The 132,958-nt window shown below is 39.1% G+C and overlaps 3 protein-coding genes across 4 annotated transcripts in view; 1 reads left to right on the top strand and 2 right to left on the bottom strand.

Annotated features, from left to right (window-relative positions):
* Positions 1-3,538: 3,538 nt before the first annotated feature.
* LOC149814244 (U-box domain-containing protein 17-like) lies at positions 3,539-6,047 on the bottom strand. Its single transcript, XM_089989355.1, has one exon. It carries the CDS (start codon positions 5,673-5,675, stop codon positions 3,705-3,707), a length of 1,971 nt encoding a protein of 656 aa, XP_089845481.1. The 5' UTR covers positions 5,676-6,047; the 3' UTR covers positions 3,539-3,704.
* A 23,298-nt stretch (positions 6,048-29,345) lies between these two features.
* On the bottom strand, positions 29,346-98,695 carry LOC149814243 (protein STICHEL-like 3). Of its 2 annotated transcripts, none has more exons than XM_089989450.1 (8): positions 96,314-98,695; positions 94,590-94,809; positions 58,005-58,298; positions 57,780-57,911; positions 53,312-53,957; positions 31,508-31,571; positions 30,416-30,504; positions 29,346-29,686 (listed from the first exon to the last, which is right to left on the bottom strand). In XM_089989450.1, the coding sequence occupies exons 1-8, from the start codon at positions 98,510-98,512 to the stop codon at positions 29,617-29,619; spliced, it is 3,714 nt and encodes a 1,237-aa protein (XP_089845576.1). In that variant the 5' UTR covers positions 98,513-98,695; the 3' UTR covers positions 29,346-29,616. The 2 variants fall into 2 exon arrangements, with proteins under 2 accessions (XP_089845576.1, XP_089845577.1); XM_089989451.1 differs by having other exon boundaries at positions 29,346-29,647.
* A 24,989-nt stretch (positions 98,696-123,684) lies between these two features.
* LOC149814242 (uncharacterized) overlaps positions 123,685-132,958 on the top strand; it is a 13,902-nt gene continuing 4,628 nt past the window's right edge. The window contains exon 1 of the mRNA XM_089989546.1: positions 123,685-124,630. Within this exon, the coding sequence (XP_089845672.1) occupies positions 123,768-124,630 (863 nt within the window). The 5' untranslated portion in view covers positions 123,685-123,767. The remainder of the gene's footprint in view (positions 124,631-132,958) is intronic.

Raw genomic sequence — 132,958 nt, 5'->3', positions numbered from 1 at the left:
ATTTGCATAACAGGAAGGAACAAATTGAATCGTCCATTGAGGAGCTCCAACCCCGGATAGATCAAGGATGCCCGCTAGCAATTGACCGCGAACTCCAGCTGTAGGACGAATTGTCAGACATCCTAAAACTGGAAGAAGAACTGGCGCCAGAAGTCAAAATGCAGATGGATCCAGGAGGGCCAAAAAAAAATTCTCAATACTTTTATCTGATGGCCACCAGGAATATGCAAAAAAAAAAAAGTCAAATTCATTGGATACAACGAGAGGATGGATCAGATATGGTAGGGCTTAAAGAAATCTTTCAGGCGGTCACAACTCGAATGCCCATAGATCATAGGCCTAGATGGGTTGGAGGATCCCAGTGTTTCTCCTGCTGAGAATGATACACATTTTTCTGGCTGATGCCTAGTGCAGTCAAGGTTTGAAGCTTTTTGATGGTGCCAACTGCTCACATATGCCAAACTTTATTTATCACCAGTGAAAAGCAGTGCACGTATGTGCAGTGTGGTGAGACCTACGGTGACACGCTCGTTGTTAAGTGAAAAGCCTATGCCCACGAGACAACCCTCTCAGTAAGCAAGCCTAAGTGTGCAGGACAAATCTCATGTACATATGCTCAACTCCATGCGTGCCACGGAGGTCTCTTCGGCCACATGCAGCTATTTGCCATACCGTGATCCTTCTCAATTTCGTGTTCACAAACAGAAGCTTTACATGCGAAATTCATATGCCACGGTAGAGTATTCTCCAGCTCAATTATAGATGAGGAACGCCTCCGTAAAGTCAAACACTGAAATGAGCTACTTCATGCAGGTTTGCTTGAACTTCGAGGCTGCGTATCTCCTTGCACGTTGAGAAGTACCAAGCCAAGATCAAAATCTCGCCGACACATTCATATGAGAGAAAGACTCTTGTGCAGTCGTTTCGATGAAATACGAAGTCTATGTTCAGGAAGTTCATTGAAAACAAAAGCAGTGTGTTTTCAATGGATATCAGGGTTCTTCTTATTGGCAGAGGGTATAAGAGACATTCTTCTTGTCTTGCATTAGTGCACCACCTTGCGGTTTGAAATGGTTAAATCTCGTGAGTAGCACATTGGGGCGCTTAGGAGTATGCAAATTCTCCATAGACATCGTGGAGCCTATTCTTGTTGCCCAAACTCGCATCGTTGCTAGGGGCTCTATGAGTACATGTTGAGCGACACTGATTCATCTTGACTAGGGAGCTTCACTGTGTCAAATTAGCAACTACTTAGGCTGATGATCGAAAGGTTTTTTTCATCGCAGTGGAATGTTACCCGTGTTGTACACTGCGCTCCGTGAAGCCTGCAAGTCTTAAAATACAATATGCCCTTCGTTCAGTGCAACTCAAGAACTTGATGCTTACTCCAATATCCGTGATGCTTATTAATATGCGTAATTGACTCTATCAACCCTTGATCGCTTGTGTGCTCATCACAGGAAGGTGACACACCTGTCTCTCATAGGCTTGAACTCCCGTATGCCCGTACGCCAAAGACTTTGGCATTAGCCCGATCTATTGATCCATTCAACTATGTCGTTTCTAATATTCTGTTGTGCAAAGCATGCATGAGATATGCACGGCTCTTTGCCTGAAACAAGCACAACCTGTCATTCTCCTTCGGGTCTTTCGGGTGAGACAGAAAGACAAAAAAAAAAACCCGTAACAAATATATTGTTCTCCATGTTTTGTTTTCTCCTGCTTGTCATTTGGTAACACAAGGCTGTTTGTATGGTTGGTTCTTCTGCCCAGGTGGGATGCTGCTATCTACCGCAATTGGGTGACTATCAAACTCGTGCGGGCAATGTATTGGTGATGTCAGATTGGTAGTGAAATACAGTGCGTTAGGACCAGTAAAGTAATGCGCTTTGGATGAGTACTTATGTGCTTTCAACGTCATACTAAAACATAGTAATTAGGACCAGTGAAATAATGCGCTTTGGATGATATCATTCGCGTTCCTATCCCATTCATTTGACTTCGCCCCACAGCTTGCGTAGCAAAAGAAGCCTCACCCCACTAAAAAAAAAATAGAGTAAAAAAGAGGGTTGTATTCTTTGCTTAAAAAGTTATTAAAAGATTTTTAAAATAGCCAATAACACGTTAATTTTTTTTTTGTTTGAAAGGCAAGCTGGGGTTAAGCGGATCCCCTACCTACTGGCCCGGGGCAATGGTTATAACTTAGCTATGTAAATGGCATTTCAGATTCTCACATACGGACATCATATAGCCATTGCCAACAAGGGTGTCGCTTATCTTAAAATAAAAACAAGGGTATCGCTTGATTTGAGAGGAAACTGAAAATTACCTGAGCACCACTGAATTTCTTTTTCAAGTGTTCGGTTAAACGCCTTTGGTCAATTTAATCAGAGGGAGATTTGTTTTATGAGAATAAGACAAATCTATTATGGAAATTATTTAGAGGAGGCAACTAAATGATTTCTTTATATTTTAATCAATTCATGCCAGTCTTGATTCCGAATTGGTTACCACGAATCTAACCGAGTTATCTGTCTAAAAAATTAAGGCCTCTTTTTTAGTGCATTTGAATTCTTCATGTCGACAATTTCTACAGTTACAAACCAAACATTACTACGGTTAATGTGGTTGAAACTTGGAACATCCCATGTCAGCAGGAGACCCTGCTACATCCATGGGCTTTTATCTGAGGAGAGGGTGAGAACCCAAGCCTGAAACAACAAAAGTACCCAGCCGAGCTTCCCCATGGATGAGCAAACTGCAACACCAACCCATCAAGAATCGGACAAAGTGGTGAAGAAGAAAAGTTGTGCTATCCCAAATAAAAAACCACAGTAAGGATGATGACCACACCATCTGGTAGAGTGGCACACCTTTCACTCCCTACAATCACGTTTCATCCTGTGTGCCTGAAGCCATGGATGAAGTGCCATAGCAAATGCCTCATTTGTCGCCTTTACTTCTCGGAAGGAAGCTAAGAATTGCAGAGATTGCAAGCACCCACATTGAGAATGCGAGCAATGATGGCTTCAGCATTGCTAAGGGCAATGTCTAAGGCCTTCAACTTCAATTAAGTAGACCACCACCATTGATCAATCATTCACACACACACACGCACACACAGCTGATATTGGAAGCTTAGGTTCGTGTTTTGCTCTCAATTATTATTATTTGTCTTAAAAATATAATCAGACAATGCGCTGCTAAATTTATCCTCAAAAGGCATGTTTCATGGTTTTCACTTTCACCTGAGCATCAAAGTTTGGTTATGAACTAGTGATCTGTGAAAGAGAGATTGCCAATATGACCCCAAAAACTTTTCTTTTGGCTGACAGAACTATATAAATTTCAAAATCGAGCCACCAATATGGGATTCATGATTTCACAAGCACAACCAACCAACAAGGGTCCCATCAATCCTAAATAAACACCACTACAGAAATGAGAAAAACCCGCAAAAAAAAAAAAAAAGGGAGAGAACTTTGTCTCACGTTTCCAGATTTTATTAAACAAATGCATAAGGGCAATCAGCACCAACTAAAAAAAAAACAAAGGGGGGCCACCATTTCCTTTCCTTTCTTCCCAAACGAATGAAATAATACAACCACCAATCAGGTCATATATGCATTATGTAAAAAAACAAATGCAGCGAAAACAAAATGGGTGATGTTTTCATGGAGGACGTAACAACCAAAAGCGAACCGTTACCGCAACGGAACCGAGACGGTCAACGATACGTGCATGGCATGTCTCGAAACAGAAGGTCCGTACCCACCACTACAGACGCGAGCCAGCGACGCGGCCTTCCGTCTCGCACGGGACGTACCGGAGTAGTGCAGCGACTGCAGGGAGTGAGCCAGCAACGGCGTCCTCGCCACCATCTCCAGGACGTCCGGCCCGCCGCGCTTGCACAGCTCGAGCAGGGCCGCCACTGCGTGTTCCTTCGCCTTCGCCGAACCGGTTCGCAGCACCCAGACGAGGGCCGAGATTCCGGCCGGCAACGCGCTCACGGCGGCCACCCCGTCGGCGTGCCTCGTCAGCATCGCCACCACGGCCGCAGCGTCCTCCGCCACCCCGCCGTCCACCTCCCGCAGCAGCTCCACCACCGCGTCTGCCCCGCCCGATTCGACGACCCTCGGGACGTTCTCCTTGCACATGGCGATGTTGAAGAGCGCCGATACGGCGTCGCGCCGCGCCCGGACCGACCCAAACCGGACGAGCTCGACGAGCCCGTCGACCGCGCCGGGCTCGCCGGCGATCCGCTTCTTGAGCGAGGGGGCCGAGGAGAGGCTGAAGAGCGCGGCGGCCGCGTTCTCGCGCATCGCGTCAGTCGAGCCGAACCGGAGCACTCGGACGATCCCCTCCAGGCAACCCTCCGCCAATACGATCGGCTCCTTGTTGCCGTCGTGGATGGACAGATTGAGGATCGCCGTGACGGAATTCTCCTCGGCGACGGGATCGCCGCACCGGAGCAACGGTACGAGCAACGGAATGGCGCCGGCTCCGACGATCGCCGCACGGACGAGCGCCGAGCCGGACCTAGCGATCAGCCGGAGCTCGCAGGCCGCGCGCGTCTTGATAGGTTGCAATTCGCTCCCGAGCTGCCCGACGAGGAAGAGCGCGGTCAGTTTGGTGGCTTGGACAGCCGGCTTCGAGTCAATGACAGCGAGCGGATCGCCGCCACCACTTCCGGCAGTCTCCGGCGACTCATCGAGATGGATCGACTTCTCGGCGCACCAGCGGGAGATGTGGCCGCGGAGGGCGAGATTGGGGATGAGCTCGGTGCTGGTGAGGAGCTGCCCGCTCTTCGGGCAGGTGACGTGCCCGGACTCCAGCCAATGAGTGATCCACCACCGGTCGTAGGTCTGCCCAGTGGACACCGTGACGGGATCGCGCATGAGCTCGAGCGAGATCGGGCAGCGGAAATCCTCCGGGATCTTCTGCTGCTCCTTCTCCTCCCGTTCCGGTGGTTCCGCCACTGGTGAGGCGGAGCACTCGATGCCGAAAAGGAGGAACTTTGCGTACCGGACGAGACAGAACAGATCGACGAGCGAGAATGACGATTCCGGTTCTTGCTCCTCCGTCTTCATCATCTCCCGGAGGCTCTGCATCTCGGAGTCACATTCGATCCCGCTCTGCAATCCGAGCTCTGAGAAGATCCGGCGGAGATCCCCCGGGTCGGGCGGGCGATAGTGGCGGAGATCATCGAGAATAGATAGGATCTCTCGGCGGATGAGGTCGCCTTTCGGGACAACGGGCGGATCCGATCGGCGGCGGAGGAGGGCGGCACTGTCCCGGAGGTCGGGATCGGGGATGGAGTCCGGCGAGAGGACGTCGAAGACGGTGGAGATCTCGCGGACGATGTCGTGGAAGTGGAGGGAGAGCTGAGGGGCGTGAAGGAGGAGGTAGACCCTGCTGGACCGTAAGCAGAATTGCACGAGGCCGAGGGCCTTGTTGAGCACGGCGTGGAGCTCCCGGAGGCAGAGCGCCGAGGAAGGCCAGCCGGAGATGCCGGAGACGCCGGAGAGCGATCGGAGAACAAGGGAGAGCAGTTGGGTCTTGCGGAGGAGGGAGAGGGATTGGCGACGGAGGAAGAAGGCGTCGATGGGGAGGAGGGAAGCGATCTGATCGCAGAGGGAAGCGAGGGAGTCTGCTAAAGGATACGGCGGCTGCATCTTTCTCTCTTTTCGAGAAATTAGGGTTTCCGAAAAAAAAAAGAACTCAGATCAAGATAAATTCCGATCTCCGATTGCGCAAGAGCCGAAATAGTTTGCGTTTTTTCCGATCGTGTTATCTAGAAATCTATGCAAGAGTTTTCCGGTTATCTGGATGGGGGAGTAGGGAACCATAAATATCCGGAAATAGAGAGATGGGATTTCGAGATATATCTGGAATTGGGGTTGGGGTGAAGGAGGGATAATATGGGGCTTTATGAGAGGGAGGAGGTAGAAGAAGAAGAAGAATCATCGTGGGGAGTGCGCTGCCGTTTCCGCGTTTCTCGAACGTCTCCTATCTCTGCATTGGAAGCTTCGCCCCGTTTCTCATGACGCTCTCTCTTTCTCTGTCTATCTGTATTATTTATTATTAATGAATGACGAAACTAGACACGAGATTGTGTCGAAGGCCGGTCATTTTACGGGTGAAGTGGATGTCATTTTAGTTCTAAATGACGAAATATTCCTTTGAATAAGAAGTCATAACTTGTTTACCTGAAATGAAGGCCGGTTTTGGGCTGGGAGAGTTGACGGTAATACCCTTGATGCTTGAATGATTTACATCTATGCCCTCAGTGTCTAACCTGTTTTTTTTTTTCTGTTTGGACTTTGGAGTTTGTGTCCAGTTAAATATCGGATCCATATCATAATGGAAAGGTTGGTATCCAACAAGGACTTCAGATGGAAAGGCAGCAGTAGAGTAGCCTTTGCTTCCTCAATGGACCAGGTTGAGCATGAATATCAGGCTGATCCGTTGCCAAGTGCTTGAGACTCAATAAGTCCATTTTCTACGCTGTAACTCAAAGCTTTTATTCCGAACCGATTATATAGGATGTATCTAATTGTGTCCAACAACTGTTGCAATTAGGGGTGTCAACCGGTCGGGTTAACCCGAACCAAATCCTATAAGGTCTGGGTATAGTAATAAATAAGAAGACCCAATCAAGACCCATTCGAACCCAAAAGTCCAATTAATACATGGACCCGGGTATAGTTTTTGAAATTATATACCAGACCCGGGCTTGACCCAAGTTCCGATTAAGACACAATTTTCCACCTTGGGTCTGAAGACTCTGAACCAAACAACCCGTTGCTGAAATCACTCAATCAGGTTGGACAAGCCTGTTGGTTAAATGCTATTAGTAGCATGGAGGGTCAGTTCATTTGAAAACGGATATGGGTCCAAGGGGTACCGGAACTCTTGGGCTTTTCCGTGATTCAAGGTCCTATAAAAAAAATCCAAGGGAGATTAAGCAACGAACAAGCATGAGGGTATTTCAGACAAAGCACTCTTGATTGTTTTTTCTCTCTTGTCACGTCGACGATTTTTGTAAAATGACTAAAATATCCTTACGGCGTTAATTACTTTAATGGGGGGGGCGTTTGCGTGCTTTTTTTAATTTTGAGGCGGTTAAAAGTCAACGCCTCGTTTCGCCATTAGATTTGACGTGGCTCTCTTAGTGCAAGGGATCCCCTCAAAACGGCTTACGGCTTTGACGATGGCTCATATTTTCTGTAAACATTTGAGCCCCTAATAAATTATAATTATCAAAATAATGCAACCTAAGTGACAATTTCTAGCAATTAGACAGTGCTCAAAGGTTAGATTTTTGCTAAAAGAATATCAGAAATGCCCAGTTCGCACACTGTGTAGTTTGTATGGTTTCACATGCAAAAAACACAAATAGATAAGATCTGGTCCTAAAATAATACATAAGCTGAAAATATCGATCTAAAATCTTGAGAGAGACGAAGTTCAATTTGGATTCTAAGGTTATGTTGCGCAAAGAGTTGGGGAAATTAGAACTACTGGATTTGGATTTGAAGAGAAATAGAATTGTGAGGAGTTGTGGATTCCCTCTTTTGTTTATAAGCATAAACAACTCCTTTAAGGAACCGATAGCATGTTGTTTGAGTATCAAAAAATGTAAAAAAAAAGTTATATCATATTTGATTGCATCAATGATATTTAAGTTTTTTTTTGACAAATAAGTAATGCTTAAATTAAACATAAATATTAATTAAACGCACTACAATCTCAAGTATTCTAAAATAAGTTTAAAAGTATAAACATAAAAATAAAAGTCCATAGTAACTTTATTCAAGAAGTGTATCATTAAAAAAAACATCTAATTTATTATGCATTTAGTCTCATTCCTCCAAGTATCCTTTCATAGATAGAGTACATTCACCAAGTGCATTTTCTCAGCAAAAAACTTAGCATCAAAACAACTTCCCAAGTTTTAAGGCACATAATTCATTTGTCATATATTTTTTTTTTGTTGCAAAATTTAACATCACTGGCCATTGTCTCTTCTGAATTGTTTCAGATAATGGAGTTAATGCATCATTTAGTTTGTCCCCTATCTTATTGTTTTTTATTTCTTATTATTTTACTTTGAGAAATTGGTTGAGAAGTTCTAGTGGAACAGAAGCGATTGGATGCTCTTGATGGTCCTTTTTCTAATTTATTTCTATATATGTTATAGTTATCTGGAGCTTACCAATATATTGCTTCTTATTTTTTTCTTAGACAAAACCAGTATCCTAACCTAAGCTTAAGTACCAATGATCTTTCGTACTCCCACAACATAATCAAGCAACAAAGAAAGCAATCATATCATGTTCATGAGAAAGGAAAAGAAAACAAAACTTATCAAGTGATAATGAGACTGATCGATGGATACCTTGCAACTCTGCAACGGGTAATCATTTTGTGCTAAAATTTTTTCTGTGTTTCATGTTTTAAGACGTACAAATTGTTAATCCTGAAATAAAGCCAATAATTTATTCTCAAAAAATAAGAAAATAAACATCTAACTCCTATTGAGAACCAAAATACCCACAATGGGCATGATCTGAATCACACATTGCATCAACTAATTTGAGTTGTTTTATGAGAGACATGAAGGGAACAACCACTTTAGATTTACGTAAAACCAAAGCACTAGTTTGCGTTTGAACACCATAATTCCAAGACTAGGGTTGCAAACTATCAAGCTCATTTTTTTTAGTTCAAGTTACTTTAAGCCGTGCTTGGTGCACAAATAACTCTGACAAACCAATTTAGAACATCCTGTATTTTAAATCGGATCTCCTAAAGTAAAAGAACATTTGCATTGCCACAAAGCAAGAAATTAGAAATTAAACAATTGTATTTACTGTTCAAAAATATACTTCACTTAGTGGGTTAACTGAGCTTGAACAAGGTGCACTCGAAGGCAACGCACGTGTGTACATGCACTATCTTTCAAGCTAAAGTTGCCCTACTTAAAATCAAGTCCTCAGTGCAATGAAAAATCATGCAACTATGCTTGTAGGATACATTGGAGCTTTCACATTCTCACAAAAAAACAGGTTCATGCCCTACGTTGGGTGAGACCGATAACTTTGACACAAACCAAATTGAACAACCTTTAGAATAAGACAAAATGTTCTAGGCTCGAGTTAGATATGAATCAAGGTCCAAGATCCCAAAATAAAGATATGCACAAGCCTAACATCTAATGCCCTTGAGAGAAAGAAAAGTTTTTACAACCTTCAATATGTGACTAAACTTGTAGGAAAGACTAGAAACTCATAAACTTAAAAAAAAAATACATAAAAAACTTAAAAATAGTTTTGAGCCAAAACCCCCAACATTCAGCTCAGGGACTAATCTTTGGAGCTAAACAAAATTTGGGAAGGAATCAATAACTAACAACAGAATCGGAAGAACACATTAAAATAACACAACAAAGAAAATGAAAATTTTGAAATAAACACAAAAAAAAATAAAAATAAAAATTCAATAAATACACAAATAAACACTAAAAAAACAAAGAAAATTTTAATAAACACACAAATAAACACTAAAAAAGCAAAAAAAAAATTTGAAAGAAAAAAACCCCTATTATTTTACCTCGTTTCCTTCTGAGATTGAGAAGCAGAGGAAAACAATGTTTGAGCAAGAAACAATGAGCCCGTCAACATATATAGATGGGGGGATTTACTGAGGTGACAACAGTAAAACAATGTTTAAAAGGGAATTTACCGTAGATTTTGCAGTAAAAAAGTGTTTAAATGCAGTAAAAAAGTGTTTAAAAGGGTGTTTTTACTTTTGGTAAATGCAGTAAACAAATGTGAAGCATCGAAATTTCAGGATGCCACCTGATTTCCTGCGATTCCAAGAGTCCCAAATAACTGCTATATATGCAGAGACTTGAAATTTGAAATATTGGAGATTTGGAGTTGGCGTGATTTACGCTTCCCTCAGATACTTATCCTAAACAAACTCCAACCTTTTCTACCGTAGTCTAACTCAAATAACTAACTCAGATTACATCCCATCCCCTTAGATGACAGGCTCCCAAACACAGCCTAAAATGCATCCATGTTGAGATCCGTATCATATTGAAGTTTTACCAAATCCCACCGATTTGCAGTCCTAGTCGGATTCAGTGTGCTTAGTTTTTGCTTTTCCAAGTAGGACCACAGATCTGACCCGTTTTACCAGTTATGGATTACCCAGTCAAAGTGATCTGGTCCTGTAGACCTGCTTCAATTCTGGACTGGTGCACCAAATACTTGGTAGGTGAGGATTGAGTCTTACCCCAACCTAACCACATTGGTGTTTGACCATATCCGTACTGAGTTTGAGTTCGGTTAGCAAACAAGCTTTATTTTTTTAGTCGGCACTGACTTTGTTTAGTAAATTATAAATAAATATGCTCAAACGGGGACGAGCTGAATGAGTAGTTACCTAAAAATGTTTTTATCGTGATACTTTAAATTATTATGATTTTATCATGATAATATCCTGACATCGCCATATATATATATAGTTATGGTCGGTGCTAAATGGGTTTTTCGGGCTTCTCCGGTGCTTTTTATGTGGTTCCAGCCCTATAAATGTGTTGGGCATGGTCTATTTACTATGAATCTACCTGGATCATGTGTTTTGGATGAAAAAAAATGATGTTGGGAGCCTAAAAAATTTACAAAGATTTTAGACCGTTGATTTTTTAAACTTTATAAAAACCGACCCATGTGTTGGAATCAAACCCTTCAAGAGCTGATCCCAATAAAATCAGGTACATATATAGATCACATCTTCAAAATTTAAAAATAAAATGAAAAAAGCCTGAAAAATCTATTTAGCACACGGTTTAGCACCGACCCATTACTCTCTCTCTCTCCCTCTCTCTCTCTCTCTCTCTCTCTCTCTATATATATATATATATATATATATATATATATATAAACTTGTGCACACTTTTTCTATATTTTTAGAAGTTTATGGATGAATATTTTCTCGAGATTTTCTGATAAAACAAAGTTGCTATTTAATTTATGATGAGATTTTCCATCGCCAATAAAGCCTACCAAATACCGCTATCTATGGCATTGATTAGTTGCGGTTCTAAGTCAAGGTTGGTTAGGGTCGAATATGATAGCTGGATGGCTAAGTCACACTCGTAACTAAGGGGTCTCAGGTTCGAATCTCTCATGGGTTATCCTGCCCCCCAGAACCTTGTCTTAATATATATTGGATACAAACTTGTAATGCAACTAGGCTCAGGTGAGTTTAGTGGAGCGAGCCTTCAGTGAGTCTTTGAGTCTGTCCTCGATGTTGGTTAGCTGAAACCGAGTTGACCCAGGACTTGATTTGAGTGAATCCACTATCTACATATCGTGTTGTGTAGGCTTGACCACACATTGACATCAATAATTAAAACCCTTGAGGTTCTCCTTACCATTCAGGAAGTATACCCAGCTTTGACCTTGCCGCAAGGGATGACCCTCGTGGATTCGAAACCATGTCATTCTATGTCAGGTGACAAACCAGGGTTGCCTCTAGCCAGGAGGGATGAGCCATTGTGGTGTTTAGATTCACCACATTCATGGCGCCCCACTCTTGGTGCTTTATATATGTTCACATTCATATGGAGACCAATTTCTTTTGAATCATGCCGGCACATGGAAGCTGCCATTCCTTTTGTCAAGGTTGGGACAAGTAAGGCTGGGTGGTCATGTCCTCAAGTCGGAGTTTTACAGAGACGCGAGCTCATTAAGTGACCCGGTTCTAGGTGAGGGTTTTCCTTAGTCATAAAAAAAATGAAAAAAAATTCCAAGTCCTGACTGGTTAAAAGTATCCAATTTGGTTGAACCCTAAGTAATATGGTCAAGCTGGCTGAGGTTGGAATGAGCCATTAAGCTATCATAATGAATTGGATGGACCCTTTTTGTCCCCAAAGGAGCTTATCTTTTGGTTTAATTCAAAGGATAGATGACAAAATCTCCAATGAACATTGGCTTATGAGCCATTTATTATCTTCCAATCACAAGAATAGGCTTATATGAAGTCCTACCAAGTAAACAACCAATCGTAGGCCAGTTATGGAAGTGGGAAAAAATAAGGAAATGTTGTATGAAATGTGAAACAGAGAAAATTTCTATGGTATTTCAAAAAACTAAAAAAGATTCCTATGAAATGTTTTTATGTTTTTCCCAATTTTCTGCTTAAGATGGAATGTTTTGGAAGTGGGATAAAAATGTGAAACAGTCTTCCACAATGAAAAACAGGATCTTCTCATGCACTTTCAAAGGAGAGAAATTAGTCATATTAGTATGATTTTAGCAGATGTATGTATAAGAAGTTGTGCAAGCTAAGAAAGAAGGAGAAATGATGGTGAAGATTTTCATGTTCGTGCATCCCATGCTTTTCATATGATATGAATGATTAGTTTTTTCCAAGAAAAAACTTTTACCACTTCCAAACATGCCCAGCTTGATAGAGAAATGGCCGTAGAAATTTTCTCAAACGGTACATCTCATATGAAAAACTTTTTTTTATATAAGATTGGAATTTTTCTAAGAATTTTTTTTCCATTTCCAAATGTTGCATGTCAATTATGCTTTCATGAGTATGCAAAGATTTTGCTTAATTTGTTAGAAACAAACGGTCAACATAGGCCAACGTAGATTTTGTAAAAACTTCTATCATGCAAGATGCATCAGTTGGACGGCTAAGATCAACATACATCCTCTGACATCATGTCTTTAAAGATAGGATCATTTCCGAATGAAGGGGGCATTTTTATGCCTTGAAAACCCTAAGGTTTCCAAAGAAACACACATGATCCCATGCGTTTCTGAGGGTCCCATTGCCACAACATAAACAGGGGACCCTCGTTTTCAACGGGGACCACACACTGGCCCCTCCCCAACGGCACATCTTGTGCAACCACATTGCACACTTTGAATGTACCACTGTACTTGGCTGCCCTCCATCTGCTGTTGGGATCCCTAACTGATAGGACACTCAAAATATGCAATGTGATTGCACCTGATCCGCCCTCCAACATTCAAAACAAGCATGTCATTCATTCTCCCTAAAAAAAGAGGACTCATTTTTCCACAAGGATACTCCTCAATAGGGATGCACAACGAACCAAGCTAGCTCGTGACTGTAAATGAGCTGAGAAGCCCTAAGGCTCAGTCGAGCAAACGAGCCAAGCTTGATCAGCCTCTCAAGCTCGAGTTGGCTCAATGAGACTTGAGAGCACAAATTGGGCAATTCGGACCTGCCTCGCTCCGTCCTGCCCCACATTGCCCCTTTACTATAACACTGACCCAACTAAAGATCTCTCTCTCTCTCTCTGTGTGTGTGTGTGTGTGTGTGGATCAAGAGAGAAAGGAGCATCGCCGCCAAGTCCGAGAGTTGCTGGAGGTCATGCACTATTTCACTGAGCATTACTGGAGGCTACGTACTATCGAGCACCTCCCTCTCTGCTAGGCCGAGCAACCCGATCTATGCTGAACGCCGCCCGAGGCCGGCACCTTCTGGTCTACCCTTTCCCCTTTCTCTGCAACCCGATCTCTCTCTCTCTCTCTCTCTCTCTCTCTCTTGGTTAGGGTTTGATAGCTTTTTTAGGTTGGTTAGGGTTAGGGTTTGATTTTTGACGTATTGAGCCCGGGCCAGCTTGGTCCGCTGTGCTCATAACAAGCTTAATGAGCCAAGCTCATCTCTATTCGAAACTCGGCACAAGCTGAGCTCGACTGTGTTGAATACACCAATTTACACGTTAGTTACTTGGGCGCGCCAAGCTTGTACATGCCAAGCTCGGGTCTCGGCTCGAGCCCGACTCGTGTGTATCCCTACTCCTCAACTTTTCTATGCTAATGTGTCCTCGTGTGTGAGTGCGCTATGTCACAAAGATACGTGGATGCATGTTCTATTCATAAGTTTGTTTTTTTTTTCAAAAAAATATGACACGAGGACACAATTTTTTATTTTTCTAATCCATAAAATTTTTTTGTTTTTTAATATTAAAAATATATTGGTATTAAAAACAATATTAAAAAACATTTGAATATTAATAAAATATTGTCATGTGTGTCGGTGTCCGTGTCTACCTGTCCCAGCGTGTCTGATCATGACAGAGCACACATGTATGTGGGGGCGGGGGAAATTCTGTGGGGGGCACACGTTCCATGCAATGTAAACACACTCTAAGAAGGATAAGGACCACCTCTTTGGCACGGCCCGTATGCGGAAAGCAAACGTAGGAGTCACTTTTCACATGAAAAGCTGCCCTAGGTCCAACGGACTCCTTTGTGTGGAAGGGGGAGGGTTTCCTTGCCGACCTCAAGCTGAGTCGGCATGGGTTTCCTTGGAAGGTCACCTACGGGACTTAAGGTCGGCAGTGTCTAACTTAAGTTGTACGTGGCTTCATAGCTGTACCACTCTGTCCTGGTGCAGGTCAGATACCCGACCCAGTCAATTCCATGCAGACCTCGGCCGCTTTTGAAATAAGACCCTTCTACATCAAAAAATTTAATGAATGACCGCCACCCAGATGTGGTTTTCAAATCTAAATCCAAAATTCAAACAATAGTGATAAATATCTGAATCTGATTATATTATTTTAGCTATAAATTTGGATCTGGTAAGTGTGCTTAATGGGATTTCAATCTGGTAAGAGGCCTCTCAAGTTGGGTTTGATGCCAAATTATTTGGTTTTACCCATATCTGAAACCAGTTAGAACCACTTATATGCCTATGATGCACACAAGGCTCTATTTGGAAGCCTTAATTCGGAGGTGTATTGCAGTTCCCTTGGTGCTCTCTAGGGAAGAAAACGGGTCGGATCCAAGATGGAGGTTTTGCAATTTTTGACTGTTCTAGATCCGATCATGATCCTAATCCTTTAGCTGTTCCAGATCCAATCCATTTGCATCCCTAGTGCTCTCATGCTCTCTACTGTTTGAGAGCAGTGGTGTTGAGAACGGAGTATCCAAAACAAAATTGGTAGCCTCAATACTGACGCCATTTATAAGAGGTTTTTTTTTTTTTACAACTCAATCCTCAATACTACATTTAGGAAAATCGTATTTTATCTTTTTTTAGGGAAAGAAAATTGTATTTGTCAATACATGAAAATGATATTTCCTATTGAATGTAAAGCAGAGAGAGAAAAAGAATAGGATGAAGGTTGGAAAGAAACGGCAAGCTTCAAGGGGTTTTCATTCTTTAATGCGTGTTTCTTGGGCCCTATTTATAACCACTCTTGGGTTGCCGTTTCAGCCCAAAGAAGCTCAACCATCCTGGCAATCCATGAGTCAAAGAAAGTGGGCTTACTAACTCCTTAATGCATAGATTTCAACGGTTGAGGCATCACCTAACCGTTAGGTGCCAACATTATGTAGATGTTAATGTATTTGGCTTCATCTATATGTGAAACCAGTTTGGACCATTTGTATGCCTAATTTTTATTGTGACTATAAACTTTCAACCATTTATATGCCTAATTGGTATTGTGAGCCTTGAATTGGAGTTGCATTGCAGTTTTCCAACATCCTTTTCTGCTTGGGAGTAAGGGTGGCAATCAGGTCGGGTTGGCGGCTTGGCAGGTCGGGTCGGCGGGTTGGTGGGTCAGCATACCTCAACATGAACCCGACCCGTTTATTAAATGGGTCGGCTGTGGCAAACACGAACCCGACCCATTTATTAAACGGGTAACCCGACACGACACGATTAACCTGTTTAATAAACGGGTCGGATCGGGTAAACGGGTTGGCGGGTTAGCCGGTGGGTTGGCGGGTCGGGTTCGGGTAAATGAGTTGGCGGGCAGGTCAGGTACGAGTAAACGTGTTGGCGGGCGGGTCGGGTAAACTAGTTGACGGGCCAGGTTTGGGTAAATGGGTTGACCCACCCGCATAACCCGTTTATTAAACGGGTCAGCCAGGTTGGCGGGTCGGCATACCCCTAACACGAACCCCACCCGTTTAATAAATGGGTTAGGCGGGTCGACCACCCATTTATGGCATGAACCCGTTTAAGCCAAACCCCATCCAGGCTAAGAAGCGGGTTGGCGGGTCGTGTCAGATTTTGCCACTCCTACTTGGGAGCAGTGCATTATGATTTTTCCAACATTATTTGTTATTCGGGAGCAGTAAAAATGCCAAAACCACATTTTGATAACATCATATGTTGGCAGTACCACATTCTGGCATGGAGGGGTATCACTATTTCCACAACGTGCACAAGGACCATGAGGTCCTTATGGGATGAAGCAATGGACGGTGAAGATGTCAAAATCACTTTCAGATCACCTGATCGGCTCAAATGGGTTGAAGCTGCCGGAAATGTCCCCACCAGATTTTATTTTCGTAGTACAGGTCTAGTTGATGAAAAGCTCAAAAGGTTGATAGTCACACCAAATTTTGTATAGTCCTTGGCAAATTAGTTAAGATAAGCATGACTGAATCTTGAAAAGGTCATCCTCCGGAATAGCACCCTTTCAATGGAAACAAATTTTTTTGTTATTTACGCAGAGAAACCATCCCAAGATCAGAGACCTAGCCACACTGACTTTATCGTAAAAACTTGTTTTATAAATTTTGGATTATCTAATGAATTGGTAGGAGTCTGCCTAACCATAGCTTGCATATAAAAAAAAAAAAACACACATTTTTTTGACATAGAAAGCTGGGGTTAGGCACACCCCTGCTAGTTTATTTGAACGAAAAAAACTAAATATACATAATTACAAAAGTGGGATCCAGTCAGTCTGGATCCATATCCGACCACCTGAGCAGAGCAACGACGCTCAGACTGATCGGATTTACGGATCAAGCTAGAATCACGATGAGAGTCCTTAGGTGCAAGTCGCTTACCATCTCCACTAATTTATACCCTAAAAAAGTGTTTGCTGAAGCAGCACCATGACCTCTTAAACTAGGCATTTTTTTCCTATTTGACAACTTGGTTATGAAACAACACAAAAATAAGCTGCAGTTGTTGTCTCGGACCGATCTTTTGAAATGGGACAGTTGCAGTGCGAAGCTCTATTGAGTAAAACATGCATCAAATATAGGAACACGTAGTGTGCATTGGCCTGATCGATGATGTACGGTGGTAGCATGACATGCGATAGACAATGATATCGTCGTTAGTGTATCGATGTATGGTGACAGAGACGTGAAGCGTTGTTAATTTGATTAAGCAGTGCCTTTGAAGATTTGGTTAAGGTCCTCTCAACCTTTTTATTTTAAAGGAGCTCGATTACAAGGGCACGATTCTTACAGAGCGTCAAGAAGGCAAGGGAAGGGGGTTACAAAGGAGAGAAAAGGTGGGGTTCGGTTTGACAAAGGGAGGAGGGTGAGGTCTCGCCCTCTCACTTCTCATCTCTCCGTCTCATCGTCGCCTGTAAATGGCGTGCGATGCTTAAAACACCCTAACAAGGAAGCCTCCCTGCGTGCGACAGAGCCTCCACGCCGGTTCTCTCTGGTACACTCTTCGACCTCTCCTCCTCGACGTGCGATGGTACTGACAATGCCGGACGTCCATCGACACCGGCTCCCTCACAGTGGAGCAATCGCTGCCGGTGACCTCCCAACCGCGGCAACCACCTCCTCCAGTCGCCAGGTAAAGTGGAGGAGACTGAACAAGAATGAAATTGTTTTTGAGGGAGCAGCCAAAAGCATGAAGTTATTACCGGTCAGAATCACCCGAGATTAGAGAAAACAGAGAGTGAAAGATGCTAAAGTTACTAAACAGGGGGAGCAGTGACAGCTCATCGTTCGACATCAGCTGCCTCAAATAGCGGCATTGTAAATTTTATCTGTAAATGTTGCGGGAATTTTTCATAAATGGAAAATGAGAACGTTTTGCCTTCCTCTCAAAAAAAGAAAAGAAAAAGAAAAGCACCTTACTAAAATTTTGTTTGTCTGGTGTGGATTTTGGCAGCTTGGAGGCTTCTATGGATTGAAAAAAATCAGCGTATTTTCAAGGACAAACATTGTGATCTTGAGGGTATTTATAACCAGTTATGTTGGGAAGTCAAGGATAGGGCACGCAGCAAATGACCGACGGTTTCTACGGACTGGATTGGGGAGTGCCGAACAGTGTAGACGCTAACTGATCGTATTTCACTAGTGCTGTTACGTCGTCAAGGATCGGCCAGGGCTGTCTGCAGGTGCTGGCATTCAATTGCTATTTCGCTGGGGCGTATCCAGTTGCACCTCATCTGGATGGGATGTCACTTCTTCTATTCGCATTTTGGCTCTGTTTTTCTGTTTATTTTTTAAACTGTTACCCTGTTTTAGCTCTTCTGTTGCAGCAAGTGATATAAATGCCTTCGGATTATTTTTTAAACTGTTACCCTCATCACTTGCTGCAACTCTGTATTTCTGATTACTTATTGCTATAATACTGAATTCCCTTCTCTCTCTAAAAAAAAATGCCTTCTTCTCTGCTTGCTTTAAAAATTGAAACCATTAGGAAAAAAGGATGGGGTAGAGTTGGAGATGAGTGTTATTGTTTTAGTTGCAAGATTAATATAAATCGACTAGTCTACTCTATTCTTTTTTCTTTTGTTACATGAAAAAACCACACCTGGAGTGAGAGACATGCCTCCTACGGAGCTATGGTTGCTATTCTGATGGTGTGAAACTCCGAGGCTGCTCTATCTGCACATTGGGGAGCCTAATAGGGATGCCCTTTCAGGATTTGAACTCATGATGCAGGGTTAACGCCACCCCTGCCAAGTAGGTGCCTTGGCTTTTTTTTTTTTTCGAATCTGACCCTAGATAAAGTCCACTAGAATATGAGAACTAGAGCGTGAACTAAGCATTTTTTTATGTTTTTTTTTTTTGCCATTATGCATTCAGCATGGTTCATTTGCTAGGAGTCTATTTTTGCATGCTTGAAGCTTTAAAAAATCTTGCTTATGCGTCACAATTGAAGGGGAGACAGATCACATCCGTATAGTCAGATTTTAATAAAAAAAGGCTTTGAAAATCTCAGTTCATGCTCTCCCACACACACACACACACACACACACACATATATACATATATATATATATATATATATATATATATATATATATATATATATATATATATTCTTTTGAGATCCAGTTCTCATATTCTACTGGCCCATCTAAAGCACATGCTACCTCAAGGTCAAGGACATTTTCTATCATGCTTTGTGCATTTGGGAGAGTTTTGGGATCATTAAGAGACTTGGACAACCATAACAGGAAAGATCGGTCTGTGATACAATAGAGGCTGCTGATCGAGCTTGAGCTGAGCAAGTTCGGCTCACCTAAAAAGCAGAATGCTCGAGCTCATGCCGGGCTCAGCTCAGCTTGAACCAGTTAATTTTAGCTATGGCAGCAGATTGGGGCAGGGGATAAAGGTCTCCACCCCCACCCCGTCTCAAAATCCTACCCTCCATTCCCGCTTTAATCCCTGCACAAGTTTTGATTTTATCCTCCATCCCCGGTACAAATGGAGCAAGGTGGGGCGGGCCCCCATTTCCCCTCGATCCACTGCCATTTCTAAAGAAGGATCAGGAAAAGAGCAGGACGGGGCAAGGCAGGGATCGAGGACGGAGACGGGGCGGGGGAAAGCGTATGTTCATCCCCGCCTCCATCCCTGCATGAGTTTTGATTTTAACCTCCATCCCCGTTCCTCCATCCCCCATCCAAATGGGGGCAAGGCGGGGTGGGGCCCCGTTTCCCTCCGGTCCACTGCCATCCCTAATTAATTTATTAAAAAAGGAATTTTGCCATATGTTTTGAGGGGGTGGGTTTTGAACCCGCCACCTCTAGAATGAGTGCTATTAGGGTAGGCCTATAGGTTGACCCAAGCTATATACTTATTGAAGAGCTTAATCAAGCTTATTAGGCTTAATTAATTGAGATCGATTACTTGATCAATCTAGGCTTGTTTAATCCAGGCGAGCCTAGGCTTGGCTCCTCTACCCGCTCGAACGAGGCCAGGCTGAGCTTAAACAGGTCGAGCTAAGGTAAAATCCGAGGTCAATCCAAGGTGCAGGCCTATGTACTATTGTTGCAAGCTTTTTGAAATCTCCTTGATCCATAAGCGTGAGAATACATGCTTCTTTCACACTTTTGAAACTTTATTGGAATGCTTGAATAATTGCATATTTGAGGTTCAAGATCAGATCTAGCATGGGGCCTCGTCAGATCCAATCTCCACTCAAATCGAGGATCTTAAATCCAGTTTAGTTTAGAGATGCCCAAAACCCTTTCAAAAACTTGGGATCTCTAAACCAAACTTTTCTTAGGAGTGGAAAGCTTACTTCCCCCAATAATGAACTTTCTTATTATTGGAAATGTTTTTTATCATAATATCGGAACTTTTTCTTTTATTATCAAACCTGCATATATAATGAACATTATGGATGAAAAGACTTAAAAGTGATTTTAAATGAAAAAAATAAGTTTTAACTATATCTTTTATGTCAGTTCTTATAAAGATAAAAAGATGTAGATAACACTCACTTTTTTCACCATTCTATGTTTTGGCCGATACCAAAAAATATGACAAATTCATGACTCAAAATATGATCAATCTAGCTAATTAAATGTTTTTTTTTATGGTATTACGCTTTTGTTGTTTGATTAATTAAGTGTCTTGGTCAAACCACTTGTTTAAGTTGAAACCTGAAAAAAATCAGACACCATGTAAGTTGAACTTGAACCCGAAAAAATCAAGTACCATGATTTTGACCAGAAAAAAAGTAAATTGGCTATGTTCATATTTTCTAGTTCACGGCCAGTTATGATATTATGCTAAAAAATAGTGCCATCTACATCATTGTCGGTATTTCCTATTTTTTTCTTGTTATTGTTATTATTTTTTTGCTTGTTTTTCCTTGTGCTTTCCAAAAGTTCCACCTCATGCTTCTAGACATTTATTAAACACTCACTACTCACTTTATGCTTCAAACATCACTTCTCACACCAAGTTCATACTCTGAATACCATGCTAACTACTACTGCTAGAATGTCAAAAGCCAGGAGAAAATCAATCAGTAACCGTGGAATTCGTCCAAGGGTCTGCCATTAGAAAACCAGGGTCGCCTGCATTTTACTGAATTCACACATGCTAGTAACAGTAAGAAATTCAAACTTCCAGAAAATTCTAGATTTTCTATTATTTCCACATGCAACCTCGTGACTAGAATCTTGATCATTGCTTACCATTTGCCTTTTCAGTTTACAAGAGTTTGGTGGAAGAAAGTAACACTTTTCACATATAAACCAAAACCAAATCATTTCAATCTATATGTGAACCTTTAGAACCAAGGTGGGCGTCGAATACAGCTGGGACACAGTTGGGTTTGGACCGCAATTGATCCAATTGTAGATTGTTTGGATCTGAATCTGTCACTAACTATATGACCCGAATCTATATGATCCGAATCTTGCCAATACGAAAGAACATGGACCGGTACTGAACCCATTTTCATAAAATGGATACTAAACCAAGCCTACAAATTATGAACAGGACATGGATCATCCACATGGACCCGTATCCGAACCGGTTTTCAGCCTTGTCATTTGTCAAGGTGCACTGCTTCAGAAGAAGTATGTTCCCATTTCACATTATCAGGCACCAACCATCAAATCAAGTCGCACTTTCTCAAGCTATAATTCAACATTCAACTTTTAGAACCTCTTCTTTTGGGCCTACCATATGGATCTCATATTCATCACAAACATAGGACCCGCCATAACATCAAAAGACACTGGTCCATGAAATTGACAATAACCAAATCCTTTGATTTGTCAACAACGGGCGCACAATGGAATTTACATATTGTCAAAGGTATAATTGACTGGTTTGGCAAGGACCAATGTTGTCAGTAGAAAATCGATACAATACTGAATCGGCTATTTTTTAATAAATATAAAAAAATGCTTAAATTTATTTTTTTAATAATATTTTAATGGTTGTAACGTGTGTCATGTGTTGATTGACACAATATTTTTTAATTATTTTTTAGCCAATTCAGAACGATTCACTTGAGAATCAGTAGTGACGGGAAAAAGATTCTACGAATTAGCAATTCATTGATTTTCAAACCGATTCATTTATTGACTATATCCAAATATAGCACGTTATTGGTGGAGACAGGATCAATTCAGACCTTCAGAGGTGCCTTGGATGCCGTTTACCCAAGCGATGAACGGCAACCCAAACACCAGTTGGATAATTTACTTTTTAGATGAGTCCCACAAAATGTTCAAATTCATTCGTCAATTAGATAAATGACATCTAAAGCACAAAAAATGAATGGCTGAAAAACAAGGGAAAATGGTAGTGTTTGGGTTGCTGTTCATTTCATGGATCAACGGCATCCGAGGCACCTCTGACGATAGGCGCCTCTAACCTGATATGGTCGCGATTGTGCATAGATCTTGAAATCGAATCCAAATGTGTTTTGGGTTGAATTCAGATTAAAATTCCAAATAATTTTCTTTTTGATAATGAGCTATGTCACAGTGACATGCCAAACCCAAGGCATCACTTTATGTACCACATGTAGACACGAACGACATGATGTACGTGATGACTCGTAGAAGACACGGTCAATGTTGTGTCAGGCATGCGTTGACCGTCATTAACCGTGTTCAATAGTTTTTCTTTTTAAAGTTGCATGAATAAATATAAAAATCAGTACAAATGTCAAAATGTCACTCAGTGTGACAGTAATGGTGATGCTGGTGGTGGTGACGGTGGTAATGGTAATGACTATGGTGGTGGTGGTGGTGGTGGTGGTAATGGTAATGACTATGGTGGTGGTGGTGGTGATAATGATGGTCGCGGTAGTGATGACAATGGTGATAAATGAAGGTGGTGATAATAGTGGTGGTCAGTAGCGTAGCTAGGATTCATGTGTGTGTGTGGTGGTGGGGGGGGGGGGGGGGGCAAACAGGGTTGCAGCAAGTGTGACAGTCGAGGGTTCGGGGGCAGCACCCTCGATTTTTTTTTTTGAGATAAAATAAAAAATGACTACAATTATTAATAAAAATCTATTTCATATGGACAAATCAAACTATTTGCTGCAGTCAGGGCTGGGTTAGGACTCGACTGGGCTAAAAAAATGGATAAAAATCTATTTCATATGGAATCAGGGCTGGGCTAGGACTGGACTGGGCTAAAAAAATGGATAAAAATCTATTTCATATGGAATCAGGGCTGGGCTACGACTGGGCTTTTAAATATATATATATATATAATTGTTTTGGGAGGCAGGACTGGGCTGTAGCCCAGTCCTGCCCCCCCTAGCTCCGCCTCTGGTGGTGGTGATGATGATGGAGGTGGAGTAGAAGAAAAAAGTAAAAAAAAAGTAGGTCTCACAATTGAGATTTGGTAGTTTTGTGGCAAAATTGAGTTTGGTTTTATATATAGGCGAATCTCAGTTTCACAGGTCAAAGTCGAGTTTCACTAAATTATGTTTTAGCAGAAAAGTAAAAACATAAAAAATGCTTTCAAATTTAGCAAAAATCGGGTGGATAAGTATGCGAGGAATATTGCGATATCTTTTGGCTCCTCTACTTGTTTAAATTGGTTTCCCCACGCAACTTTCAGGATGCGTGGGGTGTCCGATTCAACCAAAGTGGGAAAGATTCATTCAAGGTGAAACAAACGAGCCCTACATGTTTGATTTAATAGAAAACAACCTTTGGATCATGTGCACGCAAGATTGGTTAGAAAATCAACAGCCTATAATGCACAAAATTTTTCACCCTAAAAAATCATTTGTTTACATCGAAAATATATGATCCAAGGATCCATCCCTACTATTTGGATCATGCTGAATACATCTATGGAATTAGATTGGTTCAAAACTTCTCCGTATGAGTTCAAGCAAGGGGTTTCCTTACCAACGAGGGTACCAGATGTTTTCCATATACTCAGCTTTTGCCCACAGATGCGTTTGACATGCTTCCTTTGTTTATTATCAATCATACTTTGAAGTGCTTTGTTTTAATGTAGAAACTCAATTAATTTTCTAAATAGTGCAGTTTTGGAACATTAGGCTATTGATTTTTTAAGTTCTTAAAAAAATTTCCAAAATGATTCACATGTTCAATAACATGATCCCTACTCGATAAAATATGCAGCTAATATACGTAGGATTTGGCCGTTAAAGCACCCAAAAAAGTTAAAAAATAGCTTATACAGAAAAGAACATCCAGTCAACATACGTAACCTGTACTCATTTGCCAGCACCCAATGACTACCTGAACAATACAATTGTATGCTCTTTTACATAGATTTGATCGCCAAAAAAAAAAAAAGTTGACTTCTAGGAGCATGTTTAACATGTCTTGATATTTTTATGTGCTAAACTTGATTCGGCGTTGGTGTTCTAGGCCATTTTTAAACGGTTTCTATTGGAGATGATTAAATCTATTAAGATGGTAAATAGATCATGCTAAATGCATCTGTAAGGTTGGATCCAACATTTGGTGGTTAAAACTATGCACACGAGTGTATATCATAACACCAACGGCGAGGTTGGTAGGAGCAGTCAGTGCACGTCTCCTTGTGGTGGGACGTTGCAGGTTCAAAACCCAATGGTACTTCAAGTGGTAGGGGTCTGCCTAACCCCAGCTTGCCTTTAAAAAAAATGTGTACAATAACAAGGTATCATGGTTCATAATTATAATTGGTTTTTTCACACACACACACGCAAACACACACATATATATATATATATATGATGAATAATTGGTAGCTGTGAAATCCATAGGTACTAAATCCGAGGTTAAGCACGATGACCGCCCATACTAAATCCGTGGTCAAACATGCTGACCATCCATCATGTGCATTGATGGATGGCCAGCACAAAACAAAACAAAAAATCACATTTTTGACAAGTTTTTCTGCCAAAGGGGCATTTTGTAGGTGCTAATGACCTTTTGACAGAAAAACTCATCATCTTGACGCTATTTTTTTTTGCATGCGACCATCAATCAACATGTGTGATGGACGGCCAACACAATTGACCACGGATTTAGTACCTAAGCATTTTGCAGCTATCAATTTTCTTATATATATATACACACACACACGAGTAACATTGAAAAAAATGCGTTTAGCAGTGGTAGGCTAGAAAAGTGTCTGACGTTATGTCAAACCGGCGGGCACACACTAATTGTGCATTAAATCACCTTTTAGTGTCGGCTTGTCACGGGCATAGAATTTTTTGCAAACCCGCAATGCACCAGACTACTCAGTCTAGACATCCCAACCGCCAAAGGCCACGCCACAACACTTTTCTACATGCTGAATCATTTTCATTGGCCCTGCGCACCACCTCGTGCGCAGCTGCCTAGAGGAAGCTGATCAAACGCATCTTCAAGTGCGCATTTCATGTAATTCATGCCGCATAGTGCATAGCCGTCCCATACCAGCTATCACTTTTGAAAAAGGCACAAACTTTACCTTAGCCTTGCGTGCCATGAAGTGTCTTGCGGCCCTATGCGCACGACATAGTAAACCCCCGCTACTAAAGGGACAAGACCTTGTAGCCCTCAGTATGAAGACCAGTTGATGATTGAACACCATAGCAAAGAGCATCACCCAGACTCATTCGTCGGCACCTAGGCATTCACTCGCCTAGCCCCGAGTCACCATACTCGGTTGGAATCACCTACGGTGATTCCTGGGAGAATTAACCCTAACCCACACGCACCCTCGTGCGTCCAACCACTACGCATGGCAAAACTCCAAGTCGAGAGGTCCATAAAAAAATCTCCAAAGGCAACATCCTCTGATCCGCTGACACTGCATATCCAACCAACGCTCTACGTTTAAGCCACCACCCAAAGGTGCACTAACGCCAATATCGTTGCTTATCGCGTGTGGCGCTATCACCGTGCGTCACCAATCACATCAACGCATATTGCGCGCTGCTACACTCAATGCGTTTATCACTCAGCAAAGCTTCACACTGCACATGCCTCATTCCGAAGGCTCAGTCCGAAACATTCTCCTCCACCCAAACCATTGTCGTCCTCAACAATGTCGGTGCAAGTAAGAACACAGTCTTAACTGATATGTCAATTTCTCTTTAGATTCATCTTTGGTTTACTCTTTTCTTTTCCCTACTCTGCTTGTTTTGGTTTTCGTCCACCATCGTTGCAACCTTTAATACGTCAAGTCCCATTCCTTAACACGCTTCCAATTACTTAGACAGTGGTTTTTTGCTGCATCAACATCGAGCATCATTTGCTCGTGGAACCCCAAACTTCAAGCAGGTCATCCTCGCCCGCACGACAAACTTGTCATCTTTATGCTCATGGCTGGGTTGCCTTCCAACCCCAACAAGGGTAATTCCAAACCCTCCATGGTGCACGCACATAAGCATGACCACCAACACGTGCCATAAAATATCAACTCTCTTAGGCACCAACTTGTGGTTTTCCAATGGTCCAAACTAGTCCTCACGTAGGAGACACTTACTTGCGTAATACCCCAAAGCGGTCTATCAAAGCGTCTTTCTTGGCACTCGTCCGCACAAGAGGCAACACCGCCCAACACTGCAACTCTCTTCCAGAGCCAGCAAACATTTCCACAGGAACCAAACCGATGAGCTACGAACAACAACTTTTTAGTACACACAATCCATAGAGGAACTCTCAACTCAAGGGACCAAAGCAATGAGCATCTTTGCTCATCATGAGCACTCCGCTAACCCATAGTCTTGAGAGAGGATCTAAAAGTTTTAATCGAGTCTCCCATGCCCAAAGGTGTAAATCTATCTAACTGAATCCAACGTGCATTCTCTGCATGCACAAGAAAAACACTACGCTCCACCTGTGAGCCTAACGCACAACTGGTAGGAATCTTTAGCTCATTTACGTTCCCTTAAACAACTGAACAGAAACCTTACACTTTTGCTTATCATCGACAAGATGTCACATAACATGCTGCTTCTGTGCTCGGTCAATCATACTCCAGCTGCGCAAAATTATGTAACTAAGATAAATCATCGTTGTTCTCTTCAGTGTCGCACATAATGAAAAACAAGGTCTCCATGAATCTTTCTTCTTTGATGTCAATTTGTCACGGGCATAAAAAAAATTTCAAACCTGCAACGCGCCAGATTGTACAGTCTAAACAGCCCAACGACCAAAGGCCACGCCACAATACTTTTCTATGTATTGAATCATTTTCATTGGCCCTGTGCACCACCTCGTGTGCAACTGCCTAGCGGAAGCTGATCAAGTGCACCTTCAAGTGTGCATTCCATGTAGTCCATGTCGCTTAGTGCATAACCATTCCATACCAGCTATCACTTTCGAAAGAGGCACAAACTTTGCCTTAGCCTTGCATGCCATGAAGTGTCTTGCGGCCCCATGCGCATGACATAACAAAACCCCGCCATTGAAGGGACAAGACCTTGCAGCCCCCAGTCCGAAAATCAGTTGATGATTGAACACCATAGCAAAGAACACCACCCAGACTCATTCACCGGCGCTTAGGCATTCACTCGCTTAGCCCCGAGTCACCATACTCGGTTGGAATCACCTAAGGTGATTCCTGAAGGAATTAGCCCTAACTCACACGCACTCTTGTGCGTCCAACCGCTATGCGTGGAAAAACTTCAAGTCGAGAGGTCCATAACAAAATCTCCAAAAGCAACATCCTCTGATCCGATGGCACTGCATATCCAACCAACACTCTATGTTTGAGCCACCACCCAGAGGTGCACTAACGCCAATATCATTGCTTATTGCGTGTGGCACTATCACCGCGCATCACCGATCAAGCCAACGATACTGCACGCTGCTACACTCGATACGTTTACCACTCAACAGAGCTTCGCACTGCACATGCCTAATTCCGAAGGCTCAGTCCAGGACAAGCCATGACCACCACTAAAGGTGCTTTTTCCGCTAGGACCTTTATCAGTTGTCACAAAATGTTGCCAAAGGAGCTTTTTTTACAACACGTGGTGCGCACATCCTATGCTTCCCCATCGGCAGTTACTCTCTTACCTGCACACACGCTGATGCACCATTTGATCTGATGGAGAGTTCTAAAACGAAAAAAGAAAAAAAAAAAAAGATGCCCCTAAAAACATTTCACTTTTGCACTTTTTTTTTTAAAATAGTGCGGCCTGCATCATTTCTGCAACCCAATCGACTTCTCCACCCACTCAAACAGCTTCCCTCTTCCTCTCTTCCCCGATAGCTACCGACCATAATCACCAACCCATTTTTCTTGTTATTCTTTTCCAGCTTTTCCCCTTCCTCTTTTTCTCTCTTCTTCCATACTTTCCTTTTCAACTGCCTGTTCTTCCTTATGTCACAAACAGGAACACGAGGACATGCTAGCAAGTTCGAAAACTTTTTTAGAAAATAACAGACATGGAATTTTTAAAATTTCTTAATCATTAAAAACTAATTTTTTGATATTTTAATAATAAAAATATATCTTATTTAAATGACATTAAAATATTAAAAAAATTAACCAGAATATTTTTAAATGACCGTACGTGTCAGCATTCATGTCACCAGGGCAGGGGCACACACCCAAAATGACGTGTCCCTGTGATGTTGGTTCTTCCTCTTCATTTCTACTTGGATCCTCCCTATGCATGCATGCATTGTGGTCCACAATTTTGACACATGACCATGGAGTGGTGAATGACAAACGTGCAGAACCGTTTTTGGACGTCCAGTTATTGGTTGAGAGATGCCATGGTGACCATGGCCTTGATGTTCGTAATGTAAAATGACCACCCTTGCCCACTGGAGATAGTTCATTGGCTTCAACCTTGCAGCAAGGGATAGGCACCTTATGTATCGAACACTCTTGAAGTCCTACAACTTACCCACTTAGTTGTAATCGTTTATAAACATTCATGTCAGGTTTTCTCCGCATCCTTATTGATCCATATGATCAGAATGGCAGCAGATCAGGTGCAATCGCATTGCACACTTGGTGAGCAGCACACTAAAGTATGCAATGTGATTGCACCTGATCTGCCCTCTATTTTCTGTTGGGCCCCACAGCTGACAGGCTGTACTCCAGAGATGGAGGGCAGTCAGATGCAGCAGCACACTCAAAGAGTGCAATGCCATTGCACCTGATCCACCCTCGATGAGAACTCCCCTCTCATAAACTTTGTCAGGGAATCGCCACCGAGGAACAAAAGCCGTTGGCACCGCAGCTTGTCCATCGATGAGCAACCTGCAACCTTAGCTCCGCAAGAATTCTACAGAAGTGATGAAGAGGAGGAAAAGAAAAAGGTATACAAACTCATCTCTAGAACAAGATGGAGTTCTCCAAGGACATAATCAACAACAGTGAGGACCAAGAATGTGTCTGAGCGACGACAACTTCCTCGCATTGTTAAGGGCGATAAAGGAGGCCCTCAATCGGGTAGACATTCACCATCCATACATCATTCACACATGGAGCTATTTTGTAGAAGCTGAAGATCATGTTTCACCCTTAATTACCGTTATTTGATCTTGAATTGCCATCAAAGAATGCATCAATGAATTTGTCCTCGGAAATATTTTTCATGGTTCCTCACGAGAGTCAGAGCTTCGTCATGAATTCACAGTGCTTTCACTCATTCTTGCAATTGGATCTTATTTTGGCAACTATGAATGTCAAGATTGGCATTCATAATTTCGCCACCACTGGAGCGATAGTGAAAAAGAAATGAGATGCAGTAATAGTTACTAAGCTATGTAGGCTCGACAGAAAAATATTGGCATTCCTAATTTCACAACCACAAAAACCAACAAGGGCACCATCAATTTCTAAACAAACATGACTACGGAAATAAGAAAAACACCCTAAAATGATAAACTTTGCCTTATGTTTTCAGTTTTGTTACACAAACATGCAATGCTAATCGGCACCAAATTATACAAACGAGCAAGGGGGGCACTCCTACTTCCAAAAGAATGAAATAGTATGAGTATACAACCACCAATGACGTAATGCACGCACTATGTACAACAAATGCAACGGTACCAAAAGAGGGAGGATCAGGTTCAATGTGATTGTACTCTTGGTGTGCTGCTGCACCTGATCACCCACCATCTGCTGCTGGGTCCAACAGCTGACAGGTTGTATCCCAAAGATGGTGGGTGATCAGGTGCATCAGCACACTAAAAGTGTGCAATCACATTGTATCTGATCCTTCATGTTTCATTGATCCAACCAAATGAAGGTCTCTCTCTCTCTCTCTCTCTCTCTCTCTCTCTCTCTCTCTATTTATATATATAGATAGATAGATAGAGAGAGAGAGAGAGATTTAATAGGAATTAGGAAACAACATCGCAAAAGAGTTCTCAATTAATATGAAACAGCACTTGCATTACAATGGAAAGGATAATCAGGCTTTGAATGTTACATCTTACCTGGGAGACTTTAAGCTTGGACATCTTGCACAGGGAACTAGTCGTAACAGTGAAAGTTTTCTTCTTGGCCTGGTCTGAAGATGTGGGAGCTACATCAAAGAGAGTACATTCACAGCCATGAGATAACATGGAAAAACAAAATAACAGCATTAATATCAATAGCAAATCAAGATTTTCTAAACTTGGGTCGTGCAAAATGCCTCAGGCGTGAACTCGGTCTCTCAAAGCAATATATTAAAACATGACATCCTGCTCTGAGAGAAGAATGAGTCTTGAATTGGGTTGATTCGGGGCAGTTTTTATCAGTGGTGCAACTTCATCTGCCAAGGCATCTCAGTAGGATGAGTCAGCCCAGTTCCAACAGCTCATGGTCACAACTGGAGCAGAGCAGGCTCAAGTAGACCAAGTTTTAGGTTGCTCAGTCTTAAAGATTTCATCAAAGTCATATCAGTCAATATTAGGAGAACTTGCATCCAGTCTTGCCACCAGAATTCTTTTTTCTATCATGTTAATAAAATCATTTTTTCTTGTATAATCTACTGGAAGTATTGTAATGAATGGGCAGAGCATGCAGTAGGTAGTAGATCAGATATTCCTACTTTGGTTCAACAATGTTTCAAAGCCAATTTGCCATATTCCCTTTAAATGTCTATAACGTAGTTGAAAAATTCAAGACCCAACTTGCTTCTGGGAAAATCAACTTGGCCTTGTGTGCAGCTTAACCAATGTCACTACATGCTTGTGGAGTTAAGTCTGAGCCATCTCTTGCTAAACAGGAGGATTTTGATGCAAATAACTAAGTTTCACAGGCTCCAACATTTGCCAAGCTCTTTATAAATCTTTCGTTTTTCTTGACTCTGAACTTAGATATAGGTTAAGTAGCGTTTGATTACACAAAGTCAAGTTGATGAATGTTTGTAATTACCCAAATGGGTACTTAAAACATACTTTCACTAAAAAGAGGGAGAAAGAAGAGAAAAAATATGCCAATCAATTAGTGTAATGGATTTTTGAAACCTCCAATAAGAAATTTAAACAAAATTGGTGTACAACCTGATGATATGACAGCTAAAGAATGTTGGTTCACCATACCTTCCTTAATGTAACTTTAGAAGCCTTCCAGCAAAGCAGAATTCTTGAGCTGGGCTCTAGCCTCCTATTATATATAGAAAACTTTCAGATAGAGCTCATAGAAATTGAATGATAGCATACTACTGTGCATTAAGCATAACATGTTAAGCAAACAGGAAGTTTTCTTTTATAACCTTGCTTATTTGTAATACAAATTATATGATCATGCATTAAAATGATATATCAAGGTTTTAAGATGTGCCCCCTCATTCTCCAAAAGACATAGAAGCTGGCACAGCAAGCAGCATGGGAAGAATAGAAGCATCCTTGAAAAAATCTTGAACCCATAAAAAAGCTTGAAATTACAAGGAAATTCAAAACTTTACTACCTTACACCCAAATGTTTTCCAAAGAACTTCAAAAGTAAAATAAAAAACTGCTCAAGCCAGAATAATTTTCTTTTTTTGGACTTAAGAACATAGTCCTAAAGAAATTAATATTTTAAATAACAGAACAAAATTAACATATGTGAACTATGTCCTAGTATAGATAGGTATTTATTAGCCCTACACATTGTTAAAGAATATCATACTACATGTATATGTGCTACCCTCATAACTGTGTACATGTCTATTATTGAGGGGCATTTCTGTAACATATTGTCCTCTTGTGTAGCAAAGGGGGTTGACCCCTATATGTTGTGTATTCTCAATCTTTTTGAGGTTAATAAAGCCCCAACTCTTTGAGTGTTCTTCTTCTTCTTCTTCCAGTGCTTAGACTCTCTCTGTGCAATATGGTATAGAGCCATATTGGCATTAGTAAGAGGAGATTGTGGGAGCATCCGGAAGCATAGTTGGAAAACTCATGACTCGGGCTCAGATCAGACCCCTACTAGGTCACCAAGTCAGCAGGTTGACTTGGTGACTAGGATGAGTCAGGACTTTATATTTTATAGTGTAAGCATATGAATAAGACATGAAAATAACTAAACTTCAAGCTAATATCAATCGCTAAGTTACAAAAACATATAATTATGCATGATTATTAACTTTTTTCATTGAACAATATTAGATTCCTCATAACAAGTGACTTTATATAAGAACTATGCATTAAAATAATAAAATACATGATAAAAAAGATTTATTTAATAGGTTGGATTGGCAGTCCTGAATCGTGACCCAGTTGGGGTCTGATCTGGGTCGACTCGGGCGATTCCCGAGTCGACTCACCGGGTTTGCCAACTATATCCGGAAGGAATCATTTTTGTTCCACCTGAAGCAGGCACGAAACCCGAGGTGATGACATTAGCACGCCCAAGTGACTTTTTGGGTTTGGCCTGTTTGATGTAGGGATTTGGTAGAGCTTAATTTTAGAAGAAATATGCAAAAAAAAAATCATTGTAATCGGAGTAGTTTTGGATTTTTTATAATTTTTCCAATATTTTCTGTTTTTGGTTTCAAGTTTAGTTCAAATTTGTCTAATCTGCTTGGCGTGAGTTTATCAACTGTTTCTATGAATGCAAATGAGATGGTTCATAGTCGTTTTTGAGTGGGTCGTCATCTGATTGTGGTATTGGGGCTCAAAAATCATATGTAGCTGAGTTTTGACGAGTTTTTGAGCATTTTACTGTTGGCGGTAAACCAATTTTGGGTAATTTGCTTAGTTTCGACTGCTATAGCTGTCGCAGCAGGATACAAGTGTGTAGAGCTTTGATTTGGGCACACCTTTTGTATAGTTTGTGGGTGTTATTGGTGTGCATATGCAGTTTGTGGGTGTTATTGATGCACATGCATTACTTTGGGTGTTGGTAGATATCTTTGTTGAGAGTCTTGAGATTTCTGTGAAGTAATTGTCTTTGTTGTGCTTGCTGTAGTAGAGGTTTATACAGACTGTATTGTTTCTGTTTTTTTGTTGTATTGAGTGTGTTTGTGTGCAGCCTTGTGAATTTGTAGTTTGGGGGCTGTGGTAATATGGAGAAAGGATACCCAATGCACCATGCAACAGGATTATAAAGGTACCCCTTATAGTTATCTAGATACCCAACAAACATGCATACATAAGGCCTTTCATCGAACTTGATCCTCAAAGACTTATCTATGTGCACATAACATGTGCAGCCCCATGCTTTTAATTCATCATAATCTGGATTCTTCCCTATAACTTGTAAAATGGGGATTTATTTTTCAACCTTTTTATTGGCAGCTTGTTTATCACAAAAACAGCAGAATGAAAGGCCTTTGTCCATAAAATCATGGGTATATTGCTAGCATGAATCATCGCAAGACTACTCTCTACAATATGGTGATGTTTTCTCTCGCTAACGCCATTTTGTTGAGGTGTATATGGACAAGATATTTTGCGATTAATTCAATTATCATTCAAATAGTCAATGAATTCTTTTAAACAAACTCTCCATCTCCATCACATTGAAAAATAAGAATAGGATTAGGGAAATGGTTCTTAAGAAACCTATGAAACTTGTGAAATATGTTGAATACCTCAGATTTATGATTCATAAAAAATATCCAGGTATAACGAGTGAAGTCATTCACAAATATGACATAATATTTACTTCTAGATAACAAATTCTTGGGTGGAAGACCCATACAACATAATGAATTATTTCAAAAGGTTTGGAGGTATTATTACTAGATAAAGGAAAAGGCAAAACATGACTATTACATATTTGACAACTTAGCATAAAGAACCTTTAGACATTTGACATAGATTGAACTTAGGAACATGATGATTAGAAACAAGTTCTTCAACAAAAGACCTATTATAATGAACTAAATGACTATGTCACATTTCAGGCTTATTTGACTCATCAATACTAGAGACATAAATAAAAGAAGAAAATGACAAGGGCATCAACTTCAGTTTGGGCAGTACTTTAAAGGTTGCTTTTCCAACTTGGTTCTACCTGAAGACATACATATTCCCACATCTCTGCCCTTCAGTGAACGTCTTCTTCATGAGAAGATCCTTCAAATAAACATTCAAGGGTAAATGAGATGCTTGAATTTATTATCATCTAGAAGTTTAGAAACATAAATCAAGTTTTTCTTGATATTATGAACATTGGATAAGGAAAGGACTTTAGAACTAAAAATAGGAATGGAGACTTGACCAACATGAGATATGAGGTGTTGAGTTCCATCTCCCATCACAACATTGCCTTTATCATGATAAGGAACTAAGAAAACTTACCCATATCATCACTGATGTGGTTAGTGTAAGGAAGTGAGTTTCTCTAATGATATTCACTAAATCACCAAAAGTAGGCACTCAAGAGAGTTCCACCAAAATACCAAAATGAACACACAAAGAACCACAAATGGGTTTGCTCATAAACACCCACTAAAGGGCACAAGAACAAGGAATAAAAAATAATATATTTATTGATCTCAACCCATGAAAGAACCTTACAATTAAGAGGGGGTTTCACCCCTATTTATACACACATAAGAGTCTCTAAGAGAAATGTTGGGAGAGGTCCCAATGGTTCCAATAGAGCCATTGGGCTCTCTCTCCAATGTCTCTCTACATTGAAAAGAACAAAAAGGAAAAAGGAAAAAAGGCAAAAAAGGAACTGACCTAGTTAATATTTACTAGTTAGGTACTAACCTAACATATACATATATATATATATATATATATATGTGTGTGTGTGTGTGTGTGTGTGTACACATATGTTGTATATACATTTACATGCCTTACGGTTGAATAACTGAAAATTTGTCCAAGAGAAAGTGGAATCTAGGAGAAGCGAGACGTTTGGTAAAGAAGTAAGCCAATTGATATTCTGAAGTAACGTAGAGAAGATCAATAGTGCCATGTAGGTATTCCTCTCGTACATAGTGACAGTCAATCTCAATGTGTTTGGTTTGTTTGTAGAAGGTTTGGTTGCTACCAATGTAGATGAAACTTTTGTTGTCACAGCACAATCATGATGCTCATGAACTTTGAACGTCCATGTCAGCCAGCAATCTCCTTAGCCAGACCACCTCCATAGTGGTTGTAGTCATGACTCGATATTCTACTTCGATTGAAAAAATAGACTTTCTGCTGCTTATTTCACGTCTATGAAATCAACGAGTCCACTAAAAACATACAAAAACCAGTGGTTGAGTGTCGGTTATTTGGATCACCTCTTCAGTCAGCATCAGTATAAGCAAGTAAATCTAAGGAGGAAGAAGCAGACAAGAAAAGTCCTCTAAAAATAAAAGTTTTGATATATCTAATAATATACAAGACTGCTCTCATATGAAGAGTGGTGGGAGCATGTTGAAACTGACTCAATGTGTGAAATGCATGTGCAATGTCAGGCCTTATAATTGAGAGATATGATAGTACCCCAATAAATTGTCTATAAGGTGTTGGGTTTTTGAGTGGTTCCCCATCATCAATCTTCATTTTGACATTGACAACTTCAGAAGTATCAAGCTTCTTGTCATCTGAGATACTAGACCTGACAACAATATATAGAAAAAATTTAGATAAAGTCAGCAGATAACCTCTAGAAGAATAAGCAACTTCTATACCAAGGAAGTATTTTAAAAACCTCAAATCAGTCATTTCAAAATGTGTTTTGAGAAGCCCTTTAATGTGTTCAACTGTTATATATATATATATATATATATATATATATATATATATATATATATATATATATATAAAACTGTAATTCCTTTGCATTGCCTGGTAGGGGTATTTTGGTCCTTTTACTTGTACAATAAGTTGTTTATTAGAAACAACTTATTTTTTTTCTTTTTTTTTTCTTTTTATTCTTTTGAGCATTGAGGCCCCACGTTTGGAGTCGTTAGGGCCCCAACGATCATAAATATGACCGTTGAGAGCTCCCCAACGACTCCAAGAGTGAGGAGCTCCCAATGACTTCTCCTCCTCTTTTTTGTATATATATATAGGGGTGTCCCCCCTTCATTTGTGAAGTGTTCTTACACCCATATTCTCAATAGTATTTGCCTTTTTGTCTTTTGGCATTATCCCTTTGTGGATTTATGTGTGTGCACTTAAAGTGCTTGTATTCTTTTTTGTTTATTGTCCATTGTTGGACTTGTAAGTGTTCTACACTTGATATTTATATTTCCGCTTACTTCATTACATTTAACTCCCTATTTATCACTTTATGTGATGATCATATCGTCCACGTAGAGGAGAAGGATAATAATACTTGCATTAGAAATCTTAACAAACAAAATTGTGTCGGTCAGACATGATTGAAATCTAATATCAAGCATAACTTGACTAAACCTGTCATACCAAGCCTTTGGTGCTTGTTTAAGACCATATAGTGCCTTGTCTAAATGAAGAGCCTTTCCTTTAGGAATAACTATGTCGGGCGGTGTTTTTTTATACGCTTCTTCAACCAAGTTTTCATTAAGAAATGCATTATTAACATCCATTTGATATATAGGCCGTTTCTTTATAGAGGAAAGAGCTACTAAGGTTCTAATAGTGGTCATTCTAGTAACTGGTGCAATTGTCAACTAATCTAGCTTTGTACCTTTTCAGAGTTCCATCACTCTTGGTTTTAATCTTATATACCCATCGACACCCTGTAGGTTTCTTTCTTGGGAGAATATCTTGGATAATCCAAGTATTTTCTTTTTTTAAAGCATCTAATTCTACTTTAATTGCTTCTACCCATTAAGGATGATTCTTTGCTTGAGCATAATTAGAGGGTTCTATATAGGAATGTATCAACGCAATGTAGACTTGATACTTAGGTAAAAAGAACTTTTAAGACACAAATTTCTCAAGGGCTTTTAATACACTAGACGATCTTCTAGATTGTGTTTCTACATGTTTTTCATCATTGGTATATTTTTCAAGAGCACATGGATGTTCAAAATTACTACGCCTGAAATATTGGAAACAACCTTGATCCTTATAAAATGGTTCTTTACTCATATCATGAGGTTATTCTTCACTGACCTCCTGATCTTCATTAATATCACAATCACCAATCTTCAGAATTAGATCCAACAAAAAAGAATACTCAGTTATTTCCTTAGTTTTCTTAAATTCAGAAAAAAAACTTTCTTTTTCTAAAAAGGACACATTTCTTGAAACATATAGCTTTTTATTTTTAACATCAAAACATCTATGGCCTTTTTTATTATTTGCATACTCTAAAAAAAGACACGAAACAACACGGGGAGAGAGTTTGTCATTTTTATCTATAAAAACAAAACATTTACACTCATAGACTCTCGATCTAGAGTAATTTGGAACTTGTTTAAAAAGTTTTTTAATAGGAGATACATTTCAAAGAAGAGGATGGCATTCTGTTAATAAAATAAATAATAGTCAATGTGGCTTAAGCTCAAAATTCTTTGGGTACTTGGTTTGTAATAAACAAAGTTCTTGTTGTTTCTATAATATGCCTATGCTTTCTTTCAACCAAACCATTTTATTGAGGTGTGTAAGGACAAGATTTTTTATGTGTGATACCATTTAAGTTTAGGTAGTCTTTAAATTCTTTTGATAAAAACTCTCCCCCTTAATCGGTGCAAAGATGAAAATATCACTTTTTGACCAAATTATGAAATATTTGAAAATGTGAAAATTTCATACTTGTGTTTAAGAAAATAAATCCAAATGTATCTCGTGAAATCATCCACAAAAATTACATAATACACAAAACCACCCTTAAATGGAACAGATGTTGGGCCCCAAACGTTTGAATGTATTAACTCAAGTGGTTGGGAAGAAACAAATGTTCTTTCTTGAAATGATAATCTCTTCATTTTGCCAAGAATGCAATTTTCACATGTAAAATTTTCAGAATTACAAAAAATTCTCATTTTTGGAAAAAACTGAATCATGTATATACTAGGGTGGACAAGCCTCTTATGTCATAAATCCAAATATAATTTCTGAATATTGCAACAAAATGTATTCTTGGGTATTTCCAAAAAATCCACATGTAGTACAAGCCTCCTTCTCTATGTCCTTCCCCAATCAGCTTCTCTGACTGACGATCCTGCACTCGACAACCATAAGAGAAGGAAACGTTATACTCATGGTCAGATAATTGAGAAACAGCTAAAAGATTTAAATTTAATTTAGGAATATATCTAATTTTTAGAATATATTTTTTTTTTAATTTTGAAAAACGTTTTCAAAATTTTCTATTCTTTTTATCTCAAGAGATGCGCCATCAACAGTGAATACATTTGACCCACTTGAGTAATGACATTCAAACAATATATCACCATTTGGTGTCATATGAAAAGAAGCACCTGAGTCAAGAAGTCAAAGAGATTTATTGAGATCGAAGAAGTCGTAGGAAGAAACCGCGGCTCTAGTTGATGAGGATGCTCCTTTGAGTAGAGGTTGAAGAGCTTTCACTAATTGTGTCAATGACATATTTCCAATGGATGGATCATGTGAAATTCTTGTATCACTTGACTCTTATGGAGGTCTAACAAAAGCAACCTTCTTCTCATAAGGTTTCTTCAATTTAAGACAATATGTTTTGACATGTTCCGATTCACGACAATAGTGAAAAAGTTTGTTTATATTTTACATGTATGCCTTGCCCGACCCATATGTATTATGGGTCTGGATATTATACCATACCCGACCCATATTGTAAAACAAAGTGTATAAATACAAGTTCTAGGTCACGATCTTTGTATTGGAAATCGTGACAGCCGCAACCCCTCTTCTTTTCTTCATCCTCCTTTTCTCGTGAGACAGATTCTGGAGAAATCTGACATGGTATCAGAGCAAAGAACCATGAGAGATCGATTTCCTTCCAATCAAGAGGTTCCTTTCTTCCTTCTTTTCTCCTTTTTTGCAAATCTAACCTAAAATCTATCTACCTTCTTCTTGTCTAGAATATTCAGATCTGGTCATGAATCTGCGTCAGATATGAAGTATTCTAGTTTTTGTATATTCTCGACTTTAAATTCTGTCTTGAATATTCAGACTTGATCGTGCATATGCGTCAGATCTGAAGTATTCAATCTCTGCGCTTTCTCAATTTTCTTTTAACAACTTGACTAAAATATTCAGATCTGATTGTCAATCTACATCAGATCTGGAATATTAAGTTCCACATTGACATTAATTCTATATACATCAGACCCAAAGTTGGATCTGTGTTTTGATCTGCTCAGCCTTGATATTTGACATCAGATCTGAAATCTGAGTCCAACCTATCAAGTATATACAGACTTCTTCTTGTCGTCACATCTAATATTCATATAAAACTCTATTCTTTGATCGCACAATATCCACTGCGACTTATCTGAGAAAACATCTCAGATTTTAACTCTGTCTAGTGTGTGTTGTTCAAAACTTCTTCCTGCGTCAATCTCAGCCTAAAAAAAGAGTAAGAAAAGTTTTAGATCTGGTTTTCTCTTCGGATCTGAAAGCTTCTGATCACTGATTCCTTGAAGGTTGCCTAGCTTAAAAAAAATGAACAACAAGTTTCTCTGGCAGTGGACTGTGCACTTCATGAATATCTTTGTTAAATTTTTAAGTCATGGATTCCTTCCATTCTCCTCAATCCGGTCTTTCTTCAAGCTTCCTCAATCAACTTGTTTCCGAAAAGTTAACCACCTCAAACTTCTTGATTTGGAAGAGACAAATCATTCCTTTTATAAGGAGTCAAGGTCTCTTAGGTCATCTGGATGGAACCACTCCAACCCCGCTAGAATTTGCTACGAGAGAAGAGAAAGATGATAAACGGGCAATTTAAATTGTGTATGTCAAAAATGCACAATATCTCAACTGGGAGAGGAAGGATCAGTCAATAGTTGCATATATTACCTCTACATTGTCTCAAGCGGTTCTTGTTGTAATCCCTGACAATTGTACGATCATGCAACTTTGGGAAAGACTGGTTCAGATGTATTCACAAGTTTCACAGGCAAGGATGGTTTTTCTCAAGAGGGAATTTCAGCCGCTGAGAAAAGATTCCATGACCATCATGGAATATCTAAACAAGATGAAGACTATCACGGATCAACTTGCAATTATAGGATGTGCAGTGAGCGATAGTGATATGGTGCAACAAGCTCTAAGTGGATTGGGATCCGAGTACAATATGATCGTCACTTCAATACTGTGCTTGCCTGCTCTTCCTACTTTTGATGAGTTGCGGGCTAAATTAATTCAGTATGAAATGACTCTGAAAGGCTTTTCTGAAGAAAATCACACTCACACGAATCCACGAAAAGTTTTTGCCACAGGGGTGACTTACAGTCGAGGACGGGGGCAAGGTGGACAAGGGCGAAATGGACATGGGGGACGTGAATTGCTTCCCACTCCTAATATGTCGACCATTGCTCAGGGACAAAGACTCATCCCCACTTGCTTTCTTTGCAACAAAAGGGGGCATATCAAGGCAAATTGTTGGCACAATCCTGAAAATAAAGGAAAGGCTCCACAGACAATATAAAAGGAAGCCCAGCAGCATCAGAGAAAGTAGAGAGATTAGAGAGTTGTTGATATCTGTCTTGTCAGGATTGAATCTAAAGCAAAATGACCAAGGAACTTGGTTTGTTGACTCCAGAGCAACAACCCACGTGACTGGTGATGCAGGTAAACTTTTCAAACCTATTCCTTATTTTGGAAAAAGTAAGATTGTCATTGGAGATGGTTCTTACCATGTAACGCCCCAAAAATTTTAACCTTAATTATAGTTCAAATATTGAAATTTCAAGACCAATTTTTTTTATAAGTATAAGTAAATCAGATCTTATAATGCGGAAAGGATTTTTAAAAATGGTTAAAACTTTGAACGCGGTTACACTAAAGATAACAATCAAATCAAAATGTACGGGATATACACATTTCAAACCACGTACAATATAAGATTGAAATATGAAGAGTTTTAATTTCATTTCAAATCAGAGTATGAAAAAATACTTCAGTCTCTACATGATCAAGTACTTAAAACGAAAAGATCATGAATACCAAGATCGCAAGGTAAGAGTGGACCCTCGAGGATGCAGCTCGACCAACGTTTTGCTTCAACTACTCATCATACTTTACTTGCATTACCTGTCCTCTATAAAATGGGGTCAGACTCGCTAAAGTCTGGTAAAGCAACCCAAACTCAAACTTAAAGAAAACATATCAAGCATTTAAAGGTAAAGATATATTATTCATCCATCGACAAGTGATAAACAAGGGAACAATGTCCTATGAGTCATTCATTTCAAGCATTCGAACATAAAGCATTTAAAAGCATTTCATCACTTAATATTCTATTCAACCTTAACTCACGTAATAAAGCAATATCTATATGCATTCAAGTCATACAAGTCATCGCATATATATATATATATATATATATATATATATATATATATATATATATATATATATATATATATATATATATATATATATATATATATATATGCATCTAAGACATTCAGATCATTGCATAATTTTTATAAACAATAAGTCAAATCACATTTGACCATTTCAACGTAAAACACACACATACCTTATAAGTAATTTAGTTAGATATTCATGATAACATCAATCATGATACATAGGTGTGATATATTTACTTAGACAATCATAATGCAATCATTTGCAATGAAACTATGTAGGCGTGATGTATCATTCACCTAATAAGTCAAAACTAGTCATTTCTAGGCGTGATGTGTCATTCATCTATACGCTAATATAAACGTCACAATCATAATCTCATATCAAGATCTAAAATCAATAAGGATCTGATTATCATATCTGAGTTCAATATATAATCATGCTATAATAGAAAAGCCAAATCTATAGATTCATAACTGGCTATCTCAATCAACTCAGAAGATCATCACAATTCATCATAACATTTCATTTATTCATAATAAAGATTTACAAAATCCACGCCGGATCACCTGGTCTGGGAAATGTACGACCTCACAAGGAGTTACCGCCCTAGACGGATGGTCTACCTGGTCTTGGACAATGCACTTCCTCACAGGAATATACCGTCTTCGCGGGCTACCTGCTCTTGGACAATGCACTTCCTCACAGAGACTTACTGCTTTAGCCGGATTACCTGATCTGATCATGCACACCCTCACAGAGAATCCTTTGGGAACAGTTTCTCAACGGGTACTATATCCAGTGAAAACTATTGTGATACATGCATCAATACAATTGACCACTCTCAGGGTCAATAGCCATCAATACGGGCATAAGCATGTATACAATCAAAGCATCACATCATACATCACTTCATATGACATTAAAATTATAAAATCACACATTTAACCAATAAGGCTTCATGAACCAAAGTTCACTATTGAACTTAAACATTTATCGCATGCATTCATAATTTCATTTCACGTGGCATTTAAATCATATCATACAAAAGCATATTATCTTAAGCATCATATCATCGCCATAAAGAACATTACACTTCGTAAATTGAACCTCGAAGCATGCGTAAACAAAACATGAGTTCTATGCATGCATACGTGAACATGCACATTTCATAATACGAAGCAATTAAACCTCAACATATATAACTCCTACGTAGTTCGAGATTTGCATACACGATAAAGGTCATGCATTTTTCACCACATAAATCAATATATCACCTTAGATATAATTTTGTAAGGGTTGGTCAAAATCTCATTGACCATCTTACTGTACATCATACGCATATATTTCGCAAGCAAACAAGACTTACAAGTTTAAAACAATTTATAACATTCGCATGCATTCTTCCATACAAGAATAAATGAGTTCATCATATGACAAGACAATATATATAACATTCACATTATGCATCGAACACGACTTATACATATCCATAGTAGTTATATGTGCACCATGTATCAAATTCATACCAACACACAAAGCAACATAGTATGCGCAAACCAAAGTATGATGGCACACATTGCGTATATATTATACATTCATAAGTGCACGAGCATTCAAACCCACACACAGGTGTACCTGCAACAAACACACTCCATATTCTGCTAACTACAATCATGACAAGCATGATCTCCGAATTACAATCACAAGAGTCCTAGAAATCCATAGCTAAGTGAAGTGTGTGAGCATAAATTATATTTGCAATTCATTTAAATATTCAGTGCAACGACATCATGCTTACACAATTAGTGCCTAAACGTGCTCTCTACAAGTTCAGTTAAGGTATCTTACCTTAAAAATGTGAAGAACAATGAATCAAAACTCAAAAGACCGAGGAGTTTCGAAGTTCGCAAAGACCGCTATCCAAGCAATACAACGAACCCTTCGTGTGCGATCGCAAATGCCAAAAACTCAAAAAATGCCAATTATAACAAGATTAGCCAAAAATAGCAAATTACCCTATAAATCATTACCAAGAGCCAAATAACACACAAATACACTCCAATAATTTACAAACTTCATCAAAAATATATTTAAATATAATATATATATATATAAATAGTGATTTATAGCCCAAAATAGTTCTATAAATGCAAATTATACCCTGATTGACTTGAATGAACAAATAAATATGTAATAAATAAATAAATAAAATTCAAAAGCTAGAAACACATTTATAATTTGGAGATAAAAAAAATGAGTTCTTTATTTATTAATAATCCTTAAAAATTATGGGTTTTACATACCATCCTGTTTCTCACGTTGGAAAGTCTATCATTCCTATGTTATATTCTACCCTTGAACTTTCCAATGTCCTTCATGCTCTCAATATCAAGAAAAATATTGTCTATGTTTCTAAACTTGTTGATGATAATCATGCTTCAGTCGAATTCACTCCCTTTTCTATGCAGGTCAAGGACCTTCGCATGAGGGAAACATTCGCTGAAGGAAAGAGACAAGACAATATGTATGTCTTTCAAGAAGATTCATGTCATTCAACCTGCCCTGCTCATCTGAATTTGAAGTCTTCATTAGAGTCATGTTCTTTTTCTTCTGAAAATGTTCTTAGTATTTCTGAATGTAATAAGCATTTTCTATGGCACAGTCAGTTAGGACATTATGGGAGTCATTTTATTAAGAAACTTGTTTCTAATAATCTCATTTCAAAAGAAAGTCTCAATGTCGAAGAGAGAAATCAAAAGTGTTCCAGTTGTCTTTTATGCAAAAGTCATGTATTACCTTTTCGTTCCATTAATAAGAGAGTTTCAAAGCCTTTTGAGATAGTATGTTCTGATGTATGGGGGCCTACCCTAATTGCCTTTGGATCTGGAAGTAAATACTACTTAATTTTTGTTGACAGCTATTCTCGATACACCTAGATATACTTCATGAAAAATAAGTCAGAAGTTTTTCTTTTATTTCAGAACTTTCTCTCCTTAGTAAAAACCAATTCTCTGAGTCCATCCAATTTTTCCAATCTGATGGAGGGGAGTTCTCATCCAGTGAATTTATTTCTTTTCTTCAAAATAATGGGATAGGAAGAACGGTATTTTGTCCACACACACCACAACAAAATGAGATTGCTGAGCGAAAACATAGGCATATCGTTGAAAGTGTGATGAGTATGCTACACGACAGTAATCTTTCCATTAATTTGTGAACAAAAACTTTTCATTCCGTCGTACATGTGATAAATAGGCTGCCTATGGTTGTTTTGGAAAATAAGTCTCCTCATCACTGTCATTTTAGAGTTCATCCTAATTATCATGATTTACGTGTTTTTTAATGTGTTTGTTATGTGCACATTGATCAGTCTCTGAGAAACAAGTTTTAAGACAAGGCTCATAAATGTAGATTTGTGGGATATGCAGACAACTACAAAGGATACATGCGTTATGACCCTGCTAACAGACGTATCAAAACTACGAGAAATGTTGTCTTTGACAAGCTGAATTTTGATCATAAAGCTGGCACAACTGATATGCCCTCTACCACAGTTGAAGTTTATTATCCTTGGTTGAATTCAGAACTCTTTGCTAGTCCCAATGAAGGATGTTCTTCAGACTACGTGCAGTAGGAAGAAGAGAGGTCTGAGATCCTTGGTGCATCGGGATCACAGAATGGGGAAGAAGCACTATCATTGGTACCGAGCATTTATAAGAAAATTTCTTATACCAGACAAAGAACGACTGCCTCAGGACTCTTAAATCGCACACCAGAGGCTGCATCTACTTCCTCACATACTTCTGAGCTTAGGAGATCCAATTGTATGCGGCATCCTATTGATAGGTGGGTCAGCTATAACAACTTCTCCATGGACTTTCAGCTCTTTTTAACTGCCCTCAACAGGGAAGATGAACCTATTATGTATTATCAGGCAGCCACTTCTAAGAAATGGGTAGAAACCATGAATGATGAAATGCAAGCCTTGCACAAATGTAAAACTTGGGAAATTGTTCCCAGACCGCTTGACAGAAATGTGGTAGGATGCAAATGGGTCTACAAAATAAAGTATAAATCAGATGAGACCATTGAACGATACAAGGCAAGACTCATGGCAAAGGGGTTCACACAAGAAGCGAGGCAAGACTATGATGAGATTTTTAGTCCAATTGTGAGAATGAGAACGATTCAAATTATTCTTTACTTAGCTGTTGAACATGGATGGACGTTGAGTCAGCTTGATGTTAAAAATGCATTCTTGCATGGGGATTTGAAGGAGAAAGTTTACATGGAACAACCACCTGGATATTATGAGCAAGATTATAGAACACATGTATCCAGGCTAAAAAGGGCTATCTATGGCCTAAAGCAAGCATGTTGTTCCTGGTTTGATAGTTTCTCTCTTGAGATTCAGAAGCATGGATTTTCCCACTCCCTACTGGATTACTCATTATTCATTTTTAGAGGGCAAAATGTGACCACCTTATTACTAATTTATATTAATGATATTGTCATCACAGGAAACTCTGAAGATCACATCAAAGAAGTGAAAAAACTATTGGGTCAGAGGTTCAAAATGAAAGATCTTGGTGCCTTACTTTATTTTCTTAAGGTAGAAGTCGACAACCGAGCTGATGGCTTGACTCTCACTCAACACAAGTATACGATGGACGTTCTAAGCAAAGCAGGTATAAAGGATTGTAAACCTCTAGGAACTTCAAGTATTCTTCACCAAAAACTGAGTGCTCATGATGGAGACCCGTGTGAGGATCCCACCAGGTATCGCAGTCTAATAGGGATGTTACAATACCTCACATTCACTCGACCCGATATTGTTTATTCAGTCAATCAAGTGTCTTAGTTCATACATGAACCACGTACTGGACATATGGAGGTTGTTAAAAGAATACTCATATATCTGAAAGGAACAATTGGAGATGGATTGATATATTCTCTGAAATCGTCTGGCAAGGATATGCGTGAGAATATTGTATATTGTGATGCAAACTGGGCAGGGGATCCAGATGAACAAAGGTCTACATCAGGATATTGTGTCTTCATTGAAAGAAACTTAGTATCCTGGAGTAGTGAAAACAAGTATTGAGGCCGAGTACAGATCCATGGTTGTCGCTACTGCTGAAGTCACATGGGTCAGGCATTTACTAACCAAAGTGGGAGAAGTGATCTCTCGGTCTATCTTGCTGTGTGATAATCAAAGTGCTCTCAACATGTCATTCAATCTAGTACATCACAGTCGCGCTAAGCATATTGAAATAGGTCAACATTTTGTGAGGCAGAAAGTTGAAGAAAAGGGGATCGAGCCCAAATTTGTTAACACTGAAAGACAAGTTGCAGATATATTCATAAAAGGCTTGACAAAAGATCGTTTTTGGATGCTTAAAGGCAAGTTGTTCATGGTTCAAAACCATGATCAACTTGAGGGAGGGTGAACAAGTCTGTTTATATTTTACATGTATGCCTTGCCCGACCCATATGTATTATGGGTCTGGATATTATACCAGACCAGACCCATATTGTAAAACAAAGTGTATAAATATAAGTTCTAGGTCACGATTTCTGTATTGAAAATCGTGACAACCGCAACCCCTCTTCTTTTCTTCATCCTCCTTTTCTCGTGAGACAGATTCTGGAAAAATCTGACAAATAGTAGCAAATAACTTTTTTCTCACATCATTGACTTGCTTTCCATAATGTTCATCATTTGACCTCACATAGTGTGGTGGCTTGTAGGTACGAACATAGTTTTCCAGTCTAGATACAGCTAGAACCGAGTCATTATCACTCTTATTGATTCACTTTTTAAGCCTATTTTCTTTCATAATTCTTCTATGGTGTCTTCTATTGAGGAAACTTTTCCTTGATGAAGAAGAGTGGATTTAGTGGATTCAAAATCCAATCTCAAACCATTGATAAATTGATAAATATGCGCCACATTTATTTGATTTTGGTGGAGTTTAATATCTTTGAGACAATGCCACTTTGGTTCAAGAAGATCCAACTCTTCTCATAATCCGGACAATCCATTATAGTATTCTCTAATACATTTGTCTCCTTGAGTCATATTTTGTATCTTGTCTTGCAAGTTGCACACATGTGCAATATCTTTAAGAGAATGCATTCTCTTAAGGTAATCTCATGCATCGTTTGCATGCTTGAATTTAGCAAAAATAGAGCATTTCTTAATGTCTACACTACTAATTACCCAAGACAATCTTGGCATGCCTCATTCTCCATTCCTTTCACTTCTCATAAGTGGTCATTGCCTTATTTTTCTTACCCTCCATAAGAGGTACCTCTTTATCTTCTTCTGCTTTGGTAAGGATTAGCTTGGGTTCCGAATCGATCTCATCTACTAGTCCCCACAACCCTTTTCCCCATATGATGTGTTTTATAATTGAAGCCCATATTACATAATTTGAATCATTGAGCTTAATAGGTTTTATGGTGACATTTTCATTGTCATCCATTTTTACAAGGGTATAAACAAAAGAGAAGAATAGAGAGAAGTAGAGAAAGAAGAAAAAAAAAACAAGAGAAAAGGTGGAAGTCATGAGCACGTAAAGGTGGAAGTCACGAGCACTCCACCACCAAGCAAAAGCCACCAATCACGAGCACTTTGAATAGAGATTGCAAAAGAGCTTTAACACTTTCAAATTTGGAGTGGCACGCTTCCTAATGTACGAAAACAATTTCAGCTTCATCACCAAACTTTCATACCATGTAAGGAAATGAGCTCCTTCGACGATATTCACAAAAACACTAAAAGTGGGCACTCAAAAGAGTTCCACCAAAATACCAAAATGAACACAAAGAACCACAAATGAGTTCGCTCACAAACACCCACTAAAGGGCACAAGAACAAGGAATAAAAAATAATATATTTATCGATCTCAACCCATAAAAGAACCTTACAGTTGAGAGGGGGTTTCACCCTTATTTATACACACACAAGAGTCTCTAAGAGAGATGTTGGGAGAGGTCCCAACGGCTCCAATAGAGTCGTTGGGCTCTCTCCAATGTCTCTCTACATTGAAGATAACAAAAAGTAAAAACGAAAAAAGGTAAAAAAAAAAGAACTAACCTAGTTAGACACTAAGCTAGTTAATATTTACTAGTTAGGTACTAACCTAACATATATATATATGATACGTATATGTACACATACATTGTATATATATTTACATTTTTAACAATTGGCTGCCCCGGAGTCAATCTACCATATCCCTTGCTCATTTTGCTTCGGATTCAAACCATTGAGAGTAGCCAATAACACATTTTTATCCAACATTGCATTGCTGGTCTCACTTGATTGTGCCTTCTTTGGTTGCCATGTATTTCCACCTTCTGGCTTGTTTTGAACCATATTCAACTGAGTATTATACTTGGGATCATCCTTGAACCAACAATTCGCTTTTATGTGCCCAGGTTTCTTACACACGTAACAGGTAGGGATACCTCTTCCTCCTTGATTGTTTAAAAAAGGCATATTCGAAGTCAGCAACAAACCTCGCTCTGTTGCATTACTTCTTCAACGTCCTCTACCTCCACGGAATATGCAGCATCTCCCACGGAAGGATACAATATAAAGAACATCTTGGGAATCTCCTTGTCCTCTGTTTGATAGGCCTTTAAGGAATATCTCATAAGTAACTTAGGCCTCAGATGTTTAAAAGTAGAGAGAGTTTCAAGACACTCCAAAGTCGTAGAAAATACATGGTACTCTAGTTTGTTAGATGCGTCTTACCTGATTAGGGCATGCCCTTAATCTTATTAAGGTAATCCATGATAGAGGTGGTGTTGTCTTTCTTCAAATTTTGAAATTCACGCTTCAAAAACATTACCTTGGACTTTGATATCTAAGAATAAGTCCCTACTAAATGCATTCATAACTGCATAGTTGTGCAATCATTTGGGACACCGATCAAAACTTCTTGTGAAAGGGTCGAAGTGATATACGCTATGAACTCTGGATTACTGATTTGGGATGAAAAACGACTTGTCAATTCTCATCCTTTTTATCCTGCAAAGTAAACTTTGGTGGAACCAAAAGTGACCCATCCAGATGTCCTGATAGATTCTGACTCCTTATAAAAGGAATTTGTCTTTTCCAAATCAGGAAATTAGAGTTATTGAGTTTTTCAGAAACAAGTTGTAGTGGAAGACAAATTTAGAGAGGAGGAACCCAAATCCATATCAAATGATCTTTTAAACAATAAGAGATGACAGAAGGGTTAAAAGAAATACATATGCCGCTGAAAATATCAGACAAATGACCTACTTCAAACATGTATCAAGGCATAAACGAGATCCTTTTTTTTAGGGATCGGATAAAGTAGATACATAAATACGCAAGTATGAATACCCTTTTTTTATATAGGAAGCCTTGAACCAATATACTTTGTATATATAGAAGTAGGTCAAAACAAGTTGATATATATATATATATATATATATATATATATATATATATATATATATATATATATATATATAACAGAGATATAATGAGAAAGAAACACCCTGTCCTAATATAGATAGAAACTGATGATATCTAGATCTAATGAGACCTGATATCAATATGAATCAAGAACAAGTTTTAGAATATTGAGAAAATCAGATCGAGTCATATTCAAATCTGATATGAAGAAGAGAATAGCAGTTTTGCTGACAAACTAGATAAAAAATAATCAAAATTTGATTTAACGTCAGATATGATAATCAAATGCAAAAGATCCAAGAAGAGAGGATTTATCACAGCAGCCTGACAAGATTTGATTAAGAAGGGCGACATATAAGACAAATATAAACCATATTGATTAGATCTGATATAAAGACAGAAAAATAAGAGGGAAGGAACACAAAACAAGAGAGGGACAAGACTGAAATGTCCCGGAACAACAGTCGAGCACCTGGGTTGGTCAGACCCTTCCAAAAGTGTCTAGGTTGCACCCGAATACGTATCTGACTTGGTGCGGATTGAGAAAAGATAAAAAAGATTTAAAAAAGGCCACTCAAAAGGCAGATCAAGATCTATAAAAACATACCTAGAAGAAATTTGATCAATCGACCCTGCTCTGATACCATAATAAAATATGGCTCACGATCTTTGAACCAGATTCACTGCAGAATAAGAAAGAAGAGAGTAGACAGGTTTATTTTTCTGTAAAACGTTCCTCAAAAGAGGGAGATGTGTGGGCTGATCTTCTTTTATAATAACAAACTTCACACTTTACAATATTGCCTAATGTTTATCTCTAATATAAAACAAATAAAAGGGCAAAAGAGTAACACAAAAAGTTTACAATATAAAGGAATCTCTATGACGTGAAATGGATCTGGACTCTCAACTAGATCCAATTTTGGATCTTCAGGTTCATGTCTCAATACCAACTATAAGCTAAAACATTCGGAGCTTCTTGATGATCCTAGAGTGTATAAGCAGTTGGTAGGGCGTTTGATTTACTTAACCATCTCGAGGTCGGATATCACTTTTGTTGTGCATGTTGTGAGTCAGTTTATGAGTGCTCTCAAATATTCTTACTTGGCAGCTGTGTTGAGAATTATTAGATACAGCAAAAGCATCGTGCACTATGCACTTTTTTTTTTTTGCATTCTCTGCATTAGAGAAAAGCATATTGTCATGCAGGCTTTGATGGAGTATCTTAAGATAGACATTCTACCACTGAGTTTTGTATATTCTTGGGAAACTCCTTGATATCGTGGAAGAGCGAAAAGCAATAAAGAGTTGCTTTGTCCACAGCAGAGCGGAGTATCGTGCTATGGCCCAAGCCACAACAGAGATTGCATGATTGAGGTGATTATTGCAGGATATGAGTATTATTGTTGAAGGCAACACTACCTTGTATTATGACAATCAAAGTGCTATTCAAATAGCTAAAAATCTGGAGTTTCATGAGAGGACAAAACACATTGAGATAGATTGTCAAATTACTCATAGAGCATTCTTGGAAGGGATTATATCATTATCATACATTAGGACTGCTAGTCAAATAATGGATTGTTTCAACAAAAGTTTACCCTTGAAGACATTCCAAGCATTTCTTTTCAAACTTATAATGATTGTGTTCTCATCATCTCAAGTTTGAGGGGGAGTGTTAAAGAATGTTATATTACATGTATATGTGTTGCCCTCATAATTGTGTACATATGTCTATTATTGAGGGGCATTTATGTAACATAGTATTAGGGACCCTAGTCAACTATTTTTATCCTCGTGTAGCAAAGGGGGTCGATCCCTCTATGTTGTGTATTCTCATTTTCTTTGAAATTAATGAAGCCGTAACTGAGTGCTCCTCCTGAGTTTTGTCGTGCATGTTATGAGTCAGTTTATGAGTGCTCCCAAATATTCTCACTTGGCAGTTGTGTTGAGAATTGTTAGATACATCAAAAGCATCATGCACTATTTGTTTTTTTGCATTCTCTGTGTTAGAGAAAAGCATATTGTCATGCAGGGTTTGATGGAGTATCTCAAGACAGGCATTCTACCACTGAGTTTTATATATTCTTGGGAAACTCCTTGATATCGTGGAAGAGCGAAAAGTAACAGAGAGTTGCTCTGTCCAAAGCAGAGCGGAGTATCGTCTATGGCCCAAGCCACAATGGAGATTACATGGTTGAGGTGGTTATTGCAGGATATGAGTATCATTGTAGAAGGCGACACTACCTTGTATTATGACAATCTAGCTAAAAATCTGGAGTTCCATGAGAGGACAAAGCACATTGAGATAGATTGTCAATTTACTCATAGAGCATTCTTGGAAGGGATTATATCATTGTCATACATTGGGACCGCTAGTCAAATAGTGGATTGCTTCAACAAAAGTTTACCCTTGAAGACATTCCAACAATTTATTTTCAAACTTAGAATGATTGTGTTCTTATCATCTCAAGTTTGAGGGCGAGTGTTAAAGAATGTTATATTACATGTATACGTGTTGCCCTCATAACTGTGTACATACGTCTATTGTTGAGGGGTATTTATATAACATAGCATTAGGGACCCTAGTCAACTATTTTTATCCTCTTGTGTAGCAAAGGGGGTCGACCCCTCTATGTTGTGTATTCTCATTCTCTTTGAAGTTAATGAAGCCGTAACTCTTTGAGTGCTCCTCCTCCTCTTCTTCCTCTTCTTCTTCTAGTGCTTGGACTCTCTGTGCAATACACATCTTAATTACAAGGGAAAAATAGTAACTCAGTTATACGAACTTTCTTTCAAATACTGTTTCTTGATGAACTAAAATCAATTTTAAGTTTGTTATTTTCACTTCTTCTTTTTTGTTTTGAGTCACTACCAGTAGAGACTGCATTTCATCATATCCAGCATGTTTGTGCAACAATATGCACTAATTATGTAATAAGACACAAGCACATAATGACAACCACATAAGCATATATCTGAAAAACATAAGATAGATTAATGATACAGAAAAGCATCACATTTTCCCAGTTTGTAACACTTACAAATTCTCTTGTTCAAGCTTTTCCGCAATTGATAACCCTTTGCATCTAGACCATCCACCTTGTTGAGTAGACTCTGCCTGTTGGATCACATGGGCAAGAGAGACTTTTCCCTTAACCAAAGCTTGCCTCCGGGGATGCTCTACCACTTTTGGCCGTCTTTCTGGAACTGGAACCAAAGAAGATTGAAAAGCTGCTTCTTCTACCAAAGAACTTTCCAGATGGTTTTTGCCCAACTGAACATTAGCTTGCAAGTGTTCACTGTTATGCTGATTAGGGGATGCTGTTATCTCAATGGTTCCATTTCTGGCTATTTCTTGAGAATTAGAAAACAACCTTTGACCTTGAGAGGAGCTTCCTGCTTTTGCATTCATATCTTTTGAAGGCCTTTTGACATTGGTCCGGCCTGCTTCTGGAAATCTATTGTGGGCTTTTGGCTCATGGCCAGGATTTGTCTGAGAAATATTGTTTTCTGTTACTATGGCAAGTGGACCCTGAACCTCACCTCCCTTTTCTTTTCTTTCACATAAAATTTCAATTTTGACTGGGAAATAGAGAACAGAATGAAATGCTTGTGAAATGCAAACCCTAAACTTTTCCGCCTGGGTTTTCTTAGCATGTGACCGAAACATCAGCTGCACAGTTGGAGCTGTGTAGTAAAATAACCACAGATTCATTTTCAGTTCAGCCAAAATGATGATACAGTAAAATATCCAAGAGAGATAATTGATTATTTCAGTTCCTAGAATATAAGATTCAGCCAGCATCTACATAAGCATCAAGTAATCTGGTGATGCACGATGCCTTGGGCATCAGCCTATTCTTATGAGAATATTAACACCAACTTTGAAACATATGACAGGCCGCACTTCCCTTCTTGTACAAGTCTGAAAATTTGAGGTTTATCCAAGTCCGTATGATCAAGTCTTGATGAATCCTGACTCAGACATTGGCCGGGTTCAGATCACTTTCCAAATCAAATCACTGACCCATCCATGAGTTTGAAGGAAAGTTCAAGAAATCACTCGCTCTAATCATGTGATTCCAGGAAAATCCACAGCCTATGATAATGCATAACTCATTTAGGCACACATACAAGTGTTGACAAGACATGACACCAAGACATTTTACAAACATGAAGAACATCTGCAGAATTGCATATGCTTTTTCTTTTGGTCTCTTCTTTTTTTTTTTCTCCTGAAGTCTTCCATCTTGTTGACAATTGCTGTTTTCTATTTTATATGTTGTCCTTGGCATGATTCGTGCATTTCTTAAATAATTTGGTTCTTGACTTTATAGTTTACACTTAATCTGAAGACAAGTCTTATAAAGCCTCAAGTTTATTGCTGACTACTATCTTGGTAGTAAAAGAGCCAAGAAAATAAATCCATTGGTTGCAATTAGAGCTGCTAAATGAAACACACCACTCATCAATTGGGCTCAGTAATGAGCTTGTTTCAGCATGTAAAATAAGCTCATATTCAACTCAATATGAAGTCATTGTGTGTGTGTGTGTATGTATGTATGTATGTATGTATGTATGTATGTATGTATGTATGTATGTATGTATGTATAGTGATTGGTCCCTCCTAACGGTAGGAGTGTGCGGACAGCCTAAATTTTCAAGTTTTTAATTATTTTTTCAAATCTAACTTTATAGATGCGATCTACATATCTGTAGAAGAAATAGGCTTTGATTATGACATGTGAACATGTTTTATAAGGCTTAAAAAATCAACAGCCCAGAATTTTCATAAATTTAAAGACTCATAAAATTGTATTTTTTCATTGAAAAAACACAATCCAATAGCCGATTCCTAGCAAATGAAAGATGCTGAAGATATCTGTGGGTCAAACTTGCCAAACTCACTTGAAACATAGGAAATTAGAAACTGTCCTCACCATATGAACGTTAGGAGGAACCAATTTTCCTTATATATATTATTATATATATATATATGAGTCACTAGAATATGGGAACTACCATGTGAACCACAATTTTCATGGATTTTTGTTTTTTTCTCTTAAATCTAACCATACGGATGTGATCTACATGCATGGTTTTATACGGACCAACTCTTGAATCATCCAATTATGATGCATAAACAAGATTTTTTAAGGCTTTAAAATCAGTGGCTGATAATCTTCATAAATATTCAAGCTTCCAAAAATCATATTTTTTCATAAAAAATACATGATCCAACAATTGATTCCTAGTAAATTCAACATGCCAAACATATCTACATGGTTGGATTTGCAAAAGAAGTGTTGAAAATGCCCAGTTGACACGGTAGTTCTCATATTCTAGTAACTCATATATATATCAGTGTTGTGAAAAGCGTTGGGGTGTAGCGAGGCGCTCCACCAAAAACTGAGGTGAGGCGTAAAGCGTAAGCCTCAATTTTTTTTTTGAAAAATTTTAAAAAATTATAAAAAAATATCTAAAAATACAAATAAATAAAGAAATGCTTTATTGATGAAGTAACAACCAATAAGAAATAGAAAATCTCAAATAAGTACTAAAAAATATGAGAAGATTAACATATAAAAGTAACTAAGAAATTGATTACGTAACTGAAAAACTAATTATATAATTGAAAAATATAATGTCTTATAAAGTAACAACCAATAAGCAATAGAAAATCTCAAATAAGTACTTTAAAATATGAGATTAACCTATAAAAGTTAAAATATATGAGATTAACATATAAAAAGTAAAGAAACTAAAAAAAAGTAAATAAATAAAGAAACTAATAAATATAACATATAAAAGTAACTAAGAAACTGAAACTGATTAATAAAAGTAACTAAGAAACTGATTCCAGTAACTAAAAAAACTGATTTCTTAAAATATATGAGATCTTCTTCTTCTCCTTTTTGTTGTGCCTCACGCCTCAAGGCGAGGCGTGCCTTTAGCACCTCAAGGTGCATTTTTTATAATATATATATATATATATATATATATATATACACTCATGGTCCATTTACTGGGGATTGGCCTTCGTGTAGTCTTGCCATTGTAAAAGATTTGTAAACCTATTTTATCTTAATGAAGTTTAGTGCAGCAACAGAAAATCTGTGGCTGCCGATTCCAAGGAAAGAACGTGCTCTCTCCTCTCTCCTCCCTTCTTCCACTTATTCTTCTCGGTTTTCAAGTCAAAACTGCCAACCCAAGGCAGTTTTAACACTTCGGATCACCTGATGCGTACATGTAAGCAGGTTTCCCCATCAATTCAAAATTTGATGGCCGTAAATGTAACCAAAATTCATGATTCAGAAAAACATAATTTTTGTCAAAGAACCATGATCTAGGGGCCGATCCTAGCAAACCGGCCATGTTGAACACACCTATGGTGTCAAATTGAGCTGAAACAACTTGCAGCTATGAGTTTCTAGGTTGATTGTACATACAATCGACTGTAGCAAACATGCACACATGCTCTCTTTCTCTCTCATGAAGTCATGGTTGCAGGTATTATTTAGTCAATCAGACACTATAGATGGTTTTTCATGATTTATTTCATTGGGAAACATGCTTTCGATCTAATTGTTCTGAGACAAATAGTGAAGTTTTGTTGTAATGTTCTGTAACATTGTGGGTCAGTCACTTTTTTATATTCAATTAAAAACCTGTACACATCAAGATCTCTTTATCTAATGCATGTTCTCCACTAAAAAGGCTACAGAGATCACCTTTATATGGCCAAATTCACAAAACATTCAATGCAAACAATAGAAAAGTAACAGTGCTATTAGTAAGTATGGTACCCCTTTATACACACAACAGTTTATATATATATAGAGAGAGAGAGGGGTTGGGAGGAATGGATATGCATGCCTTGAGTGCACTGTTGAAAGCCATAGTTTTCTAACTACCCAACTGCAGGTATGTCCAGCCTTTGGATCATGTTTTTTTTATGGAAAAAAATAGTACCTTTTGAGGTTTGAAATTTAAAAAATTGTAGACCACTGATTATTCAAACCTTCAAAAACCCTGCTTACACATCAGAATTAGACGATCCAAAAAACGATTCCAACTAAATCAACCATGTAGGACACATTTACATGGTCAGAATAAGAAAATTTTTGAAAGGAAAAGGTGTAAGATGGTCATGCACGCCCATCCCTTTCCACACACACATACATAGGTACAGAAATGACTCCAAAATCCAGCTTTCGCAGTCTGGAGAAACCTGACATGAAAACATGTGATGCATCAGCCCTTTTTATTTTCTTTTTTTCCCTATTGTTATTAGTTTTGTTCAATTTGCTAGCTCCTTGCATGCAAATGTTATGCATAGCACATAATAACAAGAGCATGGGCTTATAACCAAGCATACAACACTATAAAGAATTAGAGTACCTATAAACCAATCTCAGCCATACATTAATTTCAAAGGAATCCATAGCACCAAAATATAGTTATGATGAACCCAGCATTGATGCTTTAGCCAAAGTTAAAAGGGATTACCAGCATCAAAGTTAACTGAAAGTAGCTTTCCTTCACGAACTAAGAATTGTTTCAGTGTATTTGACTGTATCTTTTCCAGCACATTTTCCCAAATTTCTTCAATGTCTTTATGACTCATACCTGGAATCTGTCCTGCACTTTTTTTAATGGTGTCACTAGAAATGAACAAGTTCTTGGACCATCTATGCCAATAATTGTTTCATTTAGAGAAATAGACCATCTTACCTTCACCATAAGCATCACTTGCACTTGAAACAGGGAGGTTGGCCTTTCTGTTATCAGGTAACTCATGATGAACACCATTTTCAGGCCTTGAATTGTCCCTAGTTCTAGGTCTAAGAGGGCTATGGTTGTAACTCGTTTCTGAAGAACGGGGCACAATATATTGCTTCTCTGGAGCAAGTTGAAGCAGCGCAGCTGTCAACCATGTTAATCTGTCATTTGACATTCTCAGTTGCTTTTCAGCTTCAGATAGAGTCTTAAGAGCCTGCCTCAATCTCTCCATTTCTTCTTTCGATACTACCAGAAAAAAAAGGCTAGTTTGTCACAGTAATGATAGGTTGATGACGATGAAAGAAAGCAGAAAGGAACATAAATATGAACTAATACTAATTGCAAAAAGGCTAGTAGAAAGCACTTCCCTAGTAGATTTTTAGCAAATAAAAGTACTCTGTACCCAAAAGGTCATATATTTAAAAGAATGTGTTTTAAATTATTAATATGCTAAACCTTTTTTATTTAGATGCCCATCTAATATCCTTCAATCACTGGGTAAATTTTAAACAAGTACTGTAGTGTGCATGTATATAAGGTTGGTTCCAGCCCAAAGTTAATGAAGGATAGTTTTTATAGTTCAACATTTGAACTAGTTTAACATCATGTCACAGTGATACTCCAATTTACTCTCATGTAATGTCCCCTTATATAACATCCTTGATAGAAAACAACACAAGATTAGCATGCCCTATGTCCTTTAGCTGTGTTCATTGACAGAGGTTTAACATGATATGTATATGGTACTTATAGTGTTTCATTATAATTGGTTCAATGAGGATGATATCAGCTTTGGGTCATAAATTGTAGAAATTGGTTACAATGTTGGCATATTTTGGTCAAGAATCAACATGGCCTGCTTTAGTTACTTCTAAGCTCTAGCAACCATCCTAAATTAGCATTGTATTTCAAAAATTCAGTTCATCTGCATTAGGATTTGGAACATCTAGTTAGTAAGTGGTTTCTTGCTTGTAAATGGACTCCCCAACATTTCCTGCACTATAAATAGATCTGTGAATAGTGATGGTGAATAACTTTTGCGGCTGGTAATAACTGACATCTGAAAAAAGGAAAAATCTCTCCTCAGCATGTTTTATAGTTGATTACTCTTTTAATAACAGCAAATTCCACTTATGTACCAATGAAATGTTCTGAGGTCAAATACTAGATTCTTCTTCACGCCATTTGGTATGTGTTCAGTTGTGTGTGTATATATATATATATATATATATATATATATATATATATATATATATATATATATATATATATATATATATGTCACAAGGGTGTGGGCACGGGTGTGACACGGGTGCGGAGCAATTTAAAAAATTTTGGACACGGGGACACAACTATATATATATATATATATATAATAAGATTGTAAATTTTAAAGCAATAAGTTGACTGGTCAAAGTTGACAATATATATATATAACAATAATAACAATAATATATATATATAACAATCATAAATGGACAAAAATAGACTCGGTCAAAGTTGACCAAGTCCAAAATTAATTTTAATAAATAGACACAAATAGACTCAATCAAAGTTGACCAAGTCCAAAATGTGGACGGACTCGGCCCCGGTGCATTGACCGAGTCCGACACTTAGTTTACCGTGTCCGCCCCGTGTCCGCACCCATGTCGGGGCGTGTTGATTCGGGTGCGTCGACCTTTTAGCCAAGTCCGTGTGACTTATATATATATATATATATATATATATATATATATATATATATATATATATATATATATATATATATATATGTGTGTGTGTGTGTGTGTGTTTCATATTGTACACACATATATATGTATATATATTTTATTTATAATGATGTAATAGGTAAAACCCTCTAGGCATATTTTCATCATTTCACAACATTGTAATAGCTTGTGCCGATTAGGGACACTTTATGTAATATCATGTAATTTCACACTTAGCCATTTTGAGACTTTTTAAAAAATTTGGCTAAGTCTGAGAGAAAAATCGTTTGAACCTCGAATTTAGATTGATGTTTTTGAGTCTGGGTTTGACCCAGGTCTCATCAACTAGGTCTAAACAAGCCAATCGAAACGTGAGAAAAAGTTTTATTTTTGACCTTTAAATTCAAGCGAAATTCAGGTCATTTTCGGGCGAAATTCAGAATTTGATATTCGTGTAATATGTTGTTGGATGCGTTTCAAAATTTTGAGCGCAACAATATTTTACTTTTCTAAATTCGGGTTACGATTGGCCCGAAAATCGCATTTTTCTAAAAATTGAGCAGTTCGTCGATATGGATCCGGAGTTAGATCGGGTATGGATCCGATACATATGATCCAAATTATTATGGATTTGGATCTTATTTAAGACCTATTTTAATCTGGATTTAATCCAGATCTTGATCCATTTTCATTTTGGGTATGAGTTTGGATTTTGGATCTGAATCCAGATCCAAATCCAATGCCCAATGTTTTTACAAGCTTTAAATTCAGTTAGGGACTTTAAATTGGAGTTAATTAAGTATAAAAAGTCTTCCTAGCCAATTTGACTATTTTTGGAAGCTTTTGAATAATTAATAAATACAAAAAAAATAATTATTTAATTTTTATTAATTCCGAGTTTGAAATCAGGGTTGATTAGAGCTTCCTAAGATGGGTCTTCATACTTACCTATAAAGAGCTAAGAGGGTTTAAAAAGAACTCTCAAAAAAAAATTTTGGAATGTTTTAGCAAAGTCAAAAAAATTTAAGTTTGAAAATTTTGAAAAGAAGGTGAGAGAGGGTCCCAAGGGGGAAACCCTCTCTCTCCACCCATCTAAAGAGGGCTGGAGAAGGGGCCTCTCCCTCACTTTATAAAAAAAAAATCACTTTTTCATGCGTATGAGTTGGGGTCGTTACAGGTTTGGCATCAGAACCCACCACAAAATCTTATATTTTATCATCTTTTTGTACCAAAATTTCTCTTTTGGTAAGTGAGTCATGTCCAAGAATGCCAGCATTCATGCCTCGTACTCCGGAGCAGTCTCCTTCACTGGTAAGGCTATGAGGTACTTTTATGAAAATATGTAAATTTCTTATGTACTCATGATTTAATTCCTAATCTTGAGATATGAATTAATGGATGTTGTGCGTGTAATAATTATATTTATGGTAAACGTACGGGACCAATCCTAAGGGGGTAGAATCGATCCGGGTTAACTTTTAAATGGTGGTGATAGGCATATTATCGTACCCGCACTTCGACTTCTTCTGGCGCTCCTGCGGACTGGCAGGAACGCATGGACTCCATGATGAATGCCCTCCACACCCTGACCGAGGCAATGACGGCGCAGGGGGTGCAGACGACTCAGGCAGCACAAGCGATGTAGGCGACGCAGGCAGCCACCTGCATCCATCCTCCCGAGGTTGTCCCGAACCTCGACGGGGTTTCCTACGAAAAATTTCTAAAGTTGGATCCACCAACTTTCACTGAAAAGGCCGACACAAAGGCAACTGAGAGCTGGGTCGAGGAGACCGAGCGAGCGTTTGACGTCCTACCTGTCCCTGAGGACAAGAAGACCGCATTTGGCACGTATCGTCTAAAGGGTGATGCCAAGAAGTGGTGGGACACCTTGCGAAGGGTGAAGTTAGCCGACATGAACATGATTCCCTGGAAGGTGTTTAGAGAGGAGTTTTTGGATGCTTATTTTCACTCTTACACGGAGAAGCAGATGCAACAAAGGTTCCTCGACTTGACTCAGGGTAACGTGAGTCTAGTGGACTACACCACTAGATTCCAGAGTCTCGAGAGGTACTGCCCGAATCTATTCAAGAATAAGAAGGCGAGGGCGATGAAGTATGTGTGTGGGATGAAGGACAGACTCCGAGTTCAGGTGTTGGGAGGCCGACCCACTACACTAGCAAAGGTGATTGAGCCTACGACGGTCCTGAACAAGGAATGAGAGAGGTTCCGGGGCGACTCACAAAAGAAGGGCAACAATGGAAGAAGTTCAGCTGATGGTGCGAGGAAGAACCCACCTGCAGGTGGGAAGGAGCATGGAGGCAAGAGGCAGCCGACCCAGGGAGGAGGTTAGCAGGGCGCGCAACAGGGACGACCTCAGCAGAGGCAGCAGCAGGGGAAGGCCCAATCGATGTGTCGCAGGCAGTGTTATTAAAAACGCACCTCAAGGCGAGGGGCTTTATGCCTTGAGGCGTACGGGTAAAGCGTAAAAGACCCGAGGCGTGCGCCTCATACGCCTTGAGGCACACGCCTCGAGGTGAGGCGAGCCTCAGGATGAGGCGCATATGCCTCAATAATTTTGGTTAACTGAGGGTCAAAACCCTCATTTGACCAAAAATTAGGGCTTAAACATAAAGGGGTCGGGGGCCTTTATGTTTAAGCCCTCTTTTTTTTCACAGCAGTCTCTCTCTCGGCTCTCACAGCATTCTCTCGCTCTCTCGTGGTGGAGCCCCAAAACAGGTACGCTCTCTCTCTCGTTTCTAGTTTTTTTTCTTTCTCTCTCATTTTCCTCTTCTTCTTATCTCTTATCATTTTCAGCCCATTTACACGTCTTCCTCAAGGTAGCTTGTGCACGTAAGTCTCAGGCTACCTTTATCACTCATTTCCAAATGCTCATCTAGCTCTGAGTTGTTATATCCTACTAGAGTCCTTACCAAAAAAAATCTTTTCGTCCAATCAATTGGCTATATCAAATCTTAAGACTTTGTTTACAGTGCGCATTTCTGTATATGATGTTTTGGTCGACATAAAAACCATGTTCAATACACCATATTTTGTTTATATATATAAAGAATTATCACATTCTATTATATGTTTTTCCTTGACATACTGATGCTCTTCATGTTTCTTTTCCAGTTTGTCTGTATAGGAGGGCAACTTGTTGAGCATCATCCATCCTTGTGATGACATTGACATGGGTGGGATTATTGTTTTTTTGTTAAAACAAAATCGAATCAACATAATTTTAGTCAAATTGACACTTCACTGATTTGTAGAAAATCGGCCTGAATCGGTTTTTGTTTTTGTTTTAATATTTTGTGATAATTATGATATCTGTTTGTTATAAATTTTAAGTATTAAATACACATTTTAGAATTTGATTGATCCTCTAAGTCATCATTCACTTCATTCCTTTAGAAAGAAAAGAAAGAATTTATACAATGCAAGAGCGACAACCTTAAACCTAAACAAGTCGGTTATGATCCATAAGAAATCGGGACCCGTGTCGGGGGGGAGACCCCGGACCCCCCTTCCTGAAAGGGCAAAAACTCTGAATCAGGCTTCACAACTCAGCGTGAACAACTCAAATATTTGGCTAAGGTCAAGCTTTTCACATGAGCCACGCTTTTGTGATTCCTTTTGTATGATCTCTGCTTAGTTCACATTTTTTGGTTAGAGAAGATCTTGTGCACTTATTGGTTTCTCATATACACAAGCATGTCTGTATTCATTATTCAGATTGCAACTACTATTAGTTTATTGTTTGTTTGTGCATTTGTTGACTATTGAATTATTGAATCATAAAATGCAGCAAAATCTTCTTCTGTTATTTTGAATGTGTCTTTTATCAAAGAATGGTACTTATATATTTTCTTATATGTATTTTTGCAGTTGAACAATGGGAAAAGATGTAGGATGGGATGATGGAGCTAAAGTTTCAAATCCCACTAAAGATCCCAAACTCGTAGGACACGTAATTTGCAATTACTGCCATAAACAGACTACAGGAGGCATTTATAGGTTAAAGCATCACTTAGCTGGCACAAAACATGGTGTAAGCATGTGCAAAACGGTTTCACCTGATGTGAAAAGATTTTTTCAGAATCATCTAAAGGATCAGAAGCAAAAGAAACAAGAGGAAGAACAAAATAAGTTGGATATCGGGAGGAATGTTTATTTTGGATCATCAACAGGTGATAATGTGCACAAAGAAACCAGTGGATCATGTAGTGATGCAAAAACAAGCACAGGTGGTCCTATGGACCTCTTTGTGAACAAAGAAGCACCACAAAGCACAATAAACATTGCTTTCAAAAAGGGTGAAAGAAAAAATGTATATCGTACCATTGGTGGATTTTTTTATGCAAATGCTTTATCATTTAATCTTTGCAACAGTCCATATTTTGGTGCAATGGTAGAAGTTATTGCAAATTATGGGCGAGGGTTCAAACTGCCTTCTTATCACGAGATCAGAACCTGGATTTTGAAAGACGAGGTAGATTATACTCACGAAATTTTAAAAGAGTTCAAAAAGGAATGGCCAAAGGTTGGTTGCAGCATTATGACAGATGGTTGGACAGATGGAAAAAGAAGAAAATTAATTTTCTTGTGAACAGCTCATCTGGGACAATATTTTTGAAGTCCGTTGACATCAGCGATATGCAAAAAACTGGTGCAAATTTGTGTAAGTTGTTAAAGAAGTTGGTGAAAGTAATGTGGTGCAATTCATTACAGATAATGCACCAAATTATGTGGCAGCTGAAAATATGTTAACAGCAGAAAAAATATATTTTTGGACACCATGTGCGGCGCATTGCTTGGATCTTATGTTAGAAGATATTGGAAAGATATCAATTTTTAAAGATATAGTGGAAAAGGCAAAAAAAAATATAAGATATATCTATAGTCATGGATGGGTATTAAATTTGATGAGAAAGTTCACAAAGAAGAAAGAACTTCTACGTCCAGCCATCATTCGTTTTGCTACAAAATATCTCACGCTTCATAGTATTGGATGTTATAAGAAAGAGTTGAAGTCGATGTTCTTGTCTTTAAATTTTAGATCATCTAATTATTATAAGAAATCTGATGCTAATAACATTTCTTATATTGTTCTTAATGATCATAAGTTTTGGGTTGTCATATCATATGCAATTAAAGTCACACTGTCGCTTGTGAAAGTGCTGCGATTAGTAGATGCAGATGAGCCTACTATGGGATTTTTGTACGAGGCAATGGATAGAGCAAAGGAGGAAATTGCTTCAAACCTTGACAAGGTTGAAAAAAAATATAAACCTATTTGGGATATCATTGATAGACGATGGGACTTGCAACTTCATAAACCTTTGCATGCAGCTGCCTATTATTTAAATCATCATTTTCATTATGCTGACAACTTCAACCCAAATGGAAAAGTTATGAGTAACTTTTATGATTGTGTTGAAAAATTGGTTTCTGATGCAAATGTTCAGCTGAAAATTACAACACAAATCGATGCATTTAAAAAGGCAAAGGGGTTGTTTGGTAGAGAGGCAACTATTACAACGAGAAAATTAAAAAGTCCTGGTAAGTTTGCAATTATATTGTTATTTGTTAATATTATTTTATGTTGTTAATTATGACATTCTTAATGTTTTTATCAAATTTTTATTGTTTTATTTGAATGCAGCTGACTAGTGGAGTTCATTTGGGCACGAAAATCCTGAGTTGATGAATTTTGCAATTCGAATTCTAAGTTTGACGTGCAGTGCATCGGGCTGTGAGAGGAATTGGAGTACTTTCTCATTGGTTTATTACTTTGTATTTTATTTTTTAAATACATTTTTATAAGTATAATTATCTTATAATTGATTATCAATGATTTGAAATTATAGGTGCATACAAAACGGAGGAATAGACTTGAACAAGAGAAGATGAATGCATTGGTTTTTGTAATGTACAATATGAAATTAAGAGAAAAAAATATGAGGAGGAGGGCTACCAAAGACCCTATATGTCTAGATCATAGACTCAGACGATGAGTGGATTGTGGAGAAGGAATATTCAGTGTTGCCTAGTGATCCCAATTGGTTGGAGGATTCATGGTTGGATCTGAACTTCGACATAAATGTCATTGAGCATATGTCTATTGAAAAAGTCACTTCACCTCATGATTCACAAAGTGATTCTAGGCAAGACAGGTCTTCAAGAGATCGAGGTAAAGTTATATTCCTTTTACCTTGCTATGAATATAAATGTATTTTTTTAATTACATAAAATAAGTATTTAATATATGATTTTTTATTGAAGGAAAAAGAAAAGCAAAAGAAGTGCTCGAGAATGTGGAGGAAGCAAGTGCAAACGATGAAGAGTTAAAGAATAAAGATGAAGGAGAACCTATTTATATGGATTCCTCAGATGATGACATTGAAGACTTAAATATTGATGATGAGACACAAGAAGAGCCTAGGCCCTAATTCATATAATAGAGATATGGCCATTTATATGTTTTTTGGGGTATTTCATTTGTAATTGTGAATGTTAACACTCTCATTTTGAAGAGTTTTAGACAAATATATTAACATTTGGTTGTTAATGATAACATTCATTTTCTAATTATGACATAATATTGTTAATGCTAATATGCATTTCGTTGTTAATGTTAATTTTTTATTGAATGAATGCTCATATTTTATTTCTTAGATACTTATATAGATCAAGTTGTTGCAGTAATGTTACTTTTACATGTTAATCTCATATTTTTTCAGTATTTATTTGAGATTTTTTATTTCTTGTTGGTTGTTACTTCATCAATAAAGCATTTTTTATTTATTTATAATTTTAGATATTTTTTATATTTTTTTAAGTTAAAATTTTTTTTTAGGCTTACACTTTACGCCTCGCCTCAGATTTTGGTAGAGCGCCTCGCTACGCCTCAATACTTTTCACAACACTGGTCCCAGGCGTAACGAAAGTCATCCTCAGAGTTTTTGTCCGATAATCAAGGGGGTTTGCTACCGGTGCCAGCAGCTTGGGCACATCGCTCTCTACTGTTTGAACCAGCCAATGGCTCAAGGAGGACAGCAGCAGCAGCAACCGCAGAGGCCTCAACAGTAGCAAGGTCAGCGAAGGAACAACGGGAGAGTTTATGTCGTTACAGCTACCAAGCAGGGTGATTAGACTGATATGATCGAAGGTATCATCTTAGTTGTCAATTATTTGACTCGTGTGATATTTAATTTTGGTGCTACCTACACCTGTTCAGTACGTTCTAATTTTGAGAATGAAATTCTTTTAAGGGGGTAGGGATGTAATATCGCATATTTTTCACACTTAGCCATTTTGAGATTTTTTTAAAATTTTGGCTGTTTAGGAGAAAAATCGTTTGAACCTCAATTTTAGATTGATGTTTTTGAGTCTGGAATTGACCCAAATCTCATCAACTAGGTCTAAACAAGCCAATCGAAACGTGAGAAAAAGTTTTATTTTTGACCTTTAATCTCAAGTAAAATTTGAGTGAAATTCGGGTCATTTTTGGGCAAAATTCAGAATTTTATATTCGTGTAATATGTCGTTGGATGCGTCTCAGAATTATGAGTGCAACGATATTTTACTTTTTTAAATTCGGCCTACGGTTGGCCCAAAAATCACATTTTTCCAAAAATTGAGCAGTTTATCGATATGGATCTAGAGTTGGATTGGGTTGGATCCGATACATATGATCCGAATTATTATGGATTTGGATCTTATTTAAGACCTACTTTAATCTGGATTTAATCCAGATCTTGATCCATTTTTGTTTTGGGTATTGGTTTGGATTTTGGATCCGGATCCAAATCCAAATCCAATACCCAATTTTTTTACAAGCTTTAAATTCAGTTAGGGTCTTTAAATTGAAGTTAATTAAGTATAAAAAGTTTTTCTAGTCAATTTGACTATTTTTTGGAAGCTTTTAAACAATTAATAATTAATCAATACAAAAAATAATTATTTAATTATTTAATTTTTATTAATTCCGAGTTTGAAATTAGGGCTTCCTAAGATGGGTCCTCATACTTACCTATAAAGAGCTAAAAAGGTTTAAGAAGGACTCAAAAAAAAATGGAAAGTTTTAGAAAAGTCAAAAAAAATTAAGTTTAGAAATTTTGAAAAGAAGGAAGGTGAGAGAGGGTCCCAAGGGGGAAACCCTCCCTCTCCAGCCCATCTAAAGAGGTCCGGAGAAGTAGCCTCTCCCTCACTTTATAAAAAAAAAATTAAAGAAAAGGAGAAAGAGAAAGAAAGAAAGAGAGAGAGAGAAAAGAGAAAAAGAGAGGAAGAAGAAGAAGGGGGGATTCAACCTTTTCCAGCCATCAAATCCACCTTCCACCATCGTTTTCATCTTGGATTCATGGTACGGGTCTTTCTATTGTCTCGAATGAGAAAAAGAGCCTAAATAAGCTTTAAGCAATATTTTTATGAGGAACCATGGATTCTATCTTGATCTTTTAATCCATGGAATGTGAGATTTATATTCCTACAATTTTTCTGCATGTTCTTATGTTTTTTCCAATATATATATATATATAGAGAGAGAGAGAGAGAAACATGTATATAGATGTATATAGATGTTTTTGCCTTGTATGGACACCTTGGTAAGGTCTGAACAGATTTGTTTCATGTTTTTGGTGGGTTGATCTGGACAGATCTGGCCATCGTGAAGATGGGCAGATCTGGCCAGATTTGAGCCTTTGTCCATGTTGTTTGTTCTGTCTGTTCTGGACAGATCTATCCCCTGAACATGTGTATATTTATGAATAAGTGGACATGGGGCTGTGGTTCTTAAAACGGAACGAGATCTATAGAAATAAAAATATGTGTATATTAAGTTAATATGAAAATTTTGAATTTATGGAGGTTTTTGGTTCGGGACAGGATGGACAGTTGTCCAGTCCCAGCCTGGACAGTTGGTTGAGACAGGACAGTCTGCTGTCGAGTCCCAGACAACTGTCCAAATTGGTGCTGGACCACTGTTGATGTGGAAAATATTATAATACACACACACACGCACACACACATATATATACATATGTATATATATATAAATGTACATATATATTTGGCTCCAGCAGATTCAGTCGGCTGGACTGAATCTGGAACAGTCCAGTCCCAGCCCACTGGTCGGTTGGGGCTGGCATGCTGTCATAACGAAAAAATATATATAAAAAGAAATTTTTTTATACTTAGGCCAGCCCAGCCGACTGTTCGGCTGAGCAGCCCATAGGCTGGCAGGCCCCACCGACTGTCGGCTGGGCAGCCAATAGCCTGTCAGGTCGTCTGACATTGCAGTTAGAAAAAATATATATATAATAATGCAAGGGTTAGAGATTATCATCCATAGGTTCCATGTTTTGCTATCAGACTATGTTTTCCATCAATCCATTTCAGTTGATTGTCTCATCCCCAACCAAATGAACTCAGACATGCATACAGTGGTATTGTGCGGGAGAGAAAGTTCTATCATTTCACACTCGTTAACATTAAGATTGTCATGTTCATGCACCCTGAAACATGGGTGCAGTAATCCATGTTAAAATGTATACTCAAAAACATTATTGTAAGTATAAATATATATACTTATATACATAGAGATACGTATACATATATAAGTATATATATTTATACATTTTTCCCTTTTTACCCGAAAAGGGTATTTTAGTCCTTTCTACATTTGGTGCATATTCCATTTGGAATATGTTGTAACTTTTTCTTTATTTTTTAATTTCTTTTATTTTTATATTTTTTCCTTTTTGTAATTACAAAAAGGTGCCTTGGGGGTCTCCCCAATAGAGTCGTTGGGGAGCCCCCAACGGTCACAATTGTGACCGTTGGGAGCTCCCCAACGACTCCTTTGGGGAGCCCCCTTGCACCTCTCATTTCTTGTATAAATAGGGGTGTTCCCCCTTGTAATTCCTAAAGCTTGAGAGTCTCAAGCATTTGCTTTTATATATTGAAATACATGCATTATTGCATGTTTATTATTTATACGCTTTTTGCGTATTTTGTTCAAGTGTTGTGAGAGTGCTTTCGTGCACTTCCTTTAAAGTTTTTTATGCTGGTTTATGTATTGTCTCTTCGTAGACAATTTCACATGGTATCAGAGCACGGTTGGTGATTGGAGATCGTGGGATCCGCTTTTGTTCGAGTGCCTCGAAAACCGTGCCTTCGGATCTTTTGAGATTGAAGTGGTGGATCTTGCTTCTCAAATATTTTAGAAGGATCTTGTGCTAAGAAGAAGTTGAAACATTATATTGGTACGTCTTTTTTCTTCTTCTCTCTACGTCTTAATGGGTAAGAAAGAGTCTCACTTTGCCCTTGGCTTCAAGTTGAATGGGTCCAACTATCATATTTGGGCCGGGAATATGGAGGCCCACATAAAAGGAAAAGGATTGTGGGGTTATGTGCAAGGAACAATTCTGGAACCGGAACCCAAAATAACCATAATGAACGGAAGTGAAATCAAGATTCTTGAAGGAGAGGAAAGGATCAAAGCTCTTGAAGAATATTCAAAGAAACACGACGAATGGGAAATGAAGAACTTCAATATTCTTTCTTGGTTCTTCGCATCCGTCGAAACAAAGATTAATGCCAACATTATCAAATTCAAAAAAGCATCGGAAGCTTGGCATTATCTCGAGAAGATGTATACATCAAGAGATTTATCTCATAAGTATTACCTTCAAAAGAAGACCCTCTCCCTTACTCAAGGTGAAATGTCTATTAGGGAATATTTTGCCGATCTTTCCTCTATTTGGGATGAGCTCTCTATGCTTGAACCAAAATGGAGTGGAGAGGCAATTGAACTCCACCACAAGCAACTTGAAGAAGATCGTTTCTTCAATTTTTTGAATGGGTTGAGACCGAAATTTGAGCAAATAAGGTCATCACTTCTATCCTCATTTACTCCTCCCTCTCTTGAAGATGTTCTCACCAAATTAAGTGGTGAGGAGACTCGTATGAATTTATGTAAACAAGGACCAAGTGTTCTTATGGTTCCTTGTAATCATGAAGAAAATAATGAGGTTAATGCCGTATCAAGACCCGGAAATAATGTAAAGACCTATCGTCCTCCTCATTTTAAATTCCAAAATCAAGGAGGAGATGGTGGACAAAGAGGAAAGCGGGACTATAGCAAGACTATATGTCATTTTTGTAAAGAACCGGGGCATATCAAGCCCGTATGTCCCAAATGGAAGAAGCTTCTCGCTATGGCCACCACCGGCGCACCACAAAAGGAAGAGGCATCATCAAGTGGGTCACTCTCGTTGAACCAAATAATGGAAGTTCTTCAACCTCTTCTCAAGGGAGCTACATCCGGTGCCGCCGTGTCCACTTCTTCCATTCCAGGTAAAGTCTCTTGGCTTTTGGACTCAGGTGCATCCTTTCATATGTCCCCAAACATGTTTTCACTTTCCGATTATTCAAAAAATGCTTCTTCATCCTTTGTTTCCACTGCGGATGGAACTTCTCTTGAAATTAAAGGAATAGGTAATTTTGAAACTCAAGATTATTTTATTCCAAAAATTAGATTTATACCTAAACTTAACTTAAATCTTCTCTCTGTTTCTCAACTCTCGGATCATGGTTGTGATATTAAATTTTCATGTGATAAATGTTTAATACAGGATCGCCTGTCCGGGAAATTGATTGGGGAAGGCTTTAGAAAAGGCGATTTATACTACATGGAATCTCTTCAAGTTCCAAAATCTTTTTGTAATGTTGCCCGAAACAAAGATATAAATATGTGGCACAAAAGACTTGGTCATCCTAATATCACCAAGTTATCTTACTTACATTTTGCAAAAGACCTATGTAAAAGTTCTTTTTCTTGTAATGACTGTATTCTCGGAAAAATGCAAAGTCTACCTTTTGAGCAAAGAACTATGTTCTCATCAAAACCCTTTGAAATTGTTCATTCCGATGTTTGGGGTCCGGCACCTATTGTCTCAAAAGGAGGCTTTTCTTATTATGTTATTTTTGTGGATGATTTCTCTAGATATTCATGGATCTTTTTTCTTAAATTCAAACATGAAGTTTTTTCGTGCTTTAGAACCTTCCATTCAATGATCAAAAATCAATTTAATAGTAACATAAAGATTTTTAGAAGTGATTCTGGAGGAGAATATCTCTCCAACCAATTTAAAATATATCTTGAAGATCAAGGAATCATTCACCAAAGATCTTGTCCTAAAACCCCTCAACAGAATGGGTAGGCCGAAAGAAAACATAGACATATCATTGAGACCACTAGAACCCTTCTCATTTCCCAAAACATCCCAAAAAAATTTTGAGCTGAAGCAGCTCTTGCTTCTGTTTATCTGATAAATCGTTTGCCTTCTAGAATATTAGGAAAAATATCCCCTTTTGAGATTTTGTATAAACCCGAGCCGGATTATAATAGGTTACGAGTCTTCGGGTGTAAGTGTTTCATACTTACGGATAAGAATGACAAACTCTCTCCCAAGGCTATCCCCTGCGCTTTTCTTGGATATTCCGAAACTCAAAAGGGATTTCGATGCTATGATCTTCGAGAAGATAAATTATATGTTTCTAGAAATGTAACTTTTTTGGAAAATGAAAGTGGTTTTGAAAAAAATGTTTCTCAACAAAAAAATTTTGATTATTCCTTCCTTTTTGACTTATTATCTAGTAATGATGATACATCTAGTGATGATGATATATCATCAAACCATGATGAGAACATTGAGAGTAATATCGAAGAGCATAACCAACAAGAAGACAGGATTTCAAGTGATCCCATAACATACTCTCGTAGAAACCAAGACACCTTTAGAAATGATATTGACCAATATAGTGAACTTGTTCCTGTTCTCGATCACCGAAGGTCTGAGAGGAATAGGAGACCTCCCTCTCGTTTTGTCTCTTTTGATTCCTTTTCACCCCGATATAGGGCTTGTCTTAGTGCCATTCATTCTTATTTTGAACCAAGAAACTTTGAAGAAGCAAAGAAATGTATTGAATGGCAAGAAGCTATGCAAAATGAACTTAATGCTCTTAAAAGGGCTGAAACTTGGGATTTTCAAACTCTACCTATAGGAAAGAAAACTATAGGTTGTCGATGGGTTTTCAAGGTTAAAACTAAGAGCGATGGATCCCTTGAAAGGTATAAGGCTCGCTTAGTTGCAAAAGGATATGGGCAAGAGTATGAGATTGATTATGAAGAAACTTTTGCTCCTGTAGCCCGAATGGTTACAGTTAGATGTCTTATCACTATTGCATTTATTAAAAGTTGGAATATCTTTCAAATGAATGTGAAAAATGCCTTTTTAAATGGTGATCTAAATGAAGAAGTGTATATGGATGCTCCACCTGGCATGGAGATTCCTAAAGATAAAGTCCTTCGTCTTCGAAAGGCCCTTTATGGTTTGAAACAGGCTCCCAAAGCCTGGTATGACCGATTTACCAGTGTAATGCTGGAAAATGGCTTTTCCTCATGTTATACTGACATTGCTTTATTTACTAGAAAATCTAAGGCAGGGATTGTAATATTATTACTATATGTTGATGACATGTTAATTACAGGTGATGATGTTCAAGGAGTCAAGGGTATTAAGTCCGTCTTGACTTCAAAATTTAAGATGTCAGACTTGGGTTTTCTGACATATTTTCTTGGAATTAAGGTAGCTTATTCACAACGTGGGTATTTTTTATCTCAGTCTAAACTTGCTTGTGAGATTATTGACAGATCAGGAATTTCTGATGACAAAGTATGCGAAACTCCTGAAGTTGTGGGAGCAAAAATGAAGATTGACGACGGTGTTCCTCTAATCGACCCTACTCCTTACAGACAGTTGGTAGGATCTTTAATGTATCTCAGCATTACTCGACCCGATTTGTCACATGCTATACACATCGTCAGTCAGTTTCAGCATGCTCCTACAACCGTTCATATGAGTGTTGTGCTTCGCATCATCAGATATTTGAAGGGAACGGTGAATAAGGGAGTATTCCTATCCTCTTCTTCTGAATTAAAATTGCTTGCTTATACTGACTCATATTGGGGAGGTGACCCTAGTAACCGTCACTCCACCACTGGTTTTTGTATTTTCTTAGGAGAATCTTTGATCTCATTGTAACGCCCCAAAATTTCGAACCTTATAAATTCCTTGAAATAGTTGGAAAATGCCTTTTCTTTACAGAGTTTATTTCTAAATCAGCGGAAACGATTTCTTTTAAAAGAAAAAAAAAAAAGATGGGTTTGACAACCTTGGGCACGTTAGCGAGAAAACAAAGATTTACCATGGACGATCTGCAATAATACTTAGGAAACCATTCCTTCTATTTGAAGAGAGTATTAAGTTTGTACAAAATTTGGGTTTCCTCAAGGGAAAACCGTATCAAAAACCAAAAATGTCCAGGAGAAACACTACGAGCAGAAACAGTGGATCCTTAAATCATCTCGCAGTCGCGCCATCGCCTGATGCACCTAATTGTCACCTGTGCCCATGAAATGGGTTAGTTTTGCGAAAAACTAGCAGGAGAGTACAAAGACAGAAAGAACTAAATTAGGCATAGATAATTTATGCAGCAGGTAGTAACGAGCAAACTAAGCAGATAGACTGGAGGAATAAGCTAAGTACAACAAACTGAAAAGGGTGTGCATGCTCAATTTAGTTATTACTTGATAACCGACCATGCGGGTACATACATGGCACGTGAGTCGAAACAGTCGAGTCCAAGCCGAGTGTTCATTATGTTAAGTATTTTAATATACCTCGGTTGTCTGACTGAATCCTATTCCTATAGAGACGACCGATGGTCGAGAGAGTAAGTCCCCAAGGCCTGATAGGGATGCATCCAACTTCTGCAGAAGTGTTAGGCTAACTTATGTAGCCCCTATCCCTCCCCCTAACCTCCGATGACTGGGGAAAAACGGGTCTTTTGCCCTTTTTGAAAGCCATAAATGGACTGTCTATCGGAGTTGGTACCCTTCATCCTCTCTCTTGACGAAGCAAGGTTGAATTGAGCGCGACGGGGTTTCTTAGCCGTTGCCTCATTCTACATGCTCTGGTCCATTAGACCGAAACGAGCATCTTGCCTATGAAGGCGATCCCACTCTTATATGTGTTTCCAACAGCCTGCACTAAGCATTAATCGAAGTCATAAGACTCTCTCATCCAATCGTCGTAGTACTAACATGTCTCGCATGTTTAAGAAGTATACTTACGAGAAAAGGGATACAGGTCCTTAATAGGAGCCTCGGGAGTGTGTTTCGCAAAGATATAATGTTTTTTTTTTAAAAAAAACTATTTTAACATATCAAATCTTTCGAAACCATGCACAATCTTGCCAACATAAGGCATGTGATTTTCTCGAATCTGACATCCGATGACGCAGTGTCTGGGTGCTTTGTAAGTCACGACACTGGTTTTGGTAAATGGGTTTCACAAAGAAACCTATCACCCAACAACTTGGTCTTGCCCCAGATCAAGGGTTTTCCCAAAACATATCGGGTGGAAAGAGGAATAGGTATTCCTCTCGAATACACTGAGTCTATGGCAAGGAAAAGAAACAAAAGATAATAATGCGAAAAGGAAGTGCCTGGGCGCGAAGCGCGACGGCAAACAGGAACTGCGAAAGCAAGGGGCAAGGATCGCGAAACCGCGTCCTTGAATTAAAAGACAGTAAGTAGTAACTTATGAAAGCAAAGGCCTGGGCGCAAAGCGCGACGGCAACAGAAACAGAAAGTGCGTAAGCAAAGGACAAGGACCGCGAAACCGCGTCCTTGAATTAAAAGACAATAAGCAGTAAATACGAAAGTAAAAGCCTGGGCGCAAAGCGCGACGGCAAACTGAAATGCGAAAGCAAAGGACAAGGATCGCGAAACCGCGTCCTTGATGTAAAAGTGTACTTATATACATATAAGTATATAAATATATCATTAAGTCCTTTCGATTATCAATTATTTAAGCTTGATTTAATTATTTAAGTCCTTGTGCATCATCTCCTACCTTGGAGTATTGCGAGAATGAAGCCGTCTACGAACGTAAGTGATTGTCGGTTTAGTTCGCGGGGCGCGAACGGGCTCCGTTGCGTAAACTGCAAAAATACGTAGTTTAGCATGCATAAAATGAATATAGGTAGGGAGAAAGCTCGGTTTCTCCGCAACTCAATGCATGGGTCATCGGCCCCTACCGTTGCGAAAGAGAACGGGGTAGGGTCCAATGACCCATGCCGTTAAAGGAGATGGGTGCAGGGGCCTTCTTAAAAGAAAGGGGCAGGGGCCGATGGCCCCTGCCAATGGAACGAGTAGGGAGGAGGGAGCGCAGGGGCCAAAGGCCCCCCTGCAGCTCAAAAGGAGAGGAGGTAGGGGAGTGCAGGAGCCAAAGGCCCCTGCCGAGCCCTTGCTCGACAGAAAAGAGACAGGGGCCTCTGGCCCCTGTCGGTTTAAAAGAGGGGCAGGGGCCAAATGGCCCCTGCTTGGTTTCCGAGGGGTGGGGCAGGAGCCTTCGGCTCCTGCCCCCCTCTCTTAAGGGGAAGGGTAGGGGCCATCGGCCCCTACGTGGAAAGGGAAGGGCAGGGGCCATGGCCCCTGCCGGAAAATTAAAAGGGCAGGGGGCTCCGCCCCCTGCCTGCTAAGAAGAGGAAAGCAAGGGGGGCGGAGCCCCCTTGCTTGTCGAAAAAGAGGAAGGCAAGGGGGCGGAGCCCCTTGCCTGTCGAGATAAGAGGAAGGCAAGGGGGCGGAGCCCCTTGCCTGTCGTGAAAAAAGAGGAGGAAGGCTCGGCAGGGGCCGCCGGCCACCTGCCGGCCTTCCGGCGAATCAGGGGGAGGAAAAAAAAAGGGGGAAAAAGAGGGGGAAAAGGAGGAGGCTACCTGGGCTGCCGTGAAGGGGGTTCGCCGGAGAGGGTGGCGCCGTGAAGAGGGGGGGGGGGGGGGTGTCCTGCGTCGGCAAAAAGGGAGAGGGAGGTGGAGTCGGGGGAAGAGAGAGCAGAGGGGAGAGAGACGAGAGATGAGAGAGAGAGTCGGGGGGTCGGGGGAGGCTCGTAGGCCCTCCCCTCTCCCCTCTCGTCTTTTAGTAGGGAGGGGGCGCACACAGGGCTCGCCCCCTGTGTCGCCGGAGGCTCCCCTCCCCCTGTGGGCTGCCAGTCCCCTCGAAAAGGGTTTTCGAGGGGCTGGCACAGGTTGGATCCGGGTCGGGTCTGGACCCGACCCGTGTCCGATCTTAATTTTTTTTTTTTTTAACTGGTATTACATCCAACCCTCCTTAAAATAATTTCGTCCTCGAAATTAAATTGAACTTAACGATCAAAGTACAAGTCAGGGTATTTCTCCCTAATAGCAGAGTCAGGCTCCCAAGTACATTCCTCTATTCCATGGTGCTTCCAACGGACCTTTACAAGAGATATTGTCTTATATCGAAGCACTTGATCTCGACGATCAACGATCTCGACTGGTCTTTCCTCAAAAGACAAATCCTTCTGAATGTCTACATCATCATAATGGATGATGTGTGATAGGTCGTGAACGTATTTCCGAAGCATGGATACGTGAAAAACGTTATGGATCTGAGCGTACTGAGGAGGTAAAGCCACACGATAAGCTGCTTCACCAATCCGTTCCAGGATTTCGAACGGTCCGACAAATTTAGGGCTTAGCTTTCCCTTTTTCCCAAAACGAAAAACGCTCTTTGTGGGAGATACCTTAACAAAAACCATATCTCCTATCGAGAAGGTGAGCTCTCGACGACGACGATCTGCGTAACTTTTCTGCCGACTCTGTGCAGTACGGAGTCGCTCTCAAATCATCTGCACCTGCTGAGTGTAGTGTTGTAGCACTACAGGAGATTCCATCCTTCGCTCGCCAACCTCGTCCCAGTAGAGGGGCGAACGACAAGGCTTTCCATACAAGGCCTCGTAAGGGGCCATCCCGATGCTAGCGTGGTAACTGTTGTTGTACGCGAATTCGGCCAGACTGGTATGAGAATCCCATTCTCCCTTCCAGTCCATCATGCACGCGCGCAGCATGTCTTCCAAAGTCTGAATTGTGCGTTCAGACTGTCCGTCAGTCTGAGGGTGAAATGCGGTACTAAACTTTAATTTCGTACCCAACGCGATTTGAAGTTGTCCCCAAAACCTCGAGGTAAACCTCGGATCACAATCGGAGATGATAGATACTGGAACACCGTGCAACCTCACAATCTCACGAATGTAGAGATCCGCCAAACTGTCTAAGGACTGACTAATACGGATAGGAAGGAAATGAGCCGATTTGGTGAGTCGATCAACGATCACCCAAATCGCATCGTTCTTTCTTCGTGTCCTTGGCAAACCGACGATAAAGTCCATAGTGATGTCTTCCCACTTCCATTGTGGGATCTCCATTTGTTGCATCACTCCGCCAGGTCGTTGATGCTCGATCTTAATCTGCTGGCAAGTCAAACATTTAGAGATGTATTCGGCCACGTCTCGCTTCATTCTGCTCCACCAAAATCTGCGCTGCAAGTCTTTGAACATCTTCGTGCCTCCCGGGTGAATCGTATATTTGGATTTATGGGCCTCTACGAGAATTTTGTCTCTCAAAACGGGATCATTTGGGACCCAAAGATGATTTTTGAGCCAAATGCTTCCATCGTCCTTAAGTCGGAAAGGAGTATCGGTCTGTTGTGTACGAGCCTTCAACTTCTCGTACTGCGCATCAGTCTTTTGCCCAGCAAGGATCTTGGCTAACAGCTCAGGTTAAGCTATCAGATTAGAAAGACTGATAGAATTTGATGAGACTGCAAACGGTTTCCAGGAAACCAAATCCTCAATCAACTTCCAACCAACGTATAATAGGTTGACGGAAATGCTAGAAGCCTTACGGCTGAGAGCATCAGCTACCACGTTCGCCTTTCCTGGATGGTAGGAAAGGGTGAAATCGTAATCCTTGAGAAATTCTAGCCACCGTCGTTGCCTCATATTAAGCTCCTTCTGTGAAAATAAGTACTTGAGGCTCTTATGATCCGTAAAAGCCTCGAATTGTTCCCCATACAAATAGTGTCGCCAAATCTTTAATGCGAAAACCACTGCCGTTAATTCCAAGTCATGAGTCGGATAATTCTTCTCATGAATCTTAAGTTGACGCGATGCGTAGGCGATTACCTTACCATTCTGCATTAGGACGCAGCCCAAGCCTGTCCCGGAAGCGTCAGTATAAATTACGAAGCCGCCTTGTCCCGAAGGCAAGGCTAAGATAGGAGCGGTAGTAAGTCGTTCCTTCAGCAACAGAAAACTGTTTTCGCACGAATCGTCCCACACGAACTTAGCCTCCTTCTTTAGCAGCTTTGTCATAGGCAGAGAGATTTTGGAAAAGTCTTGGATAAATCTTCGATAATATCCAGCTAATCCAAGAAAACTTCTGATGTCACGAACATTCCTCGGTTGCTGCCAGCTTAGTACGGCCTCCACCTTTGCAGGATCTACGGATACGCCTTTCTCGGATATAACATGTCCCAAAAACATAACCTCCTTGAGCCAAAACTCGCTTTTAGAGAATTTAGCAAACAAACGCTCCTTCCGCAAGGTTTCCAAAATGATGATCAGGTGTTCGCGATGTTGATCCCAGGTCTCTGAGTACACCAGGATGTCATCAATGAACACGATGACGAAGGTGTCTAAAAAGGGTTTAAACACACGGTTCATGAGGTCCATGAAGACTGCAGGAGCGTTGGTGAGTCCGAAAGGCATGACAGTAAACTCGAAATGCCCATACCTGGTTCGAAAAGCCGTCTTGGAGATGTCATCTCCCTTAATTCTGAGTTGATGGTATCCTGACCTAAGGTCGATCTTTGAGAAAATCTTGGCATTCCGCAGTTGATCGAACAGATCTTCGATACGCGGTAACGGATATTTATTCTTTATCGTGGCCTGGTTGAGCATTCGATAGTCGATGCACAACCGCAATGATCCATCTTTCTTTTTAACGAATAAAACAGGGGCTCCCCAAGGCGAGACACTGGGGCGAATGAAACCTAGATCCATCAATTCCTGTAGCTGCTTCTTGAGTTCCTCGAGCTCGGCTGGCGCCATACGGTATGGAGCTTTAGAAATTGGCGCAGTACCTGGTAGCAACTCGATGTTGAATTCAACCTCTCGTGGTGGGGGAAGTCCTGGCAGCTCCTCTGGGAAGATGTCTGGAAAATCCCGAACCACCTCTAGATCTCTAATCGAAACTAGTGTCGGTTCGGACTGGACGACATTGACTAAAAAGGCAGTGCATCCCCTTCTCAGGTAATGTTGTGCCTTTAGCGAAGAAATCATCTTGCTTGCACGGACCGCCTTCACGAACTTGAATTCCACCTTAGGCATTCCTGGTGGAGATAACACAATTTTGCTTTCATGGCAAAAGATCTTGGCATGGTACTTGTGCAGCCAATCCATGCCTAGGATGACGTCAAATTCGGTCATATCTAGAAGGATAGTGCAGGCCGGATAATGTCGATCTGCCAAGACTACGTCCAAAGCTGGCACGTAGGTCGTACATATAGTGCTCTTCCCAATCGGGTTATAGACGTTGAGGGCATTATCTAACGAACTTACAGGTACGTGCAAGAGTTCAGCAAATTTTACAGAAACAAAAGAATGAGTGGCACCGCAATCAAAGAGTACGAAAGCTGCTTGGTTAGCAATCAAGATGGTACCTTGCACAAGCTCGCCTTTGGTCAGCTGTTCGACCGTGGCAGTGTAAACGCGTCCTGGTGCTTTCTTTTGGCCGCTGGACTGTGGTTGCTGCGCCTGGTAAGAAAGTTGTTGTTGTTGTTGTTGCGGCGGTGGTCGGGGGAGCAGAGGTGCTCCATTATTCCTTCTGAGGTCGTCAGCAGCCTTCTTGCGGCACTCGCGTGCAAAGTGGCCCATCTTGCCACAGTACAGGCATCCGCCTGTAAGAAGAGGGCATGCTTGCCCGGGGTGAGGTCGTCCGCATTTGGGGCAGACATCGCCCGCCTGCTGCCGGGCGGGAGGGTTGCCCTGAGGACGCTGACGTTTGGAAGGAGGATAAGGCTTTCTTCCACCTTCCTTGTTTACGAAAAAGGGCGGTCGCTTGGTTTGACCGCCAGAGGGATATTTCTTTTGATCGCTACCCACAACGGGTGGCTTCTTGCTTTGGGTGCTCTTAGAGCGTTCCCAATCCTCCGTCAGGAGAGTAGCTGCAGCAACAGCTGCGGCGAGAGTTGATGGCATGCTGTTTAGGACCCTTGGTCGGAGTCCTTCCTTTAATCCGCGGATGAATTTACCCGCCCGCTCCCGATCATCTGCAAATAAGTTGGGGCAATGACGCTCCAACTCCTGGAACCTGGATATGTAGTCCACCAGACTTGACGAACCCTGGCAAAGTTCCAAGAACTCCACCTTTTTCCTCTCCCTCGCATGAGGAGGAAAATAGTTCTCCAAAAAAGCCTTCTTGAAAGCCTCCCAAGGAATAAACGAGTCTGTCGGGAACTGTATGTTCCGAGTCGTGTCCCACCAATGGCGGGCGGCACCCAAAAGTCTGAAAGTACCATAAAAGGTTTTCTTGTCTTCTGGGACTGTCAAAACTTGGAAAACTCGTTCTATTTCCAAAATCCAGTTTTCAGCTGCATCGGGGTCGGGCTTGCCTGCGAAGGTTGGAGGATCGAGCTTTAAGAACTTTTCATATGATACTGTCGCAGGGTGGCTTGGTTCTGGGGTAGGTACTTGGCTGTGCGCTTGATTTCGCATGGCGCTAGCCAATGCGCTCAACGATTCCATGATGAATCCCCGTTGATCTGACCATTCGTCAGATGAACCTTCGTTCGACCCTCGAACCATCCTTAAAATACCCAGATGATACATAAGTCAATACTTTGAAAGAGAAGAGTAATATCAAAAAGTTTATCATATTTCCGAGTAATAGAGATTACAAAAAGCCCAGCAGTGCTGGTATAGGAGGGCACTTACAAAAAGTTAAAACAACAACTGTCCACGGTACAAAAACCAACGAGTTTTTATCCTTTAGGGATGATGAGAGTACTTCCTCAAGTACTCTCTTGCGATACTCGTGCGCCTTAACCCGCGTAGAGGGGGAAAAGGATGCAAATCCTCATTCGGGACTCCTTGCCTGTGAAGAGGAGTAGTAGGGGAGTAATGTGGTGAGGCATCCGGTGCATAGGGTGGCGAAGCCGGAGTGTACACCGGAGAATCCGGTATGTACAGCGGTGGAGCTGATGTGTATACCGGGGAATCCGATATGTATAGCGATGAAGCCGGAGTGTTTACCGGAGTATCCGATATATACTGTGGCGAGTCTGGGGATGGTGTGTAAATTGGTGAGTTGGGGGAAGGCATATGAGTGGGTGGAGCGATGTCCTGAGCACTCTCTAGGGGTAATATTTGTCCATCACACGATGGTGTGTCATAAGTACCCTGGAGAGAGGATGTTGTGTCTTCCAGATCTTGTGCTGCAGTCCCCCTTCTATCGTATGCTTCCCTGAGTTGACAATTATCCATCGTATGTCCTTCTTCGCCGCAAAAATTGCATCCCATCTGGGTTTGCCAGGGGGATTCTGCTTCAGAGGATTCCCGAGAAGTGTGTCGATTAACTAAAACATGATTTGGCACACGACTTCTTTCTCGAAAGTGCACTGCTGCCCATGTCGCGGCTAGCGGTGCCTGGTAGGTATCCGGAAGCGTAAAGCCCCAAGAATCCGCAAAAGTGGGAGGGGGCGGCCCGCTGGTCCAATGATCTGAACCGATAGAAGAACGCTCAAGTCTTCCTACCACAGAGCTTCTGCCCCTCACAGAACGACAACGCGTTCTTCTTGCGCCCCTTCTGCGTCCCAATCTTTCACCATCCGAAGGGTTCATTTTCTTTGGACAAGAAAAATCCCAAATACTCATGTAAGGTATACTCTAGTCTAATAGTATAGAAAAAGAGAAATTAAATTACTTACAGCGCGATGCGGATGCTCGATGACCAAGAATCATTGTTTCGATCTGCTCTGATACCAAGTTGTAACGCCCCAAAATTTTGAACCTTATAAATTCCTTGAAATAGTTGGAAAATGCCTTTTCTTTACAGAGTTTATTTCTAAATCAGCGGAAACGATTTCTTTTAAAAGAAAAAAAAAAAAGATGGGTTTGACAACCTTGGGCACGTTAGCGAGAAAACAAAGATTTACCATGGACAATCTGCAATAATACTTAGGAAACCATTCCTTCTATTTGAAGAGAGTATTAAGTTTGTACAAAATTTGGGTTTCCTCAAGGGAAAACCGTATCAAAAACCAAAAATGTCCAGGAGAAACACTACGAGCAGAAACAGTGGATCCTTAAATCATCTCGCAGTCGCGCCATCGCCTGATGCACCTAATTGTCACCTGTGCCCATGAAATGGGTTAGTTTTGCGAAAAACTAGCAGGAGAGTACAAAGACAGAAAGAACTAAATTAGGCATAGATAATTTATGCAGCAGGTAGTAACGAGCAAACTAAGCAGATAGACTGGAGGAATAAGCTAAGTACAACAAACTGAAAAGGGTGTGCATGCTCAATTTAGTTATTACTTGATAACCGACCATGCGGGTACATACATGGCACGTGAGTCGAAACAGTCGAGTCCAAGCCGAGTGTTCATTATGTTAAGTATTTTAATATACCTCGGTTGTCTGACTGAATCCTATTCCTATAGAGACGACCGATGGTCGAGAGAGTAAGTCCCCAAGGCCTGATAGGGATGCATCCAACTTCTGCAGAAGTGTTAGGCTAACTTATGTAGCCCCTATCCCTCCCCCTAACCTCCGATGACTGGGGAAAAACGGGTCTTTTGCCCTTTTTGAAAGCCATAAATGGACTGTCTATCGGAATTGGTACCCTTCGTCCTCTCTCTTGACGAAGCAAGGTTGAATTGAGCGCGACGGGGTTTCTTAGCCGTTGCCTCATTCTACATGCTCTGGTCCATTAGACCGAAACGAGCATCTTGCCTATGAAGGCGATCCCACTCTTATATGTGTTTCCAACAGCCTGCACTAAGCATTAATCGAAGTCATAAGACTCTCTCATCCAATCGTCGTAGTACTAACATGTCTCGCATGTTTAAGAAGTATACTTACGAGAAAAGGGATACAGGTCCTTAATAGGAGCCTCGGGAGTGTGTTTCGCAAAGATATAATGTTTTTTTTTTTAAAAAAACTATTTTAACATATCAAATCTTTCGAAACCATGCACAATCTTGCCAACATAAGGCATGTGATTTTCTCGAATCTGACATCCGATGACGCAGTGTCTGGGTGCTTTGTAAGTCACGACACTGGTTTTGGTAAATGGGTTTCACAAAGAAACCTATCACCCAACAACTTGGTCTTGCCCCAGATCAAGGGTTTTCCCAAAACATATCGGGTGGAAAGAGGAATAGGTATTCCTCTCGAATACACTGAGTCTATGGCAAGGAAAAGAAACAAAAGATAATAATGCGAAAAGGAAGTGCCTGGGCGCGAAGCGCGACGGCAAACAGGAACTGCGAAAGCAAGGGGCAAGGATCGCGAAACCGCGTCCTTGAATTAAAAGACAGTAAGTAGTAACTTATGAAAGCAAAGGCCTGGGCGCAAAGCGCGACGGCAACAGAAACAGAAAGTGCGTAAGCAAAGGACAAGGACCGCGAAACCGCGTCCTTGAATTAAAAGACAATAAGCAGTAAATACGAAAGTAAAAGCCTGGGCGCAAAGCGCGACGGCAAACTGAAATGCGAAAGCAAAGGACAAGGATCGCGAAACCGCGTCCTTGATGTAAAAGTGTACTTATATACATATAAGTATATAAATATATCATTAAGTCCTTTCGATTATCAATTATTTAAGCTTGATTTAATTATTTAAGTCCTTGTGCATCTTCTCCTACCTTGGAGTATTGCGAGAATGAAGCCGTCTACGAACGTAAGTGATTGTCGGTTTAGTTCGCGGGGCGCGAACGGGCTCCGTTGCGTAAACTGCAAAAATACGTAGTTTAGCATGCATAAAATGAATATAGGTAGGGAGAAAGCTCGGTTTCTCCGCAACTCAATGCATGGGTCATCGGCCCCTACCGTTGCGAAAGAGAACGGGGTAGGGTCCAATGACCCATGCCGTTAAAGGAGATGGGTGCAGGGGCCTTCTTAAAAGAAAGGGGCAGGGGCCGATGGCCCCTGCCAATGGAACGAGTAGGGAGGAGGGAGCGCAGGGGCCAAAGGCCCCCCTGCGGCTCAAAAGGAGAGGAGGTAGGGGAGTGCAGGAGCCAAAGGCCCCTGCCGAGCCCTTGCTCGACAGAAAAGAGACAGGGGCCTCTGGCCCCTGTCGGTTTAAAAGAGGGGCAGGGGCCAAATGGCCCCTGCTTGGTTTCCGAGGGGTGGGGCAGGAGCCTTCGGCTCCTGCCCCCCTCTCTTAAGGGGAAGGGTAGGGGCCATCGGCCCCTACGTGGAAAGGGAAGGGCAGGGGCCATGGCCCCTGCCGGAAAATTAAAAGGGCAGGGGGCTCCGCCCCCTGCCTGCTAAGAAGAGGAAAGCAAGGGGGGCGGAGCCCCCTTGCTTGTCGAAAAAGAGGAAGGCAAGGGGGCGGAGCCCCTTGCCTGTCGAGATAAGAGGAAGGCAAGGGGGCGGAGCCCCTTGCCTGTCGTGAAAAAAGAGGAGGAAGGCTCGGCAGGGGCCGCCGGCCACCTGCCGGCCTTCCGGCGAATCAGGGGGAGGAAAAAAAAAGGGGGAAAAAGAGGGGGAAAAGGAGGAGGCTACCTGGGCTGCCGTGAAGGGGGTTCGCCGGAGAGGGTGGCGCCGTGAAGAGGGGGGGGGGTTGTCCTGCGTCGGCAAAAAGGGAGAGGGAGGTGGAGTCGGGGGAAGAGATAGCAGAGGGGAGAGAGACGAGAGATGAGAGAGAGAGTCGGGGGGTCGGGGGAGGCTCGTAGGCCCTCCCCTCTCCCCTCTCGTCTTTTAGTAGGGAGGGGGCGCACACAGAGCTCGCCCCCTGTGTCGCCGGAGGCTCCCCTCCCCCTGTGGGCTGCCAGTCCCCTCGAAAAGGGTTTTCGAGGGGCTGGCACAGGTTGGATCCGGGTCGGGTCTGGACCCGACCCGGGTCCGATCTTAATTTTTTTTTTTTTTTAACTGGTATTACACTCATGGCGATGTAAAAAGCAACAGAAGGTCTCTTTATCATCCACTGAAGCCGAATACAGAGCCATGGCATCTACCACCATGGAAATAGTATGGATTCGACGTCTTTTGGAAGATATGGGAGTAGTTGTCAAAGAACCAACAAAGCTTTGCTGTGACAATAAAAGTGCAATCTACATTGCCAAGAACTACACATTTCACGAGCGAACAAAGCATATAGAGATGGACTGCCATTATGTCAGGGAAGAATACTTGAAGAAGGTCATTGATCTACCATACGTGACGTCTGAGTATCAACTTGCGGACTTCTTCACAAAAGCTCTTTGTTCGCCTAGATTTCATTTCCTTCTTGACAAACTTGCGGTTATCACACCGTAAGTTTGAGGGGGGGTGTTAAAATGTATACTCAAAAACATTATTGTAAGTATAAATATATATACTTATATACATAGAGATACGTATACATATGTTATATGTATACGTATCTCTATATATAAGTATATATATTTATACATTTTCCCTTTTTACCCGAAAAGGGTATTTTAGTCCTTTCTACATTTGGCGCATATTCCATTTGGAATATGTTGTAACTTTTTCTTTATTTTTTAATTTCTTTTATTTTTATATTTTTTCCTTTTTGTAATTACAAAAAGGTGCCTTGGGGGTCTCCCCAATAGAGTCGTTGGGGAGCCCCCAACGGTCACAATTGTGACCGTTGGGAGCTCCCCAACGACTCCTTTGGGGAGCCCCCTTGCACCTCTCATTTCTTGTATAAATAGGGGTGTTCCCCCTTGTAATTCCTAAAGCTTGAGAGTATCCAGCATTTGCTTTTATATATTGAAATACATGCATTATTGCATGTTTATTATTTATACGCTTTTTGCGTATTTTGTTCAAGTGTTGTGAGAGTGCTTTCGTGCACTTCCTTTAAAGTTTTTTATGCTTGTTTATGTATTGTCTCTTCGTAGACAATTTCACAATCCATACATAGAGCCCTCTTGTGCCACCTTGGCTTGGCAAGTATTGCTAACAAAAAAAAAGGGACCCCTTTAATATGTATACATAATATGTATACAATTGAAAGTTTGCTGTATTGTTTTTTTTTTCAGTTTTTTGTCAAACTTTAAGATATGTTTGGGAGCTGGAAACGGGGATTTAATAATTCTCACCTACCCTGGAACAACACTGGGCGGATGTGCAACCTTTTAGGCTCAACCTAACTCGGTTCGGCTGAGTAAGCTTAATATATATATATATATATATATATATATATATATATATATATATATATATATATATATATATATTCCTAAATAAGTGTAAAAAAAAGAGAGATACAAAGGAAATGCTAAGTATGTCCAGATTTTTATGCAATAAATGTTCAGATTTATGTTTTCAAGAAAACTGCATGTGAGATGCTCATAGTTTTTGTCTAAATTCACATATGTTGAAAGATTATAGGAGGTTCAAATTTCACATGCCAAATATACATATTTATGTCTAGACTTTTTCACACGTAAATGCCTATGTTATTTTCAGACTTGCACATGTTAAAAGTTTGGATTTTATGCATGCAAAAATATGAACTCATGCATGCATTATATGCAGTTTTACATGACTCTACTTTTGCAGATTTTTGCATGATCACTTTCGGACTGTTATACTTGTTATCATGGGAACATTCGAACATGTTCTCATGCTTACCAATGTTGTCTCGTGTGCGGGCAGCATAGATTGGACACGGTGGGTACGTCCGTGGTACCCTGGGCTTGCCGAAATGGCTAGAAGAACAATTGTTGAAGCATAATCACGATATTTTAATGCTATGTTACCTACATAGGCATGTAGTGAGCATGTGCAAATCCTGAAATTGATGTTTTATATATGCATATTTGCATGAATGTTCGCATGATAAGTATGAGATGATTCATGAAAAGAAACATGTAGTTTGCATGATCGTGTAAACACATGCATATGAAAGTGTTATCTACACACATCCTTGTTTAATATATGCGTGAATGTGCATCCCGGAAGCATCATGTATTTTGCCGGCATGCGATTGCATGAGTGTTCACATGTATTAATTCTAAATGATTCATGAATGAAAGCATGCATTTGGCATGAATATGTGAGCTCATGCATATGGATATTATTATTTCATGCACATCTCTAAATTAGCATTCATGATTGTGTATCGAAAGACATGTGATATGGAAAGAATGCAATAGCATGTTCCTTAAGATTTTTGCATATGAATGCATCGATGATCAAAATGAATCATCGTAGATTGTGTGAGCCTTGGGCATGTGTTGCTCTTTGTTTAGTTGATTTATGCATTGCAAAAATCAAATGTGATATTATTGTTTTTATTGCATTGTTCTATGTTGCCACGGACTGTGGTCCCGTGAAGAGCTTCACATGTTGATTTGTAAGCTTATGTTATTAATTCTGCATGTTGAATTGCAAAATTTAAAAAAAGATGAATTAATAACAAAATAAAAGAAATTAAAGAAAAGTGTAATATGTGTTTTCTTGATGTCCCTTCTTTAGTGTGGGAATCTTAGATATTGTGGTTTAGGAGAAACCGTGAGGATATCAAAACTCCGTGTGCGTTGTTGTTGCCCCTGAACCCGATATTGAGGTTCTTCTCCTGGCCACGGTTTTAAGGAGAGTCTGTCACTTTGCCTGGGAGTGGTGTGTAGAAATAGCTGTTGTTTGGTATACCAAGAAAAATTGCACTTATAGATGCTGATGTCCCTGGTGTCCCGACATTAGATGTTGATTTCTAATGTTCCGATGGATGGTGTTATTTTCTGATATTGGTCGAGAGTTAAGTTTGGAACCAGTAACAAAATACTTGTGTGCTAAGTTACCCTGGGAACCCTACTTCACCTCGGGAATTCTTACTCGTTTTGAGTATCCGCGGGCAATGGTAATTAAAAAGAGAAACTTAAACTGCGTCATTTAATAGGGACATACATATAAAAAGAAAACTCTGATAAAAGATAATAATTTATTCATGCATTGCACTGAATCATGCATATTCCTGTTATGCATTAGATCATGCATATTTACTTGTTCCCTTAACTATGATATATTGGAGAATGCATAATGTTGTTCCTTAATGCATGTTAAACGTCTTTAATGCTTAAATTGTGATTCTTGTTGTTATTTAATTGTTCTCTCATGCTTAATAATTATTTTTTATTGCATGAATGATTAGTTGAATTATAAATGTGTTTTATTTATGTCCCTCTAAAATATTGTGTGAATCTTATTTATGTTTTTTGTTCTTATTTGATTCATTAGAGGAACCTGTACGCAGAATTCTTTGGATTCTGACACCCTACTTTTGGTGTTTTTCGCAGTCTCAAATGCCTGGTGGGGAGGACTTGCTTTTGAGAAGAGTCACAAGGGGACTACACGACTACATGACAGATTTTAAGAATGGCGTCGCTCTTTTTTTTTTGCTTTCTTTATTTTCATTTACTTATGTCTCGGACTCTTTACATCTGAATAAATAAAGTTTGGTTTGATTTTGGTTTGGTTTGGTTTGGTATGAAAGATGAGTATAAGATCTCTTATGGTGGTGGTTGTGTTTAACTGTAAAGGCCCCGGGTCTCTGGGATTGTTTCCGCACTTGTTTTAAAAAAAAAAATTGTCACTTTTTCATGCGTATGAGTTGGGGTCGTTACACTTTATATTTTCTTTCTTTTATTTTTTATTTTTGTCTTTTGGTTTTGAGTTAAGGGCGTTATTGTCCTTAGCCTTAGAGTCGTTGGGTCCTCCCCAACAGCTATATTTATAGTCGTTAAGGGTGGTCCCAAGGGCTCTAGCGCTCCCCATTTTGTCTATATAAAGGGGTTAAATCCCCCTCTTATATATGATGCTTCTCTTAAGCATTCATGCTCAATAAGATGAATATTTTTTATGTTTTGTGTTCTTCTCTTTAGTTCTTTGATGTCTTGAATGCAGTTAGTGCTTGTATTGTGTCTTTGTGTTCTTGTATTGTCCCTTAGTTGGACATATGTATGTGAATATGCACTTTGTATTTATGATCTTGTAAGCCCTTAGAGGCCCTCATTTTGTATTTCGCATATTTCATTACATGGTATCAAAGCTAAGAAATCCTTCTTGGTATATTGCCTCTTTTGGGTCTTGAGATTCTCTAGTTCGAGTTTGTGCTTCGTAATCGTTGTGTGGCTTGGATTTAAGGAAAATCTTGACCCGGTATGTATCTTATATCTTTAAGTGTTACTTGTGCGAAAACACTCTTTTTCCATATCTTGGTAAATTTATTTGTTGTTTTTATTAAAAAATAAATTCTTTAAATATTTTTTCAAAAAAAATTATCATTGGATTTATTTGTATTAAATATTTTATAAGGTTTATAATATTTGTTTGATATTGTGAAATTATATATGTGTATGCTTTTATGAGATCTAGTTTAATTCTTAGTTTTTCAAAACTTGCTTTATTTGAACAATTCATGGTTATAAATGTCAAATCATGTTTGTATTTATTATTGAACTTTGTTTTGTTTCTTTTTGAAAAATTGTCATAACTTTTAAAATAATTTGAAATGGTGTTGTGTGTCTTTCACAAGTATGATCTTATGAAATTTTTGTTTACCTTGCATTTAATTTTTCTTTCTTTAATCTTGGTGTATTCTTATGTGAAACTTAAAGTAGCTTACGAAGTATTAAAAATCATGATCTAGCTTATGAATAAATAATTTTTATATTGATATTTGATCCTTGTGCACTTATGATTGTCTTACAGGATGAATGTGATTGTCTATTCGTGCATAAGGTATTGAGCATGATTTCTTATGGGATTCATTCACTTAATAAATGTCTTTTGTGGGACAATAGTTATGTTATTGGGTGTTTCTTTTGTTTATCCTTTTGTGATCTTTATAATTGTGTTATTTTAGTCTCAGGCTCTTTAATGAACATTATCTTACATATTTTGCATGAGATTTAAATATTATGTTTTTAATAAAATATTAAGTTGAAAATTATGAAAAACTTCTTTGCATTTGCCCTTTATGGGTGTTATAAGTGTTTTCCTCATAGTTCACTTTCGTACTTGTCCATTATTGATGGATGTGCTTGTCCACTTAGCTCTTTGGTAGCTCTAAATTCATTGCATACTTGTTATTTACATTATGCCCTCTTTGGTATATACCCTTAGTGACTTGATCTATCACTTGCATATATGTTTAAATGTGTTCCTATGCATATCTTATGTGATTCGTCATAGCTTTTGTATAAGATATGTGACTTTAAGTTATTAAGATTATTGCATATACATAAGTTTTTTTATCTCTTTGTGAGTATTCATGATTAGTTGTACTTATGTATGCATTTGGTTTTCTATACGTTCTTTAAAAATCTCTATATATGTTGTGGCATTCTTTAATGTTATATGTCATTGTTGTCTCATAGTAGACTTGTAATCTAGATTGAGATATCTCTCTATGTATCTTGCTCATATTGTCTATGCATATGATTGCATCAATTGACATCTTGTTATGCATGTGATTGCACTATATTCATTTTAAGTTTTCATCTACCGTAATTAGATTTGATTTGAAACTTTGTTTGTCTAAATCGCTTCTTATATATGAACTCACTTATTTGAAAATTGATTTTTGTACGTATTTATTGCCTTTTTTATGACATTTGTTTTGTCCATCATTGAATTTTTATATGATGCATAATTTCTTTTTTGGCCTTATTATTATTGAGTCAGAGTTAGCCATTGAGGTGAGTTATGTGTGCACCTCAAGTCATCTTATCAATTTGCAATTATCAAAGTTTATGAGTGTCATGTTGACACATGTCTTAGATCTAATTGATAGTTGATTGGCCTCTGTATCCATGTTGTTTTTATTGAACTAGGGATGATTGTTGGGGTGAGTTCTGTGCACCATGGTTTTGTCAGTTTAGATTGTTGACTTATAGTTTGGCTCTAACTGACTATTGTTTGATCTCTGGTTTTGTGAGTGTATTGTATCACTCATTTGTGTAGTTGGCCATTGTTATTATGGATTCTTATAATTATGTTCATTTGTAATGGCTATCTATTTTTCAAACCATGGTGTTTCGAAGGTTTATAAAATTTAATACCGCTGTCTTGATTTGTAAATTTTGTCCTTTCATACATTAGTTTGTCTTCATTACAAGCTCTCTTGCCTTGTGTGTTTCCTCCTATTATGCCTCTGATTTAAGTGTCATTTTATGTAGACAAGAGATGTTTGGTTATTCACACTTTTTGTGTGTTTTGTAGCCCATTAGTGACATTGTGATTATGTTCTTGTTCTAGTGGCCCATTAGTGGCTTTGTGATTGTGCTCTTGTTCTAGTAGCTTATATACTTGAATTTTGAGTCTTGAAAGTCTGGTGAGGTGATTGCTTGTGGTGTTCAAACTATTGTTTAATGTTAACAAAATATTAATTATTGATATTTGTGAGATTTTAAATCTCTTCATATTTTTTGCAAATTAGTGATGATTTGCAAATATCATTCACTTTGTTATGTGGGATTTTTAAAATCTCTCCATGAAATTTCTAAAATTTTACTACTTGTTTTTCCTTGTATGGAAAATGTTTATCGATAAAATTTCATGCATTTCATTGATTATATATATATATATATATATATATTTTTTTTTTTTAAATTGTTATTTGATCCTTTGTAGTTACTCATTCTAGGATGTGTGAATTCTAATGGGTTGTGATTTATGAGATTGCTTTCATTCATTATTATGTGCATTAAATATATATATATATATGTTTCGAATTGATTATCTTGTTCACATTGTTGTATGCATAAATTTAATTAACTCCTCTTTTCTTGAGGGTTCTTTTTTGAAATGTTATAATTTATATGCATGTTTTTAGTATAAATTGATGATTTGTTCTATTTGAAATGTTTTCTTAAAAAGTTGGGACATTATTAATACATGATTGTTTATCTGTTCTTGATAATTTAAATGTCCTTTAAGCGATTAAATTCTCTTGTGATCAATATTTATGTTTTCTTGAAAAATATGTTGACTCTGAGCTTATGCTTGTCTAAAATTGTTTTTATCAATTTTATATCTGAGGTATACTCCTCTTATTTTGGTTGAATTGTTACTAATGTTTCTAAACAAAATCTTAAAATTATTGCTACATTGTTCTACTTGAGTGTTATTCTTATTCAAAATATACATACTTTTTTCTTTTTGAAACTATATAACTATTTGGTTAGGATATCTTTTTTTGTATAGTTGAAATCTTTATTTTGTTCTCTCTGCGTGTTCTTAAAGATGTGGTGAATTGAGAAAGGAATATATTTGATACATCATATCATGAAGATGGAGACAGCCGATGAAGGTGTTTGGGGATGATCACCAATGAAGACATTCAAAGACTTATATTTGCAAAACTCTCTTATGCGTCATAAAGATGAAGATTCCCAATGAAGACACTTGAAGACTTGGATCCTCCCCATTGATTCTTTTTGTTTTTCCAAACTTTTGGTATATCACACCGTAATTTTTGAGGAGTGTTAAGTTGTACATGTATATATAATACATACATATATATATATTCATATATATGCATATATATTTTATTTATAATGATGTAATAGGTAAAAGCCTCTAAGGATATTTTCATCATTTCACATCATTGTAATAGGCTGTGCCCATTAGAGGCACTTTAGCTTTTCTTTCTTTTATTTTTATTTTTGTCTTTTGGTTTTGAGGTAAGGGCATTATTGTCCTTAGCCTTAGAGCCATTGGGAGTGGTCCCAAGGGCTCTAGCGCTCTCCTTTTTGTCTATATAAAGGGGTTAATTCCCCCTCATGTATCTAATGCTTCTCTTAAGCATTCATGCTCATTAAGATAAATATTTTTTATGCTGTGTTCTTCTTTTTAGTTTTTTGATGTCTTAAATGCACATAGTGCTTGTATAGTGCCTTTGTGTTCTTCTATTGTCCCTTAGTTGGACTTATGTATCTGCATGTGCACTTTTTTTTATGATCTTGTAAGCCCTTAGAGGCCCTCATTTTGTATTTCCGCATATTTCATTCCAGAATGTATAGGAGCAGTAATTTTGTCTACGTATTTTTTCTATTCTATATGTATTTCTGTTGTCACGTGCTAAGTATAATTGCATCTCAGGTGTCTTGAACCTATGGGATTTTATTTCTGTGTCTAGGTTCAAATTCACCCAATGGCTCCTGCAAAAGTACATCTGATGATGGGGCAGGGGAAGAAGTGCTTCTTATCTGGAGGATCCCAACATACCTAGTCCTGGTTCTCCACTGTTGAAAGGAAAATAAAAGATTTTATTCTGACTGATCATCATAGCATCATGCCCAGAATATAGTTTACTACATCCACAGTACACAGATATAACTTAGCAGAATTCATCATATCTTCTAATTCTAACAAAGCATCATCCTACATTCATCTCCAAAATCAGTATTTAGTCAGTAAGTTTTGATACTGTGTAATCTATCACAAAGCGAGACAATGTAAGTGAACATCAAACTCAGTGGTATACACTCACTCGAGACCATGGACTTTTTGTTCCTTAAAATAGTGTATTAACTCTGAGGAAGTGATACAACATTAAAAAAAATAAAACATTTGTTCATTAAATATTAAGATTTTCATTCAAAGGATGCTCAATAGCCTTAGAAAAACAATGATTATGAAAAATAAATCTTCTGGACTCACAAGTTGGGCGTCGAAAAAACCTTCTTCTTAACCTTTCTCTAGTGAATATGTAACTACCCGCTAGAATATCAGTGATTATCGTGGCAAGCTGTGACATCAAAGCCAATGGATCCACTCCAGATTCCATAATCTCTCTCAAAGTCTTCACAGTGTTCACTGTGTCAGCTGATAATGCCAAATCAAGAAGATCTACCAATCTATCATCTGAGATCAACCCAACCTAAAAGCAAAAGAAAGCGGAAGTTAAAAGTGGATTAAGATATATTCTTGATAGTTTAAAGTTCCAGTCTTTTTCTTGTGTTGAAAGCCTTAAAAGCTTCCGAAAAATGTCCTGTCTCATCCCACACTACATCTAAGATATAAAACAAGAGATAAAATTACTTTTGGGATAGCACCATCTCACCAAATACGCCAGTTTTAAACGCCACTTTCAAGTGACACACAATATCATCATCATCAGATGAAAGCAGTGGAATACAGCCATGTGCAACAGTCCATTATATGCACACATATTTTCAACTAAATTACCTCAAGATTGTAATGAATTACTGAATTTTTTTCTTAATGACTTTTGCATTAAGATGTTGTACACCTCAAGATTGTAATGAATTACTCAAGTTTTTCTTAATGACTTTTCTTGTAGAAAGAAATCACCTGAAGTAACTGCAAGTTGAAAACGTTACTATAGTCCTGTCAAATTTCATTCGGCTATCTTATGAAGGTTGCTTTTAAATCCATGGTGTACTCTTGCGAACAATGGAAATTCTCGGTACTCGTATTAGGTGCTTCTGGCTGCTGCCATATACTTGTGTACATATCATTAGGGGTGGCAATTTCTGACACGACCCGCCAACCCGCCTCTTAGGCGGGTTCGGGTTGGGCTTAAGCCAACCCGTTTAATAAACGGGTCGACCCGTGTAACCCGTTTATTAAACAGGTCGGGTTCGGGTTGGGGGTATGCCAACCCACCAACCCGGCTGACCCGTTTAATAAACGGGTTAGGCGGGTGGGTCAACCCGCCAACCCGTCTGCCCGACCCGTCAACCCGCCAACCCGACCCGCCAACCTGCCAACCCGACCCGCCAACCTGACCCGCGAACCTGAAAACCCGTTTACCCGACCCAACCCATTTATTAAATGGGTTGGCGGGTCGTGTCGGGTTACCCGTTTATTAAACGGGTCGGGCTCGTGTTTGCCACAGCTGACCCGTTTAATAAACGGGTCGGGTTCGGGTTGAGGTATGCTGACACGCCAACACGCCAACCCGCCAACCCGACCCGCCAACCGACCCGATTGCCACCCCTACATATCATACACTATCCACTGTGCATTACATGATATTTTTTTTATGTTTTCAATATTCTTTTCTTTATATTTTGGTGAAGTGTGTGTTTATGTACTGTATGCACCTTTCATGTGTAAAACACTGGGACCATACCAACCAATACCAAGTTGTATGTCTATCTGTACCCGCATCCATGTGACATGGCCATCAAAGACATTCAAAGTCATCTTTTTGATAAATGCATCACTCCCTCACCTCTCCCATCAAATCCTATCTAAGTTTTTCTTTTTCTATGTGCATGTACAGACAAAGGGATAACACAGAATATAATCTAAATAGACCACTCAAACTTAGTGTTTAGAGAAAGATCTCAACGGTACCAAATCAAATTGTTTAATTCAAAAGAGTAGATGGCAACTGAGGTGAAACAAGTACTTACAAGTTCCTGAACCAGCAAAACTGATATTCTTTGCCCCAGTAAACTCAATTGATCCAGGGTCATTTCAGCATCCCTTAATGATCCATCCGACCTGGATGCTATGAGTTTCATTGCATCCTTTTCAATTTCAATATTTTCTTGGGTTGTGATAAAATGCAAAGTGGAAATAATATCTGCATCTCTCAGTTTTGGGAAAAAGAATTTTTGGCACCTGGATATGATCATGTGCGGCAAATGATCAATACTTGTACTTATAAGGACAAAAACCATGCGCCGAGGAGCTCGATCAATGACCTTTGAGATTGCACTCCAGGAATCAGAGGGTAAACTACCACAGTCATCAACTATGAACACTCTGTATACAGAAGAATTCTGGGGCAAAACCACATCCTCAAGGTGGTCCATAATATTTTCAAAGTCAAAACTACCAACTGGACCAACTTCATGTATGTTAGAACTCTTTCCTAATTCATGAGCAATGCATGAATTGCAGGAACCACAAGGTCTGGGATATTCCAAAGACTGACAATTTAGAGCCTGTCCAAATATGTGTGCACATGATGTTTTGCCTGTTCCATGAGGGCCATAAAATACATAAAGGAGACCAACTTTATTTTGTGCAACTGCATTAGCAAGAGCATGTGCCACCAAGTTTTGACCCACTAAATCCTTGAAAGTCTTTGGAGTATATTTCTGTGTCAGGCTCCTATGTCTCTCAAAACATATCAATGGACCAGATTGAAGATGCCGCCTAAAATTGCAGCCATCACCAGATTTTGCTTCAGAAGCAAGGTCAGAATCTCGATCTTGCTTCAGACTCTGATTGCCATAAATACCCAGCTCCCCTGAATAATCCCGAATCCAAGCAGCACTTCCACTACTTCCTTGGGATTCTGATGGCTCAATTAACAAGGGTAGAACCTCTGAATCAGACCTTCTAGATGAGCCGGAGTGATCAGAGGCAACAAGCATGTCTGAAGAAGCCTCTCTTTGAGAACTCACACGGATTTGTGGACTAAGACCTTCAGTTTTTCTTGACCTAGAGTCTGACAACCCACATGAGAAACTCCATCCTGCCAAGTCAAGGAATGTTCTTCCCTTGTCATGAATCCTAGACCAATTCCATGGAATTCCACAGCCATTTCTTGGAACTTGGGTAACCGCAAGTCCATCATCTTCTTCATGCCCTTCGATCTCGTTCATCTCAGGACAATATTTTGCACGGGATGCATTCTTGGCTAGTGAGTTTGAAGCCACAGACAATTCATTGTGAGTTTCAGTGCCTCTAGAACCTGGTGTTGCTTGAACCATCTTAGTTCGTTTCAATTCGCTCCTTTTCACAGCACTCAGTTCTGTGTCTAAAGTAGACTGCTGTCTACCATTATTACTCCTTGTGCTTGCTCTTGGTTTCTGATTGATCATTTTGCCTCGAATACCTCTGGTCTGAAAGGTAAACTGAGAGGACCTTACTTCTTCACAATCTAAGGATCTTTCTTTGACTTTCTCCGAAATGCTTTTCTGGCAATGACTTATGTTGTGACCACCTTTCTGGGAAACCCTTCTGCCTTTAGAAACAGCTTTCCCTGGGGCCAAATCAGGTATTGGAGTTGTACCAGTTGATCTTTCAACCTTTGAAGTTCCCACATTGCTGTCTGCAAGATTTCCTACCTGAACATTGCTTCCTTGACTTTTCCACTCAGATGCTTCCCCCGTACTTCTCCCAACTTCCTTCACTCTGTTTTCACTGATCTGGTCAATCAGAGGCTCTCTTCCATCATTCTCCTTGTCTATTTCCAGGGAAGTTCTATACTCACTGTCCATAATCCTTGTAGCTTCAAGACTTGCAATGATAGGTGAAATAGAAACCACTCTTCTTGATTCCCTCCTGCGATCATGTCCAACAGACCTCTGACCAGCTTGCATTGCTCCATCCTTTTCAAGTCTCTTAGATAAGAAATCTATAGCAGGAGAAGGCCCAGAGGAGCTGGCAGAAGGGTCCCTGAGTAATCTAGATCTCTGAAGGACAGTAAGGTCGCTCATGAGTGCACTCTCAGCATACATCAGGCTGTATTTGTGCATATGGTTCTTTAGATGGATACAATTTGTCAAATGCACATGACTACGAAGATGATTCTGAACGTTGCAATCTTCTTCTCTAAGAATCTTAGAAGAAACACCACAATCAACAGCCCTAGTCATGATTGGAACTCAAATTAGCTGTGCAGATGAAATACTGGTATATCACTGTGAAATGGGATCACAATACAGTATTTGTGCTTTCAGTAGACCAGCAAAATCCCCAAACGCATACTGTAAAAGAATCCAAACCCACCCATAAATAATATACCCCACTATCCAAACTAACACAAACTCTATGTGTGAACAGACTGAAATGATCCGTTTGGATAAGCTACATTCAGTTTTAGACTCTGTACTTCTCCCCAAGAACAAGTTGAGATTAGCAACATTCTTTGCTCATGAAGGCAATCAAACTACATAAGCACCAAAACTTTAAAATTAAAAAGCTGAGATGCTGTTAGTTTCAATCAAGCTTTGAAATATAGCTAATTCTCCTTTTAAATGATCATCTTCAAGATCTTACATTGACCTGATATTTTTCTTTCCAACAAAAAAGGAAACCAAGATGAAAGCACCCTCTGCTGCCTTCTAGTTGCACTGCAACTAAAAGTTTTTCACTGTACAAGGAAGAGTTGAACCCGGTTAGATTGTAATTACTCTGTAAGTAAAACAATCCCTTAGAATCGTTCACAACACTAACATTCCCATTATGTTCAAATGGGAAAAGAACCACATCCCATTTCTGCTCATTCTTCACATAAAATCATCTTTCATATTTCACCACAATAATTTTCATTTCATTAAAGGAAATAATTAGCTCATTTCAGATTGCTCCAACGTTCAAATTACTCCAATATTTATTATTCCACCATAGTTTTTGCATCTTATTCGACAATGAAGGCAAGTCCACCTTGCAACAGGAATCGTCTTTAAAATTCAACCTTCACCCTATTTATTTGCTTCATTCAAAAGAAAAACAAAAGAACTACTATGTTTTGGTCATATTTTAGATCAAAATGATCATCAATAATCATCATAAACTCCGTTGTTCCTACAAATTGAACTCTTCGTGCATCAAATTCCTTCCCGCCTTTTTATCTAAAACAAAAACAGGTATTTTCTTCAAGAAAACTAAAAACTCTGCTAGATCGAAGTAAAACTGATATTTCACTCATATCTACACTTCTCCTCCCCAAAATCTCTCACAAGCTTATCAATCTTCACCAAACACAACAAACAGGCCCTAGAAACCTTCGCAATTCTTCGTCTGAAATCAACTCCAGTAGTTCACTGAAAATCGCAATCCGAACCGAGATTCCGCCAGAATAAAAACTTCAAAAACGCAAGAAACGTCCCGGATCTATAAATGACGATCATATTTTAGCTCATAAACATACAAACACTATCGCAACCTGGCTTTTCCTCCATTATCGGAAAGAGGACCTACGGATTCACACTTACAAGAGAAAACCGAGATCTTTCGAATTCTCAGCAACAAGAACCGCCACAAAGAATCAGATGAGCTTCAAAATCAGCAGAAAAACGAAGAAAACCGGAGTTCGAGACCTCAACTTCAACTTCTGACTGCGGAGAAACGATCTGCACGTCGTTTTTTTGCCCTAATCTCTACCGAAAGAAAGGAAGAAGAAAGCAGAAAGCGAGTGAGAAAAAGGAGAAGGAAACTACTCTTTCCGGAGCTTTCCGCAAGGAGACAAAGAGTGAATTCCGCTGCTTCGGATTCCTCCTTTACCGCATTCCTCGACGCTCTGCGAAGACGACAATCTCTCCCCCTCTCTCACTCTCTCTCTCTCTGTGGGAGTGCCGTTTGGTCGTTCACACGAGGGATTTTATTCGCCACTTTGAAAAAACAAGGGGAGATGCCGCGAAAATGTTCAAATTACTAAACTGTCCTTCTTATTCTAGCCAATTACGGATTTGAGGTTAGAATGTACTGTACCTTAGACTATTTAGAAACATAGAGGTGTTTAATCGTTGGCTTTCTTTTTATATTTACACCAAGTAACCACACCAGGATCATATACCTAACGGCTCTGCCTGCTGTACTTAAGGTCGTTGTCTTGGCAGCATAAAACTCTTTGGGCTTACCTCTTGCCTTCAAAGAGTCATCATGCTTGGGCTTGCGCAAACGGGTGATGCTCATAAAATTTGAACCTAAACCACTTGCTTGGCGGCCTAGGTCCCATCCCACTAAGTTGGGGGCAATCGTTGGTTTTGATTGGCATCTTAATAGTTGTGTTTGACACTCATCGGGGTCGACCGAGCAACAGCAGGCCGGGGGGAGAATGTGCTGACTCCTTTGTCCCATTTTCAACTCCAACACTGCATGTGTGCGGGTGCCTTTAACTGATGGGCTCAGTAAAGGCTTGCATAAGGATCAAACTTTGGATCATGTTATTAATCTAAAATTATGATTTTTTGAATAGTGAAATTTTATTGCATTGCATGCCGTTGAATTTTTAAGATCTTAAAATACATGCTTATAACACTCACAATCACATGATTCAAAACATATTTCATAACAAACAAACATGTATACCACATTCATAAGGTCCAACCTAAAAAAAAAAAAATCTGAAAAAAAAGAAAAGTGATTCATACTAAATAGTTTCGTGCCTCAAATAACAACAAATATTAACCCTTTCGAAATACGGGCACCCTAAACTATTGCTTCATTTGATGATGACAATGAAGGGAATGCCACTATGTGAGTGACACGCATTGCAGAGTGTGTGTCATGGGTGATTTGAGATCTACAAACACGTACTACTTTAACACGCACAGACATTGTCTTAATATTTTTAATAATTATTTATTTAAAATTATTTTTAATAATTTTTTTAATAACATGTATACTTATATATATATAATAAATTGATTTTATTGATTAAAAATAAAAAATCAATGTCATCTTATTTTATTTAAACAAAATCAAACTCACGTGTGGGAAAGTACACGTGAAAGACCCTAGAAAGCGTGGAGGAACGTGTGTTATACAATAAGGTTATATTAATAATTTTACAGAAAAATTATCCGTTGCCATGATTGACGTGACAGACGTCATTAAGAAATTAGTGGTGACTCTGACCAATCAGGGTACATCACCATCTCAAGTCAGGAAGTCCCGACATCGAGAAAATAACAATAATTGTAGGTTCCTTAGATGCTCGCAAGTGCGTGTAACTCGTGCCCAGCCACCCTCCTCACCTTTCAAATAGTTATTCATTGTTTTCTATAATTTTCACGTGGATGCCCACTTATTTCTTGTTATTTTATGAAATGCATCCTCATTTTCTGAAGAAATATTTTATGTCCCAACTTTTATAATAAATTGTCAAATAAAAAAGGGCGAATATTTGGTACTAATGACCGTACATAACTATCGAGTTATCTTCAAAAAAAAATTCTATCAAACCTTATAGATTTTGATCTACATGTTTGTTTGTTTGTTTGGTAGAAATGGGTTTTGAATCATGTGATTGGAACACATGCAGGTTTTGCATAAGCTTTATTGCTCACAATGTATTAGGAAGTTTTTTTTTTTAAGGCAAACTGGGGTTAGGCAGAGCCCTACCAGTTATACAACTATGCCATTGGGTTTTGAACCTTCAACCTCCCAACACAAGGTGACATGAAGCAGAGCAGACCCCAAAAATCCACGTTCTTGCACCCCAAAAACACAATCTAAAGTCTAACCCTCGGCAAACAAACTATGTTGGACACATCTATATGGTTGGATCGAGTCACTACAACTTGAACATCTAATTTCAAGCTAAATGGTTTCTTGCCTTCAAATTATGGCATGTTTCATTACCTGGGATCTGTAACCTAAAGATCAGATTCGGCATGATGCCCACATTAGATTCTTGGTTTCACAAAAGGATTTGAGATCCTAAACACCCTTCTCTCTAAACATGTTGATCTCTTGTGCGCGCATGCGCACATGCACATGCACACACACATGCACTGGGGAAGCTAAAGGCTATAAGTATCTAATATCTGAGGCGATCAAACATCCATTTAAAGTTAATTTCATGTTTATGACGCATATGAAGCATCGTTTTTAACCTTGTTTCTAGGTTATATTAACGCTAGAATACAATAAAGACAGTTTAGCAAATTTACTATGCATGGTTAACTCGCTCACACTTTCTCGTGCACGCGCACACGCACATGCACCGGGCAAGCTAAAGGCTAAGTATCTCATACCTGAGGCAATCAAACATCCATTTAAAGTTAATTTCATGTTTAAGATGCATATGAAGTATCGTTTTTAACCTTACTTCTAGGTTATGTTAACGCTAGAATACAATAAAGACAATTTAGCAAATTTACTATGGTTAACTCACTCACACTTAGAATTAATTAGACTTAGGTCACTGTTTCAATTTTTTTTAATGTAGGCCCATAAAACCCCTTTCTAAAAAATATGAGTGTTTTTTTGCAAAATCAGACAAAAGATGGGCATCTACTGGAACTTTCTCTTTTCGTTTGAGGATAAAAAGATAAACACAACGGACTGCTAGTCCCCCATGACACATTCTTCCATGTTTAAGATATGTCATTAATGTTCCTGTCATCAATGAGACACATTGATTACACATTTCTTCCTCCTTTAACAAATGCCATTAATATTCTTAAAGGAGTCTCATGAACATTAACTAAGGTTAGGACATTAGTATTTAGGCTGCATTCAAGGGGTGTCCTAGACTACTGACAAACCAAGAAAACAAGGGATTTTCACTTTTAGATTTTTTATTTATTTTCTTGCAAAGAATCTCTTTATGTCCTTCCTTGACAAATATAGGCTATATTTTGAAATTATCTCAAAAAAACATGATATATTATCTGATTGTTTTAAACTTTAAAACCAAGTGATATTTTCAAAATATCCTAATATTTTCATTAAAACTTAAATATCTCATTTTTATAATGATATTTATATTTTTGTCGTGAGATTTAAAATAAAAAAGAGACCCTTACCTGCTTTAAATTCATTTAAAATACATTGAACTACATTATTTTCAAGTGAATAAATTCTCATTAAACTATCTTTTAATTAATCTCTCTCTCATTTAATAGTAATAAAAACAGTTTCCTAAAATCTATCTTGGAAATTAAAAGCTTTAAATGCGTTGAGAATAGGAAAGGTCTCTTAAAGTCCAACGTAATAATTAAACCCATATTTTGAAGTTTTAAATAATTTTATTCAGAAGTTTCATTTTTGGACAAGACCTTAAACCCATATCATTTTCTAAAAAAATTATTTATCCTTATATTTATTAAATATTATTTAATTTATTTATAGGCGATATTTTCTAAAAAAATACTCGAGATAAATAAAACATTTCAAAATCTCACGAGAAAAATCTAGGTTTAGCGGCACAAGCAAGATAAAAGACATAATTAGCACAATTGAAGCATAAACTACTTATGAATTCTAGTGTTTTTTAACTTTCTATCCGGCTAGGATTAGTGGGGTGTCTAAGGGTCGGGTTTGGTTTGGACCCAGGTAGAACCAGACTTGGGGTCCGGACCCAGGTCTAATCAGGTCCACTATAAGAAAAATCATACTCGGACTCGATAATAACTATACAAACAAGACCCAGACCATACCCGGTAAAACCATATTTCTTATCATTTTTACATTGAAATTTTGCGGGCCTTAATCGGAACTTGGGTGGGGTCCAGGTCTGATATAAATTTTCACAAACTATACCCTGGTCCATGTATTAATCGGACCTTCAGGTCTGGAGTCAGGTCTTAATCACGTCTTCTTATTTAGCACCATACCCAACCCTAAAGGGTTTGGTTCAGGTTGGGTTTAGGTAAACCCGACCCGTTGACACCCCTAGCTATGATGACTCATAATGTCACCAAGTTGAAAGGATGTCACAATTTAGAAATCACGGTATGCATCCCTCAGATGCAAGGGATAAACTACTTATGAATTCTAGTATTTTTTACTTTCCATCAACGGTGCACACTAGTTCTCTACTCATCTAGCTAGGAGATGGCTCATAAAGTCACCAAGTTGAAAAGATGCCATGAGTTTGAAACCACTGTGGGTATCCCTCTGCTGCAAGTAAGGCTTGTAAACAAGCTGAATGAGATGAGCTTAAAGTGTTCTGGCTTGGCTCATTCTTGTGGCGAGCCAAGCCAAGTTCAAGTTAACAACAAGCGCTTACTTGATCTGGCTTGTTTATAGAAGAAATACATTGTTTTAGAGCTGGAAGAAACAGGATTTAAAGAAAAACACACAAGTATATCTAAAATATATTTCTTACTGAATAACAACTTATACTAATTGAGCGGAGCTGAGTATCTATTGTATATATTCAGCTTGCCAAGCCTATTTTACGAGTTTGAATGAGCTCTTTACCTGCTTGTTTCCCAGCCCTATTATATAAAAAAAGTAACTAAGCCCTCCTTGTGCTCTTCATACACCGTGTAGGACGCAAAGTATGGCCGCCGAATGGTTGAAATGGGTTAGACCCAGATTTGATAAGACCAACATAATGCACCCACCAGGCAATGCCTTTTATGAAGCTGGGTCCATATCAAACCACATAAAATGGAACTGATCAAACTAATATATGATTGAACTTTTCAAACACATAAAACAATCAGACAAGGTTAGATCTTGAGTTCCATCCGGACAAGGCTAGGTAGTGGGTTGGCGGACACGAATTATGGAGGGGTCAACCAGATTTGGCCTGTGTTGGAAAAAGTTTCAAAATAAACTATTTTTTATGATGAGAATGTAAGTATCATTTGCTCTTTATAAAGTTTTGATTCATTTATTTTCTCACCAAATACTTTTGAAAAGTATTTAATCCTATATTTAAGAGAAAAAAGAAATTTGGTGGTTTAAATAGGGTCTTTTCTTTATTTTTAATATTTTGAAAACCCTTGTGTCTTAGAGTGGCTTGCGAATATTGTTGCGCAATGTACAGGTACAGATGCACCGACTGTGCACATATGTGTGCATAAGGGTGCTTTGGCATTCTTAAGTTATAAAAACCTTTCATTTTCAACCTTTTGGTTATCATTTTTTCTTATTCTCAAACTTTTTTACTTTCTATCATTTTAGCTCTCGTTTAGCCTGCAAGTTAGTGTGTGATGAATGTCACCTGGTCTTAGGAATCAGTGACACTCTTGAGGTTCAAGCCTAATTGTATCATAAGGACTCAATCACACACAAATTCAGTTCGCATTTTTGAAAATCCCAAAATAGAATGATTGAAATTCTAAAGATAGTGGTCTTAAGAATATGACCCTAAGTTTGAGATCTCTGTTTTTCAAAATATTATTTTTGAAAACCGTGTTTCAACAACCTGGCCAAAACCAACCTGCCAATTTGACAGACTGGGCCTAGTCCTAGTCTTGAAAAGTGCTGGTAAACAAACTGAGCAGCTCATGACTCAGTTCGGTTCATCTAGTCATGAACTTGTTCATGATTGGTTCGTATAGCTGCATACCCAAGTCATGAGCAGCTCGTTTAGCTTAAACGAGTCAAACCCGGACAACTCATATAGATAAAAAGTATATATGTTCATGTATGATATATATTTTAAGTGCAATGTATAAAAAACAAAATGCAAAATATATATATATATATATATATATATATATATATATATATATATATATATATATAAAGAGAAGAATGAATGAAAATTATGAATATAAAAAATAAACCATTAAGTATAATATATAAATAATATAGAATGTTTTTACATGAGCCAGCTCTTGTTCAACTCATCTCATTTAAGGACAAGCTAAGTTCAAGCTTAATTCACCAATAAATGAGTTGGCTCAGCTAAATATGAACATGAGCCGAGGCACAAGCTTAATCCACCAAAGAGCCCGAACATGCCTTGTTTAGTTTGTTCAGCTGTTTACCAACCCTTGGTTGTTGGAAGCCTGGCTCACAGTTAAAATCAAAATAAGTGCAAAAATGAAAGCGGGAATGGAGGGCAGAATTGTGAGAGGAGACTAGAGCGGAGACCTTGTTCCCCCACATCCGCCCAAGTCCACTGCCATCCCAAACTCGACCAACAGCACTAGGGGGGGCAATCGGGTTGGGTTGGCGGGTCAGCATACCTCAACCCGAACCTGACCCGTTTATTAAACGGGTCGACTGTGGCAAACACGAACCCGACCCATTTATTAAACGGGTAACCCGACACGACCCGCCAACCCGCTTAATAAACTGGTTGGGTCGGGTAAACGGGCTGGCGGGCCGGGTTGGTGGGTTGACCAGCCCGCCTAACCCATTTATTAAACGGGTCAGCTGGGTTGGCGGGTTGGCATACCCTTAACACGAACCCGACCCGTTTAATAAACGGGTTAGGCGAGTCGACCCATTTATTAAACGGGTTCATTTTTGCCCAACCTGAACCCGCCTAAGACTAAGAGGCGGGTCGGGTTGGCGGGTTGTGTCAGGTTTTGCCACCCCTAAACAGCACCAGTAACTTAGTGGCTTACAATTTCACCTTTCACACACGCACATCCATGCACTTAATAATTAAGCATGACAGTGCATTCAGGGTCCCCTTGCGCCCTCTCGCATTGCCATTCTGAACCGAGTCTAACTAGAATCGGCCAAAATTTTAAGCAGTAAATGATACGTGTTACAGAAATATTAAAATACTTTTAACTATTTTTTAACCGAGTCTAACTATTTGCAACGATACTGACAACATTGCTCTCCCCCCTGTTTCATCACCCATGCCGCAATGTAATCAGTCCTTCATCTTTAGATGGATTGATACGATTATACCAATGTTATCAGAAACTTTGCTAATCATCTTGAATCTGCCGATTTGTATTGAATCGGCCAACGATTTTAAAGGGGTTGATTCAGTTTAATTATTTTGATTGTTTTAATATTTTAAAGAGGTTTTAAATTTTATAATATTTTATTATTATTTTACATTTTTAATAACATGTCATCTGATGGCAAAAAGTTGACCAATTCAGTTCAAAGTTTGAACGAACTGATTCTTTGAATCATTTGGAAAATCGGTTCAGGCCCGATGCCGATTCCGGCAACATTGGATTAAACTGTTAATAAAAAAAAGAAGAAAAAAGACTCTACGAGCATGCCTAAATAAAACCAAAAATTGCAGGTGTGCAGTGTGCTTTTGGGGAGGTCGGATATGTCAAGAGCCAATTTTTTCATGTTTTGAAATCACCCACCACTGGTAGGGTGGTTGTGAGGGTGCTGAGACGAAGACACTGGGTCAATCTCCACTGGCGCACAGGTGTGTCCGTAGCTTTTGGAGGTGGGCTCCCGTTTGGGGTTTTCCTTGCAGCCAACAAATAATTAAAAGTATTATATGTCAATAATAACGGGCACATGGTAAAACCATTAAAATAATATTTAAAATTTAATTTGAATTATTTTTATATTTATTAAAAAATAGCCGATTCAGGTCAATATCGTATCGATTTTCTGGCAATACCCTAATACAGGCCGATGCACACCGATACTGACAACATTATATATTACATGTTGCTGCAGAACACAATGTCCCCACTTATCTATTTAAGTGAGTGCATTCATATAGCTACTAAAATAAAATAAGTTGGAATTTGGATTTTCAAATATCTATTTAATTGGGTGCACATGAACATAAATAAAATAAAAAGAATAGTTAGTATGGGGTACTACCTTCACTCAAAACAATATATTTTGAGAAATGTAAACTATGCAGATTGAGAAAAAATGACTAGAAAATCATTTCCTATGAGTAGCAGGGCATCCGAACTGCTTGTTATGGTATATATTAATATATGTGGGCCTTTAACAATAGAAACATATAAAAAAAAATTAGGTATGGTTATATCTATCTAATTTAAAAAAAAAAAATCTAAAACTCTAAAAAGGTTTAAAGTATATAAATATGAAATTGAAGGGTTATTAGAAAAAAATATGATAAAGGTGGTAAATATAACTATGATGAGTTTAACTCTTACTGCAGAAATAATAATATAACCTCTCGTACAACTATGCCTTATACATCATAACAAAATGATATAGTAAAGAGAAAAAATAAAACTTTAATGAATATGACAAGATTCATGTTAGCACATGCAAACTTTCTTAAGAAGTTTTGGGAAGAAGTTACACCATATACATTCTCAATAAAGTTTCTTCTAAAGTTGTAAAGCATCACTTCATGAATTGTGTACCGTCAAAAAGCCAGATTTAAGTCATCTGCGAAAGCGAGAGTCGCATGCACATGTATTGATTTCTAGTCAGATGAAAGACAAGTTAGATAACAAAAGTATCAGGGGCTCTTTACGAGGTACCCAAAAGAATCATAGGGTTATAGCCTATATAATTCTGAAAATGAATTTATAAAAAGTATAGAATTAGAATTCTTGAAAAGTAAGGTGTCTTTGAGCTTGAGGATGATAATGTCTCTTCTGATATTATAAATGATTCTGGAGTACCTAATCAAGAGTTTGAGCATATTGAACCAATTGTGGATGACCAAACGTCTTTACAAAAAAAATTGAACAAAAAAGGTCGAGAACTCTTTCATCATGTTTTAATGATTACTGCAGTTTCTTGAGAGAAGAATTATGTTATTCTATCAATTTTGATGAAACTCTTGATAATTTAAGTTTTAATAATGTAATTATTTTTAATAAATTTAAACATTAAATAAAAGCAATGAATCTGAACAAAAAATGTTTGACCATGATTTCTTGTTTTGCACCAGTGGAGTAGGTGTGGCCTTGAGTGTGTCATTCACTACCCTTCCTCCCAAAGTCTGGTAGCAGTCATCAATGGCTTCAGAGTGATCCACCAAGGGCCAGCCATTCGGGACTCCTCCTTCCCGTTCGAAGTCGGTTTCTCCCTTTTCCATTCTACGCTGCAGATCAATTTTTTAGTCACTGTTATTTATGTGATACAATTGACAAACGTGGGATTCTATCAAACACTGAAAGCAAACATTTATCAATCTCTTAAATTAGAATCAAGAGTTGCGATTTCCCACCAATTTAAAATTTCTCAATTTCCAGAAATCCTTCTTTTTATTTTAACAGCCAAATGGGGGATAGCCCCCTTTTCAGATCCTTTATTTATTTTTAGTTGACTTAATAATTTGGGTAGTAAATAACCACGATTTGTGCCTCCTCTCTTTTTATAATAAGCTCTTTGACAAATATTGTGAGATTTAAAAAAATCTTGTGATAATATCCTAAGAAATTACCTGAAAGTTTAAAACGGCAAATTTTCATGAGATTTTCAAACCATGACATATTTATCATGAAAATCCCCCAGTTTTTTATATTTAAATGTGTTTTATTTGTATTTTCTTATAAAAAAAATTTTTATATTTTTTATTGCCAAGATTTTGCCGGAAAAGTGCAAGATTTATGAAAATTTTCAAAATCTCCCAACTTTTCTACTGCAAATATTTGGCCGTTTTAAACTTTTGTCACTATGATAATAAGAGAGGTTCCATGTTTTACCTCCCAGTTGGGCGGGCCCATTACGCGGTCCGGTTCTTGGCAAGGTTCCTCGTTATATAAAATAATAAGCAAAGTTTTTTTTTCGTTTAATAAATTTCCCATCTACCTTTTTCCTTGGTAAGGCATTTTCTCTTGGCATGGGCTCCTCAAAGCATTTTCCGAAACAGTTTAAATGTGATGAAACAGAACCCATCATCTGACGTGTGATGGGATCCATCCCACATTCGATCCTGGCCGTCCAATCAATCACCATATTCTGACCTGGATGTGGACTAATCCTTGCTGTGCACAGTTGAACGGTTAGCATCAACATAGATCATCTTATATCATATGTCAGGATATATGTCAGAGGACAGGATCCTCTTTGGAATTTGATCCGCAAAATAGACTGTTCAGGCCAGGCTTATGAAATGTCCATTGAAGCTACAGTTTGAGAGGTACAGGCCGCTCAAGGAACTAGACCCTCCTCATGCATCATGTGGAGTGCAAAGTAAGGCCGTCAAGGGGATGAAATGGGTCAGACCCAAATCCAATACGACCAGCAAAATGCACCCATTTTATCAAACTGGGTCCAGTTCAAACCACATAAAATGAAACTGATCATACGATGGGACTCTTCAAACACATAAAACCCATCAGATGAGGTCGAATATTGAGTTGGATCCAAACAAGGCTGGACAATGGGCCGGCTGGCACAATTTATTTAGGAGCCGACTTGACTGGGCCTGGTATATATATATATATATTGTCTAATACCACTAGCATCAAACAAGCTCAGAGATTGTTCTTGACCGCCACTAAAAATTGTAAAATGCAAAAAAAAATTGTGCCGCTGATTGATTATATATATATATGAGTATCGTCGAACACCACTGGCGTCGAACAAGCTCAGACATGGCACGTCAATAAAATTTCAAAAAATGAGTTTTTAGCGACGATTCTTGAAACTGTAAAATGCAAAAAAAATTTACACCACTGATCGTGTGCACAATCAACGGCACAAAAATTATCCAATTTGTATCGGACAGCTTACCAGGCTGATGATGATGATCGCTATATATATAGTTAATATTTGGTGCTATTTAAGCTACCAAATTATATAGTATTATCAAGCTGAAAATCATAGGTTTTAGATTTTTGTTGTAAATTAAATCTTATAGATGTGATCTAAAATGTTTGTTTAGTGAAAAATGAGTTTTGAATCATATGACTGTGACACATAAACAATTTTTTTAAGGGATTCAAAAAGTAACTGTTAAAAATGCATTAAAATTTCATTATTCAAAAAATCTAAATAACATGATCCAAGGTTTGATCCTTAGCAAACAAATCTCCCAGAACATGGTCGCAGACCTGGGCTGCAGCAAGTTCTGGTGCGGAGCAGGTCCGACCATGGGCCAGACCCTATGGCACAGGCCGCAGGCCTGCCTAGGTTCTGCGGCGACACTGGCCGCAAATTTTTTTTATGCTTCCAACCTTGCGGCATAGGCCGCAAGCTTAGTCATCTGGCCTGACCCGACCCTGAGGTACAGGCCGCAGGCTTTTATGCTCCCAGCCTTGCGGCATAGGCCGCAGGCCTAGCTCGGCCTGATTAGCCTTGCGGCATAGACCACAGGCCGAGTTCCTGGAACTACGACACAGACTGAGAAATTTTTTTTTTTTGCTGAACCCTGGCAGGGCCAGGGTCCATGTGGGTCGAGGCATATTGGCTAGTGGTTGGAGCCATAATTTTTGTTTAAGCCACAAATGAGTCGGGGATTCATGAATATGTTTTAATATATATTTTATTCATGCATGTGAATGAAAATAATATAATCATATTGATTATACGAAGAATTTTAAGTACTTTGAAAGTACTTACTCCATGTGTTAATATTCAATTTATACAGTCATAATACAGTTTAGGTAAATATAATCATCTTAGGAAAAGTGGGAGATGATTGTGAATATAGTGAACTTTCAATTCCACACCCTACGAAAAATTATATGTTATCTAATCGTGTGATTATGACTGCATATAGATGTGCTAATGATTAGAACATAACGTGCATGAATAACATATTTGCGCATTGTTTTACTCTTATTTTTATAAGGACATGGGTGCACCAATTAAATTCATAATGGATTTAGCACGGATTGAGAAACTGAATGGTGGTAACTATGACATATGGCATAGAAAGATTCAGTTTACATTGAAGGAGGCTGAGGCCTTGGAGGCTTTCAACCATACTATGGATCGACCTGAAATTGGTAATGAGGCACAATCTCGTAGGGACATGAAGACCTATGAGAAATGGAAGTGCATGAATATTGTTGCGCGTGTCACCATGCTATGTTCAATGCAGGATGACATTATGTGTCAATTTGAGCATTATAAGACTGCTCAACAGATGTGGATGACCCTTAAAGATAAGTTTGGGGGAACGTCAGCCACAAAGCTAAGAAGACTAACCATCATGTTTGATTCATATAGGAAGTCCCCTCGGCACACTATGAGCCAACATCTCAAGGAGATGACAAATATGATTAGAGAGCTCAATAGTGCAGGTCATACCCTTACAGATAAGCAACAGGTCCAGACTGTGATTCGGTCTCTGCCACATAGTTGAGAGCATATGAAAATAATTATGACCCATAATGAAAGTATTAAGACTTTCGTTAATATCGCCCGTCATGTAGAGCTGAAAAATGATCGCCTCGAAGCGGCTCAATCATCTAGCATGAGGGCATATATGGCAGAAAGCTCTAAAAGGCCAAAATCTTTTAAGAAGAAAATTTATAGACCAAGGAGGTTCAAGAAGGGTAACAAGAAGGAACAAGATAAAAAGCAAGAAAAGAAGCCTTATCAGTGCTTTGTGAAGCGTGGAAAAATAAGGCAAATGTGAAATTCTTTAAGTGTGGCAATTTGGGTCACTATGCTCGTGAATGTCATGAGCAGGAGAAGGTGCATTCTCTTAAAACTCCTGTTTTATGTGCAAATGTTTGTAGTTGTGCACTAATTATTGAATCTAATCCTATGTGGATTGTAGACTCAGGAGCCATTGACCATGTGACAAAAAACCGCATAAACTTCATCGAATATAGGAAGATGCCATCTGGTTCGAAGTGGTTGTTCCTAGGGAACAACACTAGAGCAGAAGTTAAAGGGATCGGGACTTGCAAATTGGATTTGCGAGGAGGATGATCTTTATTATTATATGATGTTCTGCATGTTCCAGAGATTCGATGAAATTTGATTTCAGTTTACGCTTTGTCTATATTAAACTATAAACTTGTGTTTGGGGATGTCAATGTTGACATCATTTGTGGACAAACTTTAGTTGCTTCTGATTTCTTGATGAATGGTTTCTATGTGTTGGACACTGAACTTATAAGTTTGAATATTAGTGATAAATGTTTTTCTGTTGTTTCAATTGCTAATAATATGGATGTGGATGTATCTGTATGGCATGCTCGACTTGGACATATAGGGCAAAAGCGAATGAATAGGCTCGCACGAGAGGATCTTTTGGGATCCCTTACGAAGATTAAAATGCCTATATGTGAGCATTGTTTATAGTCCTTAATGTTTTTTTTTAATCTTACATGGTCTAAGAAACGAGGGCAACCAAGTTACTGGCATTTGGAATTTATTTCTAGCATCTTACTCTCCTTATATGAGTAGGACATGGCTGGGTTGGATTGTCGCATAAAAAGCAACTTGCCATACTTAATATCCACCAGATTCATACTCTGCTAAGTCAATTAACTGCTATATGTTTAGTTATCAGTTCTTTTGCTAACTGGGCGAAGATAGTTGGTTTAGCAACTTCTGATTTTTGTCAGGAGTGCCAAAATTTCCCCTACTCAGCCAATTTATATGCATCCTAGATGGCTTACCTATTTACTAAGTGATTTGCCTTTGCTTCTGCATTTTATAGCTGCTGCCTTAATGTATTTTTTACATGCTAGCCAGTAATCCCTTTCTTCTACGCATCCTATTGTAATGTGATTAATAAAAGCAGTCAGAATTGCAAAACCTCCATCTTGGATCCAACTCATTTGCAACCCCCCTACTACAGATGCATCATCTGGTATTTAAAACACTTAAAACCCCTGAAAGTTTTTCTCCCAAAATTTATGGTGCCAAAAGTTACCTTAAAACCAAAAGAAGATTTCCTACAAAAGATTACACATTGTACCTTTTTTTTTTGGGGGGGGGGAGGGGGGGGGGGGGGGGGGGCTAGGCCAAGGGGACCCCTCACCCCACCCCTCCTTCCCAAATCACCCACTGCACATTAGTAGGCCTCCAATTGGTAAAACTCTTGAGGTTCTCCCCTACCTACCGGGAGTACATCAAGCTTCAACCTTGCAGCAAAAGAGTTTTGAACTGTGGTCATCTCATGTCAAGTGATAAACCATGATCGCTCCTAACCAGGAAGGTGGAGCCCATGCAGAATTGTTTTTTAGGCTGTTTGTGTCAATGCAATAAAATGGTTTAATTTGATCCAAAAGTGACCAAACATAAAACTCATGTGATGAATCAGATTATTATTGTTGGATCCATCGTCTAAATCTAGATCATACATGTCTTAGCTGGATCTGGTTCTGATCTGCTGTTAAAAACCCATGGAATTAAGCAGATTTTTCGCTGGTTCGTATCAAACTCAGGAATGTTTTGGTTTAGATACATTCATCACTTGCTCCAAAACTGTTTTTTTTTTTGTTTATTTATAGGGGGAAACAACCCCCAGAATCAGAGACTTAGCTGCCCTGCCCTGGCTTAGCCTGCAGTACTTACGGTCACTGTCCTGGCAGCATAAAACCCCCTGTTTTGACCATTTTGCATATGAGGGTTGATTAGGTCGTGTAAGAATCAGGTATACAATTGGATTGGACCTCATGGAACAGGATATGGACAAATTGAGTTAACCATATCAAACGTTAAAAGGCCTCAACCAACTGACAGCACTTCAAACCCTTCTAACGATGAAAATCTGAAACCAAATCGCTGGGTATATAACTCGATGAAAATTGAACTTGTGAATGTTGGGGGTTGGCTTGATGTTAGTCTAAATCCACATCCAAGATTAGTGGGTATGGATAGTAAGTCACTCTGGGCCCATTTTCGTATCACAATATGCTACTCTTGGGGAAAAGGTGCTGACCCTTTTGCCTTAGGTTCGACTCCCACCAGGTGTGCGGGTGGGTGTCTTTAACTGGTAGGCTCCAGAGTGTTGGTGAACCCACCCGGGGTTTACCTTGGGAGGGGTTAGCCCATTAAGTGACCCGGTTCTGGGCAAGGGTTCCCCAGTCATCAAGAAAAAACTGGTACTCTAAATCCAACCCAACTGACCCAAATAAATGCTTGACTCATTTTTGTGGCAAGCTAAGTTGAGCTGAACTCAAGCTCACGATGAACCTGAGCCGAGCTTGGGTTTTCTGGTTTACAAAAAATACTTTTAAAAAAAATATAAAATAGTAGAATTTTGACTCTAAACCTGCAGTAACAATCTCAAACTGGCTCAATTATAAAGTACATTATTTCAAAGCGGAAAGCAATATGCTTTGAACTTTAAACTCATTACTTCTAAGTCTGACACTTCAACCATCTACATTTTTAAATATCGTGATAATTTTCCTTGCCAAGATTTTTATGGGAATGAGATTTGTGTCATTTATTCCAAAGTTACAAAACAGGGTGGATCTCCAACCTAGATTTGGTGCATATTAATGAGATCCCAACCAAATGTAGCCAGATGACTCGATTTCAGGTCAGAAAATATAATTGGATTTGGTGTAATCTAAACTTTTCTTCCCTTTTCCTCAATAAAACAAAAGATTTTACCTCCTTTGTTCTTTTCTCAGATATCCATTACCACAAAACTTATATTCTAACCAGATCCAGGGTTTCACCGTAGATCCAAGTCGAATCCTGATCCCGGTCTGTATGCACTCGGTGTTGGATCATTTTTCAGATCACACCGTTTCACAATCGTCATCATGATATAAAACACAAAATAAATCAAGAAATACAACAGTGTAAATAACATGATTAACAGACGACCGAAACAATAACAGGGAGCAAGCATGGCATTTTCCGCATCAGACCAAAATCCAGACGACAGCATAAGATTAAACATATGCATAGAACATAAAGAAAACAACAGGAACATGTTTAGTTTATGTAATAGGCTAAGGCGTACGAAGGTACTCCCCTTAGAGAAGATTTGCCCCCACATACTGTGCAAATCAGGGTCCGGCGTCCTTCCTCCAGGATACAATAGCCACGACGAACCGAACGGTGCACTCCGGCGGGTCGTCCTTCGAAAATAGCCTCTTCGAACCAAAGTTGCAAAACAACCCTCTTTGGGATATCTCAGGAAAAGGAGAGAGAGAGAGAGAGTAACAGAGAGATGGGAAATCGCAGAGCTTCAGCCAGAAATCGCCTTTCTCAACCTCTTCGTAACCCCAGCCCTCACCACGCTTTTATAACCCACGAACGGTTATGAAACGTGGAAGGACCCGTTACGGATTCTGAGGAGACGTGATCCGTTAACGGTCTTCAAAAGATCGAGACCCGTTACGGAATCCGAAGCATCATAACGGGCACACAATACGAGGAGTCGTGACCCGTTATCCATTCCCATAACCCGTTACCGAATCCAACGAAACTTTGGGTAAAAAGATACTTGTCTTGATTGGATATGGCCCTAAAGGGCCAATTACCCGAACCCGAACCCGAGCCCGGCCCGGCCCGGCCCGGCTCGGCACGGCACGACACGGCACGGCGGGCGGGCGCACGCGCGCGTGTGTGTGTGGTGGTCATCCCACTCCCTTGTTCTCAGGAACAAGTGTATGAGTTCACTAATTGCTTATAAAGCTCTCAGAAAACTCAAGCAAAAGCAATATGAGACTATTCCACCTCATCAAGACCTCTATCTTTAAACACCCCATTCCTTCTTTGAATTTCTCTCCCTTCTTTCTTACACCTAACATTCCCCCACAAATTCAAAGAATGAAGCGGGAGGAAACCAAAGTGCAAAAAGAGACATTCTGCAACAAGACATATCATGCTTTCAGCAATGGTACCTTTCGGTTTGAACCACTACCTTAGTTGACTAACTTTACCCCCACAGGAACGAAGTGAACTGAAGTCTTGAACTTGAACCTTTGGTGTAGGAGTGTCCATCAGCAACAACATGATAAAGGTTCTGGTTGTAATCTTTAGGGGCGGCGCGTTAATGGCCATGCGCCCGAATCCTGTTTCATGAGTGACTTCAGGAATAACCCAATCCCTTGAACTGCGGCCACACAGTCATACTCACATAGGTGGGCTTCTCCAAAGATGCACTGCTAACATCTCGCCTTGAAGACTTTGAACCCATTCAGAGTTTTAACTCTTCCTTAACTTGCAGCTACAGCACCTTTCCAGAGTAAACAGGGGAACAAACATAGATACAAAGTATCATCTTTAATAAGGTGCTATCCAGTTCACCCTACAGCTTGTTATTACCACATTGAACCTACTTTGTGGGATCTCCACTCAGATAGGTTGGGTTGCTACTGTAGATGAACTACTGATGGGTTTCAGTCCCATCCCCTCTCTGGATTTTAGGACTAAAGACTTATCTAGTCCTTTCGTTAATGGGTCAGCTGTGTTTTCTTTGGATCCAACATAGTCCACAGCAACCACTAACTGAGACACCAATTCCCTTACAGATTTTATTCTGACTTGGATGTGTCTCCTCTGCTTTTGGTTATATTTGTGCTTTTAATCTTTGCAATAGTGGCCATATTATCACAATGCACAGATATCGCAGGAATTGGCTTGCACATTAAAGGAAGTTCCTCAAGAAGTCCCTTTAACCATTCAGCTTCCAATCCAGTGACATCTAAAGCACAGAGTTCAGCCTCAAAAGTAGACCGAGACAAGATGGTCTGCTTTACTGATCTCCAGGCGACTGCGCCGCCACCCAAGGTAAATACATACCCTGTCACGCCATAACTGCCAGAGTTCATGGCTATCCAGCTCGCATCACTATATCCCTCAAGAACTGCAGGGAATCTCTTGTAATGCAAACTCAAAGAAATGGTTCCTTTCAGGTATCTAAGTACCCTGTCCAATGCCTTCCAATGAGTGCGATTTGGACAACTTGTGTATCTACTTAATTTTGTCACGGAGAACGAAATATCCGGTCTCGTGCAATTTGCAAGATACATCAAACTTCCAATAATCTGGGAATACCTCAATTGAGACACAGGAACACCAGTCGTATTCTTATGAAGAGGGATAGAAGGGTCATATGGAGTTGCTACAGATCTCCCTTGGTTATAACCAAATTTCACAAGTACTTTCTCGGCAAAGTGAGATTGAGAAATGGTTAACCCTTCAGCTGAACGAGTCAGCTTTAAGCCTAAGATCACGCTTACAACACCCATATCCTTCATATCAAACTTAATACTAAGAAACGACTTTGTCTCATTAACCATTCCCATATTGGAACCAAACAGTAGAATATCATCTACATACAGGCATAAAATAATACAACCATCACTTTTAATTTTACAATAAACACACTTATCAGATTCATTGACAACAAAGCCAAATGATAATATAATATTATCAAACTTCTCATGCCATTGTTTAGGGGCTTGTTTCAGTCCATATAATGACTTAACAAGTCTACAAACTTTATCTTCATTACCAGGAGCCACATAACCCTCAGGTTGATCCATATAGATCTCTTCTTCAAGATTGCCATTCAAGAAAGCGGTCTTCACGTTCATTTGATGGACCGAGAGATCATAAATGGAAGCCAATGCAATAAGCACCCTAATAGTGGTCATTCGGGTAACCGGAGAATAGGTATCAAAGTAATTTATTCCCTCCTTTTGTTTGAACCCCTTGGCAACCAGTCTCGCCTTGTACTTGTCAATAGATCCATCTGGTTTCAACTTCTTCTTAAAGATCCACTTGCACCCAATTGTGGAACTACCACGAGGGAGGTCAACCAGTTCCCAAGTACCATTAGAGATAATGGAGTCCATTTCACTCTTGATGGTGTCTTTCCAATGCTTTGCTTCAGGTGAAGCCATTGCATCTCGGAAAGTGGGAGGATCATCTTCGATAAGGTAAGTGATAAAGTCACTTCCCAAATCCTTGGTAATCCTTGGTCTCTTGCTCCTTCTAGGTTCAACCATTTTCTCAGACTCATCGGGTCTAGGATGGGAACAAGATGGTTCTACCCCCACATCTGTCATCATTTCAACATGTTCGGAAATGGAACCAGAAGTTGAAGGTATATCTAAAGAAGACAGATTCTGAGGTACACCAACTTTCATGGGAAATACATCCTCAAAGAATATAGCTTCTCGAAGCTCTACAATAGAGTTAACATATATGCCAGATATCTCAGACTTAATTACTAAGAACTTGTAGGCATAACTGTTCTCTACATAACCCAAAAAGACAGCATCTACTGTTTTAGGACTCAGCTTCTTCCTATTGTGCTCTGGGACAAGTACCTTAGCAAGGCACCCCCACATTTTAAGGTATTTTAAGCTAGCTTTCCTATTTCTCCAGAGTTCAAAAGGGCTACTATCCTTATGCTTCTGAGGTACTCTATTCAGAATATGGCAAGCCGTATTCAGAGCATCCCCCCACATATAGGTAGGTAATCCAGAACTCCCAAGTAGAGTATTTATCATGTCAGTTAAGGTTCTATTCTTTCTTTCTGCAATCCCATTAGATTGAGGAGAATATGGAGCAGTAAACTCATGAACTATTCCAACAGATTTGCAATATTCATCGAGTTTATTAGAGGTATATTCTCCTCCTCTATCAGACCTCAATCTCTTAAGTTTTCTACCAGTTTGTGTTTCTGCTTCATTCTTAAAGTTAAGAAACTTATCAAAAGCTTCATCTTTTGATTTTAGCAGATACACATAACAGTATTTAGTGCCATCATCTATAAAAGTGATAAAATACTTTTTATGATTTCTAGTTAACACTCCATTAAACTCACAGATATCTGTATGCACCAGATCCAATATTTCAGACTCTCTAACAATCGTATGGAATGGTTTCCTACATTGTTTTGCTTGCACACAAATTTCACATTTTTTAGTTTTATCAATGGAATGTTCAGGAATCATTTTCAAGTTCATCATGCGTTTCACATAGTTGAAATTCACATGACCTAATCTATTATGCCATAAGTCAGATGATTCTATGTTATAAGCAACATTAGACAATGAGTCAAAAGATACATCATTTTCTAATTTATCACTGCAAACATGTTCAACACGAATTTTAAATAAACCATCATCTAAATACCCCTTGCCAATAAAAGTTCCAGAATGTAAAATAACAACTTTATTACATTTAAAGTTAAATTCATAACCCTCTCTAACAAGACATGAACCACTAAGAATGTTCCTTCTAACTACAGGCACATGGTGCACTCTGTGTAAAGATAGAACTCGTCCTGAAGGGAACTTCAGATCCACGCGTCCAATTCCTAACACCTTTGCAGCCGTTGAATTGCCCATAGTCACGGATCTGCCTGCAGTAGCCTGGTATGAGACAAAGACAGACTTATCAGCACAGACGTGCACATTAGCCCCAGTGTCAACCAGCCACTCAGTTGGCTCATAAACGTGATAGATTTGTGGGTTAACAGAAACATACCCAGTACTGGTCCCAACGACCTCAGTCACCATGTTGACTTGAGGCGTTCCTTCTGTGGTCCCATGAGCTTTGGCTTTCTTGGAAGGACATTCCTTAGCCCAGTGCCCAACCTGCCCACAGTTCCAGCACAGTTTGTTCTTTGCCTTTTTCTGGATTTTGGCCTTAGGTTTAAACTGGTTTTTCATTGCAGATTTCGATTTTTGTCCTTTGCCCTTAAAAGCTCCGGTCATCATGTTCACCTTAGGCGGTTCAGTTGGCATTACGATCTGTTTCTGGCTCCTATGCTCTTCTTCAATGGCAATGGCTACCATAAGATCATCTAGAGAAAGTTTTTCTCTACGGTGCTTGAGAGACATACCGAAGTCTACCCAAGACTTAGGAAATTTCTCTACGATGGTCATAACCTGAAACTTCTCAGGAAGTTTCATTTCAGCCTCAGCCAAATTATGGAGCAGTAGCAGAAACTCGTGTGCCTGCTCAGTGACCGACTTGCCTTCTACCATCTGATATTTCAGAAACTTGGCAACAGAGTACTTTTCAAGACCTTGGTCTTCGGTATTGTACTTCTTGTCAAGTTGATCCCATAAACCCTTAGCAGTGGTAGACAAAGAACAGTACACATCGAACAATGTGTTGGACAGAGCCAACAGTATGCAACCACGACATATACTGTCCTTTTCTTTCCACTCTACAGCCGCAGTAACTGCAGCAGGGTCAGGGTTAGTATCAGACACCGAAGGGCAGTCGACTTCCAGAACATTCAACAGCCCTATCGTAGTGAACCAGATCTTCATGCGTTGCTGCCAACGCTTGAAGTTCTGTCCGGCAAACTTTTCCGGCATACCGGACATGTCCACTTTTGGTACAAACGCAGAAGAAGACGACATGCTTAGAATCTTCTCTAAGACTGTTGGATCATTTTTCAGATCACACAGTTTCACAATCGTCATCATGATATAAAACACAAAATAAATCAAGAAATACAACAGTGTAAATAACATGATTAACAGACGACCGAAACAATAACAGAGAGCAAGCATGACATTTTCCGCATCAGACCAAAATCCAGACGACAGCATAAGATTAAACATATGCATAGAACATAAAGAAAACAACAGGAACATGTTTAGTTTATGTAATAGGCTAAGGCGTACGATGGTACTCCCCTTAGAGAAGATTCGCCCCCACATACTGTGCAAATCAGGGTCCGGCGTCCTTCCCCCAGGATACAATAGCCACGACGAACCGAACGGTGCACTCCGGCGGGTCGTCCTTCGAAAACAGCCTCTTCGAACCAAAGTTGCAGAACAACCCTCTTTGGTATATCTCAGGAAAAGGAGAGAGAGAGAGAGTAACAGAGAGATGGGAAATCGCAGAGCTTCAGCCAGAAATCGCCTTTCTCAACCTCTTCGTAACCCCAGCCCTCACCACGCTTTTATAACCCACGAACGGTTATGAAACGTGGAAGGACCCGTTACGGATTTTGAGGAGACGTGATCCGTTAACGGTCTTCAAAAGATCGAGACCCGTTACGGAATCCGAAGCATCATAACGGGCACACAATACGAGGAGTCGTGACCCGTTATCCATTCCCATAACCCGTTACCGAATCCAACGAAACTTTGGGTAAAAAGATACTTGTCTTGATTGGATATGGCCCTAAAGGGCCAATTACCCGAACCCGAACCCGAACCCGAGCCCGGCCTGGCTCGGCACGGCACGGCACGGCACGACACGACACGGCACGGCGGGCGGGCGCGCGCGCGCGCGTGTGTGTGGTGGTCATCCTACTCCCTTGTTCTCAGGAACAAGTGTGTGAGTTCACTAATTGCTTATAAAGCTCTCAGAAAACTCAAGCAAAAGCAATATGAGACTATTCCACCTCATCAAGACCTCTATCTTTAAACACCCCATTCCTTCTTTGAATTTCTCTCCCTTCTTTCTTACACCTAACACTCGGTAAGGACAGCAGTGTCGGGTCAGCATGACCAGCCTATATCCAATATGGTTTTCATAGTGACTGGGGCTGCAACTGTAATTGGATCAGATTCGGTCGGATTCCAACACTATATTTGTGGATATGGATTCTTAAAGTAAGTTCTGAAATGTTATTTGAATCAGATTCGGATTTACCCATTTGAATAAGATTCAGAACAGCATTTGAATAATCTTTGTTTGGATTTGGGTCTGATCTGACCCGTTTGTATCGTTTACATGTAAAAACCTTGTTTTCAGTCATCTTTAATTGGATCCAGCATTCCTCAACATAGTCTGGATCCAGATTCAACTTTACATCAGTGGATCTAATCAGATCCAAACCATATCCAATCCATTTGCAGAGAGGGTTCAGGTGTAACCAGGTTGGGTCTTATTAGACCCGATTTTGAATTGGGTTCAAAAGTTGGACTTAAACCCGACCCAAACTAATTTGGGTCCCAGCCCAGGTTTAGGTACGGCTGAAATTTGTGGATTCATATAGGTTAACGGGTTCGGGTATGTATCTGGTCAGGTATAATCAGGCAAGTCTTCACTGGACCCGTTTTCTCATCAGGTTTAAGAATTAGACCAAGAACCGACTCATTTTGATTCGGGTCTGAGTTCGAGTTTGGGTATGGTAAACAATTGTACACCCATATGGTTAACGGGTTTGGGTATGTTCGATTCTGTTTTAATGGGTTCGAGTTTCAGCTCAGGTCTTGACATTATTGGTATTTTAGACCTAACTACTCATCAATTATGTAAATTATCATTTCAAGTTCAAATTAAAAGATATCAATTATATATCATATTAAAAAACGGGTTTGGATTCTAATAGTGGGTCGAGTTTCAACGGGTTATGTTCATATAAAACAGGCTTGGGTACATAATTAGTTCAAGTATGAAGCGGGTTCTGGTTTGGGTCGGGTCAAGAATAAAAGGGGTTCGGGTACATAATTCGTATCAGGTTCGGGGTAGTTCAGTTTTATGTTATGTAGAACCATTTGGGTCGGATATAAAATACGGGTCGGTTTGAAATAGATTTGGGTATCCGACCTAAACCCATGGATCTATTAAAATCGGGTTTGGCCGGTATAATCGGTTCGGGACGTCAGTCGAGTCGGGTATACCCGACCCAGTTATGCCCATCCTCCTGGAGCCACAGGTCTTCACCAGAGAGAGAACCAAAACCCCCACAGAAACCCTAACCCTAGAATGGCTCGCCATCTCTTCCCCAGAGCTCATTATCTTAACGCCCTCCGTAGCTCGCTCGCGCACAGAAACTCCTTCGAAACCCCTCTGATTCCCTTCCCTTTCCCTCTCCAAGAAACCCGAGAAACCCCCTTCTTCCCTCGCCTCCGCCACCCGATACCCACGTTTCCCAACCCTAGGTTCTTCTCCCTTTCGACTTCCGCAAGGATCTCCGACGAAGAAGCGAAGAATTCCGACTCAGAGGATGGGAAAACCGAGAACACCGATGCCACTTCCGAAGGGAAAAAGAAGGCCTTGTTTGAGTTGTTCAGCGGCGAGACGCGGAGTTCTGATTCCAAGAACGGGAAGTTTAGGAAGAGGGATTCCTTCCCGGGGAGGAAACAGAAACCGCTGCATCAATTCGTTAGCGAATCCGTAGGGTTGAGCCCTAAACCCGACGACAGCGAGGAATTGGAAGCGGAGGAGAACGAGGAGGAGAAGGAATTGAGGAAGGGAATCGACGAGATGAAGAAGAATCTTCGGGCTTTGGAGCATAAGATGAAGAATCTGCAGAACAGATCTGGTGGTAAGTTCAAGAAGTTGGTTTCTTTGTTTGAAGCGCCGGACTCGCCGGAAGCAAAGCGGAGCTCGAAGCTGGTAGGCGTTGATGCATCGGCGGGTTTAGCTCCTGGGTACGTTAGCGCGAAGGACTTTTCGCCGGAATTGGTTTCGTTCGTCGAGCGACTGATCGAGGAAGGGTACATGAAGAACGCAAATTTTTTGAACAATGGGAAGCTGGAGTTGGACTTGCTGTGCTCGTCTTATGCGCGGGATTTCGTGAGGTCGGCGGCGGAGAAGTTTGGGCATGATCACCAAGAGGTTGCAAAGTAAGCGATTCTTTGGCTTTGGCTATTTAGTCTTGCTCTCTCCGTGTCTCTTTCTTCCCCCTCCGTTAGTGATTCATTTTGGTTTGAAAGCAATTTTGTTGCAATATTATTGTGAATAAAGTAAGCAATGCTTTCTGTCTCTCTCTCCTCCCCCCCCCGTGATTCATTTTGCTTTGAAAGCTATTTTCTTGCAATATTATTGTGCACAAAGTAGGCGATTCTTTGGCTTTGACTTTTAGGTTTTGCTCTCTCTGTCTCCTTTTTCCCTCCTCTTTTCGTGATTCATTTTGGTTTCAACGCTATTTTGTTGCAATGTTATTATGTGTGCATGCTCCTTTTTTCCTTACCGATTTTAGACTGAATTGAAATCTTATATAGTTATATTGCATGAGCAAATCAAGTGAACTTGGGAGAACTTCATCTTCTTCAAGTTTATTCCTTCCAACATATGGTTTATGTTTTAATCATGTAGACATGTGAAAGAATCGATGCCTGGTCATAAATGATTTCAGATCATGGAAAGTCCCATGAAGGTGCATTGGAACGAACATGTTGATACCCTCCATTTTATGTTATAGGTATCTCTAGTGTGCTGTATGTCATATAGGTCAGTAGAATTAGAGAGCCACATGCTGGTTTCAAAGTCTGATGACGCATCTTCATGGTTCAACATTAAGTGGTTTATTAGAAGAAATCCACCAACACTAGATACTTATACTAGATAAAGTAAGGGTACATGGTTACTTTAGGTTGCTTGATTGTGTCTGGTATTTTGGATAAATTTACCAAAGAAAAAAATAGTATGCCTTTTCCTTGACCAGTTAGTTAACAGTTACATTTGATGTTAATAGTTTGCAAATAGAATCATGTAAATGTCTTTTCAACACATGATTTTGTATTTCTGAACTTGATAAGAACATGGATCATGGTTCAAGTTATATAGGGATGTAAACGGTTCAGATTCGGATCAGATGTGGCCACTACCATATTTGACTAATTGGATGTTGGCTAAATGGATTCGAGGGTGAAAAGTTCATATCAGATCTGTTTTTTTTTCATGTATGAAAAGAACTCAGATATCCATCAAATTCAGATATTTGTTGGATTCGGTATCAAAAAATTGAAACCATATCTGCATCCAATTATAAATGGGATCAAATTTTGGTCGGATATCAGATAAAACTCGATTCATTGGCATCTCTAAAGTTATAATGGCTGATGAGCCAAACTCATATACTATGGGAAGGTTGATGTATGAAAAATCCCTAAGTACATTTAGAACATTATATTGATGATTATCACATAACCTGATGTTAGAAGATATTCACAAATTGTAATATGTGTTGTTCATAGTCAGGAAAAGCAGGAAACTTTTCAAAATTGTAATGCAAAATGACATTTTAGATGCAGTGAGGAGTTAAATAAAAGGAAATGAGATCTGAAGGCCTAGTATTATGAGGTCTGCTACCTAGCATATATGCTTACAGCCTTACAGTTAAGAAGTAGTTGCCTTTTGTTAATGCAAGCACTTGTTTTAAACAAAAATTATTGAAGGGGAATACGTGATTGAGGTAATGCTTGTAGAAGTGTTTGTGAAGTATGAAATGGGGACCACATCTACCATTGAGCTTTAGGTAAGGCAATAATGATAAATGGAGAAGATGATATTATGAAATATGTATCTGTTTTCTGATGAAAAAAAGAGGCCATTGAATCTTTCATCAAATTAATGCGGACAAGTATATGTTGCGTCAGAACATTAACAATTAGATATGTGACACATGTTGATAGTAGGTGTTTCAACTACTGCTTGTGTTGCTATGGTTGTAGTTCTGGTTTAAGTCCCCACTTCTGACTATATTGTGACGATAAAGATGGTTTGCCTGTTAAGATTTGAAAAGGTGGTAAAGCAATTGGCCTCTATTGATGAGGGCAAGCTAGCACTGGTGCAAATTAAGTTTCCTTGAAGGGATTCCAAGTTGTTTGAGCTTAATGAATAATGGATCTTTGATTTGAGTTTATCTACATAAGTCCAATTCCCATCCCACTACTTTCCATAATGAAGGAGTTCCTGGAGTGAAAGCCCCTAAAAGGAATAGTGAAACATCATAGTGTACTTTCTATTCATTCAATGTTTCCTTTTTTGGAGGCCAAATTACCACATTGATATTCTTGATGCATTCCATTTTGAGGAAAAGCCAACTCTGTGAATTTTGTGTGCTAAGAAATTCCTGAGAACAAAAGTTGTGATTATGGTTTCAGATTTGAAGGTGGTTCTATAAAGCAGGGTCTCTAGAATTCGATCTGTTCAGGTGACTATGGTCCTTGGGCCTGATGGTTGTTTTGGGTTTGAAGGGTTATTCAGGGTTCTCTTGTGAATTAGTTATGTTATTTTGAACATGGTAACAGAATCGCCTATTTATCTTGATAAATAGGGTTTTGGTGAACCTGTAAATTTCCTAAAAAAGCACCTAAAAGCTAGGTATCATGATATATCACGATACTTTATGATTGAATATCATGATATTTTACATTTTATTCCTTTTTTTTAGTTTCATCGTTCAAAGGATATGGATGAAGCAATAGGCAGATTTTTTAGGAATTTGGTTGGGGAAATCCAGGATTGCTTGGCATTTTCTACCTCATTTTTTTACAGAAAGTTTCTTTTGTTTGACATTTCCCTTTGTTATTTTGCTTTTTACACGTTCTTTCTTACTTTTACCGTTCAATTTGTGGGCTGGTCATGCTTGATTGCTTGGAGAAGCTCACATTTTCAACCTTTTTTTTTTATTGTATAAGTTTCCACAATATATTGAAATTTTCATCTTTTATATTTTTCTTTGGTAGTTTCGCAATAGTACAGAACTACAAATTTTCTGGGTGCTTCATGAAATTCATGCTGTCTCAAGCTTGCTTGTTTTTCCTATTAATGTATTTGCTTAAGCCATCTCTTAGGGGAAAAAAGTAATGTAAATTCCATGCATAATTTCTTAAATAGAAATGATAAATTCCATGCATAATACTTTTGATTTTGAAGGTATTATCTTTTATCATGCAATTATTAAATTACACAATTTCAGGGCATATTAATGTTGGGGTGATGTGTCTTTGTCTTGCCACATAAGACATGGAACCACTTAGAGTCCTTCTCCTATATTACTAATAAAACCCCAAATAGAGTCCTTCTTTTGTGTTACCAAGGAAACCTCATTGTGGATTTCCCTCTTTGTTTTGGAAACTTAGTGTGAGATCTCTATATAAAGAGGTATAGAGGGTGATTCCAAGGGGGTGAATTTCAAGAGAGGTTCTTTGAGGGTTCTTGTTCACAAAGGTGAAGGGCTGCTTGTTCAGATTGCAACGAGGAGAAAGAAGGTGATGCAGATTTCGGTTTCGACTTGTAGGGTCGAGGTAATCATTATTGATTGCATATTAGTGTATTTCTTCTTGTTCTCGAGAGCCCTATAACATCACATACTTGCCCTTTCCAATAAAGATTTCTCTCGTACTCTCCCCTTGGACGTAGGCGGTTTTCTCAAATCACGTAAATTTAGTACCTTGTGTGCTTGATTACTTGTTCTTATATTGTATTATTTGTTTGCACGCTTCCCATGCCCTCAAACTGGTATCAGAGCAAGACCTGATCTTAGGGCTTGTTCATGATGGCAATGAAAAGATCAGAAAAGTTTAATGGGAAGATGAACTTTGACCCAATAAGGGCTGGTTAAAGCCGTCTATGGGAAATGTAAGAAACCCAAGGATGTGTTTGATGATGATTAGGATAGCATATGTGAAAGAGCGGTTAGTGTTATTCGGCTTACTCTTGTGGATAATGCCCTCTATAATGTCATGAATATAGACTTTGCCTCGGACCTATGGTTGAAATTAGAGAGCTTATACATGACAAAATCATTGACCAATAAGTTTTAAAGTAAATATATGCTCTTCAGATGGTGGAATGCTCGAATTTGCAAGAGCACTTGAATGTCTTTAATAGGATCTTGACTCAATTGTTGAGTCTTGAAGTAAAAATTGAAGAAGAAGATCGAGCTTTGTTACTTTTAATCTCTCTTCTTCCATCCTACGACCACCTTGTGACTACTTTTTTATTCGGGAAGGAGACTTTTGAGTTGGATGAAGTTATTATGACTCTTTTTGAATGAGATAAGGAAAAAGCCCAACACCGACTGACCTATAAGAGAAGGACTTCTAGCAAGAAGTGATTTGGGTCAAGAAAGAGGTAGATTGAAGTTACAGACCCCTAAAAATAAGAACTGGTCAAAGTCGAGATGTAAGAACACTCTTACTTGCTATTACTGCAAGAAATAGTGACACTTGAAGAGGGATTGCAAAGCGCAAAGAGGATATCGAGAAGAAAGAGAAAAATGGCAAGAGCTCAGAACATGCAAGTGTGGTAGCCAACATAAATGAAGGTGATGGTGCAAATCTTCTTTCAGTTTCTGTAGGTATAAATAAATTCTCATATCACTGGATTTTGGATGCTCATACCATATGTGCTCACATAGAGATTAGTTCGATATCTATTAAGATTACGATTGTGGTTCTATTCTTATGGGTAATGATGTTGTATGTAAGATCACAGGAATATGATGGGGTGATAAGAACCTTGATTGATGTGAGATATGTGCCTAAACTTAAGAAAAGTTTAATATCTTTGGGTACTTTAGATGTAAGTCGTTGCAGGTTTGCAACAAAAGATGAAATTCTTAAGGCAACTAAAGGAGCTTTGACAATCATGAAAGGCCAATTGACAAAAAACTTATAAAGGTTGATAGGGAATATAGTTTCAAGTGAAGTAACTCATATGCAGTTAGGCATATGAGTGAAAGAGGTATAATGAAACTTCATAAAAGAAACTTGTTGAATGGTGTCAAGTCATGTAAACTAAATTTATGCAAATATTGTGTATTGAGAAAGCAATGTAGGGTGGCTTTCAAAACTGGAAAGCATACGAGTCGTGGCATCTTAGACTATGTGCATACAGATGTATGAGGGCTTGCACCGGTTAAATCTAATGGTGAGGCTGCATATTTTATTACCTTTGTAGATCTCAAGGAAAGTCTGGGTCTACTTGATGAAGAATAACAAAGTGACATTCTTGAAATTCAAGTAGTGATAAGCAGAGGTAGAGACACACACAAACATGAAAAAGAATAAATTACTTGAGGTTAAATAATGGAAGGGTATATAAGTCTAATGAATTTATAGAGTTCTGTAGAAATGAGGGAATTGCTCGTTACTTTACCACACCAGAGACACCTTAACCGAATGGTTTGACAGAAAGGATGAACAAGACTCTTATGAAAATGGCTCACATTATGAGATTGAATGCAGGGTTGGAGAAAAACTTTTGGGCAAAGGCAATTAATATGGCTTGTTTTATTATCAATAGGCTATCATCTAAAGGAATTGATTGCAAGACTCCAAAGGGCATATGAAGTAGTAAGCCAACTGATTATTCTATTTTGAAACCCTTTGGATGTTCTACTTATGTTCATGTGCATAGTGGTCAACGTTCCAAGTTACGTAGGGACGCTATGTTTGTTGAGTAACATATGGTGAAAGCAAATAAGAAGGATTACATGCAACAGAAAGATGGTGAAAGGAAACTGACAGTTGCGGTGGAGGTGGATGAGACTGATCCACCAATAAGAAAAAATATGATTTCTTCTCAAGAAGCTCCTAGTACGGTTCGAGAGCAAGAACAACCCTATAGCTTTGCAAGAGATAGTGAAAGAAGGATGTACAAAGCTCCAGTAAAGTATGGTTTCCTTTGCTCTAACTGTTGGTGTAGGTGATCCATCATGCTATAAAGATGTTATCAACTCAAATGATAGCAATAAGTGGATGTTGGCTACAACAGAAGAGATGGAGTCACTCTATAAGACTAAAATTGGGACTTGGTGGAGTTACCCAAGAACACAAAAGCTATATGGTGCAAGTGGGTGTTCAAGAAGAAAGAGGCTGCATTAGAAAAAAAATGGTGATAAGTTCTGGCATTGCCTAGACTTGATTAATGTTTTAGGTTAGAAGCATGGACCTCGAGGAGAGGGGGCATTAAAGGTGAGAGAATTTTTTTTGCATGGGTGATGACAAGCCAAACCCAAGGTGGAGGTTGTTGGGGTGACATGGCTTTGTTTTGCCACATAAGACATGTGACCACTTAGAGTCCCTCTCCTATATTACTAAGGAAACCCTAAATAGAGTCATCTTATGTTACCAAGAAAACCTCACCCACGGTTTCTCTCTTTGTTTTGGAAACTTAGTGTGAGACCTCTATGTAAAGAGGTATAGGGGTGGTTTCAAGGGGGTGAATTTCAAGAGAGGTTCTTGTTTACAAAGGTGAAGGGCTGCTTGTTCAGATTGCAACGAGGAGAAAAAATATGGTGTAGATTTCGGTTTTGACTTGTACGGTCGATATAATCCATATTGGTTGAGAGCCCTGTAACATCACATACTTGCCGGTTTCAATAAAGATTTCTCTCGTACCCTCCCCTTGGATGTAGGCGGTTTTCTCGAATCACGTAAATTTAGTGTCTTGTGTGCTTGATTACTTGTTCTTTCATTGCATCGTGTGTTTGCATGTTTCCTGCACCCTCAATTAAATCCTGTTGTCCAATACTATTGTCTATAGGGAATGATAGTAAATCATTGCCTGAAATTTCAGGATTACTATTGCATTCTGCCTAGTATTTCCTGTTTCAAGCTATTTTGTCACTGCTGCATTTAGTTGGAGTGATGCAGTATGCAGACACTGACTATAGGGAATGATAGGTTGATCGGGTTCTCCTTTTCCTTTTCTGTGTCAATACTGAGATAGTGTCTTGCTCTGTTTTGTACAGAGTCTGATTAGCTTCATAATTGGTTCATTCTGGATTAACATGATTCTGTCCATTTCAACGAATGCTCTGCTCAGGGCACTTAGAATAAGCAAATGGAAAAGTAGGCAGTTGCTCAAATTTATTGGATTTATTATTATTTTAATAGTAAAAAGTTGTCAATAAATTAGCGATATATAGGTGATATGTGTTCTCGGTAATAAAACCATAAGTTGCTGATATATTGACTTGTGACCATGGTTTTGAAGATGCTGTCTCTTGCCAGCTCCATGGGAGGTTCATAAAGAGAGAAATAACCATATTTTTGTGGAGATTTTGAGGTACCACCTGCCATTAAGTAGTGTCAACCACAAGATTTACATTTGGGCCAACATTAAATGACTTGGTTTGACAATTGATTGGTACTTGCTGTGTTGGAACATGATTTTTCACACATTTAGATTTCTTCCTTTTTCATATTTTTTTGTATTCTTCTTCTTTTCATTTTTAATGGACAACCCTTTGTCATCCCCTTTCTTTGTTCTATTTGATAACGAGTTCTATAAGTTCCTTGCCATTTGAAAAAAATGACCCTCTTTGCTTTCATCCTTTACAAAGCTGATGTAGGTTTTGTACAAAATCAATGGTTTCTCAGTGTTCTTCCCCTTTTCCTCTTTATTTTCCTAGAAAGAGTAGCAAAGAGAAAACTATTTCTGTTAAAAAATTGAAAGGACTGAAAGCCTTCCCAGAATTTTTGTTGCACGCAAGGAAAAGAGCCTTTAAAACTTTTGCTGGGTAATCAATTTTTTGATGAAACCTCTTAGCACTTCCTATGAAATTTGTGTTGCATTTCTGTCTCCTTAGGGTTTTAACTTTATTTTGTAGATTTCTCATTAGGTGAGGATTGTTTACTAATACAAGAATGGAGCATTTGACCCTTCGAGAAAGTGTGGTTTGATATGAACTGTTTCCAAAGAATTCCGATCTATGGTAGCCTTGAGGATATATATAAAGAGGCAACCAATATAATCAGGCTCGGGTTTCTAAAAATCAAAGTTTTTATTGCATGTTTTTTATTTATGGTGGACAAAAGGTTGCTCATTGATGATATTTTTTAGGATTTGGGCATCCTATACCTAGTTGAAGGGGCTACCCTGATGACTTATTCAATCAGTTGAGCAATGCCGGGGTCTTTCTCAATCTAGACTTGTTTTCTAGACGCTGATACTAAAATTGTGATGTTTCAAGCATCAAAATGTGGTCATTGGTGGAGACTGGAGAGTGTTTTACTTGCTGAAGAACAGCATCCAGGGTGAAAAACCCTTGCAGAACAGTATCCAGGAGGGTGGGAACCTTGCTGGCTATCATAGTATCACTTATATGAAATTGATTCTTTTGACAGACAATAGAGAAATCATCTAAAGAAGCAAACAATAGAGAAGTTTCTCACTTTTTTCAACTGATCAATCGGAAAACTATTGCTCATGTTGAT

The sequence above is a fragment of the Nuphar pumila genome, chromosome 15, assembly GCF_984573655.1.
Source record: "Nuphar pumila chromosome 15, dmNupPumi1.hap1.1, whole genome shotgun sequence".
NCBI lineage: Eukaryota > Viridiplantae > Streptophyta > Magnoliopsida > Nymphaeales > Nymphaeaceae > Nuphar > Nuphar pumila.
Note: the sequence above shows the minus strand (reverse complement) of the source record. Positions and strands in the feature narration are given on the sequence as shown.

Excerpts from the sequence above, each read along its gene's own strand:
- LOC149814244 (XM_089989355.1), bottom strand. The coding sequence starts at position 5,675 with ATGCAGCCGCCGTATCCTTTAGCAGACTCCCTCGCTTCCCTCTGCGAT.
- LOC149814243 (XM_089989450.1), bottom strand. The coding sequence starts at position 98,512 with ATGACTAGGGCTGTTGATTGTGGTGTTTCTTCTAAGATTCTTAGAGAA. Across the intron at positions 94,810-96,313 it reads TTTTGCTGGTTCAGGAACTT|GTTGGGTTGATCTCAGATGA; the intron begins GTAAGTACTTGT and ends TTTTGCTTTTAG. Across the intron at positions 31,572-53,311 it reads AAGCTTGAACAAGAGAATTT|GAGGCTAGAGCCCAGCTCAA; the intron begins GTAAGTGTTACA and ends TATATATAATAG.